Genomic DNA, 144,179 nt, shown 5'->3' on the forward strand with positions numbered 1-144,179 from the left:
CAGCTTTGTTTACAAAACAGCACTAATTTGAATTTTAAAAACTAATTTCTTCGGTACTTCCCCCTCCCCAGGGGAAATTTCATTCTTGTTTTCCTAAAAGAGAGGGCTTGTTTAGATACAATGCATTGCAGACTGTGGTTGTAGTGAAATGTGCTTTGGTTGTAGCCCAGTCTCCCTGTGGTCCTCCACACCTAAATTTTAAAATATAAAATAAACTTTTAGTAAGATTTTAGATCAGGGACTCTTGCCCTGTACAATTACGTAGCCTAACACAGAGAGAGAGAGAGACAGAGAGAGAGAAAGAGCTATATGAATGTCATTGCAAAACCCTATAGGAGGATTTTGCATGAAGTAAATATTAGGTTAGGGGAGCAAAAGGGAAGGCCAGTTGCACAACAGCAGTGGCCATGACATGGGAGCAAGAAGGGAAGGACACGGAAAGGGGGAAAGTAATGGTTTAAAATGGTCACAGAAGTTTACGTAAATCAGGGATGGAGGGAACTGAGAGGAAAATTGTGATTTTGCATAATGGCTGAGGTTTGTGCTGGGCTAGCCCAATACATTTTTTCTAGCACACAATGGCACTTCCCCAGCCAGAGAAGGAGGATTTAGTGAAGATCTACGTCAGGAACAAGGAGGGAATAAAGATCTACATCGAGAACTTGGGGTGAGTGAAGATCTACATCAGGAACAAGGGTGGGGAAATCTAATAATAATAATTTATATTTATACCCCACCCATCTGGCTGGGTTGCCCCAACCACTCTGGGTGGCTTCCAAAACACATAAAAAGAATAATAAAACTTCAAACATTGATAGTAGCAATCAGATCCTATATAAAAAGTCGCAATAATCCTAAAATAAACAGCCTACATCAAACAAAGCAATACTCAACAATCCATTAGGATCCAATACTCAACAGCAAAACTAAACATCAACAAATAATAATCCAACATTCAGGTAGGTAGCCGTGTTGGTCTGATGCAGTAAAAAAAATAATAAAAAAAAATTTGTCCAGTAGCACCTTAGAGACCAACTAAGTTTTTTCTGGGTATAAGCTTTTGTGTGCATGCACACTTCTTCAGATACACTGAAACAGAAGTCAGCAGACCCTTATATATAGTGGGAGGGTGGTGTTTCTCTCAGAAGGGTAGGCAATCACCCATCTGAGAAATGGGTTTCTGGCTCCCAAATAGCCTCACACAATATTATTCCAGTTGGAATGACATTTAGGGCCTGCTTGCAGGAACACAAATAATGTGGTGTGTCCCTGTGGTGGCTGGATTATTCCGGTGGCATTTTCCACCCTCTTCTTGAAGAAACAAGCATAATGGTAGTGGTAAGTGCTGTGCATACTTACTTGAGTGATCTCAACAACGGTTTATGAACTGCAGTGTGAAATAAAAAATTTAAGGTCACACACACACACACACACACACACAAAATGTTCATTAATGTACCAACCAAGCACGTACATAGATATGTGGACCACATGTCTGGAGCAGCACAGGAAGACTGTCCTGAACCCATTTTGACTCCCAAACTGACCAAATGTTTTCTCTGCAAGGAGGGAGGGGGTGAGGGAACCTTCCATTGTCTCAGGAATTGGGAAATCACCATCTCAAAGGAATGGCCAGACTACCAGGAAAGAGAATCAGATAAGGCATTATCAGATAACCTGACAGACAGGAAAAACGACAACATTCAAATTTCTGTTGTAGACCACCTTTTCTGTGATGTAGGTATGATGTTTGTGGGGGGTGGTTTTGGGTTACACCCCTTCTGTGATGTATGTATGATGTATGGAGGGGTGGTCTTGAGCTCCAGGCAAGGCAATTTAAAATGTCTATATAAGGGCAGGCACACCTTTGTTCTGGGTCCTCCTCCTTTCCTGTGTGTGAGGGGAGCACCCTGTTGCAACAGTTCAGTAAAGATCAGGCTTACTAGCTGCTTTGCAATATTCTCTGGTTGGCCTCTGTTATTTTCTCCTACCAATGGAGAACCTGCAAAGGACTCTATAAGGGCTCTTGTGTCCCCCATAAGGGAAGATTTTGTTTACAACAAGTGCATGATCGGCAACTTGGAAGAGAATCATATCCATTGCTCCCCAAATTCTGGCAAGTAGGGAAGCATATCAGTTAAGCTTAGATAGGCAGGAAGTTGGTTCCTGGTTATGCATGTTGTGACCTTCTTCTAGAACTGACAGAACTCCAATTCCTGTGATATCCAAAGTCAGAGGTATTGCAAAACAAATACCGCAAAAACTACCTTTTCATGTGCAAAACCAGGTCAATGTCGCAGCAGGTACAACAGGGCTGTTCTATATATTATGCTATCAGCCTTTGAGCTGGACAATGACAGAAGCTGAACTGAAACAGAATCTCTGTTGGAGCAGCACACTTTGCCCTGAATACAATTGCATTGAGACTCTGTGTTTAGGAAAACAAGAAAGCGAATATTTATTACTTGAAATGTTATGTATTGAAGTTCTCACACTGGCCACCAGGAGTATCGTGTATATAGTTTTCACTCAGGTCCATGTCAGTTACTTTAGGTGGGAAACCCTGGGTTGTTGTTGCTACAATGTTAACATCCGGTTGCCTATAAAAGCAGGCCGGCTGAGCTGTTTGCTGTTCAGTTCTGTTCCAGCTTACAAATAAAGAGCTGCTTTGGAGAAATCGCTGCGTCGTCTCCTGTGTCTACCCCTGGTGACCAGGATGGGATCAATGGACATCAGAGCACAGCCAGACATCAGAGCACATCAGAGCGGCCACGGAGCTGAGCTGAATCACGGAGCTGAAACACTGAGCGAAATCACAGAGCAGAACCAATTCAGAGCTGACTGTTCTGGCTAGAGCACTGTGTTCCATCCATCGCCACCATGTCGGCAGCGGAACCATGGCTTCACTCATGCCTCTACTGCCGTCTGCCCCAGCCTCTGAATCATGGGACTCCTACCTCGCTCGGTTTGACTTCTACCTCCAAGCAAATGAGCTGACAAAGGGTCTATAGAGCAGAAGCGGGGCCTCTTCCTCAGCCTTGTGGCTCTGAAGTGTTTGCAACGGCCTGAGCATTGGTGCGCCTCTAGCAGTCCAGGCAGAGCTGTGGGACACGATTCAAGAGAAGCTCTGCAACCACTACGTGCCAAAGCCGTCCAAGATTGCTGCCCGCCATGCGTTCTACCACCGGAACCAGGCAGAGGAGGAGTCAATCAACAACTACACCACCGCCCTCCGACAGGCTGCAATGCACTGCAAGTTTCGAGACTTAGACGATGCCCTGATGGATCAAATCATCTGCAGGGTCTGGGACATCCATCTGCAACGACGTCTCCTCACCAAGCCAGACCTCACGCTGCAGAAAGCCATTGAGGAGGCCGTGGCCTCAGAAGCAGTTAAACTCTCCGCCCAGGAAATCCGCAAGGCCACCCGGACTCTGGTACTGGCCCTCGGGGATCCAGCAGGGTTTCCAAGCGCCCAGCATATTTAAGAGACCCTTTCTACCCTTTCTCATGCAGATACATCAGCTGAGTCACACCTTGACACTTCCAACAAACGAAGCACAAGGTGGTAGAATTGTAGACTAAGCCACTTCAAAACTGCAGCATGCAAGTGCAGTATGTATATGTTTTAATGCGCCACCATATAAAAGGCTTTCTGCATAAGATGTGTTAAGGGTTGAGTTAAATCTTGCTTCCTGGTGAACTACATGCAGAGTTTCTTCCCTCCCTTTGTAAATGTGAAGAGTCATTCAAAATTATCACTCACCCTCACAGACACAATATATTATGTGTAATATATTGGATAATGACCCAGGGGTCATCCTTGGTGAGGCCAATACGTAGTTTGCTGGGCTGAGAAATGTATGGATACAGTGGTACCTCGGGTTACGTACACTTCAGGTTACAGATGCTTCAGGTTACAGACTCTGCTAACCCAGAAATAGTGCTTCAGGTTAAGAACTTTGCTTCAGGATGAGAACAGAAATTGTGCTCCGGCGGCGTGGCAGCAGCAGAAGGCCCCATTAGCTAAAGTGGTGCTTCATGTTAAGAACAGTTTCAGGTTAAGTACGGACCTCTGGAACGAATTAAGTACTTAACCCGAGGTACCACTGTAATGAATGCACCTACGATTATGGGACTCAGGACAGACATGAACTCTCATGATGCAAACCAGTGGCTGATCATTAATCGTAAAGAAGAAGAACATTCCCATCAAAGTACTGAGGCATTTTTCTTAAATATTTTCATTGCTATTATTATTATTATTATTATTATTATTATTATTATTTTACTTTCTCCATAGCATATGTTTGACACTTACGTTGGGTCACAGGGCTGCTAGTGCAGTTTCATTTAATTCAGGGTGCTGTTCCAGTTTCTGTATGCCTTTGCTTTCCTTACCACAGCATTCCTGACCCCTTTTAATCAGAGTGAACTTAAGTTCAGTTTACGTTTTCTTCTCTTCCTCTCTCCGCACTACCCTTACATCATAAACTTACTTGAACTTGGCACAATTTAGAGTTAAAATGTTCCCAAGAAATGCAAACAACATTCCTGTAAGCATATTTTCAGAACAAAACTGGTTTTCTTTACTAAAGAGACGGGGGAGAGTAAAGAATCAGGTTGCCAGTGAATGCTCATCACTAAATGTGGATTAAACTGGCTGCATTTGAGAAGAAAAGAACATAAAGTGGATCGGACAGAGGACTGAGCACTTCTGAATTTTAAAAGATCTATGGAAGTGACTTGACCATAGGAACACAACCTTCATACAATTCCATTACCATATTTTATACAATAGCCTGTACACAGACTCAGCCCTTAGCTGTTAAATCTGCTGTGTATTTCCTTCCAGGCATGGAGCTCCATTCTAGCATGGAGTACCGTTTGTACAGAGAAATCTGTTAAGGATATTCCGGCAAATTCTATAGACTGTGGAATGTAGGTCCAGAGGGTTTTGCTCGGAGGCTAGCTATAGTCGCACACTCATATATACTCAGTGCAACAAGAATTAGGATTCTAGTCAGCTCAGGACTGCAGACCAGGTCATATATTACCTACAGACACTAGGATATTAAAACACTCAAGCTATTTTTTCCTCACCAACCAGTGAAATGAAGTAATTCCTTAATACAATTACCTCTGTATAATTGAAAGTTAAATCAAGGATGACTGTATGATTTGAATATTAATTTTAAAAATTTCATCTTTATTGCGCTATTCCGTTTGTACATTGTACCGCCAGATGGGTTATTCATTTCCTAGTTGATTCTGATTTGCATGTGTATGGTTTAACAAAGGAATACATGAAGCCCTTTCAAATCGCCAAGGGGACTGGCTGAAATCCTGTTAATTATCTGGGCCACAGTTCACAAACCACTTATTTATACTCGTCCCTTGGCATTGCTAAGTACACAGCTTGTGCAGTTGGTGAACTGCAGCCTATATGGAAAGAACACATTTTTGCAGTGCATACCGCATAATTGGAAGTCATACAGGAGGGGGGAAATTAATGCATGAACTAAAGCCCCCATATACACAGCAAAGATGGAATAACCATGACTAGCGTTTAGCTTCCTTAAAAGGACCCAGTGAGTGGTCTGGAAACAGGCTGTTTGATTGCTGAAAAGATGCTGGGTGTGGGCAGTGATATTTTTCTAGAAAAAGAGGTGCCAGAACCAGTGTTAAGTTGTGGGTGAACATATCAGATGACACAGCGATTCTCCAAAAAGCTCTTGTTTATTCACAGGTCAGAACAGAACTGAACTGAAGGGTTCAGCCAGCCTGCTTATATAGAGCTCCAGTACAGCGTAACTGTAACAACTTTCTGTAACTATCCAATCACTGAATGTCACTTTTGATCCCTTATTTGCATATGTGGACCTGAACTATCTACAGTATCCCCCTGCTGGCCCAGGGTGAGAACTTCAGTACATAACACTCCCTGGTTCTCTTATAGTGGTAATGGCGCCCACCTGAGAGGTGTTGCAACTGAGCTCTGGCAAGTTCTGGCTGAAAAAAAAATGCCCTGTGGTGGGCCTGATCAATACATAAATGGAAAAGCTCAGAATATAATTTGAAAATGAACTCTAGATAGCAGGGCTTGATCTTTTAATCATTGTCACTGTAAGGAAGCCTTTGTAGCTTCCTTCCAACACCTGTCCTGAAATCAGCACATCTGGTTAAGGCTGGGTGTTGATGAAGTAGGAGGAGAGAGAGAGAGTGGGTGCTTGCGTGTCTCTTATTTTTGTGAAGAATTGTGAATATGCAGGCATACACAGCATCTGATACAGAGAACATTGAAGTTCCACCATTCAGAGATTGTCTGCTAACCAAACATAAGCCCCAAAATAAAGGGATAAAAATAAATAAATCTGAGGAACTTGAGAAAATTTCACACAACATCCAAATTCATTCCCAGTCAGATGGTATAGTACCATGTTATGTACTGAAGTTCTCACCCTGGGCCAGCAAGGGGATACTGTAGATAGTTTTCACTCAGGTCCACATATGCAAATAAGGGATTGAAAGTGACGTTCAGTGATTGGATAGTTACAGAAAATGGTTACTGTTGCGTTCTAGTGGAGCTCTATATTAGCAGGCTAGCTGAACCCTTCAGTTTAGTTCTGTTCTGGCCTGTGAATAAACAAGAGCTGTTTGAAGAATCGCTGTGTCGTCTGATATGTTCATCCACAACTTAACATACCCCATACCGGTCATTTTGGCACCTAAGGCACTAAATCACACAAGTGCATCTTCCCACATCCCAGCAAGAAAAATACAACAGAGCAGCAATGTATTATATAATAATAGTGAGGTTTCTGGAGTGGAAGCCTTTGGGCAGGCTTTTCCCATAATTTGAATTCCTGCCACTACTACTTGTTACATTTGTAGCTGAAATCTGTAATTTGTTTACCGGTGTTCTAATTTCACTGTTTAATTTTGATTTAGATTGTGCAGATTTTTGCCCCCGGGGCCTTTGGGTGAAGAGATTAGAAATACTGTTAATGTATACAGAAATAAAATTTTGCTGGTCTTTCATTATGCCCAGGAATCAGCTGATCGAGACCAGGCAGTGATGCTCATGAAACCTCAAGATTCCAGGAATCCTTAATAATAATAATAATAATAATAATAATAATAATAATAATAATAATAAACCTGCTTTAACACTTTCCCTGCTCACAATAACCCTCACCTTAATTCATATTCAGCCATCTAAGACCCCTCTGAAATGATCCGTTTTCTTGATGCAGTGAAGAGATCCACAAAGCCACCCCACCCTCTTGTTCTGATATCTTCGGGAGAAGAAATGGCTGAGTTGTAAACCCTAGGCAAATGCAGAGTGGAGTCCCTAAGGTGGTTGGATGGTGTCTTTTACACATCTTTCCAGCAACTCCTACAGCCAAGCTTGTGCCAAACATATTGCTCTGCTTTCCTTTGAACTACAGTCGTACCTTGGTTCTCAAATGCCTTGGTACGCGTACATTTTAGCTCCTGAACGCCGCAAACCCAGAAGTGTTTCGGTTTGCGAATGTTTTTTGGAAGCCGAACTTATGACACGGCTTCCAAGGCTTCCTACTGAGTGCAGGAAGCTCCTGCAGCCAATTGGAAGCTGTGCCTTGGTTTTCGAACATTTTTGGATTATGTTCAAGAACCAAGGTACAGCTGTACTCTATCCAGTGAGCCATATTGCACATCAACTGTTACCTTACCAGTTTTTGAAGGAGAAAAAAAGGAGTTGAACCTGACACCTTCTATTTATTTTTATTTACTTATTGCATTTATATACTGCCCTATACCTGGAGGTCTCGGGGCGGTTCACAGAAAAGATCACAATATATAAAATCAAAATAAAAACAATAACCCAATAACACCCCCCCAAAAAAGAGCCACATTTTAAAAGGGTATAAGGTGTCGATCAGGCCAACCAGAGGCCTGGTTAAAAAGGAACATTTTTGCCTGGCGCCTAGAGGTGTACAGTGGTACCTCAAGTTACAAACACCTCAGGTTACAAACGCTTCAGGTTACAAACTCCGCTAACCTGGAAGAGTTACCCTGAGTTGAGAACTGGAAATCGTGTGCTGGTGGTGCAGTGGCAGCAAGAGGCCCCATTAGCGAAAGCACGCCTCTACAGTGATACCTCGGGTTACGTACGCTTCAGGTTAAATACGCTTCAGGTTACAGACTCCGCTAACCCAGAAATAGTACCTCGGGTTAAGAACTTTGCTTCAGGATGAGAACAGAAATTGTGCGGTGGCGGCAGTGGGAGGCCCCATTAGCTAAAGTGGTACCTCAGGTTACGAACAGTTTCAGGTTAAGAACGGATCTCTGGAACGAATTAAGTTCTTAACCCGAGGTACCACTGTAGTTAAGAAGTTTCAGGTTAAGAATGGACCTCTGGAACGAATTAAGTTCGTAACTAGAGGTACCACTGTATAATGAAGTCGCCAGGCAAAGTGTGTGTTCTCAAAATGTGTGTTCTACCAACCTGGGGAGGTCACTTTGGTGCAGCGGTTTGACCCCCAGAAGAACACTCCATTGTCTCTAGAGACAGACGGATGCCAACAACAAAGCTGGGGTTGACAAGGGTCATGCTCTTTGTTTACCACAAGGTGGCAATATCCATCAGAAATCCAGTGGTAGGGCTCTGGAAAAGCAAAACTGTCCTGTCTTGTGTGATTACACAACAGTAGTCTCGAATTACATTTGCCATACATCTGGAATTTCCCGGACATATTCAGAATACAGCAGTCGGAAGCAGTGTGTGGGTGGAAACCGTCTAAATGTTCGGGAAATCTGGCAGCCAATGATTTCCCTTAAAAAACGTCCCTTAACAAAACAAAACAAAACTCAACAACTTTTTAACTGTTTGAAATATGGCAATCGTACTTAAGTCTGCTTGGCAGCACAAGGAAGCCTTTACAGCAAGATACATGAAGCATGTATTAGAAGGGCAATGCACTGAAAACAAACTTGTTATAATGGAAAAGGGCCTTGTGGCACCTTACAGATGGCGGCTGCATATACGCCATACATTTAAAGCACACAAACACCAAGTATAGTAAGAATCATAGTTTGTTACGAGTGCTGGTAAATGTAGTTCTGGGAGGAGTAAACTACAATTCCCATGATTCTTTGGGGTGGGGAAATATGCTTTAAATAGGTTGTGTGCATACATAAATTTACTGTGACATAACTTTCCTTGGAGTACAGTCCACTTCAGTTTGGTGACCTCCAGTTCACCAACTGATTGAAGACCTACCCTGATTTGTTTGCACAAAGCTTACGCTGAGGTTTGATTATATCTAGTGTTTAATAAGCACTTGTTCTAATTTATTGTGGTTATATAACAGGCATTCTGCATTCAATACAGTTTGTTTGCTGTTTACATATCTTTCCGTTATTCGTTCACACAATACTTTTTAATGCATTTTCCCATTATTTTCCAAAGCACACCCTATACCCCTTTGGTATTTTAAGACTAGAATTGTTGCACCAGGGCGACACAAGTGCTTTGATCCACTTTAAATGCTCAGACTAGTACCTAACTCCTGCAAAACCCTTGCAGTCTGGAGCTACTCTTTTCAGCTGCATGGACTGATCCTCAGTTTTCAGGTATGCAAACATACAGTGGGAGGGTATAAACAGTCAGGTCAAGTCAGGGGAAAACAAAGTGCACAAAAGTACAGTAATATTTACGTAATTAGCGGTGGTAGTTTCTGTGTTCAACTAAAAACACTACTTGGGTGGATTTTACCTCAACCTTCCTCATTTTCAGGCTTCCCTATTTCACAAGTTTTCACACTTCCTCTCAGTTTTGCAAGAGCCTGAACTTCCTTTATAGAAGTCCTTTGGTTTCCATGCTTAACGTTTTCTTAACCTAATGCCTTGGCGTTTGTTTTTGCCAACTAGTTTCTCTGTATTTCTTTTCATATCGGATGAACGTAACGATAAAGTATTTTCATCCGATGCTAAATTGTTCTGAAACTTATTCCCTATCATGCAGTGCCCCCTCACACATTGTCTCTCATTCCATCTTCCTTATACAATACCACCCCCGTTTTAAATAAATCTTTGACTCCTTTTAAAACACACCTCAAAATCAACGGAAACATGCTTTATGGCCTCAATACTTCATCTTCTATTTCTGTGAAATAACCTAGGCCAGGTTGTTTGCTTACATTGTACCTGAGTTTATTGTACTCAGTTGAACTCTGTTTGTGCAGAACAAACAACACATTCTGGGTAGTTCTGTAATTGTTTTAAGTTCTGTCGTTATTTTACCCATGCCTTTCTTTTAATATTGAAAAGCAGCTTCATGTGGCTTCATGTTGAGTATGGGAGACAGACAGACAGACAGACAGACAGACAGACACACACACACACACACACAATTTTAATCTATCCTTCGTCCCAGCCACATCTTTTCTCTTCAGGCAACACAAAATGTGGGGGTTGACAGAGTTTAGGATTACAGAAAATAAAATGGCTTTGGTATAGCTAGAGGTATGGATATGGAAAACATCATGAGGTTTCTTTCATCATAAAGGGGACTAAAATATCAAGGAACAGAGCACCAGGGAACCAATTTCGTTCCACTGTGCACCTAACATAGGGGATATTTTCCTATAGACCAACCTGCTGTTTTTTATTTCTTTACCCGCCAAGTGGGAGCTATTTCTTTGCTGATAACATGCAGTGCCCAAAATGAAATACTTCCTGACAGATTTAATTGCTCTGGTATTCCAAGCTCTTACTAAAAAATTTAAAGAAATCAAACGATGCACCACTTATATTACTGCTTATCAAAGTAAGAGGCCAAAGACTGTCTTGCAGTGATATGTTCTGATTTGGGATCAATGGGGTCTGTTTGTTCACATGTAAGCAAAATCTTAAGCCTGTCAGGGCCAAACTCAGGATTTTCAAGTTTCGGATTAAAAACCACAGGCCCTCCTGAAGGCAATGGGAATGTTGTTAAAATAGCGTTTCATCCCATGATTTGCTTATTGCTCTAATTAATTTTGCACTGTATATGTAACTACAAACAAATAAAGGGAGCTATGTTGCCTATCTTACCGTACAACCAATTCAGCTGATTTCAGTGTTCTATAAACTGCACAGCTGCGTCACGTAAGCACATGAAAAATCATTTTTAGGCAGATGTTTGTATGCTGTTGTTAAGCAGGCAGCCTGGAGGTTGCAGCGGAACCGCTTGAAACTATACTAAAAGAACTGCACAGATCCCACCCACTCCATTTCCCTCTAATGTTAGCAATCAATTTGTTACCTACAAAAGTGCTAGTATTAGCAAAAGAGAATTCTGAACTTGTTGCTGCTGTTTAGTTGTTTAGTCATGTCCGACTCTTTGTGACCCCATGGACGAGAACACGCCAGGCACTCCTGTCTTCCACTTCCACCAGTATACCTGAAGGAGCGTCTCCACCCCCATCGTTCTGCCCGGACACTGAGGTCCAGCGCCGAGGGCCTTCTGGCGGTTCCCTCATTGCGAGAAGCGAAGCTACAGGGAACCAGGCAGAGGGCCTTTTCGGTGGTGGCGCCCGCCCTGTGGAATGCCCTCCCATCGGATGTCAAGGTGATGGACAACTACCTGACATTCAGAAAACATCTTAAGGCGGCCCTATTCAGGGAAGCTTTTAATGTATGATATTTTAGTGTTTCTTGGTTTCTGTGGAAGCCGCCCAGAGTGGCTGGGGAAACCCAGCCAGATGGGCGGGGTACAAATAATAAATTATTATTATTATTATTATTATTCCTCCCGCAGTTTGGTCAAACTCATGCTGGTAGCTTCAAGAACACTGTCCAACCATCTCATCCTCTGTCATCCCCTTCTCCTTGTGCCCTCCATCATTCCCAACATCAGGGTCTTTTCCAGGGAGTCTTCTCTTCTCATGAGGTGGCCAAAGTATTGGAGCCTCAGCTTCAGGATCTGTCCTTCCAGTGAGCACTCAGGGCTGATTTCCTTCAGGATGGATCAGTTTGATCTTTTTGCAGTCCATGCAAAAAGTCCATAGACAAATAAAGCGTCTCAATTTTAGGCAGGTTTATCGGTGGCTATTAGTCACAATAGTTATGAGGTACCCCTGTAATAGCAGTTGCGGGGGGGGGGGGGAGTAGAAACAGGGGAGTGGCGTTATCTTCCAGCCCTGCATGTAGGCTTCTTGGAAGCACCCTGGCTGGCTACTTCTGGAAACAGAATGACTCCTGGATGTGTCCAGACAAGGCATTTACTCCAGAAAAGCTATATAATGTATTCACTTGCTTCTTAGGGGGCATCCACATGACACTTGAGCCTTTTAATACTGCAAAAATGAAGTGGCATTGGAATGATTTTACACAACACCAGAGAGAGTGCTGTTTTCCTTATGCACTGCAACATAGGTTTAAACCTGATTTTACAGGGAATTAGAGCAGGGGCACTTCCTGAGTTTTTTTAAATTAAATAATTAGTGCAATTTTGCTTTAATAACTGGGCAACAGACCAGGAAAGGTGATTTCCCAGAAAACAGGAAGTGCCATTATCTGTTGCCACACATCCAACTGCTCTAGCCCTCTGGGATCCTGTGAACTGCCTTGCCTCCCCAACCCCCTCTCCCTTCAGCATCTCTGAAAAACTGCAAGGTATCTGCGGAGGAGAGCGGGAACTCACAGGGACTTACCAAAGTCTCTCTACCTCTGGCTGGGCAATAAAACCTTTTCTCTCTCTCTTGCCCAGCCTGAGGTTCTGAAGAACCAGAAAATCCAGGCAACCTGTACCGAGAGGTGAAGCTAGGGCAAGACTGGGGTCAAAAGAGAGGAAGGCAACCACAGCTGCTTTTACAGCCCAAACTTGTACCTTTTCTCGGAAACAAGTCCCACCACATTATAATAAATAATAATAATAATAATAATAATAATAATAATAATAATAATAATAATAATAATAATAATTTATTATTTATACCCCACCCATCTGGCTGAGTTTCTCCAGCTACTCTAGGCGGCTCCCAATCAAGGGTTAAAAACAACAAAGAATTAAATATTAAAAACTTCCCTGAACAGGGCTGCCTTCAGATATCTTTTGAAGATAGGATAGCTGCTTATTTCCTTCACATCTGAAGGGAGGGTGTTCCACAGGGTGGGCGCCACTACCGAGAAGGCCCTCTGCTGTCTGGTTCCCTAAATGAGGTTTATTCTTATGCAACTTTGTGGGAGTAAAGAGACTCAGCTTGTTTATTAATACATGGTGGTGAGAGAAGCAACCCACTATTCCAATTATGCGTAAGCTACTGATAAGTTAGGGAGTTAAGTCAGGAGCTATTTTTACTGCATGATTAGCAACCATGCCTGTTTTTGTTTTCTTTAATGCACACTCAGTATGGCTCGTCCATGTCTTATCAGGATCACAGCACAAAGGGAGGGGAGGTTTAACCTTGGGCTCCTCAGCTGTGATCCCAATGAAAATCCCCTCTGTGGCAATTAGCATTAGGGGAGAAGCAACTCTGTCATATTGGCATGTGTAATAGGGGGCTAAGTGCTTGCCAGCATCGTAGTAGGACCACGTCATACAGATGTCCATGCTGGTCAAGTGATTGACGACATGCGGCAATATCAAAGAACAATTACCCAGTTCAAACACTCTGTGGGATATGCTTTACTTGCGTTGAGTCTGGTGGCATGCCTCACTGAGGATGTTCCGGGCAGGATGAGGAGACCAGGAACTGAAGGTGTTAAAAGTGATATACCGTATTTTTCGCTCTGTAACACGCACCCGACCATAACACGCACGTAGTTTTTAGAGGAGGAAAATCTGTAGGCATGCCACCCGTAGGCATTTCCTCCATAACACGCACAGACATTTCCCCTTACTTTCTAGGAGGAAAAAAGTGAGTGTTATGGTGCAAAAAATACGGTAATAGTGCTATAAGCCTGTGTTTTACACCACCATGTATACAAAAAGAGCAAATTGGTTCATGCATTTAATGGCAAATTAAAATCCCAGGGGAGCATCCAGAGGATAAAACAGGCTAGCTGAAAGAGTACTAATTCATACTAAGAGTAATTTCAGGGACCTTGTAAGCCTCCCAGAAGTAACTCAGATTAACCAAAGATTAACTCCTTTTAACCAACCAGTCATAGATGCCAATAATCAAATTGGTGTTGTTGTTGTTGTTAAACAAGCCCTTTCCCCAATCGTCCAGCACACATCACATATGGTTGTTTCCTAAGATTGTGTTGCAGCTGAGGTGGCACTAGGTTGCAGGTTCGATCCTGATACGGGACAGCTACATTTTCCTGCAATGCAGGGGGTTGGACTTCCAGTCTACAATTCCTATGATCATGAGTTATACCAAAACTATACTAGCTGCCATAGAAATATTTCATATATTAAGTGGTGTGCAAATTGTGTTACTAAATACCGAAATTAAGAGACTTTGCCCTTCACAGACATATAGAAAGTGCTCTTCACATTGACTTTTAAACTGCAAATCCTGTTCTTCTGAGTTAATGGGTCAAGCAGAATGAGGGTTGCTCAGCAGTCTACAGATAAGTTTACAATGGTGAGAACTCCCTCGTAAACTGGGTGGAGAGCCTTTATCCAGACCGAGGACTGAATTTCCATCTGGGGAATATTGGGTGGGATTGGGGGGCAAATGCCACAGGTGGGCAGGGCCAAAGTGGGCAGAACAATGAATGTCAATGTTACCTTCTTTGGGTAGGTTGGTTTCCTGCACACCCCTCTCTTTCTTCTATCCCGGCAACCAACTGGCATTATCAAGAGTACAAGGGCACATTCCAGCTGGGCAAAGGTACTCAAGGGGACGGACGGACAGGGCTGCTTAAGGGTGGGGCCTGGGGAAAGGGGTGTGGCTTGGAAGGTGGTGTATTGAGGGAAGTGGCTAGTCACAGCCACTGCCCCAACTCACTTGTTTCCGCTTGGGAAGCGCAGCAGGCTCAGTCCCAACAAGCCCCACACTGGCAAGTGAGAGAGAACAAGCCTGCAGAGGCAGGGCCAGTTGCTTCTTGCCACCTCTCCAGCTGTCCTGCAAGGAGTAGCTACTCATATTTAAGAAAATGGATATACCTTATGATTGAAAACAGGCTCTATAACATAGCTGTCAACCGTCCCTTATTTGGCGGGAAAGTCCCTTATCCCAGAGCTGTGTCCCACTGCTGTCCCTTACTAATGATGTCCCTTAAATTTCCCGGGTTTCAAAGGAAGTAGCTCCTCTCCCTCCCTCCCTGCCGGTCAGGGAGGAGGGAAGCTCCAACTATGTTGCTTGGCTGCGTTGCTCACCCAATAAGGAGTCTAAGAATGACTGGGGGGTGGAGCTTGCATGCCTTGTGCCAATCAAATCGGCCACATTGCCTGGGGACTCCAGCGGAGAGGGGGCGGTGGTTTTCCTTGTTGCATCCCCTTTGCCGGGTTGCTGTGCTGTGGGAACCACCGCTTGAGGCATTGTTTGGCTGCTGGCTGGGCTTTCTGCCTTTGGCTCGGAGAGGCTCAGAAGTTGAACAAAACCTATGCTCTGAAAATCCCTTATTTTGGCTGCTGATCCCTTATTTTCGAGGCTGCTGGTCCCTTATTTTAAAATCTGTAAATTGACAGCTATGCTCTATAAGCAGTTCACAAAAACAAAGCGCTCTCTCTCTCTCTCTCTATATATATACATACCAGCAGTCAAACTAAAAACTTATGTCGATGCCTACATTTCTGAATAGGCACGATGGAAGAAAAATGTTTGCAGCCGGTGCTGAGAAAAGCACAGCAAAGGCTGACATCAATAGGCAGTGAGTTCCAAAGTGGGGTGCTGCCACACTAAAAGCTTGATTTCTTACAACTGCAGAATGACTATTGTGCTGCACTTGTAACAGGGCCAGTTCAACCAATCAAAGCAGTTGAATAGGCACATACTGTACAGGGTAATCCAATTCTCCAAGTAAACTAGTTCCAAATAAGTTAAGGGCTTTATACTGCTAAAGACAGGTTTTAAAATGTTTTTTTAAACAACAGTAGAAGTTTGAATAAAGCAGTGATGGACACACAAAGAGGCTCTATGGGGATATGGAGGGGTGACGACAAGGGGAAAGGTGGGGCTGGCAAGCAGGGGTCGCAGACCCTAATATAAGTTACTGGATTTGTATCCCACCTTTTTCTGCAAGAAGCCCAAGGTGGCGTGCACACCCTCTTCCTGTGAAAACTGGGTTAGGCAGAGAGGCAGAGACTGGCCCAATGTCACCTGGGCTTTGAACCCTGGTCTCGCAAGTCGTAGTGCGATGTGAAAGTAGTAAACTTGTAGAAGAAGAAGAGTTTGGATTTGATATCCCGCTTTATCACTACCCGAAGGAGTCTCAAAGCGGCTAACATTCTCCTTTCCCTTCCTCCCCCACAACAAACACTCTGTGAGGTGAGTGGGGCTGAGAGACTTCAAAGAAGTGTGACTGGCCCAAGGTCACCCAGCAGCTGCATGTGGAGGAGCGGGGATGCAAACCCTTGTAGGATGTCAAAATCATGGGATTCATATTAAGAACGCTATTTGTGCCATGATGAAATAAAAAGACATCCTAGATATTTTGCACGTCATCCTCTGGTTTAGCATTCCACCAATATACCAATTCACCATTATTTATCCATCTAATTTGTAGCATTTCCTGCCCACCCCAGAACTTGCCAAGGCAAAAACACCCCCCTCCGCGACTCTGGACACAAAAGCGGGGAGGGACCGGGCAGCAGCCCAGCGGTCATGGACAGGGCCGGATTTAGGTTTGATGAGGCCATAAGCTACTGAAGGTAATGGGGCCATTTATATGTCCAGCTGTCCTTTGTCAACAACAAATTGCCGCTGTTTTTTTGTGCTGAATATATGCTATATGGTAATATATGGAACTAATAGGTATCTAAAGCCATTTGCACATGCAGAATGCAGGCACCCTATATAGAGAAATGAGCAAACCAGTGATATTTTAGGGAGCAGGCTTGCAGGTGGGGCCTATGACTTACATCATAGGAGCTTACACAACACAAAACACTGTTGCTGTATGTAGGTTTTATTATCTTATATTTTGGAAATTAAATTTTTTGGGGGCCCCCAAGAGTGAGGCCCTAAGCTACAGTTTGTTTAGCTTATACGTCAATCCGGCACTGGAGAGCAAGTAAGGACCTTTCCTCTCCTTGAAACCGGCCGGACTGGGGTTTATTTTCCTCCCGCCGCGCCTGCTGAGCTTATCTCGCCACCGGCGCGCCCGCCTGCCTTCCCCCAAGCCTGGCTGCGCTCCACGGAGCAGAAGGGGCCGTCCTCTCCGCCCTCCTTCCTCCTGCTCCTCCCGGGGCCCGTGAGTGGCTCGGGAGAAGGCGGGGCGGAGCAGGACAGGCGGCGGAGACTTTCCCGGCAGCGCGGGGCGGGCAGAAAAGGGGACAGCGGGGAAGCGCGACGGAGCGGACGGCCGAGCCAGCAGAAGCTTCCCAGCGCGCCCGTCCGTCCATCCGTCGGGGAAGAAGCCGAGCGCTGCCCAACCCAGCCGCCCCGGGAGCCTGGCCCGCTGCGCCAACCTCCTTCTCGGCACTATGGAGGTGGAGGCGCCGCAGGTGAGACCCGCAACGCCCCCGCTCCCCGCCTTCCTTGCGACGGCACCTGGCTGAGCAAGGAGAGGGTCCCTAAGGGGCAGCCCCTTCCCCACCGCAGGGCCTAAGGGGCGTGGGAGGGGCGAGCCAGGCCTCGTTGCGCCTTCTCCTCCCGTCGGCTCGGGGCGGGGCGAGGGCAGCCGGCGCCACCCACTTCCCCGCTTGCGAGGGCGGCTGTCAGCTGCCGGCTTCGCTTCGGCGCCGGCCCGCCCCGTCCTCCGTGACGCAGCGCACACGAGCGCGCTGACTCACTGGCGGGCGCAGCCAGCCTCGACGGCGAGGCCGGGGCAGCTGCTGGCGGGCAGTCTGGTGCTTTAAGTTGGAAAGACCCACGGGACTCACCCGGGGGCTTTGTTTCTTCTCCCCCTGAGCCTGGGACCCGTCCAAAAATAAAAAACGAAACCAGGACCACCACCTGGGGCAGAGTGCAAATTTGTAAAAAGAAAGGAGTGCTTCTGAGTATGTGCAGAGTGCTGCTGTCGTCGGCGGGGTGTGTGTGTGCACCACGGGCCCTGCGAATTTGGGATTAGGAGATAACGCACCCCGGATGGGTTCCATAGCTGCCAAGGTTTCTCGTTTTTTAAGAGAAATTCCCTTATTCCGAATAGGATTCCTAATAAGAAAAGGGAAAAGTTGACAGCTATGATGGGTTCTGAAACGGCTTGAGTCTTGAAATCTTGAAAACAAGAACACTTTTGGAGGCTTGGGCTGCAAGCTTTGATTCCTAAATTATTTGAAGGAGATCTATGGAGAAGAAGGGAGGAGGGGAGGAAACACTTGAGTTGACTGTAGCCCCCCCCCCACTCTAGTGCCTATGGTCATCTTGGTCCCCTTTAAAGCTAAAGGGACCCCTGACCATTAGGTCCAGTCGCGGATGACTCTGGGGTTGTGGTGCTCATCTTGCTTTACTGGTCTATTATTACTATTTTTTAATTATTATTAAAATTTCTATACCTGCCGTCATCTGAGGATCACAAGGCAGCTTACAGTATAAAACCCTCCAAAATATATACCATAGTAAAAAAGTTACTGCCCCCCCCTCCAATTTAAAGCACCACAGATTATTTAATGAGGCAAAGGTCTGTGAGAAGAGGAATGTTTTTGCCTGGCACCTAAAGATATATAATGAAGGGCCCAGGCGAGTTTCCCAGGGGCGGGCATTCCACAAGCGGGGAGCCAATGCAGAAAAGGCCCGTTCTTGTGTTGCTGTCTTTTGGATCTCTCATGGCGGGGGTACATGAAGAAGGACCTCAGATGCTGATCACAGGGGATTTGAGTTGGGGGAGGCGGTCCTTGAGATACTGCAGTTATGAGCCATTTAAAAGTGGACTGTTGCTGATGGTATAACTAATTATAAGGATTTTTTCAATGTGTAAATTGTCACCTATGAATACAAGTCACTTGTTTATTTTGCTGTGGTGACATGGGTCTGGAAGGAGGCGTGTGCTGTGGTGTTTTCAGATGTTTTCTATTAAAACATGGCTTCCCACCTTGGGATCTGGTTCTTTGTGTGGTGTTTGGCCATAGTGTATGTGTGCAAACATGAAGTGTGCGTTTTTGGTAGTTTCTAGGAACATGCTTAGACTTAACATCATGCCACTAAAAAAAGGAAGCTGTAAGCGCTTTTCAGTGGCAAATTAACTTAGCAGCACAATCCTATGCTTGTTTACTCAAAAGCAAGCCTCACTGTGTTCCATTGGACTTGCACACTGGTTACGGCATTGTAGCCCATACTAGAGTTACCAGTGCTAGTACTCAAAATAACCGTTAGCAAATGCTTTGGGCATTTATTTAACGTACTTCAGTGCTACTTAACTGTTAAAATACCAAAATCCACTTGCAACAAATAAATTTGCATGTGCACACAAAAATCACAGAAATATAAGTTAAGTTTGGAATTGTAAAGTTGGAAGGGACCACGAGGGTCATCTAGAAACGTTTTTCAAAAAATCGCAACCACCTTATTGTAGAAGAAATATTTAAACAGCAGAGTTCCATGCAAGCAGCAATACAGTCTAACGGCATAAAGCCTTGGGGAATGAAAATGTCTTAATCTGCCATCGGAATGAGGAAAGTGTTGGCGACTCTTTCCTCTGGGATGCACGAGTACCATCTCTGAAAAGCTCCTCTCCCTAGTTAAAACCCACCATTTCACTTCTGATAATAGATTCCTGGATGAGACCTCAAACTGGCTGCATATGCACCACAAATTCAAAGCACCCCCACTCCAATCATCACGGGAACTGTAGTTTACAGAACCACAATCCGCAGAGCCCCCAAGAAACTTCCATTCCTGAGAATCGTTGGGGGGAAGCAACATACTTTTAAGTGTGAGGGTGCGTATGCAACAAAACTTGCAGTTTTGCCAAGCACTGCACCACACCCAAAATAGTTGTTTCTTGGGGTCTTTTTACACACGTTCAAAGCTGTCCCGAGTCTTGGAAATTTATTTCTATTTTCGAGACTCTCCTGTTGACGGTAACAAAAGGAAAAGTGCACGCATACCTCTCCCTGGTTTCCATGCACACAGTGCATGATGTTACATAATTCTTCATGGAGTGAAAGTTGTGGCAGGTTTGGACTTGTATAATATCACTAGGCCTTGGGATTAAGCCTTACTGAACTCCGTAGGACTGGCTTCTGAGTAGATATGTATAGGTTTGCACTGTGTGTGTTTTTTACTAAGGCCACATGCACACCATACATTGAAAAGCACTCTTGCACCACTTTTTAACAGTTACGGATTCCTCCCAAAGAATCCTGGGAACCGTCAAGGGGGGTTGATGGAGCTACAATTCCCATCACCCTCCACAAAATACAGTTCCAACATTCTCCAGGACTGTGGAGCGGTGCAAGAAAGCTTGAAATGTATGGTTACTGATGCAACTTAACTGTTTCCAGGAGCAGACAACTTCAGATTAACACCTGACGTTTGGGTAGCACCTCTTCTGTGTTTGCTTTTTAAAAAACGGGAGCAGCGAAGAACTAACTGCCCTCTTGTTTCCCCAGGGTGGAAACAAATGGTGCTGTGGTATGAAAGTGTTTTGCTTTGTGTGGACTCCTGAAGCTCAGGGCATGGTATATTCGCGGCTCTGGGTGATGTACCTTCGATTGGCACTGCAAGCAGGAGAGGGCGAAAGACGAGAGCATTAAAAAAAAAATTCCCTTGGCATCTCTCGACATCTCTTTCATAATCGCCCTCTTCCCCCACCTTCTTCTGGTCTGTCAGGGCTCAGCCTTACATTTTACAGGACTGTTAATTATCTGCATATCTACAAGTGCAAAGGTTGCAACGCTTGTGTAGGGTTCTGTGGCTTTGGGGCACTGTACAGGCACAAATGGATCTATATCGCCATCTAAGTACTATTTTTAAGGCATTTTGAAAGCCAGCGCTCTAGGCAGAATGGAGGATCTGGCATGCAGATATCACAACTACAAGAAAACAAGCGTCCTTTTGAGGTTTTGGAAGGCTCCAGAAAGGGGTCTGTGGCAAAGGTGTGTGAGGCTTTCTGTGGGCACCTCCAGCCTTTAATCTCCATTAAGTTCAAACTTAAATGTCAGTACTGTACTGTACTTGCTCTCAAGTGCCTCTTGGAAAAAGAAAAAAAAAAGATTAAGGGCCAGTGTACATGATTCCCTGCTGAAGGGGGCCACTTCGGAAAAGGTGTTTCTGCAGTGGCTGCACCAAGCAAACAACTTGTCAGGCTACTTTGCTTTGAAGGCCCCCCTCCCCCTTTGCAATTTTGCATGCCGCTGCAACAAAAATATTGATGAAGGTTCAGGAGTCCTGTTCTCCTTTGCTTCTGGTCGTTCTAGCTTTATCAAAATTAAGTGAAATCTGTTTTTGGTGTGTGTGTTTTATGTTTATTTTTATGGCGTGTTTGCTACATCATCATCATCGCCAACACAACCTCTGTAAGCTGCTGGGGGCACAGTGCTGTTGCAAGTGGTTTCAAAGGGAGATACATAACAGAGGTTCGGGAAGCATGAAAGCATGCCAACTGCTGTGGAGGAGAGAAAAAGACAAGAACGTTCAGTAGCAGCAGCAGCAGCACTATCTCTGAGATTCAGCCTTACTTAAGCCTTACTATCGCAGGGTGATGTTGGGAAAGTTAGTTAGTACCTTGGCTCAGCACTCAAATCTGAAATGTTGTTGTAAGTCAGTGATGAGAGCTGCAACCTGATTAAAGTCGATTTAATTGATTAATCCTCTTGGTTTTTCCTCTCTCAATCAGTGGATGGTTAATGCATGAAGTATATTTTCTGTATTTTTTTCGGTAATGCACTCGCTCAATGTAGCAGGAAAGCATTTCCAGGATGAGAGCAGGGAGAATGGCTCTTTGCAGTCATCTTGAGATTTTGTAAAAGTTTATATTAAAAAATATATATTATTTGAGGCATCTCTGTATTTGAGAAAAAGTTCTGAAATTAACCAATTCACTGATTAAGGGAGCAATCGTATACCTATTTACCTGGGAGTAAGTCCCATTGAACTCACTGTGGCTCCTCCTGAGTAGAAGCATAGGATGGCTGTGTTAATGTTGCAACCCTGTTTTGTTGGCGCAATAAGGAAAATGATTTCATCCTGAGGAACAGGTCACATTTACTTTATCTTACCCCTTCGTTTCCCGTCCCCAACACTCATAAGGCAATCTGATATAATGCCCAAAGCAAACTTGGTAAGGCATGTCTAATTTCAAAAGCCAGTCTTAATTTTTATCACTAAGCAGAAGTGCAGGTATCAGTGTTGGCCTAGAAACTTATTCCTTTTTTTTGGGGGGGGGGGAGAGAGACAGAATCCAAAAGCAACTGTGGCATCATACCATTACTATTTTTGATCTATCTAAAAAATGCTGAAAGAAATGAACATTCTTTCAGCAAAGCTCTTAATCAGGCTAGTAAAATATGGGGTGTAGGAAATAAGAGACGTTGCAGGGTATGATTGAAAACTCAAACCTTTTGTTTGTAATAGTTTAAGGTGGTATATGGAGGAGGTGTAACACATTAAATTAGATTTAATTTGGTGCTCTGTGGGAAAAAGAGAGTATATTATTTCCCCCCGTTTCTAAGGCACATGTAGAAATGGCATGCCTACTGCAGCTTTGGAGATCTTGACCGAGGAAATGAAATACTTGAATAGATTTAGAAAAATTGTGTTGGTATTCATTACGGTTTTGACAACACCTGATCAAATTGCAAATGTGAGTAATTTGTCTGGTGTCTGTAACATGGAACTACTTATCTTTGAAGGATCCTGTCTGCATTCTCCTTTTGGACTTAATGAAAGGTGGCAGTTGCCTGTCATAGTTTCCCTAAAAGGGCCCTTTCTGTTCTTTATAGCGTGCAAACTTCAGTGCTCTGAAAGCCAGAAAGAAGTTGGGAGTTGTGCAATCATTTATTTCCCCTCAAGGCAGCTGCTTTGGTTTTGGAATGAGACTTTTCTTGAAGTCAGGATCCACTGGGTACCAAGGGTGAAGGGACTGAGGGGTGTAACTGTTTAAAATTGATCTATTTCAAAAAATTGATTTTGCTGTTAATTTTTGCCTCTTCTAACAGTGTAACTGTAAATATTGCCAGCAATTCTCCTTGCAGGAAGTTTCTCCCCCAAGACACTGAAATATACAGCTCTTTCAGCAGCTTGTGCAATGAGGAAATAAACTAATTTCTTTTTCTTTTCTTAAAAACAACAACAACCTATTTTAAAATAATAACATAAAGTACTGTTGTTCACTTGTTAGGCATTTCCTATTTTGGATATTTCCCATATTGACCTTGTGGGGAAACTCTTTTTGCTTTTTTATATAGCATAAGGATTTCAATGGGGCACCTCAGTTACCAGGAAGAGTAGTATGAGGGCAATATGGGGCAGAGAATGATATGGGATAAAGATTACCTGTTTTTCAGCCCATTTCCCATCCGTTCTCAATTGCCCCTCTTATCCCCTGGGTTCCAGACATGGGTTTGCAATGTTTGTAGTCCTGCAGGAGAAGCAGGGGAGAGATAAAGGTTAAAGCAGCCATTGCTGTTTCTCTTTTTGAAATCTCTTCCTCTCCATACTGCTTTGCCATAAAGAAAATGGCCATGCAGTGTATATGCAGGACCTTCGTGATATCCAAGCCTGAGCAACAATCTGTTGGCACTGATTAGACATTAATCTTTTGTAGGCGTGTTTTGCAATTCGGCCAAAATGAAAAAGTAGACCACAGATTAACGGCCTAGTTAAACTTTGTTTTGGCCCCAGTTATTGCATTCCACCCCAAAGCAGCCTATTTCTTCGAGTTTAGAAGGCCCTTTGAAAACTTGGAATGACTGCATAATAATTTTTCATTTTTTTCCACGAGAAAGTATACTGAAATGTTTGAATTGTAGTTAGGAGCACTAAAAGTACAGCAAGATTAACAGTCTCTTGGAAACATTTCTGTACTGTTTATGCAACTGACCGGTTTTATAGCAGAGAATAATCAGGCAAGAGTTGCCTGCACGTAGGAAAAAAATTGCTAACAGGACTTAGAAAGTCAGACTTTGGAGTCCATATAGCCGAGAAAACAGAACCGCACAGCTTAATAGTTTTATTACATGCTTGTTTTAATAAGATAAGCAATTGAATTGGCTTTTAAGAAAGAAAATAGAACCTTGTGTAGTATAATAATAGAGAAAAATCCATAATGTTTTGAAATTTCATTCTGACACAGTTCATAGTTTTAAGGCATTTGTAGTGTACTTTGAACAGAGCCGCCTTTACTATTGGGCTTACTGGCACGTCACGCCAGGGCGCTGGCCTCTTGGGGCACCCCGGCGAGTGGGGGAGCTGCACAGCTTTGCCGGCGGCCTCCCCTTTCCCTGCATGCCTACCAGCTGTGCCCCATCAACTACATGGCTGGCGGGCATGCAGCTTCCTTCCCAAGCCTCCGCGGGAGGAGTGCCATCCCCGCAGAAGCTTGGGAAAAGGTCAACAACTCTGGGAAACGGGGGTGGGGGGTGGCGCCGGAAGGATCTTTGCACCACAGCACCGGATGTGCTTAAGGCGGCCCTGACTTCGATCCTTGAGCATACAGAGCCTGATTACAGCATCTCAATTTTCTAAAATGGAAGAAAGTTTGAAAACGTGCTAAAAATGAAGCCGGAAACCCAAAGGATGCTCAGGCAACACCTGACGCAAATCACCACATTTGGACTATCATATCGCAGTCACCTCTGATATGGGTCTCTGTTTAGTTTAAACACAGACAGCTAATTCAAACACACTTTCCTTTGTTTCTGCAGATCTGCTTTGTTGACTGAAACCAGGGTTTCACAGTGTTGAACAGGCTTGTTCCGTATGCTTGACATTGACAAGCTACATGGGGTGTGTGTATGCAAATAATAATAAGGATAATAATTAATAATAATTAATAATATATAATAATATATTATATTATTATAATCTGGGCGCCATCTGGGCGGCTTCCAACAAAGATTAAAAAATACACTAAAATATCACACATTAAAAACTTCCCTGAACAGGGCTGCCTTCAGATGTCTTCTAAATGTTAGGTAGTTGTTTATCTCTTTGACATCTGATGAGAGGGCATTCCACAGGGTGGGCGCCACTACCGAGAAGGCCCTGTGCCTGGTTCCTTGTAGCTTTGCTTCTTGCAATGAGGGAACCGCCAGAAGTCCCTCGGCGCTGGACCTCAGCGCCTGGGCAGAACGATAGGTATTTGCTGCTGGTCCAAATGAACTTGGGGTCTTGCAGGATCGCTGTCCCTAAATGTGGCTGTTGTGGGAGAACCTTGTGCAGCTTGATACTGCTTCCTTCCTAACACTTCTTGCAGTAAATTGGTATATGGCAGAGCTTTCCAAACAGTGTGTTGTGACACATTAGTGTGTTGTGCTGCAGTGTGTAGGTGTGTTCCTCCTGGGGCTGGAAAGGGGTTAGTGTAACTTCTGGTTTGCTAGTAAAACTGAATTACTGTGTCGTGAAATGATGCATGTCTAAAAAATGTGTCACGGAAATGAAAAGTTTGGAACACTCTGGTATATGGGAAGCTGCTGTCTGGACCCAGTCAGTAAAGGCAGTTTTAAATACAGTTAAAGGTGAGATGATAGACCCCTTATTGCCTGTGAAGAAAGCACTTCCTTTGATTTATTGCCTCTGGCCAGGCTAGCTCTGCAGGTTTCAGAAGCTCATTTTAAGGCGTGCAGGAAGGAAATGGGTCATATATAAGGGTGTGTGGAAGACCATGGCTGAACAGCAAATACTGGGGTTGTCTGTGCCAAGGACAGACATTGCAAACATCTGAAATGAGAAAGAACATGGGGTTGTATCCAGTGGGAGCCTTGCATTTGCGTATGGTGGAGCACCCAACTTTCACCAAGTCCCCAATCTTTTGCAGTCCTTGGTACCAATGTTCTGCAAGCTTGGGTCCCTCCGATGGACTACAACTCCCATCATCCAAGTGTGCCCAAGCTTTGCCTTGGTCTCATTCATGTCACGCTAAACTACAGTGTAGTGATACCCAAATGTGATCACAAGCTTGTCAAGAGTTCAGCATTACACCCAAGTACAGTCAGTCTAAATATCACACATACCATATGGTACTTTTTGAAAGGTAAACTGTATCACCCTAAATAAATATTTCTAAATATTTTTTCCACATCCTGGTGATGCTACAGTAACCCAGAATGTATGTATCGCTGGTTGAAGAGATGTACGCATGTAGACATTTGTTGAATTGTCCCACCTTTCCATTGGCATGCTCAAGTGTTTAAAGAAGTTATCGTTATAGCAGCTCGAGACATTTGACCTCTCCCTTTTGCTCCTGTAAGTTAAAGGTCTTTCAGGGAAAGACCAACAGTGATGGAAAATGTAGGAGCAAGTTTTGGCTTTCCTGCTACAGCTGATGGTCGTCTTCAGCAGCAGCAGTGATGATGGAGAAAATAAGGGTGCTTCAAAAACTCTGTTTTTTATAAAACACACAGCAACTTGGAAAAATGCCAGGAGTTGGGTATTAAACAGATTCTCTTCCGATAAAATGTTTAGGTTTTCAAGCTTCCCATTCTGAATTGAGTGATAGCTTTTTAATGGAACACTTACACCAGGTACAGTTAAAAATTGGCATTTTTAAAAAGCTGGTGTTTCAGTGAGAAAGGCTCTTTCATGAATGTTTTATGGAAGCATTCCCACCAGATGAAAATTATCTTAGCCACCTAGTTATAATTTTGTTATGTGCCTCTTGAATTCTCAGAAAATACTTGAGTTAAAACCATTGGAGCATGTGTCTTATGCTCCCCCCCTTTTTTAAAAAAATTGAAGCACTCAAAATTGTTGGGTAATGCAGAGCTGGTCGTGATACATAACTTCCAATTGAGAACATTGCATATATAATTTGTGATGAGGCCTGCTGATCATTACGAGCTAAAAACCACTCAAGGAATATGATAGCGAGGGCCAAGCCCTTGTTTTGATGAATAAAACAACACAATCAAAATGACTTTTCTCGAGGAGCAAAGCTGCTGCAAGTAGCTCTAGACTGCCCCTTCCTCATCCTTGTACTTTTGAGCTTTTACTCACAACTGATGCAAGATTGGGTGGGAAGGTTTGCAGATCGGTCTCTTTAATCGTAAGGTGCGCTTAGAGAGAGGCAAGGACCGTGTACTATGTAAGGTAAACCGTAATACTTGCATTTATAGGTTCCTTGCATGCAGGTATGCTTCCTGCTCCCACAATGTTTAGATGTGAATGCTGGGATACTTCATTTCCATTTTTGCATATAAACAGAATGTTAGATATGCACGGACTCGCTGATTTTAAGCTCGAGGGCGTCGGTTTGCATCCAAAAATATGCCATTTGCTAGCAGATGTAGCAAAATAGTGTTCAAGTGCAGCAGAATGAAAACCGTAGGCAGTTTTTCAAAAATTTGTTTATTATAAGGAAAGTAGGTCACGTGGAATTTAAAATATTCAGGGGAGGGGGGTGGTATTCAATCTGGTGAAAAGCAAACCTCATCCCACGATGGTATAAAAGCATATATTCTTCAGTTACCCCTTTTCCCTGAAGCCTTTTGTCTGGATAGTTTCAAAATGGCTTCGTGGGCAGATGCCTCTGGGTTCTGCCTAGCAAAGTGAGAAAGAATTAGAAAGAGAACAAGGGGGAAATAAGCTATTGGCTTTACTCTTAAATAAAACTGAGGCATAATGACAGTCCAAATCATGGGCAGTGACAGCAACACTTATTGCCAGAACCATACAGCTCATCCGCTGCCACTAAAACAAGACCTGTTTATTTTTTTAAAAAGTGAGGAACCCTTCTGACTTGGCTCAGTTACCTTCTTTCTGAGGTAAACGGTGTGATCGGCTTTTGAGGCTGTTTTAAGACATACGATTCTGAGGGATTCTTCCACTCACCTCAAGATCTTACATGCCTTCCTTCATAGGCATGAGATAAATATGTTTGCTTCATGTTTGTTTTAAATTTGAAGGAGCTGCTTCTGCCCCACTTTGGACAGTTGGGTTTCATTAGGGTCACAATGCAGTAGAGCGCGTTTCATCATCATCATCATCACTGTTATTAAGATAAACTCGTTCGAGCCAGAGAGTTGGTGGCACTCAAGTTTGAAAAACCCTGTTTTCCTTTTGCCCCCCAAATTTCATTGCACGCTTTCCTGTAAAGATCTTTTATAATTAATTTATTTTTAAGGCCTCCGGGCAGGGATTTAAAACATATTTGGACCACAGAACGCTTTTGTTATATACACCTAATATAAAATTCGAAATATGGGGCCCTTGCCTTGCTCCTTTTGTTTATCCTGATGCAAATATGTTTGCTAAAGCGCAATAAGAGTTAATAGCCAAACTTTACAACGCACACGGAGAGTTTCACATAAAATCTATAACTGACTACCCAGATGGCAAATGCTGATATGTAAACCTAAAACATGAAATTTTCCGTTGGGGTCCAGATGGCTGCTTAATGTGAATTGTTTAACATTTATGTTTATCTTATTAAAACTGCCTTTTATAAGTCCAGACTAGGCTTAGCAATGTGGCTCGGAACAGGCTCTGGAAAAGCGTATCAGTAAATGAGTAAAAACACCAAATGCCAGTCAGCATTTGATTTCGAAAAAGAGAGGGCTTCATCCCTAAGCCTGCTGGGAAGCCATATCATTTGCCTGGGTAGCTCTGGTCTTGTAAGTGTGAGTGTGGGGGGAGAGGTAGCGATTACTCAGTGGTGAGGCAAAGGCACTCTGTGCATGCCATGGGGCAATTTTATTTCTTGCTGTTTCAAAGATTCCTGGGCTCAGGCTGGTGCCGAGGACAGCTTCCAAGCCTGAGCGCTCAAACTAACCCCTGACACTAGCATAAACGCCTGCGTTTCCTACCTGTACTTGAACGGACCTTGTACAGTGGTACCTCGGTTTTCAAGCATCTTGGAAGCCAAACGGTTCAGAACCCAAATGCCGAAAACCCGGAAGTAAATGCTTCTGTTTTTGACAGCGCCTTGGAAGTTGAGCGGCTTTCGCTGCGTGTTTTTCAGTTTTCTCAATTGAATTGAGGCTTCCAAAGTGAGTTTTTGGTTCTCAAACGTTTCAGAACTCGAATGGTCTTCCAGAACGGATTATGTTCAGGAACCGAGGTTCCACTGTAGTTGTTTTAAGCACATTAATATCTGTGCTCTGAGAAATAAAGACCTGAGCCCACCATTTCCCAGTCCTGCACAGGCCATTATGGAGACTCGGGGTGGTATAATAGTTAGACCAGGCTTCCCCAAACTCGGCCCTCCAGATGTTTTGGGACTACAACTCCCGTCACCCCTGACCACTGGTCCTGCTAGCTAGGGATGGTGGGAGTTGTAGTCCCAAAACATCTGGAGGACCGAGTTTGGGGATGCCTGAGTTAGACCAACGTTTCCTAGACTTTGGTCTCCAGTGTTGTTGTTTTTTTGGACTACAGTTCCCATCATCCCTGACCACTGGTCTTGCTAGCTAGGGATGATAGGAGTTGTAGTCCAAAAACTGCTGGGAACCCAAGTTTGGGAAACACTGAGTTAGACCGTTGGAGTGCAGTTGTGGAAACTCAAATCCCCAGTCAGTTATCAAGTTCACTGGGAAACCTTAGGCCAGTCTTTATCTCTAAACCTCCCTCAACATGGTTGTTGTAAGTGCAAAAGAAGAAAGGGACCACGAGGTGGTATTCAACTGAATAACTGAGTTAGCAAACTGATTTCTGCATGCACAATGGGACTCCCCCCTAATAATAATAATAATAATAATAATAATAATAATAATAAATTTACACCCCACCCATCTGGCTGGGGCTCACCAGCCACCTGGGCGGCTTCCAACAAAAGATTAAAAATACATTTAAACATCAGTCATGAAAAACTTCCCTAAACAGGGCTGCCTTCAGATGTTTCTAAACATCAAATAGTTGTGCTTCCCCTCAGCTTTTGGTGCAGATTTGGGGTGGCAGAGTAGGATGGGAGGAAAGACTCATTGTGCAAGCAGAAATTGTTTTGCTTGCACCATTGTTTAGATGAATACCACCCGCGGTCACCACCCTGAGCTCCTTGTAAGAAGGGCAGGATAAAAATGTAAAATAGTAATACTTATTAATCAAGCCCCGCTGAGACTAGCGTTAAACTACTTAATAACCAAATTATTGTTCACTGCAAGTGTTAGTTGGTTCCCATCACGATTAAAAACAACGTACATTTTGATTACCAGTGTTGGTTGGACAGTAGTGAACGTCTCGCATAAGGGGTGTTCCCGAGATACGGGGGGGGGGAAACAGGTTTTAGTTGAAAACCCTTCTTATCCAAAACAGTTGCTTTCACAGGTGTTGAAAGCCTAGTCCTTTTCCTTGGGCATTCCCCTTTCTTGGATCTGCCCAAACAGCTATTTCCTCTGACATAATGTGGGAACTTGCACAACGAAAAAAGAGAACAAAAGTCTTCTTATGGAGCAAGTCACATGATAGACCATTGCGTTGTTTTTTATCAGCAGTAAATTTTTCTGAAGGATGTGGTTAGCGAGACATGTGTTATGTGTTATGTACCGTTTATTAATCTTGTGTAGAATTATCAACACATTCAGCCACATTTTGACATTCATCTGAACTTGGCAGTCGATGCAAGCAGGAACCTTAAGAAATATTTATGAACATAAATTTGTAGAAATCAATCTAATTGGAACGTAGCCTTAAATACTTTTTTTGATGGGGTGTGTGTGGAAGCTTTATTTAAAATTAATGAAACAGAGCGCCTGCAAATTATCATATTAAGCATATTCCAGTTAATGAAAAAGTCATTGCATCGTAAAATCAGAATCGTAGGATCGTCCAGTTGGAAGGGACGCCGAGAGTCACCTAGTCCAACTCCCTGCCATGTAATGTAATGTAAGATATAAAGCATTTAAAAGGGAGTTGCTCTCATCTCATTTTGCATAGATTTGGCTTATTCCCCGCCCTCCCAACTACTCTAAACAGGCTGTGCAATAACTTTCACGCCAACAAGTCCCCTCTATTTCAAAAGCAGCTGTCGTCGTGGCTACGGCTTTAAAGCCACGCTGCTTCTCAAATGCTGTTTTCTGTACGATTGTTTTCTATTCATTTCTACTGTCGCAGCCAGGGCTGTCTTTAGCAGATGTGGTGCTGGGGTGCAAATATATACCCAGCGCCCCCAAATTACCACGGATAGTGTTGGGGTGGCCAGCCTTATGGTTGGCGGGGCGCAGCTGGTGGGTGTGCAGGGAAAGGGGAGGCCGCCGGCAAAGCCGCGCAGCTCCCCCACTCGCTGGGGCACCCCTGAGAGGCCGGCGCCCTGGCGCGACGCACCACTAAGCCCTATGGGAAAGACGGCTCTGGTCGCAGCTCAAAGCAAACTTGGGAAAGACATGTAGTTAATCTGACATGCTGAGGACCGCCGATAGGCACTTGATCTGCGCATCTCGCTTTGGCAGAGGCAGCAGCCCAGACAATGGCACTCTGAAAACGACGAGCAACTTAGAAACGGAATCTCAAATCCAGATCCTGCCGTTTTTATCCAGAACATATTGCAAATGCTCAGAGATGAAGGAGCCGTTTTCAAATCTGCCATGAGAGAAGAGGGTGAGCAGCTGGTAAACTACTGGCCTTTAATGAAGCCCTGCCATATTGCAGCATCCTCCATTATTGCCAGACTTAATTAGTTCGTTCTACCATGGCAGTCTGGAGGGACCAAACCCTTACTGTGGACAGCCGTAATAACTCTTTCCGCTTCTCTTTGTTTTTACCCCTTTCCTAGTGAAATTTGGCATCTCCGTGGAAGAGGTTTAAAATATACTTTAATTAGAAAGATAGACGTTAGAGGGAAAGCCTGGAATTTGGTGAATATAGCCATAGGCACGCAGGAACATTACAATCACTTGGTTGGAGCAGATCAATGGCCCATCTGGTCCAGAATTCTGTTTCCTGTAGTGTCCGTCCAAATGCAAGACAGGAAAGCAATAACCCTTCCCTGTTTGTCCCCAGCGCCAGGTATCCAAAGGAATGCTGCCTCTGAATGTGAACGTCCCATCTAGCTATTGTGGCTGTAGCCATTGTAAGCCAGCATCCATATTGTGTAATGGTGAATTGCTGTGTTGTCCACAAGTCTTTCCTTTTGTGTCTCGAACCTTGTGGGGCACCTGTTTTTCCTTGGGCAACCCTGAACTCTATTCTTACTCGTGAGAAACTTTTCTCCACCTAATTTCTTCTTCATGTGAATCCCAGTCCAGATGTTATTTAGCGAATACATTATCTGAAAACTTAAGATTCAGTGGGTCAGGTCCAGACTTGCCCACTTGCAGATGGAAAGGCTTTTGTTTGTGAAATGGACCAAGATGCAGTAGAGGTGATATTTGCCAATTCCCCCTGCAGCCGCCAGTGCTACCTCCTGTTTCAGCAAGAGGGTCCCCTGACTTTCTGGAACAGCTGTTTTTTTTAGGCAGGGGGTGCACAGAGCAAACTGCAGAGGGAATAAGTTAAAACTGCTTGTCTCTCTCTCCCCCCCCCACTCCATTGTTGCCTTGTGCCTACAACATGGACTTTGTGTTTGAAGCTTTAACTGCTAGTACAGGGAGCAATATATTGCTGCAGTTACTGCTTTGATCCTGCTGGTCTTAAGCATGTTAAGAGCATTTTATGGCTTACTTTTATGACAAGGTAATTTGCCCTAAGCTCACCCTTACACCCTGTTAAAATGTTCTCCAAGTCATACAAGAAAAGTAAGCTGTGTCGGACCATTCACAAATCGGGGAAAATTCACAGTTTTTTTGTTAGGGTCCACCAGTGTTGCAGAATAGGGAGCAAGCTTCACTGGACTGGGGGTTAAGCAATAAGAGTAGAACACTACACTCCAGGGCTGTCGTGCACTACTGTCTTTGCCCACCATGCAGTACGGAGGTAAAAGCAGTGAATAACAATGCACTTTCATTGTTAGTTAATCTCAACTTCAGCCCAGCTTTCAACCTGCAACAGGGGGTCTAATTCACCCAGACAACATTGCAGAGTTGTTGTATCCCACTCAGAACCTGATCTGCAGTATGAAAATGCAAGGCTGCTGCTTCCCGGCCATAGCCCCTTGCAACTTGCAGTATGGGGATAATGACTTGTCAGTGAAACTCTAGAGCAGGGGTAGGCAACCTAAGGCCCGGGGGCTGGATCCAGCCCAATCGTCTTCTAAATCCAGCCGACAGACGGTCCAGGAATCGGCGTGTTTTTACATGAGTAGAATGTGTCCTTTTATTTAAAATGCATCTCTGGGTTATTTGTGGGGCATAGGAATTCGTTCACCCCCCCAAATATAGTCTGGCCCCCCACAAGGTCTGAGGGACACTGGACCGGTCCCCTGCTGAAAAAGTTTGCTGATTCCTGCTCTAGAGAGCCACTTGTCAGCATGACCAATACTGAGCTAGATGGACCAAATGGTATGATATAAAGGATCTTCCTGTTTTCGTGCTTTTTAAAAAACCTGTTAAGGCCAAGGGTGCTTCCAGATTGTTGCTATTTCTGGGTGGGTTTCAGTCGCTTACTGACCAATTCAGCTTGTGCCACTATAGTTGATTAAGAGGTCGTGTGCAATGAACATGCGATCCCCAAAGACCAGACTTTTGCAGGACCACGCACTGGAATGTGCTTTGATGCAAGGACATGAGTGCCGCAACCCCATAGTCGCCTTTGACTGGACTTAACCGTCCAAGGGTCCTTTACCTTTTTACCTTTACCATCTAGGACTAGGTTCCCAACAAATCAGGATGAATGCTCATTTAAATAACCAATGCTGTCTGTTGTTTGGTCGTTTAGTCGTGTCCGACTCTTCGTGACCCCATGGACCAGAGCATGCCAGGCACTCCTGTCTTCCACTGCCTCCTGCAGTTTGGTCAAACTCATGTTGGTAGCTTTGAGATGTTTGTCTAACCCCCTGCAAACAAATCCCCTGATAAAAGCTCAATAAACGGGTCCCTCTGGAAGCGCTCAAAAAATATCAGGTTTCATGACAGCTTTCCCATTGCAATTTTGAATGAACAGCACCTCTAAAAGAATGAGTTTTTTCAGGGGGGAGGAGAAACGTGACACATTTTATTTAAAGCATTCTGTAATATTCTTCATCTGTAATGAAATCCTGTAATTGCGTTTTGGAAACTGTATGTCAGTGCTAATTAATGCATGTCCCTGGTCCATTACTTCGAATTTGTAATGCATATTTACAACGCAGGCAACCTGGGTTTCACTTACAAGGAAGTCCCATTGGGACAATCGCTAGTGCTTACAGCCCAGAAGTTGCTACTGTGCATGTTTACTCACAAATAAATCCTACCAATGTGGGGACTGCTACATTAATCTGAAGCTAGTGCTCAGGGCTGAAACTCTATTATGATGCCACTAAGTCACATCTTAACCATTTTTGGGGGGTGGGGGTGGGGGTGGGGAGGAAGTAAAATATATCATGAATTTTGTATCAGCATGCAATACCCAGAGTGCAGTTTGAGGTCTCAGACCACCAGTTTACAGTCCTTTGATTCAATTTAAAGCAGAGTTTCCCAAATTTGGGTTTCTCCAGCTGTTTTTGGACTACAGTTCCTACCATCCTGACCACTGGTCCTGCTAGCTAGGGATGATAGGGTTTGTACTCCAAAAACAGCTGGAGACCCAAGATTGGAAAACCCTGTTTTAAATCAACTTAAATGAGACGGCACCTGTTTTGAAAACTGTAAAAAAAAAAAAAGTTTGAAGATCCAATATTATTATCTATACTGTTGTTGTTTTTTTACACACACAGGATATGAACCTGATCGACATTCTCTGGAGGCAAGATATAGATCTTGGAGCAAGGCGTGAAGTTTTTGATTTTAGCCAAAGACGGAAGGAATATGAGTATGAAAAACAGAAGAAGCTTGAGAGGGAGAGACAAGAGCAGCTTCAGAAAGAGCAAGAAAAAGCCTTCCTAGACCAGCTGCAGCTGGATGAGGAAACAGGAGAATTTGTTCCTATTCAGCCTGCTCCAGCCATTGAATCAGGAAATACCATCACATCCAATAATTATTCACAGGTAAAAATACCTCCCCGACTTTTTGTCATGTGAACTACATCCCCCCCCCCCTTTCCTAAAGGTTACTGCAAGTCTCCTGAGCAACTGAACAGTAGGGGATTGATACAATTTGTGAGACTATGGTTATATACAAACTTATTCAGGAAGTAAGGAATCCCATTTTGTTTTTATCATAGTGCTATGGTTTCCATTTATTGCTCCATGTGTTCTCTTGAAACTTCTGATGAAATTCCAGAAAGTACAGATGCCTATATATTTTCTGATTACTATCTGTCCAGCATAGAACTTGTATAGCCAGTCTTTCAATACTTAATGAGAGTCTTCTTAGATTACATTGTCCTTTATTCTAATCCTCCCGCAAGCACACCCAGGAGATATTAATGATTGCAACCAGCAAGTTTGTTTCTTAAATGATCTTGTTGCATTGTGGTGTGCTTTTTTTGGTGCCTTTTTAATTTCAAAATAAAATTCCATGGAGATCTCTCTCTCTCTCTCTAAAGCTATAAAGAAACAGGTTGTCTGAACATAGTAGAAGTATTACATATTTGCTATTTTTTATCTTCAATCTACAGAGCGTTCACATCTCCAAACAAGATGCAGATGACCTGTTCTTTGATGACTGCATGCAGCTATTGGCAGAAACTTTCTTGTTTGCCGATGACCAGGTAAATCTCCCAAATCTGATGTTTTTAATCTGGCCTCTCCTTTATAACAATTAAAATCCCTTTTCTGTCTCTTTATCGGGTGCTGGGATAGCTCAGTTGGTGGAGCACGAGACTCTTTAATCTCAGGGTTGTGGGTTCCCCCACCCTGGGGGGAAAAGGTTCTTGCATCGCAGGGGGTTGGGACTAGGTGATCCTTGAGGGAGCTTCCACCTCTAAAATTCTGTGATGGCAGTGTCCTGATTAACGGCATGCATTATGCAACAAACACATTTGAATGTACAGATTGTCATACCAACATACGGCTTTGCAAGTAGGTCTCTGGTTCCATCCATTGCACATCCAGGTTGGCCTAGGCAAATTGTGGTCTGAAACCCTGGAAAGCTGCTGCAAGCCAGTGTAGACAATACTTTGCTAGATGGACAAGGACAGGACTTGCTATAAAGCAGCTGCCTATGTCCCTACTAAGGGACGCGAGTGGGTTAAACCACAGAGCCTAGGACTTGCTGATCAGAAGGTTGGCGGTTCGAATCCCCACGACGGGGTGAGCTCCCGTTGCTTGGTCCCAGCTTCTGCCAACTTAGCAGTTCGAAAGCACGTCAAAGTGCAAGTAGATAAATAGGTACTGCTCCAGCGGGAAGGTAAACGGTGTTTTCATGCACTGCTCTGGTTCGCCAGAAGCGGCTTAGTCAGGCTGGCCACATGACCTGGAAGCTGTACGCCGGCTCCCTCGGCCAATAAAGCGAGATGAGCGCCGTAACCCCAGATTTGGCCACGACTGGACCTAATGGTCAGGGGTCCCTTTACGTTTACCTATGTCTCTACTACAAAATACCTCTTTCATTGCCAACAGCCAACCTAAGAACCAGCGGGTTTCAAGCATAACTGACCAATAAATAAATAAATCTGTTGCCTGGTATTCCAGGTTCCCTCTACTGAATTTCTGCCAGCGGCACCTTCTGAGATGGATAGCAACCAGGTCTTTGTTGAATCTGATCGGATGATCCCACTTGATCCGGCTCTCCTTCAGTCTACCATTCCAGAGTCAACAGTGGTAGATGCTGAGACCACACAAGACATAGAACAAGTTTGGGAAGAACTGCTGTCTATTCCAGAGCTGCAGGTAACAGCAGCAGTCAGCGCTTGAACGAAATACTAAATAATCAAATTTATTATTACTATTAAATAACACTTCAATAAGTAGCCAGATACTGGGGGCAAATATTTACAGTGGTACCTCGGGTTAAATACTTAATTCGTTCCGGAGGTCCGTACTTAACCTGAAACTGTTCTTAACCTGAAGCACCACTTTAGCTAATGGGGCCTCCTGCTGCTGCTGCGCTGCCAGAGCACGATTTCTGTTCTCATCCGGAAGCAAAGTTCTTAACCTGAAGCACTATTTCTGGGTTAGCGGAGTCTGTAACCTGAAGCGTATGTAGCCCGAGGTACCACTGTATACTAAAAAAGGCCACACTTTTGACATTTTTGCCCTTGGACAGCGCGTCCTCCTGTCGTCTTGCAACTACTGTATATTTACAAAATTTTGGGTTTATGAGGTTGAAGGTAGCGGCTTGAAAGGTTCAGTTACGTTTACTCATCAGTCAGTATTTTTTAGAACATGAAAAGCAAAATGTTTGCCCGTGTTGGCAGTTTCCCTTTCAGTCCAAACCTTTGCATGCTTTTTATTCAAAAGCAATGCCTGCTCTGTTTGAGACGTTTGTGTTGAGTTTCTAGCCTTACAATACAAATCTAATATTGAGTCTCAGGGCTGGCACTGGACTCAGGGTGGGGTCTTTTCTCGGTATGCTGATGCCCCCAACCCAACTAACCAGGACCAAGAAGTACTTCTGGAAGGCCTCCGAAACATGCTTCCTTCGGGATGCGCTTTTTTTGAATTGTGCCTAGGCTTGACTCTGATCCATTCTAGCAGGCCACCATCTTGTGTTACCCAAAATGCAATGCCCTGGCCAATAGATCAAAATTTTATAGCTCAACAGGCTGGGGTCTTACATATTGTGTAACCAAGATAGTGGGCAGCCGCTGCCTGATGGAAAACTGGTGACTGATAAAAGCAGCACTGTTGCCCATTGCTGAAAAGCATCTGGGAGCCTGGCAGGGAGAATGGTGAATGGCTGGGTCTTCAAAGCACCTGACTTTGTTGACTGGAGGCCTAGTGAGTTCATGTAAATTTAGCTCCACCAAGCTTGGGGCTTATTCTCCCCTAGTAAGGTTTGCTTTACTGGTTTTCCTAGGGTCTGTACAGCAAGGAGGGGAATAGCGTTTGTTTTTCACTTCCAAGAAGCTGAACAGAAACCCCAGTTCAATATGTAGCACTTTTCTCTACGAACATGCAATTTGCACAATAGGGTGATTAGCATTTCTGCCAAGGTATAGCTATGCTTCCATTTCCATTTACCTCTTTGGATAAACAGCTGAAGACTTCTCTGAAGCCCTTTTTCAGCTTTATCCAGCCCATGGAATGTTAAGACAGTAGACATGGAAGAGAAAGCATGCAGCTTTTAAAAAACTGTGTGTGTAGTCCAAAGCAACAGTGACTTCCACAACTACCAAGGAAATTAAAGCAACTTTTTAAAACGCGGGGGCAGGAATGTCAATGGCACAGAGGCTGGGGGATTATTGCCGCTCAACAGGTCTTTTAACTGTCCAAGACACATGAACAGTTATATTTCATAGGTATCCCATGCACGGTAGCTGGGGGGGGGGGGGATTGCAGCATTTTACCAAAGCCCAAAAACTTAAGTGTGAGAAGATGCAAATTCCTAATACAGAAGTGTTTACTTGAGGGAAGATTGCCTGCAACAATTAATTTGTCGGACTCATCCGATATAAGTGCATCCAAACCAGCCAAGGGACTAGGCACATTCTCCCCCTTTTAAATATATAGCAGGCATCTTTGTAGAACGCAACTTCTGTATAGTGAAAGGCAGCAGGTGACTGAAAAAGCAAAATGCTGCAAGCTATAGTTTCTGAAGTCTCAGGTGCCTCTCCCTTTCCCCTTATCACATCGTAGAAGTTTACACAGGCTAAAAGGGAGTGTTTGCAGTTGCCTCCATTTCTCTCCTAATTCCTGTTTCGTATTGCCAGCTCTTCTGGCCCCGTTGGGTATACAGAAGCAATAGAAAAAAGGGACGACAGCCAAATGTATCACCTCCAAAGCACAAGAAATGCATCGACTGGCTAGAGTTTGCTAGGTGCACAATGCTAACTGTCACACGGTAAAACTTCATCACGTGTATATATCATTGCTGAATTTCTCTCTCCTATTTCCTTATAGTGCCTTAACATTCAGAATGATAACCTGGTTGAAGTAACCCCAAACGCATGCTTGGAAAACGCATCAGCAGAGGCCGATATGAACTTTAGCTTTTATGATTCATTACCTGCTATGGAGAAAGAAGTTGCTAACTGCAGTCCAGAGTACCTGAGCCCTCTGGAAGCTTCCTTTTCCAGCATGTTACTGCCGGAAGATCTTAGCCAAAACAACACATCATGCACAAGCACTGATTTTTCTGAGGATTTCTACTCTTCCTTTGTTGGTGTGAATATGACCACGTCTCCCCCACCGCCAAATTTTGTGGACCAGGCAATTGCTGGCTTTTTAAACGAACCTATCGATCTTTCAGAGTTTGCTCAGTGCAAAGCTTTTAACCGTGACCTTTCAGGAAATGCCCCAGAATGTAACGATTCCGATTCTGGCATTTCGCTGAATGCGAGTCCCAGCACAACATCTCCCACTCATTCTGTTGGGTCATCTTCCATCTCTAGAGATACAGGATTTGGATATAGTGATTCTGAAATGGAAGAGATGGATAGTGCTCCTGGAAGCGTGGCACAGAGCAATGCTAAAATGCATTCATTTCAGTTCTATGCTCCACTGTCTCCATCCCCAGGACAGAGTGTCTCAAATCCTGAATTGCAGCTCACAAGCGTACCCAAAAAAGAATTGCCTGAAAACCCTGGTCATGTTGAAGCTCCGTTTGTGAAGGACAAGTCCTCCAGCCAACTTGATGCTCATTTCAGCAGAGATGAGCTTAGGGCAAAGGCTCTGTGTATCCCTTTCCCCGTTGAAAAAATAATCAATCTCCCTGTGGATGACTTCAACGAAATGATGTCCAAGGAGCAGTTCAATGAGGCACAGCTGACTCTGATTCGTGACATACGAAGGCGAGGCAAGAACAAAGTGGCTGCTCAGAACTGCCGCAAAAGGAAGCTGGAAAACATAACTGAGCTGGAGCATGACTTAGGTTATCTCAAGGATGAGAAAGAGAAGCTCCTCAAAGAGAAAGCAGAAAATGACAAGAGCTTGCAACTGCTGAAAAAGCAGCTGAGCACCCTATACGTCGAGGTCTTCCGCATGCTTCGGGATGAAGATGGCAAGCCTTATTCACTTAATGATTACTCACTGCAGCAAACAAGAGATGGCACCATCTTTCTTATTCCTAAGAGCAAGAAGCCAGAGACTAAAATATGAAGATCAGGGAGACTAATGTTCTCTCAACAACTATTTTTTTCAATTTGTATTTTCTACTCCTAGGACTTCCTAGGATGCAAAATATTTCCTTTCCTCCCCAAGTGACTTTACACAAATGTCTCTTTAGAGTAAACTATATGAATACACTTAAAATCGGTGTAAGGCAAATATATGCACAATGGATAGTACTTTTATAAGACACTAGTTCCTTTTTTTATATAGTAGCAACTCAACTAGCTCCTGTTCTAGTGTAAATATTTCAGAATTTCTTATTTATATACTGTTCCTATAATTTGTTTTACCTAACTGTATATCAAGGGTGATTTAAGACTTTTAATCCTAATTACTTACAAGACCAATCTTGTTTTCATGAACATTGTTTGATAAAATATGAATGAAATGTTTGCAGTTCCTTGAAAATTTTTACTTGCTTTGCTTTAATATGAGATTGAATGTAGTATTAGTAAACACACATACTAAAGGAGTATTGTTAGGGCTCAGCCCAGCCAAAATAACTGAACACTCATTACAAGAATTAACACTGTTCTTTCATATTGGAGTATCAATATGCTTAATTTGGGGCTGGATTGTGTCCTTAAAGCTGAAATTTTGCTTTGCATACAAATGTATGCTCCAAGTAATGCTAATTTTTAGATTTTGTACATTAAAAAATAAACGGCATATACTCTTGGCCTAGATTGTTTCATTAGAATGTGGCCTTAACACAAGGGTTTCAACTTGGGCTAATATACCTGTAGAGCAGGGGTGGCCAACTCCTGATCTACTTTCAGAATTAAAATATGGCAATGATCTACCCCCTGGACTGGATGGAGGGGTTCAGTTGCTGAGCTTTTTTTAGGGAGATCTACCAAAACCTCGCGGTGAATCTACCAGCAGATCACGATCAACCTGGACATCGCTGCTCAAAATCTAGTGGGCGAGACATCCAACTTGTCTCACCGCGCAACAGCTTTTTACTTAGTGGAATGTTTCCTTCTTGCCCTTATTGAGTACTGCATGCCCCCAAAATCTGTTCCAGAGGGTCTGTCAACCCTTTGGAGCAGTATTTAGGAAAGGGAAGCCTACTTACACAATCACAGAGCTGGAAGAGACCACTGCTACAATGAGTCTAACTGGTAAGAAGAAAATGTCCAACAGTTCTGTTGGTATGGCACAAGACTCTTAAGTCATGGGTCTGGCCATGTTGGGCAATATCCCTACACTGAAAGTTGGTCACCCATTATGAAATGGAGTACAGGATACAGATTTTATTAAGAACAAACAGTGCAGCAGCTCAAACTATCATTGGAAATGGCAGTAGTTACTTAATCTCGCTGGAAATAACATTCCTTACCTAATATCCAGCTATTACCTCTGGTTTGATACTGTATTAGAATAAAAAACACTAACTGAAGACCAAAGTGGTTTTGATGAAGCCAAAGTAAGTACATGTAAGATGACTGTATAGGCATCCAAACTTCAAATTACAACCATTGCTACTCATGATTATTATTATTTAAATGCAAAGTGTATTTCAGTTTCATGGATTTCAAGCACCCTTTTAAACCTTTAAAAGTAGTGCTGTAATTTCTTTAGCTTTAGGGCCATTTTGTATTCAGGAACCTGTTACTAATTAGAAAACAGTATGTATGTAACATTAGTTATGATGGCTGTTCATAGTATTGCCTACTCACCCCACACAAAGTCTTTCTTGGTTGCTACACACATTTTTGCAGGGGAAAGCATGAGTGACAGACACAAATGCATGTCATTCATATTATTATAAACATGCAATATTGTATTCCAGAACATTTCCAACTACACAAAATACATGTAGATCTCTCTACAGCAACCCCCATCAGGACACTGCCTTGCTGAGCCCTGAATTAACTTTTTATTATGTGAAAAAAGATTTCATAAAATTTTGTCAGGTATTTCCCCCCCCTTTCAAAAGCTGAGATTTATTTAGAGTTAAATCAGGCTAGCCAAATCTGCTGTAATGTATCCAGGGATGTGTAGTCCATACAACTAAAGGAAGGTTACCAATATTCACTTGAGTAATTCAAAACTCTTCGATTTTAACTTTGTGGAAGCTGGAAGGAAATATTTAATAAATGGACGGGCAGTGATGTAGAAATGAAGGTCTAATAGCCACATACAATTGGAAAGATTGGCCAACTCTCATAATTTATGACACTTTATTGTAAGTGTTTGAACAAGGTGAGTGGGGGATGGCACACTTCAATCACTTTCACCTATCATAGGCTATCGGCGTATTTCACATCATCTTTCAACTTGTGGAGATGGTTGTCTTTGTTCTACCCTGCAGAGTAGAAGAGAAAATGAAAGTTTAGCACATTAAAAATGTTAAGGCTAAGGAGTATCCCATCTTCGCCAACTAGTTATTGAAGAACACTGCTCTGCTAGCACTTCCTCTCTCCCCAAATCTTCTAAACATGCAGCTGAGACTGCTCTGGGACAGTACATAAGCAAGTTCACCTAGGATTCAGGACTTCCTTTCCTAGGCACAGAGCTGGCACCCTCCTACTAGAGGAGGAAGAAAACAGAAGCATATACACTCACCCCAAATCTACGTTCTGTTGTGTGTTGGGCGGAAAGGTGCAAAATGAGCACACAAGCAGCTTGGCTGAGTCCCTATTTTAGAAAAAAGAAAATGAGCAGAGCTGCTGTTTGCCACTCTGGTGCTGGGCAACGGCAGCAGCAAACTGCAATGTCTAGTGCAGCAGGAGAGGCAAATTAAGAGACGTGGCCTTGTAGCACTGTGTGCTCTCCCATTAAACATTTGCACTACATTTGACACGTGTGTCTAAAGACGGGAGAAGTCAACAATTATAAATGTTCCCTGCCAAAGTTCATGGTTGAATAGGAGTGAGAATGTGATGCTGACAAAAGCCTGGGTGCCCAACAGGGCAAGAAGATATGGAACCATGATCCTACATCCATTAGCATACAGACCTAGCACAGAGGCAAAGCAGAATTCTATGTATTTATAGAGATACGTCAAATTCAAAACTAATGGGACATTACGCAGGAAAAACCCAACCAAGATACAGTACTAAGAAGCCATTCTTAAAGATTTAGGTTACCTGAAAACCAATTATTTGGTAGGGACATCAGGTACTCAACTTCCAGAAGAAATTATTTTCTTGTCTGAAATTCAGTAATTAATAATATTACCAACAGAAAACCTGCAGTTCCAAAAGGTGTGCAAAGGTGGTCAGAATTCAGGTTTGACTTTATGCATTGGATTTGCCCAAATCCAATTATAGGCAGTGATCATTTTAGGCACATCCAACTGGCGCACAAGTCCTTTTGGACCAGGAAAAAGGAGGGCTGGGGGCAGGCTTAGACACACTCCATTGACGTGTGCTTTGACCCAGAACGCAAGCCCTGCGGAAACAGGGAGTTACCTGTGTACTAATGAACATGAAATACAGTTTTTATTTTAAAAATCTACTTATCAATTAAGCTGTGGGAAATTACTACCAAAAGATGTAATCTAGTAGAAACCATTTCACTATGTGCAAGGCTAAATCCCAGATAAAATCTTGCTTCAGCAAGCAGTTCATCAGACAAGCTACTACACTTCAGCCACCTTTAAGCAATCTGGATAACACTGACCTACCTTTTAGGATTCTTTCGTTACTAAAATAACACGAAACGTTTTCTAAAGGTGTATCAAGTGCTAAAAGTCACCAGTTATAGCTTTCCTATACATCAGTCAGAAAAGAATTTAAATTTTAATGCTGCACTGCTCACATTTCATAGTATGGAAGTACAATGATTAAGTACTGGCACTCACCTTGTTTTTGCATAATTCCTTCTTATCACAGAAGCTGGATTTTCAAAGCCAAGAATACAGTCATGGGCACATCAATGTTTTATATTGTACTAGAGTCTTACCAAGCCACAGGTTTTCCAGCAGGCAAGAAATCCACATCTGGTCAAGCAGAAGTTTCTTCAACAATCTGCAAGTCAAAGAGATTTTTCTTACCTTGTTCAGGAAAGAGTAGCTCTTTTAATTCGTTAAAAGTGTTAGAGACAAACCTTACCTATTCTCATTCCCCTTCCTTTCAGGTCTAAATGCTAGACCTATGACTGGGTGAACTCAAGTAGCTATGACTCAAGGAGGTTCCAACTGGTGAAGAACTCTTGCTAGACTTTCTTCGATATTTCAGCAGTGATAGGCAGTTTTAACTAGCTTTTGGAAAGCTGCTCACTATCAGCATAGTATTTTATGCTTTCACTTTTCTGGAAGTTGAAGCTGGTGCTGTCGCTGCCTTGTCATTCTTTAAATATGCTGACTGGTCCACATACACAATAGGCTCCTGGAAGTCCTGTCTGAGTCTCCTTTGATCCACACTTTGGCTAAGAGGTACATCCTAAAATCTTTAGAGCTGGTTAATTGCTGTCCTCTGCTTATACTTCTCCACATCAGAGAACTAGGTCTAAGTCACTGGCACCAACAACTGGCAACTTACAGATTGCATGATTAAGAATAGCAGAACAGATTAACACACTATAAAATTGGTTCCCCCTCCCCCCACTGTGTGCCATCAAGGTCCCACCCTCTCCCACAAGAACAAAAAAACTCATCCTCTAGGTTCTGCCCCTACAATCAACAGTAGGCCTGAAAGGGGTGGTTTACATCTACTCTACTCTTCTAAGATGAAATCTGCATATGCAGCTTAGTAATGGGAGGATTCCATTTCACAATACCAACATGATGCCCTTCTACACGTTTTGCCTATTGGATTATAGAACACTTGTTTCCTGTTGGCCAACTACCCAATTCCCACCTTAATATATGCTATTATGATATTACAGTGGTACCTCTAGTTACGAACTTAATTCGTTCCGAGGTCCGTTCTTAACCTGAAAGTGTTCTTAACTAGAGGTGTACTTTCGCTAATGGGGCCTCTTGCTGCCACTGCGCCGCTGGCACACGATTTCCGTTCTCATCCTGGGGCAAAGTTCTCAACTCGAGGTAACTCTTCCAGGTTAGGAGAGTTTGTAACCTTAAGTGTTTGTAACTCGAGGTACCACTGTATAGCACTTCGCGGCTGTATCAGTGCTTGACCCTTGTTTATGCACACTTGTACTTTTTGAGATTTAACCATAGAATTCTATACAACCACCACCACTGTATGCCTTGTACAAGCCCAACATACACATTTGGTTGAACCTACAACAATTTTAGAGCAAAGTTTTATAGTGTCTGATAATCCATTCCTATACTGGAATTGTTTACCTGATACTGTTCATTGGCCTAGAGAAGTAGTAACAGAAGAAAATATCCAGCATCATACTGGCAAGTGTCTGAGTTTCTTCTACTCACTGTGCCCTACTCTTCTGGATGTGTACTGACAGAAAGCACTGCTCTGGCAATAGTTAAAAGAGAAGTCTGATCAGGTTGAGAAGGATAGCCTGGGAACATGGCTGTACACAAATTTGGATAAGTGAAGGAGTAGACCACACACCCCTGCTTATGAATTTTATCAAGTTTTGACCACACGATTCTGATGCATAAAAGTATGGATTTATAGCCCACAATACTCCTGTTAGTGACAAATATATATCATGTTCTGCCCAGATATTTCCTGCTGCTAGATTGTGAACCATTTGGTTTTCACACCACCTTCAAGGCCTACAATCAAGGCATTAGAAAGTGTGTGAAATGTGTTGGGTTTGTTCATAGGTCAGAATATTTATACCCAATTGCAAGGAACTTGAAGGGATTGTGCCTGTGCTGTAAGTTTGTTTCAGATAAGAGAGCATGCAGAAATACACAAAGTAGGAAGTATTGACCATTACAGAAGAATCCATGTTTTGAGGGAAGAAATATATACAAATGAAGTTATACAATTAAGCTAAGTAACAGACCCAGGTCATTGGTTTCAAAGTTTTAATTCAAAAGAGTGTGTGCACACACACTTAAATCTGTTTGAGGTTGGGGGTGGGGTGTTAAGCCTCAACAGTAATAAACCTGTTCTGCCAATGCTTAATGTAGTTCCTGTATATAGCAATGAAATGGGAGGCAAACTGAATAAAGCTTTAAAATATCTCTTTCAATGCTTATTTACTTATAAGTCTTAGGCTAAGAAACAAAGGCTACAAATTAAGATATGCACAAGCCAGAAGTATCTGGAATTTTCATTTGAAAGTAAAGCTTTTTATCATTCACAAGCACTAGTTTAAATGACTCACTCCTAGTTATACAGCTAAACAAGCTTTAATGCAAACATCTCTTCTCTCCCTTTGCATGTGCAACTCATTTCGTTCGGTTACATATGCAGAAAACTAAGGTTCTTAAACGATTCAGCATTTCTATAGTTTAAATTAATACAGATTATAATGCACTGATTTTTTTTCCTAGCAAGAATATACCCTAAAACTACATTTCTTTATTTAAAGAAGTTTCAGTAAGAAAAAACTGAACTACACAAATATTGGAAAAAATTAAAAGTTCCTTAATTATTTTTAATTCCTGGTACCACTACCACCACTACCACAAATTTACAGGGCAATATACCTGATTTATGAAGAAAAGACAAAGCTACAAACAACAAATTAAAAAAAAAAGTCAGGAATGTACATCTAAACACTACATTGCATTAAATCAATAGCTGCACTCTTTGCAAACTGTGGCTATGACAGTCCTTAAGAAGGGTTTCCTGTTTAAGCTGCAGTAACTTTTTCTGACTATGGTTCATCGCTCCTTCTGTGGCAGATTTTACAGTTCCTCTAATGCATTTGGGACGACTGTCTCAAAGTAACCTGCAGCTTTCCTGACAACTCCTCGCTCTCTCCTAAGAACTGTGTAGCCTGTTGAATACAGGATAAGAAAAGGATTACTCTCAGTGAAACGTTGTATAGTCTTCATATACAACAAGTATTTGTAGCATACCTACCATTATTCTGCTACAATTTTTAGAATCTTCTTCCACCATAGCCACCACCTCCTCCTCCTCCTGATCCATAGCCACCTAAAAATGGGAACATGGACTGTTGAAATAAATATTCTTTAGGAGTGTAACAGACACATATGTACTTTAGTAAGATGTACTTACCACCATAGGGACTGCCTGAGCTTCTGCCACTGAAACTGCTACCTCCTTTCATGGGTCCATAGCTTGAGGCCTGTTGTCCACTATAATTGCCAAAGTCATTATAGTTTCCACTTCCACCGTAGTTGCCTGAGAATAATAAAATGTAAGGTTTGTGCTTATCAGATCAAGAATTATTTGAGAAGTACATTTCAAGTGCACTACAATTCATTCACATTAACTCACCTACCCAGCACAAAATACACTTTAGTATACAACACGTGTTTCATAACTCCAGATTTACTGTATGCACATAATGGGATTTCAGCTAACTGGACATAATCATGGCTAGGCTGAGTAACTGCAATTGTTCCCAAGAACATTCAAAATACACATGCAAAAATTTATTTCTTGTTCAGTTCTTGCCAACCTTTGTTATACTGGAGAAATAAAAAATGCACACTCCTTTGCTAAATCATTAAGGGTTCCTGTTCTTTTAATTAACCACATTAATAACTCTGGATACTTAAAATTCTGCTGTGTTAACTTAACCAAGTTCAAAGTTTCTTGAGAGAAGTATGAACAAGATTATTATTCTTTTTCAAAAAATGATTATCGGACAGTAGTCCAGTCCCAGAAAATGAGACTGGTATTCCATCCACACTGAAAGGCATTCACTAGCACAGATCCAAAGTTCCCCAGATCTGAGCACTGAACAGATGGATTGGACTCTTTACACTCCAATGCCAGCATAAAATACAGAGGCAGAAAGAAAACAACAACAGTAAATGATTCACAAGGAGTTTCAGGTAAGAGAGGGAAAGTTTGTAGAATCCATTAACATAGATTCTTAAATAAATTCTGGGCAATGGAACTAGCTGGCTAGAAAGTTGAAGTTGTTCCCTTATTATGTTTTAAGGCTTAATGAATGTTTGTATGAAGCAATGGTGGGGAACCTCATACCTGGGCACAAAACGCAGTCCTTCAGGCCTCTCTATCCAGCCCTTGGGACTCAGCCCAGGTCACATTGCTCACTAGCCCTCCTTTCTACCTTTCTTGAGAGTTCTGCCTGGCTGGAATGTGTCAATGAGCTCTTTGCCCCTGGCTGGGGGATAGAGAAGGGCATGTGCAGAAAACTACAGGGGTACTTTCCTTTGCACACTTTTGCCCTGGGCTCTGTCCACTACTGACATGTAGCCACTGGAAGGTTGCTCAGGTGGGAAAGCAAGCCCTCTTTCTATAGATCCCCTGCTCTGGAGTCTTGTTACCAGTGCAACTCTATATTTTAAAGAAGACATCCTATAAACCTGGCCTGGGGGGCGGGGAACCATGAAGCTTTCCCATATATCTTTCATACCACTGTGATTTCAAGGGGTTAGAACTTGGAAGTGGTTTTCATTTTCAGCTGAAGTTTACACTGCACAACATTTTAAAAACAGTGACAGGCTAAAGGCCTCAAGCTTGTTATCCAACATGAGCAGAACAGATGGATCAACACAATATACTTCAGGATTCTTACCACCGAAGCTCCCCCCTTCATTGTAACCATCATAGCCTCCACCTCCTCCGCCATATCCACCACCTGGGGTTCCATAGGTTGGGCTGCCACCATAACCTCCTCTGCCGCCGTACCCAGGACTACCTCCATAGTTCCCACCTTGAGAAAGATCAATAGAAGTGACAGAAATGTGAATGTTTTGTTATGAAACGACATGATCTAAACACAAAAGTGACTGGGAACTGTAAAGAAGTATCCAAAAAATCACCAATACTGCATGGAGACCAACCACTATGAAAGGCTTATTACAACTTGGTAATAACTACCAATCAAGTCATCCCAATGGAGAAGTCCAAATAAAATCAATGACTTAGCCACGACTGTCTAAGGATTTGTAGTCACAATTTGCTGTTTACAATCAATGGAAACCATTTCATGTCCATAGATGAAGACTGGTTGCCACTGAGCATGATTTATCACTTGATTACTGGAAACTGCCGAGTATTCCAAGTGCGAGGACCAGAGGCTCTATCTGTCATGGGTCATTCAAGCAGCTTGAGGATCACCCATATTTTGGTTATTTATCCTGCTCTGAGAAGGCTTTGTGCATACCCAACTATATTTTGGCTGCAGTCAATAATGCAATTCCAAAGTCTCTTAATAGGTTACATACATTTCACAAATCTAAAAATAATGTTTAGATCCAGAGTTGCCTGTCCATTTACAGAAGAGAATCTGATCCAGTGGAAGCTCTTACTAATAGAGAGAGCGAAAGGGGGAAGTGTTTGCCAATTTCACCAGTAGCCCTCTGTGCCACACCTATGCAACTTTTATTGGAGATTCCCCAACTACCTGGAGCACTTTTTAAGGGGACCTCCTTCCCTGCCCCCAGGGGTGGTGGCACTCCCATGAGCAGAATTTTGTTCACAGGAACTTAGGATTCATGACACTGGATTAGATCCAGGCTGGGGCACAATCAACTGTCCTTCCAGGTGGCAGGGCTTTGTGGAATGACAGGGAAAATGCATCTGCAGCCCTGCCACTCTTTGTGGCCAAGGTGGAAGGTGGGGTGGGGAGACATTCCAGGCTGGAAAGGCAATTGGGCCTGACAGCATCACATGACAGCAGTAAGACCAGTTTGGGATCAGTGGATCCTAGCTTGTCTCAGTCCTATTGCCTTTATTGGAATGCCGCATTCCAAGACCTACCACTGGCTAATTAAATGATGTATCTGAAGAAGTGTGCATGCACATGAAAGCTTATATTCAGAACAAACTTAGTAGGTCTCTAAGGTGCTACTGGACATTTTTTTTATTTATTTTGACTGTGTCAGACCAACACGGCTACCTACCTGAATCTAAATGATGGACAGCCTGCCATCAGCTGCCCTGGACAAGTGTGGTGATCACCCAGTCTGATATAAGGGTGTTTTTTTTAGTCCCATGGGATAAGTTAATCATGACTTAAAGGTAAAGGGACCCCTGACCATTAGGTCCAGTTGTGGCAGACTCTGGGGTTGCAGCGCTCATCTCGCTTTATTGACCGAGGGAGCCGGCGTACAGCTTCCGGGTCATGTGGCCAGCATGACTAAGCCGCTTCTGGCGAACCAGAGCAGCACACGGAAATGCTGTTTACCTTCCCATCGGAGTGGTACCTATTTATCTACTTGCACTTTGACACGCTTTCGAACTGCTAGGTTGGCAGGAACTGGGACCGAGCAACGGGAGCTCACCCTGTCGCGGGGATTCGAACCGCCAGCCTTCTGATTGGCAAGTCCTAGGCTCTGTGGTTTAACCTGCATCCCAATCATGACTTAAGAGAACCCAATTTCTTGTAATACTTAGATTGTCCACAAGTTATCAGCTTCCCTTTCACATTTCTCACATTAAGATACACCAGGCAGATCTAAGGGACTGACAACCCTTCCTCACAAGTATAATTGAACTGGTATTAGATCCTTACCATCACCAAAGCCATTGTATCCATCACCACTCCCGTAACTTCCTCTGCTGCCACCACCACCACCACTTCCGCCACCGTAACCACCTAAAATCAGAACAAAAAGTGTAAGATACAGTGATGCACTGTAATTCAGGGTAGTATTTTTGGAGGGGGGTGGAGAAGCAAGAACAGATGTTTACCTCTGCCACCAAAACTTCCTCCTCTGCCATAACTTCCACCACTGCCTCCAAAGTTCCCACGGCCCATGAAGTTGCCTGAACTGCTTCCACGACCTAAAGAATAAAGAGAGTGAATTATTAAAATGCTTGTAGGCAGTTATCGCCACAGGCTGTGCTATTATGTAACAAACTCACTTCTCTGTGCAGTTGCCGTCTGCATTTCTTGCTTGGAGAGAGCTTTCTTCACTTCACAGTTATGTCCATTTATAGTGTGGTATTTCTGAACTAAAAGAAGTTTTGAAACGATCCTTATTATAAAAATGCACACAATTGAATAAGCACTTATGCCATATTATTCAGACGATATTTTCACAGGAGCAGCAGTATTATTTAGTTTTACTTCCTCCTTATAATCAGGAAAGGAAACTCTAAAAATACCATAAAACAAAAGACACATAGCACAAAGAGCCAAAGAAAGGAAGTCAGGAAAACAGTGGGCAATGAAGTTTGTTTCCTAGATCTTCGTGGGCAGAATATATTATAAAATGGATGCTCGGCATCCCTCTCATCTCACCTCTTCATAAGGAAGGAACATCTCTGGAGCCTAGAAATTATTTGGGGGGAGTGGGAGAAGGAAAAATTCATGGGGAAAAGAGGGGGAAAGAGCTCCTCAGAGAACAAATGACTCATGGAATCCAAGCAGTGCTTGAATGATAGGGAAACAGTAGGAAATAATGAAATAAAAAAGCTTCCCCTTTCGGATTTTAGCCGATCATGTCCTCCATAGACCTCCATTGTGTGGTACCTGATGGTCATTTGCGTTGGACTCTTCCCACTCAACCCAGGTGCGCTCATTTTCCTGCTGGATTTCCAAGAATGTGCTTGCTTTGGACCCAAGGTTCTTTAGGATCCTAGCATTGTCCAGGCTATATTTTAAAGCAGTTAGCAAGTCTGTTGTACCCGGCTCTTAAGTATACTCAATTAGTGTGAAGGATGCTTGAAACCTGGGGGTGTAGCATGAAATTCTTACTTGCAGGAGAGAGAGCATGTGACCAAACCAAGTGGGAGGGGGGAGGAATAGGGACAGGTAGACAGCCAGCTAGATCCTTACAAGGGTCCCAGCAAGGGAACTGGATTGATTGAGTAAAACAACAACAACAAACAGTACAGGCTGGAAACTGGACTGTCTTTCTCAGCTAGGCACGGAACTACAAAGACATGTTAGAAAGATTCAGGCAGGGGAGGGGGATTGAAGAGAGGTTGGGGGCAAATCATGCTCCTCATGGTCTAAAATTGTAGGAAAGCCACCGCACAAAAAAGTTCAGGAGAGAAAAGCACCCCCCCAGTGCTATATTGAGCTTTAAAAGGGTAATCTTTTAAAATATATTCAATTTAGTAAGAAAGCAAAAGGAAGTCTAGTTCTTACAGTAATTTTTTTGTTCACTCGGAGAAAGTTCCATGCAACAATAGCTTGAAAGAAATATAAAAAGGCTGCACAAAAGGAAAACATTACATACCAACAATTTTGTCGACTGTATCATGATCATCAAACGTTACAAAGGCAAACCCTCTTTTCTTTCCACTTTGTCTGTCTTCCATTACTTCTATGGTTTCGATTTTGCCGTATTTTTCAAAGTAATCTCTTAAATTATAGTCTTCTGTGTCTTCTTTAATTCCTCCCACAAATATTTTTTTCACTGTTAAATGAGCACCAGGTTTCACAGAATCCTACAAAGTAACAAGTTACATTTAGTATCTCAACCTTCCAAGATGGTGCCATGCCTAAATACTTACAATTGTCTTACAAAAAGATTTGCAAATGATTAAAAGTTCCTACAATTAAGGTTTGACAAATTCAGTATACAGTGGTGCCTCGCAAGACGAAATTAATTCGTTCCGCAAGTTTTTTCTTCTTGCGAGTTTTTCGTCTTGCGATGCACGGTTTCCCATAGGAATGCATTGAAAATCAATTAATGCGTTCCTATGGAAACCGACTTCAGACCAGGTCCGGGGACAATCTGTCCCCCGACCTCTTCTGAAGGCTGGGGGGGGGGGCGAAAGTCTTTGCTCCCCCCCCCCACGGCAGCATTTTAAAATCGCCCCGGACAGCGGAGGACTTCTCCGCTGTCCGGGGCGATTTAAAAGCCCTCCCGGGAAGGCAGCCAGGGGGAACAAAGATTTTCGCCCCCGGACAGCCTTCAGAAGAGGTCCAGGACCTCTTCTGAAGGCTGTCGGGGGGCGAAAATCTTTGTCCCCCCTGCCTGCCTGCCTTTAAAAGCCCTCCCGGGAGAGCGGAGAAACGCAGCGCGTTTCTCCGCTCCCCCGGGAGGGCTTTTAAAGGCAGGCAGGCAGGCAGGCAGGCAGGCAGGGGGGACAAATATTTTCGCCCCCCGACAGCCTTCAGAAGGCTGGGGGGCGAAAGTCTTTGCTCCCCCCCCCCCACGGCAGCATTTTAAAATCGCCCCGGACAGCGGAGGACTTCTCCGCTGTCCGGGGCGATTTAAAAGCCCTCCCGGGAAGGCAGCCAGGGGGGACAAAGATTTTCGCCCCCGGACAGCCTTCAGAAGAGGTCCAGGACCTCTTCTGAAGGCTGTTGGGGGGCGAAAATCTTTGTCCCCCCTGCCTGCCTGCCTTTAAAAGCCCTCCCGGGAGAGCGGAGAAACGCAGCGCGTTTCTCCGCTCCCCCGGGAGGGCTTTTAAAGGCAGGCAGGCAGGCAGGCAGGCAGGCAGGGGGGACAAAGATTTTCGCCCCCCGACAGCCTTCAGAAGGCTGGGGGGCAAAAGTCTTTGCTCCCCCCCCCCCACGGCAGCATTTTAAAATCGCCCCGGACAGCGGAGGACTTCTCCGCTGTCCGGGGCGATTTAAAAGCCCTCCCGGGAAGGCAGCCAGGGGGGACAAAGATTTTCACCCCCGGACAGCCTTCAGAAGAGGTCCAGGACCTCTTCTGAAGGCTGTCGGGGGGCGAAAATCTTTGTCCCCCCTGCCTGCCTGCCTTTAAAAGCCCTCCCGGGAGAGCGGAGAAACGCAGCGCGTTTCTCCGCTCCCCCGGGAGGGCTTTTAAAGGCAGGCAGGCAGGCAGGGGGGACAAAGATTTTCGCCCCCCGACAGCCTTCAGAAGGCTGGGGGGCGAAAGTCTTTGCTCCCCCCCCCCACGGCAGCATTTTAAAATCGCCCCGGACAGCGGGGGACTTCTCCGCTGTCCGGGGCGAATTTAAAATGCTGGCGGGCGGCAGCGAAGCCTTCGCTGCCGCCCGCCAGCATTTTAAAAAACCTCGGGACAAAGGAGAAGTCCCCCGCTGTCCCAGGGTTTTTTTAAATGTTGCTGGGCGGCAGCGCTGCCGCCCGCCAGCATTTTAAAATCGCCCCGGACAGCGGGGGACTTCTCCGCTGTCCGGGGCGAATTTAAAATGCTGGCGGGCGGCAGCGAAGCCTTCGCTGCCGCCCGCCAGCATTTTAAAAAACCTCGGGACAAAGGAGAAGTCCCCCGCTGTCCCAGGGTTTTTTTAAATGTTGCTGGGCGGCAGCGCTGCCGCCCGCCAGCATTTTAAAATCGCCCCGGACAGCGGGGGACTTCTCCGCTGTCCGGGGCGAATTTAAAATGCTGGCGGGCGGCAGCGAAGCCTTCGCTGCCGCCCGCCAGCATTTTAAAAAACCTCGGGACAAAGGAGAAGTCCCCCGCTGTCCCAGGGTTTTTTTAAATGTTGCTGGGCGGCAGCGCTGCCGCCCGCCAGCATTTTAAAATCGCCCCGGACAGCGGAGAAGTCCTCCGCTGTCCCGGGGTTTTTAAAAAACCTCTCCGCCCCCCGCCAGGCTTCAGAGCAGCCTTCCGAAGCCTGGAGGCGGGAGGAGGTCCGAGGACAGTGGGCAAGACGCCCTGTCCCGGAGATTTCCCTATGGGCTTTCGTCTTGCGAAGGAAGCCCATAGGGAAATTCGTTTTGCGAAGCGTCTCCAAAACGGAAAAACCTTTCGTCTAGCGGGTTTTCCGTCTTGCGAGGCGTTCGTCTTGCGGGGTACCACTGTATATACTTAAATATTCACTTACTTCTCTAGAAACGGCTCTCTTTGGTTCCACCACACGCCCATCAACCTTATGTGGTCGGGCTGCCATAGCAGCATCTACTTCTTCCACACAAGAATAGGTCACAAAGCCAAAGCCTCGGGAACGTTTTGTCTGTGGGTCTCTCATCACCTTCAAGAAAGTTAAAGCATATAACAATAATTTAGGCACTGACTTTTGTGAATGCTGCAAACCTGTGCATACTTACCTAGGAGTAAGCCCCACTGGAAACAGTGAGACTTTCTTCCAAGTAAGCACACATAACATTGTTAACAGTAAACTGAACGTTATGATCACTTACCACACAATCTGTGAGTGTGCCCCATTTTTCAAAATGTTCTCTTAAACTATCATCTGTAGTTTCAAAGCTCAGGCCACCAATAAACAGTTTTCTCAACTGTTCGGGTTCTTTAGGATCGTAGCCCTGAAAGAAGATAAGTTTCAATATGCTGTACGAGATTTGTGTTATTGCAGCTGAGTCCACCCACACAATTCACAGTAACTTACTGTCTTATCACACTTCACTATGATTAGGTACTATTATACTGCTTTGCTGTATTTTTTAATGAAAAGTGAGGTATGTAAATATTTAAATAAATAATAAACTCAACTGGCTCACGGTTCCTCTCTCTGTACACTTACTTCTACATAAACAAATTTAAAGGGTGCAAATCCAGGATTTTGTTACATAGTGTATAAACACTGATGGTGTTTCCTGCTTGGCAGGGGGTTGGACTCGATGGCCCTTGTGGTCTATTCCAACTCTATGATTCTATGATTCTAAACAGTTCTTACAGCCTCATTCAGTGCATGTTTACTCAGTAAAGTAGCCATCCAATGCGTCCTAGGCAAGTTTATGGAAAAGGAATCCCATTATGTTCAACAGTGCTTACCCTCAAGTCTGTCTTAAGTACAACTCTCTACACATTTACATGAATTAAGTCCCACTAGACTCAATGGGATTTTGGAGCAGGCATGCAAAGGTCTGTGCTGTTAGTGTGCTAGAGGCAGCTAGGATAAGGACATAAACTTCAACTAAGAATCTAACACTTTCATCAACTGATGTCTTTGGTCTGTGCATATAAAGAAATGTTGACTATTTCAAGTTAAAAGGAGCAACAAACAAAAAACCTTTAATGCCATGTCGTGAACTTCAGAGGATAGACAACACTAGGAAAAGTTGGCTAATCACTAAACACATCAACTAACGGTACTTATAATTTTCTACTTACCACGCCTAACATCTCAACCCCCAGATTTATTTGTTTTTTGCAGGAAGGACAAAACTTTAGGCTACACAACACGAGAGAGCAGCATCCAGTCCTACTTAACTTTGTAAAGTTCAGAATAATCTGCACACAACGGAATAAGAATGTTGCTGCATTTTTTAAATAGCCAACTGCATTGCTTATGGCTCAGAAACACACCATTGCATTACAAAACAAAGGTGTCCTCTGTGCATGGCATAACTGAAAAAGTTCCAGGAGACACAGGATTTGTCCCCATATAGATGAGTCCTAATGGAATACCCATCATTCCAAAGAGTAGATGAAGCATTTCAATTTTAAGAAACATAAGGAACAAGATGTTCTTACCCATTTTATATCACTTTCTTGTTTACACTTCATGTACCAAGGCAGGGACCACCAATGTGGTACTCATGGAGCCTAGGGTGCCTTCCAGTATTTCCAACGGCACCCGCAAAAGGTCTTAAGAAACATCCTCTAAAAAATCCACAGTGCCTGAGAGACTCTTTGTTCTTTCTGCTCAGTTCCTCTTTACACTGGCTCAGTCTCTCCTACATTGAACACCCCCCCCCTCCACTGCCATTACACATTTCATTAGATGCCAGGGCTGGACACTCACCCCTCCCTTCCCTTTCAAACAAGAGTTTCTCTCCGTGACTGAGCACAGCAGAGACTGATGAGGGGCATGCCTGCCTCATTTTGTGGTCATCTTTTTCCTGCTCTTTTAGATGTGGCAACCATTTTGTGTTATGCTGCAAACTCCATTGTATCAGTTTTGCTATGTCGCGCCCCCATGGGAACCGTTTAGTGACGAGCACCCAAGGAACTTCGCATTGAGGTTGCATAAATAATGTGTTGAGAGCTATTATTTATAAAATTATGTCCCTGCTGGGGGAAGGCTATAGATCCAACAGTTCCATACCCTTCCCAGTTCCTCTACACACACACCCAAACCAGGGAGGTGACTGACAGCTCTGGAACTGGTGTAATGAATTTTATGGGGCATGAAAATAAAACCTCAGGGAAGGATGAAGAAGCACAAGAATGCTGCTCTGCCCTCACGTCTCCCCTGCTCATACAATTCCAGCAGGGCACTGGTAATGGTGGTTCATTTGCCTATGGTTCCTCTTTTAAGCTGCAACCTCAGGTGCCTTAGTTTGCAGGTAGAAATTACATGTTTTATTACAGGTGATGTATATGAGAGACTAAATGAAAGCCTAATGTTAAAGTCTTCAAACGGAGGAGCTATAATTCAAAGGAACAGAAAAATATAAATGTTTCCTTTTCTTTTTTTATGTACTACACTCTCACTTCACAATGTGCTTACTTTCTCCCTCAGAAGAAGGTTAGATGCCGCAGGAACCCCCCAATATCAACAGTATTTTTAACCATCGCTCCTTGAAAGTAGTACATTTCTCTGAATTAAGCTATTCATTCTTCTGGGGAGACTCCAAACTAAGTAACAGATTTCCCTAAATTATATTTTATTTTATCCCTACACAAGAGGCCTAACAGCCACATGTTTTCAGAGAAACAAGTACAATGTTCTGCAACAGCCTTCTTAACTGACACCCACAGCATTCCTAATTATTAGTGGAGAAATGTATGCCTAGCTAACACAGTTGAGCAGAAAAGCATAGCTCACATCGCCAATTCTACAAGACTTTAATCTTTCCCATCATGGTTTTTATGGCAACTATTCTGGAATACTAGGGGGCTTCTAGGTAAAACCTGAATTATGGAATCTGGTTACCAAATAGACACGGTATAAATTGGTCCAAACCGGAAGACAGAAGGTCACAAATTTTGGTTATCTTTAGTAGCCAAGCTGAAGCTTTGTGGTCATTCAGTCTCTCCTTTGCCGTGAAATATGCATGTTTACCAGGAAGCAAGTCCCAATGTTTTCAGTGGGGCTTAAATTGTGCAGGACTACAGCCTTAGTCTCTGATCTCCTGCTGGACCTCCAGATGCAAGATTTGACAAAATGGCAATCCTCAACCTCCTTATTTGGGTGGGGTCTTGAGGCTCTTTGCAGCTCTTGATTTCTACTACTGAAGTGTCCCATCCCAACATTTCTCTTCAGAGCTGCTTTGACAGCAAGCATCCAAGGTGTTTCTTACATCTAAGTCACCCACAGCCAAACATTCATGCTTGGAGTTGGGAGAGCAAGGTTGGGGTCTTCCTTCTTCTTATGTTCAGAACTCTTATGGGGATGATACCCACCCCAGATCCAAGCTACAGAGCAAGGAATGGGCTCCACATCTTCCTTGCCAAAAGATGAGGGCAGCTAGAAAAAACTTAAAACTTCTGGTAAGTTCCCATAAAGCACGACCTTTGTCATGATGGACTCATTGCAAAATGGCAGCTAGCTTTCCCTTGTTCCTCCTGCCTTCCACAAACAGGATGTCTTTAGATCTTATGCATTCCATTCATCTGTGGGCAGTTGGTGGATGGTGCTGCCTTACAGTAAGATCTTGTGGTTTTTTGGAACTCTACAATTATACAACACAGAACTAAAACCATAACCCCATACATTACAAGCCACCATTCAGAGTTTGTAAGAAGTCATGGGGAGCATTGGAGAAGGGAAATATATGGATTCTCAAAAACAGCTTTATTGCTAAAGAGCTCTAAAATATTGCCCACTACAACTGGTTCAGAAATTGATCATCCCCACTGCTGGCAGCATCTGGCCTTGTTCTCAGTCATATGGTAAACCTATGTTTGGTCTGACACTCTTAAGATTGCAGACATGACCTTCTATGACGTAATGCTCCTCTGCTTTGAAGACTATTGAACACCTTACCCCCAACACACTAGTTTTCTATACTGAGTATCTTTTTATGAAGGCGTATCCAACAATGGATGCAGTCCGAAATTTCTAAATCCTAATCAACAGGCAATACTCAGTCCTTGCTCATTTCTGTATATTGTATTTCTGGAGAACCATTAAAAGCTTAGTAAAATGCCTGTTCATAGAATTTGATCACTTTTATACCATTATAGACACAGCACTGCTGGTTTTCCAGTTCAAGACTTCATAGTAACACTCTCAATATGCATAAGTATTAAGTTAGAAGCTATTATAGAAATCACCAACTAGTGTGGCGAATGAAAAGTATAATACATGCGTAAGAGCCAAGCAGAAGAGAAGAATGCAATGTAGCGTCTGAGCAAACAGTGTTACCAAAGCAGTAGAAAGCAAGAATTCTCTGTTTACCCATGTAACAGAACTAGGAAAAAATAAAGTATTCCACCTGTGAAGATCTTCTTCCCCTCCTCTTGTAATCTTCAGCCTCTCTCTCATCTTTACACGCCATTTTTGGAGAGCGTTCTGACTCAGTTGCTCCTTTTAACCTAGATAACAAGTAGCACGAGTAATTTACCCGTTCCTAAAAGTTTTTACTTTCTTACTCTCATACAAATAAATGGCTTATTTTAGTGAAGCAAGCATATGGGAGCCACTTTAAAGGGATGGTACTGTATGAGAGAATGAAACAATGTCTTTAATCTCAAGCCATTTATCCTGAAATATGGAACTCATCTGTTTGCACCCTGAATTGCAAAGCAGTAGCTAGCAAAAAAGGGGAACAAATGCCTGAATAGGTCAGCCAGGCATATAACCTGACAGTATCACTGGAAATATATTACTATTTAAAAACCCGACAGTATCTTTATTTATTGTGGAAGCCAATTCAATAGCAAGCCAATCAGACACTGTTCAGGTGTGTTTAAACATGCTTTAGAGTACCCGAGATTAGTTTAAAGGCAGGTCTCTGTGCTTCAACCCCTATAGTCCACTGACTGAAGGAAGGCCTGGTGGAGGAGCGGGAAGGAATCAAGAGCCCAGTCTCCCTTTAACAGTCAGCCAGCGCCCTTTCTCTCACCCCTATGCCAGCGCCTTGGCTCTTCTGCCTCTCCCCCTCATTGTGTTGTCTGAGTCCACCAAACCTGCCTCTCCATACAAGGCTTACGTCACAGCTACTTTGCCTTCAAACCTGGCGCCTCTCGTTACTGCGAGACATCCGGGTCCTTGAAGCAGAGGCGGCCTTTTTTACTAGGCCAGCGGCTTAAAGAAAGGGGTGGGAGGGATTGACGTCCTTGTTGCCCTGCTTACAGCTGGGGTATCACTGAACCCACAGTTCTGATCCTTGATAGAGATTCAGATATCTATCTCACAGCGATGGCCATGTTGTTGCCTAGATGCGCCATTTCCTGCTTCTCACAGAGAAGCAATAATTTAAAAATCACTCGGCAGGATAAAGGTGCCCATAACAACTCAACAGAGAAGCCCCCAGTTTCGGGCACTAGCATGTGCATTGCCTTACAAAGTGCCAGCAAACAGAGGCACTGCTTATCTTTCTAGCCTCATGACCTATTTCCTGTGAAACACTACATTTAAATAATTAGCCCTACCAATGCAATTCTCCCCATAATTCAGGTTGGAGAGGGGCTGGCTGGGAGAGTGATTTAGGACAACCCTCCAGTGTTTCACTCCTCATAATTGCAGGCTGCATTGTTTTCAACAACCCTGCAACTCTGGTGGTGTTGCAAAACAGGGTGGTGGATACAGCCCCAAGTTGGACAGATGAAGTGGCTTACAACAAGCCTGCAATGTAGTTCATTGCAATTATGCTACTATTGCAAGTTGCGGGGCTGTGTTAGGTCAAATCTAGCAATTATGTCCTCCATTTATTTGTATGCAGAGGGGGTGTAGTTTTGATAAAAAATATCAGCCCCAACCTGTTATGCTGAGCAGGGACATTTATCCTTCTAAATTTTGCTTTTTTGCAGGGAATAGCTGTTGCCAAACCAGTTACATATAAATAATGGAAGAAAGAAATGGCCAATTAAAGCAAGAAATTCAAGAGGCCTTATCTGAATCCTTTTATAACTCAAGACAGACAGTAGCTTCTGCTGAAGGGGTTCAACACCTCACACTTGGGGTCCCTTCCAACTCTACAATTCTATGACCCAGGTCCCTAACACTCAGCTTAGATAAGCAAAGCTATAGAGAGAATGCAAACCCTGAAACAGTGCAAAAAAGCAAGCCCCAATACACCCTGCATAGCTCGTTTCAGCAAGAAGGCCAAGGAGAACATTAGTATCATGAACAGCATATAGTTCTTGTTACAGGTACAATACAAAGCCCTTTTCCTGCTACAGGTAAACAGGATTAGGCAAGACTGCTAAGTCACATAAATAATACTTAGATGTTTCAGAAGGTTATTTCTAATTTTCATGTACAAAACAAGTGTTATACCATCAAGTGCAGGCATCCCCAACCTGCGGCCCTCCAGATGTTTTGGCCTACAACTCCCATGATCCCTAGCTAACAGGACCAGTGGTCAGGGATGATGGGAACTGTAGTCCAAAGCATCTGGAGGGCCGAAGGTTGGGGGTGCCTGATCAAGTGTTTCTGAAGCTTAATAGGATAACAGATAAAATCTGTATGCCAGCTAGAAATTTTAAAAAACAAAAACCAGAATGCAATGTAGAGCACAACATTGTTATAGTTTTTTTGAAGCAACATGTGTTTGACATTTCAAGTCTACATGTGCAAAGGTTTTAATCATGGATAGTTGTCTCCAGATTTGCAAAATATTATTTGGCATGTCATCATACAAAAATGCCTGTTATACTTTAGTTCAGCATTGGTTTGAGGAGGACTTTCATTGAAGCTACACAATCAGGTTCAGTTTTAATTAAATCTAATTTAAGATTTCAAAGTCTGGAAAGTCTTCTCACATCCAATCTTAAAAAGATATTTTATTCACATCCTTATGTTGATTTTTTGGTTACAGAATGGATATAATAAAAATTAAATTGGAACCTTATGGAGCTTTCTCGCAAGTAATTCTATCAAAAGCATAGGATAGAATGAATTTATAAAGGGGACTCATCTACAAAACTAATCACTCAATGGGGTGTTGAATCCATTACTTTCGTTCAGAATTCAGCTGCCAGGCTTTTGATCATACTGGTAGAGAAAGATAATTAGCTAGATAATGTTATTAAAGAGGCATTTGAAGGCCTGGCTGTTTGCATGAACCAGAAAACTCAAGTCACTGGCTTTAGTGACAGCCACCAAAATACTCAGCAAGACAGACAGAATTAGGAACAGCTACAATTCAAAATCAACGTCAAACCACCAGTTATTCAGAACTATTTGGGGGGGGGGGGGAGAGAACGTGTTTTCATCTCAAGCACCATTGGGCCACGTGGATAAGTGCAAGATATCCCATAATATTATTAGAACTGAAAGCACCCGAATAATTGATTTATGGGAGGCAGTTAGTCTTAGCTGTTCTGCTGCTGTGTAGGAGGAACTGGGTGCTTTTTTTTCTTAACTATTTTATTTTCATTTAAAAAAAGCACACCGTTTATGCAGCTAAAAGATAAAGCAAATTCTAATACTTTTTTTTGGGGGGGGTTGTCCTCAGCCAGGTTCTCAGGATGTGTTTCGTCGTCGCGCTCAAGTCAGTGGGATTTTACTCGAAAGGTTATACTTTTAAACTTTAAAAAGGCGAAAGCTGCACAAGTGGCTCGGGAAGTCGAATGAGAACCGGCGAGACCATCGAGTGATAGGCACTTGGATCAAGTCACGGGTTGTAATTTGCATATATATATATATATATATATATATATATATATATATATATTCAAGCCTACTATAGAGTTGAGGGAAGGATTTTGGTTTGGGTTCAACTTAGGAAAGGGCCTCCTGCGGCTGCTCTCGCTCAAACTCGAGCCTCTTTCTCCACAGGGTTACAATGGCGCCCAACAGAAGCCTCTCCCGCCCAACTGCCGCCGCCGCCGCCCTCTCGCGCCATTTCGGATAATTAGCTGTTTGCAGCTGGATAAAGCAAGAACCGAGGTGGTTGGAAGGGGGGGGAGGTGGATGGGGAGAAGGCCAGGAGCCGAGCCAGCCAATCGCTATCCCTCCCGCGAGCCCCTCATACGCCGCGCCACGCGCCCGCTCCCTCTGCAACCCCCACCCACCCACCCACTCTCACGCCCGCTCCGCAACCGCCGTTGCAGGACCCTCTCCCTGCCTGCCTGCCTGCCTGCCTGCCTTCCCGCGCGGCGGCGGCGCCGACAAACGTTACCTCCATTTTGTGACTGGATTTAGCCTCCTTCAGCCTCAATATGGAGCCGAGAGGAAGAGGGTGGGCGGGGCGGGTCAGAGGAAAAGCGGGGCACGTGAGAGGAAGGCGGGCTCGCGGGGGCGGGAGGGAGAACAGCAAATAAACGGGCGTTTAGCGGGATGGGGGAGGGGAGGCGGGCGCGCGTGCACGAGCGCGGAGCGTTTAATGAGGGCGCTCGAGACGCGGGGGGAGGGTGGGGTGAAAGCCGTGTTTCGTGCTCGTGCCTGACCACGAGTGAGGGCCGATTCCGGGTTGTGGGTGGGAGGGAAGGTCCCTCACCACCACCACCACCACCCACCTTCCCTTTGCCTCAGCCCAGTCCTCCCCAACGGCGCTGCCGCGGCCAAGACAAAGAGCGCGCTGGCACGCGGGACGGGATCGCGCGCGCGGCGACGGCGGCGAGTGGGAAAGGGAGGGCTGACGTGTGTGGCGGGTGGGGGGGAAGTGACAGCTGACGTGGCTGCGAGGGAAAGCGCGCGTAGGCGGGCCGGGGTGCGCGCGCGCACCCGCATAGCCTCTCTTGCCTCTTTACCTCAGGGACGCAGGAGCCTCGCGGTGGGGGCGCCAGTTGTTGTTGAACTCGCCCATTCCCGCCAGATTTGGCCCAGCGGCCAGGGACGATGGGAGTTGTAGTTCAACAACGTCTGAAGCGGGGACGGGGACGCTGCACTAAGGCCACTCACTTAGAATATATAATTGATCTGTAGAAAGGTCTGGAAATATAGGCGATGGATGCGCTTTTGTAACACACAAAAAACCCACACACCTTTATTAATACAATGTAAAGAGAGGAGGAAGGTTGCTCAACCTAGCTGCTGCTTCGTTCGGCCCTGATGGCTCCCCACAAATAATATAATGGCTGTAGTTGTTTAGTTGTGTCCGACTCGTCGTGACCCCATAGGCCAGAGCACGCCATGCACTCCTATCTTCCACTGCCTCCCGCAGTTTGGTCAAACTCATGTTAGTAGCTTCGAGAACACTAATAACGTAATAAGCGCAGCTGAGCAAGAGGCCGCCGCCGCCGCTTCCATTCCCCCCCCCCCGCGCTGCTCTGGGAGATCCAGCCATGGCGCCTCCCAGAGTAACGATTCGAAGCAGCGGCAGCTGTTTCCTTGCAAGTGTTTTGCAGCCGCTAGCTTGCCTGTTTTTCGTGGGCACGCGGGCAGCAGCAGCAGCAGCTTTGTTGTGCCGCTTTTGCCCCGGAGTTGTCTTGAGGAGAAGGCATGCGGTTGCAGCGCGGAGGAGGGTCTCCCACCACCCAAGAGATGCTACGATCTCCTTGGGGTGCTTCAGCTGGCCGGGGGCCCTCCAGAGTCGCTGGGCCTGGCCGGTTCCTCTGCAATGCTAACCCCTGTCTGTACTAGAAACCTGTAAACTTTATACCAAAAAACACAATTTCGAGGTGTACAAAATTATGGGCGTAGCTGTGGGGGTGCAGCTGCCTCCCTTAAATCAATACAAATCTGAGGTTCTGTCTCCCCTTAACAATACCCTGCCCCCCACAAACAGAATTCCTGGCTATGCCCATGTACAAAATTACATGGCGTTAAAGTGTATCATCCAATTAATACTCTGTCAAAATAGATCAATTCCCCCCCATCTCCATGCTTAATACTTTGTAGCTTTGATCTAATTCTCCTAAGGGTTGTTAGAGTGGAGAGGTAGGAACACAAACACTTCGAATCCTATAGCTAAATAAGCATGGTTGTCCCAAAAGTGTTGTGACACCCAGGGCTGTCTTAAGCATATGCAGTGCCGGGGTGCAAAGATCCGCCTGGTGCGTCCCCATCCTGGTTGCCCAGTCCCAGGCATGCAGGAGGGTGGAGCTGGCCGGCCGCCTCAGCATCTCACTGGCTTGGTTGTCCCCGAACTCGCGGCGCAGAGCCGCCCGCAGCAGGATAGCCCAACCAACAGGCGGGCTCTTCCCCAGACTCAACTCTCGGGCCCCGGACTCTCGGCCTAGCGCCCAGGTGCCCCGCACCCCTACTGCCTATGGGTAAGACGGCCCTGGTGACACCTTGCGAGTGGAATCTCCATCTAAAACTGCATTGGCTTTCATGCAAATTAACATTTCCATTTGAATTCTCATCTGTACTGACGTTGCAAAAATGGCAAAAGCAAAAAAATAAAAAAGGGCTCAAATGTGTTTCATCTAGCCCAATTCAGCGTATTTTTATGTGGTGAACCACCCTGTAATCTTCAGATAAAGGACAGTATGCAAATATGATAATTTAAAAAAATTATTTGGGTGGAGCTTCCTTCTTTGCAAAAACTACAGCCTTTCGGGCACAAACTTTCATTGGCAGCAGTCTCTGAAAGCAGGAGACTAAAGATGTAGTTGGCATATAAAACACATGTACTGTATAAATATGGTAGGGGCTGCTGCCCCTACTTGGGTTGCTCACCAACCCTGTCAAAGTGAAGGTCCTGCATTAGTGCCTGGAAGGGGTATTGAACTGGATGTGGATCAAGAAATGGAAGTTGAATCCAACCAAGATAGAAGCTCTGTGCTTTGGGGGTTACCATGTCTGGGATTTGGTCAGACAACATGTTCTGGATGGTATTGCACTTACTGAAGAGCAAGGGTGTGGTTTGGGAGTTCAGTCTAGAGCTATCATTGTCACTTGAAGCTAAGGCGACCTCAGCAGCTGCTTAGGTTGGTCCATCAGCTACAGCTTTTTCTGGGCAGGAATAGCCTGACTACAGTTATCCACACCCTGATAACCTCCAGGATGGACTTTTATAATACACTTTATATGGGTCTTCCAACTCTTCAAGGCTCTCCAGAATTTGCAACTAACGCAGAATACAATGGTGAGAATATTGATATGAGTAGCGGGGTTGTTGTGTATATAACACCCATTCTCAGACAGAAGCAACTGGTTGCCAGCTATCTTCTGGGCCTAACTGAAGGACTTAAGCTGATATCTAAAGCCCTGAACGGGCTGGATCCCAAATATCTGAGAAAACGCTTTCTCCTATATCCATCCACCTGCTCACATACTAAAATCAGTGGAAGAGACTTTCCTAGTGATTCTTGTATTAAAGGACCTGTTGAGTGCAGCGACCTGTGGAAGGTCTTTTTCAGTGGTGGTTTCGCATCTTTGGAATTACCTTCCCACAACTCTGTTCTTTCATATGCCTGTTGAAAACCCACCTTTTCCACCAGGTTTTTAGTGGCTAATAGATTAAGCCATTTTAATGGTGTTTTTCAGTTATGCTGTTTATGTAACTTGTGAGAATGATGTTAATGCTTTTGTTTATTTTGTAGTTGTTTTTTTCTTGTTTGTAAATATAGTGAAGGGCAGTATGTAAATATCTTAAAAAGAAAACTAATAAATGATGGTTGCACATGCAGGTACATTGCAGTAATTTCACACATGACGTGTGCCTGCAAAAAACCTGACGTGGTTGCTTGTAATTCTTCAATAATATGCAAGATTAGCAAATATAAATGAGATTGCTTCTCTTTTCTCATAACTGTTTTTTAATTTTCAGATATATGTGAGTGAAGGCAAGGAGACAAGACATAAAATTCCAAATATTTGAGCTGTCAAAACATAACCACAACATCAGTATGCAAGATGGTGTGTTTATTTTGTTTTCTGTTTTGTTTGTTTTGCTGTTGTGATTTGGTTCAACCCATCCTGTGGACTCAGTTACAGACGGAATAAATTTTAGGACTGGACCATAAAATATCCATCTCTGTTTGGCCAGAGGAAGCAGAGAATGGAAGTTGAGATGTTTCCATATTTTATTTAAGGATAACTAATTCAGTTTGTTGCTCTTTGTGATAATGACTTCTAATTCTACAGTCACTCTTTCTCTTTGAAGTCCCTTTGTTTGATGAATAAATCTGCAATGTGAATGTAAGGTTTCCTGTGATTATTAATTTGAGAATTTTAATGAGACATAGCTGCATTATTTGATGCATATTTAATTTTTAAATTATTTGCTCTGAAGATCAAAACTAGAGAGATGTGAATGTGTCCTTTCTGACTTGCTTCTTAGAACCCCAGATGAGCAAGGTAGGGGGGAAAAATAGATCGTTTTCCTTCCATGACTGCAATGCAGATCTGATTGTGGGAGTGGTTGCTAGCAAACACCATGGGGTCTGTGTTCAGCCAATAACAGCCAACTCTCTCAGGGTGAATTTAAATATATGTTGTTGGTCTGAGTTGCCATTTTCTGGCTTCTAAACAGAACAAATATCACTTTTTCTATTAGTCCCAGCAATTTCTTAAGCACACTGGCAAGCATTCATCGAACAACCAGCAATGATTACTTGTAAACACTGCTAATTCTTTGGTCTAATTATACAATTGCAAGCTATATAGCCCCTTTAAACCGGAGTACTATGATTTATGCCAGTCCAGTAGGACTAGACAGGCAGCTTTCGAGTTCTGCCATGGTGATTTATGCCAGTCCAGTAGGACTAGACAGGCAGCTTTCGAGTTCTGCCATGGTGATGGCTGGCTTTCACTGAGCAGGAAAATGGAGGAGAAGAAAACGACAGAAACACAAAACAAGAGAGCGTAGCAGCCCTAACAGCTGCTTCCCGAGTATCCATGGCAATACCACCGGCACATACAAATCACCGAGAAGACGATGCTTGCCCATGTTAACAATGTATAGATTGAGTTAATCTGCACATGGGGACAAGAAAACATCACCTCACACCAGCCCACTGCACATCCTACCAGATACTGACATCACAGCTCCCTGCACTATATAAGCTGCTGAAGTGTGCAAGCAGCGAGAGCCCTGTGAGAGCCTTCAGAAATTTTGGTCCATGACTACAATGATGATAATCCCTACAGGGCAGGTTTGAGGGAGTCTCCGGCAAGCTGCTCTCTCCAACACAGTATCCTTCTCATAGGCAGCTCCCCACGTCCATGAGCTTGCTCCGTGATGGGGTGGCTGGCAGCAGAGGAAATGTGTGCTATAGCCCTCCTAGCTTGGTGGGGGTCTCGGCTCTGCACCCTTTTTTTTTGGGGGGGGGGATAAAAGGCAGCTCAGCTACCATAACCAAGCCAGCACCGCACCCTGATATAGCAAGGCATTTCAGAGGAGGCAATGGTAGTTGCAGTGCTGGCCCTTAAAAACATGGACCCTTAAAATTAGAAGACCGCAATCCTGGCATCAACTTTGATTGATGCCTCCAAGGCATTTGCCCTACCATTCTGAGTGCTGGTGACACAAACTCTTCATCGCCCACGGAATGGGTTTATGTTTAGCACGCTATATCTCCCTTGAACACAAACTGGTATTCATGACAAAGTTGTGCATATTCAGTTCAAAAAGTAACCCAGTTAATCCACCTATTTTTTGAGGACACAATGAGACTCATTGCAACCACTTCAAAATATACTTGCAGAAAAAGATTGGAAGAAGTTAAGAGATGTTCAGCCTGCCCTGCTGGAAAAGCGAACTGAAAATATAGAACTACATTATCCAGTACCTGGTCAATATATTATACACCTAGATGTTGAGGAAAAACCTGTTCATATCTATGTCCAGCACGACTTGTGTGATAGATATACAGTTCTAAATCAAATAAGAGAGTCAGTAAGCCTGTTAGATGTAGGTAGCATAACTGAAAAGTCATGTTCAGATATATTTCATGCACCATATCTTCCTCCATGATCTCTCTCTCTCTCTCTCTCTCTCTCTCTCTCTCTCTCTCTCACACACACACACACACACACACTCCTCCAAAGAACTTCAGGTGATATCAGTGATTCTCTCTCCCATCCTCACAGCAACCTATGAAGTTAGCTAGGCTGAGATAGATGGTGACTGGTCTATGGACACCCAGTGGACTTCATGACTGGGTGGGGATTTGAACCCAGGTCTCTTCTGTCCAACACTCAGATCTAGCCTTCCTTTGTCTGGTGACCTCCAGGTGTTTTGGACTGAACTGTCATCCCTGACTATTGACCATGCTGGTTGGGGCAGATGGAAGATGTAGTCTTAAATATCTGGCGGGGACTAAGCTGGAGAAGACTGTTCTAACCACCACCCCATGCTGCCATAGGGTCTCAAGAATCACTGCTTGTTGCTGGTGGGGCTGGAAGAGAATTAAGAGGACTTCCCACTGTGCTGACAAACGATTTGTTCTCACCACTGTTTAACTGAAAGCATTGTGATTATTATTTACATGGATTAGTTTCCTGTTAACCTAGTCCTCTAAGGGATGCCCAACACAAATCAAATAATCAAATATTAAATCAGGTAAAATGAGGCACGATGGAAGAAAATTATAAATACATAAAAAAGGCCTCAGTAATCCTCCAGGGGTAAAAATATAATACTCAAATTAATAGCCCATTTGCCACTAACGTGTGACATGCCTCACACAGTTGAGCTCTACTTGAGATTGCGTCAAATGAGAAGTGAGAATTTAAGCATAAAACATAATACCTTTGTAGGAGTAAATGAGAAGCACTTCTGTCAAGAGCTGAATTCATTAAATACAGACACTGACGGGAGTCTGATCAGTGATGTGCATGTTAAAAGGGATATTCACTGGTGTGTCATTGATACATTCATGTTTCTGCTCAGTAACGCACACCCGAGTGCTTAATATCGTAGGTCACATTGCAACAGGCACAGTTGGAAACTGCTGAGTACTACAAATATTTATGGCAATATATAACCTGATGACATTTCCTGCCTTCAGGACACACATGATTTGAGTTCTCCTGCTTTCATAGACCGTATGATTAATCATATTCTTACACTAATAAGGAGGATAGTAATATAAGCAGTTTACACAGACAAACATCTAAGTTAAGGTCAACTGTATAACACACAAAATGGAATAATACCTGAATGATTAATTTTGAGATGTGCTTTCACGGAGCTGAAATAGCCTTCAGATTGGTGCTGCCTTATAGAGGTAACATTCACCTTTCGTGGTAAACAAGTGCAGATCAACTTTAGCTAGAAGAAATAGATAAAACAGATTCTTTTGTTTGGGAAGGAAAAGGTTGAGCAACTGAAGCTGTGGAATAGTTTTCTACGTGTTCTTAAACATATGAAGTTAAGCAAAACCATCAAAATACGCTTGTAATTCAGGTGCCATGCAGTGATGAGAGTTTTTAAGTGTAGAAAACACACTGAATATCAAATATGTATTTCAATATGGGTTATGATGACCCAGCCAACCTTGGACTCTCCCATTGAAATCAATGGGACCAAAAGCATTGGCTGTTTTAGATGGAATTGAATCCATGGCTGAATTGTGTCCTTTGTCTGGCATGGCAATCCTTGTTGAAGTGCTGTCAAACATAGTGGTCCCATACCAAATGAAACCTCTCAAAAGTGTCTGCCGAACATGGGGAAACCCAGGATAAAGAGTTCCATTGCAATCACATAGTGTTTGAGTTGGAAGGGATCTTGGAGAATGTGAAAATACCCCTGAAAAGTTCAGGTTCAAGGTAAGCTTTGCTTGATTCAAACTACAGATCTGTAATGAAGGTTAGTCCTTTGTTGAAGGCTAGCCTTTGGGGGTCCGAGAGTCACTTTGGTGGTCAGCCAGGGGCTGAAGCATACCAGCAAAAAGTCCACTTAGGTACACATGGGGACGTGGGTGGCACTGTGGTCTAAACCACTGAGTCTCTTGGGCTTGCTGATCAGAAGGTCAGCAGTTTGAATCTGCTCGATGGTGGTGAGCTTCCGTTGTTCTGTCTCAGCTCTTAGCAGTTCGAAAGCACACCAGTGCAAGTAGATAAATAGGTATCGCTGCAGTGGGAAGGTAAATGGCGTTTCCATGCGCTCTGGTTTCCGTCACGGCGTCCTGTTGCGACAGAATCAGTTTAGTCATGCTGGCCACATGACCCGGAAAGCTGTCTGTGGACAAACGCCTGCACCCTCGGCCTGAAAGTGAGATGAGTGCCGCAACTCCATGGTCTCTCCTCCTTTCTCACCTTCATAGGTGCTTCTGCTGAATAAAAACCACTTCCACCTGTGGATCCAACCCATTTCCCCCTCACCCTGTGTCTTGAAAGTGGTTTGAATGAAGAAGAAGAAGAGTTTGGATTTGATATCCCGCTTTATCACTACCTGAAGGAGTCTCAAAGTGGCCAACACTCTCCTTTCCCTTCCTCCCCCACAACAAACACTCTGTGAGGTGAGTGGGGCTGAGAGACTTCAGAGAAGTGTGACTGGCCCAAGGTCACCCAGCAGCTGCATGTGGAGGAGCGGGGAAGTGAACCCGGTTCCCCAGATTACGAGTCTACCGCTCTTAACCACTACACCACACTGGAATGTCATGCGCAGTGTGTACATTCACCCTACGTTCCCTTACGCTAAAATTTCTTGGATGTTTTTCTTGGTATTTCAGGAAAAGGCTAGAAGTAACAGTGGGGCAAAAGAAACCTGTGGGCTCCCCATGCAATATGAAGTCCCTCTCATACTTCCTCCAGCTCTCTTTAAAAGTATCGTCTTTCTCCAGCTACATCAGTTGGAGTAAAAGGGGCCTGGTGCATTGGGACAAATGGGGCACTGCCCCCCAAGCCCAGTCTGCCCTCTCTCAGCCCCACACCACCTGCCTGCTCCATTTCTTACAAACAGTTAATGGGACAGCAAAGCCTGTCAGCTTCCTCCTCCTTAGTCTCAGTGTTGTCACACTGTTGGGAGTAGGTTGGAGACAAAGCTAGAGTTAGCTGGCGCTGCCTATCATTGGCTCTGGCGCCACCTACTGTTGGGCTCCCTGCCTCCCACCCTATCAGTTCCAATGAGCACCAGCCTGCTTGAGGACTCATCCACACTGCTGCTTTTCTCTGGGAACCCCCCCCCCCCCGCTATTGACTGCTGAATCGGAGCAAATGTCTGCTGGGTTTTCTCTGGATTGACGTTTTCCAGGAGAAAGCAGTGGAGGAGAGGCAAAACCACTTGGGCACTTGCCAAGAAAGCATAGTTTAAGCAGAAAACCACTCAGCCCTGTGCTTTCTAGGCACAGAACAAGTGGAAGTGTGGACGAACCCTGAGTTGAGAGCAGAAGTCCAGGTCACTGATGCAATAATTCTGGTTTGGCAGAGTGGGAAAGCAGAAGCTCATTGTATCCTGCCCAGCAGGTCAATGCCTCTGATGGTTGCTGCCAGGCACAGGAAAATGGACTTGCCTTGCTTGTTTTAGAAGCAAACAGAGCTGTAACCCTTCATTAACAATGAGTTCAACCAATTGATCCTCAACTGTGTTTGCCAATTGCACCAGTGAATAAAGTTGAACTCTGACTGCTGGCATTGCTCCATCAACAACAGAGATGGATTTAGGGGAGCGTGATTGGTTTGCCTGCACTAGGCGTCAAGCCAAGAGGGTGCTGCAGAGGGTGCTGTAACAATGAAGGTGAGAGGCTGGGTGGGGGTCTGAGTTTGGGTGTCACACAGGGTGCCACTGAAATTTTAAAGCCCAAAGTCCGATACTGCCAATGGGAGCCACAAAGCAGGAAGCAAAACAAAGGTGTTTTTCCCCATTTTAAAAATTGTTTTCCATTTTGGGAAGTTCATTTTAATTTGCCTTTCTGTAGGAGAGCTGAACTGCAAGGTTAATGCAATTGATACACCGTGGTTTTAACTCTGAATATTGTGTGAACCTTATTGCTTAAGAGGAGACATTGGCGCGGATGACACTGTGGTCTAAACCACTGAGCCTCTTGGGCTTGCCGATCCAAAGGTTGGCGGTTTGAATATCCGCACGCGAGGGGTGAGCAACCGTTGCACTGTCCCAGCTTTTACCAACCTAGCAGTTTGAAAGCACACCATGCAAGTAGATAAATGGGCACTGCAGTGGTGGGAAGGTAAACGGCATTTCCGTGCGCTCTGGTTTCCGTCACGCCAGAAGCAGTTTAGTCCTGCTGGCCACATGACCCGGAATGCTGTCTGTGGACAAACGCTGGCTCCCTCGGCCTGAAAGCAAGATGAGCACCACAACCCCACAGTCGCCTTTGACAGGACTTAACCGCCCAGGCGTCCTTTACCTTTTACCTGACATGTAAAGGCTACTCGATGAAGAAAGGCAGGATCAAACAAGTAGCTAGTTAATGAATGAATGAGTTCTTATCTGTTGCCCTGAAAAGTTCAGCCCAGGTTCCTTGGCAGAAGAAACAACCCACAACTGTTCCATGCACAGCCTTGCACAGCCTTTGTTTGGAGCAAGCTAAGAACGCTAGAACAGGAGGAGAAGAAGAAGAAGAAGAAGAGGAGGAGTAGTAGTTTGGATTTGATATCCTGCTTTATCACTATCCGAAGGAGTCTCAAAGCAGCTAACATTCTCCTTTCCCTTCCTACCCCACAACAAACACTCAGTGAGGTGAGTGGGGCTGAGAGACTTCAGAGAAGTGTGACTAGCCCAAGGTCACCCAGCAGCTGCATGCGGAGGAGAAGAGACGTGAACCTGGTTCACCAGATTACAAGTCCACCGCTCTTAACCACTACATCACACTACATCTCTCCAGTGGCCCAGCTAGTCCAGTATCCTGTTCTCACACAGTGGCCAATCAGATGCTCCCTTGGAGCTATTTGTGATGCTGTTGTGAGATGTGGCATCAGACCAGAACTTGTCACCATCCTCTCCTGTGTGCTCAGGAGTCTCCTGTCTTCTCACCCCTTTGTTGTGGTTTATCAGCATCACTGGAACTTTAGCACTGAATGAAGTCCAGTTGGAACACGCTCCTCCTACCGGGATCTCCCTCAGTCCTTTAATTCAGATTAGGGAGACCTCTAGCACCACCAGTATTTCCTGATATTGAATCTACTCAAAGCCTCCTAGGCCTAAGAACACAGGCAGCTGCTTTAAATGGAGTCAGAGCCATGGCGGTTCATTTAACTAGGGCTGGCATGCATCTGGAATTCCCTGGACATAGCCGGGATTCGTCCACCGGAAACAGAATCCAGGCGGAATCTCCGGAAATTAGCAAAAATGTCTGGGAAAACCTGGGTGTATGGCATGTCAGAAGTGTAGATTTTTCTGGCAAATTGTAAAATGAAAAAGCTCAACAACCCCCTCCCCCTGAGAAGCTCAACAATTTTTGTGGCCAGATTTTCACTTTTTGAAATATGGCAACCCTAATTTAGTCCAGTCCTGTTGATAACGACTAGTGGCAGTTCTCCAGAGGTGTTTTTTTAAAAAAATATTTATTTAGTTTTACAAATTAAAATTTGCATTCAAAATCATCAATAATAAAAATATAAACAAGCAAAGAATCAACCAAATCTCTGGACGTCCCCCCACCCCCCCACGGGTTCCGTCACTAATCCTTTTCTGCTGCATACTTTAAGTCACTCCAATCAGGGCCACTGGTCCCATCACCTCCTGGCAAATAGAAGGGGAAGAAATGGAGGCAGTGAGAGATTTTACTTTCAGCCCTGGAAGGACAGATCCTGAAGCTGAGGCTCCAATACTTTGGCCACTTCATGAGAAGAGAAGACTCCCTGGAAAAGACCCTGATGTTGGGAAAGATGGAGGGCACAAGGAGAAGGGGACGGCAGAGGACGAGATGGTTGGACAGTGTTCTTGACGCTACCAGCATGAGTTTGACCAAACTGCGGGAGGCAGTGGAAGACAGGAGTGCCTGGCGTGCTCTGGTCCATGGGGTCACGAAGAGTCGGACACGACTAAACGACTAAACAACAACAATTTTTTTAAAATATCCCATTTACTCCTAGTTCTTGTTACATTACAAGTGTTATTTAAATCCTGCTAAGGAGCTCAACTGTTTACCGTGGTCTCCAAGGTAATTTATAGATTTCCATCATTCTTTATTAGGAAATAGTGTGTTTCAATGCACGTCTTGCCCCACCTTCCCCAGCTTCAATCCAAATTGAGAAGAAGAACGACCCACCAGCCTTTTAAGTTGGCACTGTGTACACATTTGTAGTACGAAAGGAGAGAAGGGGAACTCAAGGAGCCTAAAGGGGGAAAAACCCTGTGTTGACATTAGAATCGTAGGACTGTCGAGTTGGAAGGGACCCTGAGGATCATCTAGTCCAACCCCCTGCAGTGCGGGAATATGCCGTTGTCCCATACGGGGATCAAACCTTCAACCTTGGTGTTATCAGCGCCACGCTCTAACCAACCGAGCTACAGTGGTACCTCGGGTTACAGATGCTTCAGGTTACAGAAGCTTCAGGTTACAGACTCTGCTAACCCAGAAATAGTACCTCAGGTTAAGAACTTTACCTCAGGATGAGAACAGAAATTGTGTGGCGGCAGCGGGAGGCCCCATTAGCTAAAGTGGTACCTCAGGTTAAGAACAGTTTCAGGTTAAGAACGGACCTCCGGAACGAATTAAGTTCTTAACCTGAGGTACCACTGTATATTGATTTGATTGAAACAAAAAGACAACCACACCTCTGCTCCTCTGGCCTATCAGCATTTCTGAAATGATATAGCTGTGAAAAAACTTATCGCTCTTCAAGGAAGATTTTTCTGGCTTTGCTTTGTGTGAGCACACCCTGCATGTCTATATAAACACGGAGGCACTTCCTATAAAGAATGCTGCCTGGGGCACAGATCGTAAAACTCACAGTGCAATTAAATGGGCAGTTTGTATTGGAAACGAAATGGGTACGGTGCCTGGAATCTGAACTGAAGCAAAAGAAAAACAGAGAGCCCCACACTTGTATCTCAAGCAACCTTTTTAGGGCTAGCTGTTCTCTATGCAGCTGACAGGTCAAAGCCAAACTGTGAAGAAAGCTAACTTGAAAAAGAAGAAAGAAAGCAGCTTTTTCCAAATTTGAGAGGAGGCCTGGATCCAACTCAATATCTTTATGCACTAATTAGTGGCTGTAGACATAGGCAATATGAGAAAAAGCAAGTATTATTTAAATGAATGTTGTTTATATTGCATGATGACCAAAATAAGTTTTAAATTCTGCTTTGGAACATTCTACCAAAAGTTTTTAGATTAATAAATAACTCCTAGGTACCAAAAGAGCATCTCAAGGTGTATTGCTGACCTTACAACACAATGCGGAAATCTTGACGTTGCCACACGGGACAGAGTGATTTTGCCCTTAAATGCACAACAATTTCGTTTCAGTGGAATTTCGGGCCAGTCGGTGTCATTTCTTGTGCTTTCATTTTCCCAACATGATCAACGTGCAATTTGTCACGATTTGGATCTATTTTGTCGATGACTCTTAAGGGAATGGCTGAATGATGTCCTCGCTCTGGCTGATTTCTCTGAACCCTACATGGCTTGTGCTTTAGAGAAGGTTCTGGAACAGGCATTGGAAAGCACAGCTGTGCGATCCTACCAGAGCCAGTTGATGGCAACAAAATGTAGCCTGGGGAAAAGAAGAGCAACAGAATAGCCTCTTGGGGCAGCTGTCACCTGGGCTCCAGGGAACAAAGGTAGCCAGGTAGCAATTAGTAGAGTAAAATCTCTCTCAATCTCTCTCTCTCTCTCTCTCTCTCTCTCTCTTTCTCTCTCTCTCTCTCTCTCTCTCTCCCACACCCCCACACACCCACACACCCACACGTTTGTTAAATCAGCTGGCACACTGGAGCATCCCCCCCCCCCCCACTTTCAGTAAATATAAAACATTCACTGTGTATAATTTGTGATAGTAATAATTTGATTCCATATCAGTATTGTATACGTTCCCTGGTTGCTATATGCACAGCTTCCTGATCCACCAAGGATTAAGTCCTAATATTTTCCAGCACACTTGGATTCTGATTAATGAACACGGCCCATTAGACACTAGGCCCCTTTGCTTAGCAGTCAACCCCACAAATATAAACTTTCAGCTTGTTTCACCCCAGATGTTTTCTTGACTGTCTGTTGCCTCCACAAAACACTGTCTCTTGCTTCCTAATTAGTAAAATCCAAAAGCAGATTCAAGGAAGTGTATGGCATTTTTAAAGCGAGGGTGCCAGCTAGTGGCGGAGAAATGATATACAGAGCTACAATCACAACCTTGACATTTATATAAGAATACAGTACGTTTTTATTTGCATCATGATAATGTGGCATTAAGTTTTATTTGTCAGTTATCACTACATTGTACCAGAGGGTGGGGGGGGGGGAGAGAGTGGAGTGAAATCTGGTGCCTGCCATCCTTTTTCTTCTTCTCTTGTGATAGGATTTAATTGGGGATTATTTATTTGAAATCTTCATGCCGTTATTTGATGGAGAGATTGCCTCATACATCAGAGCATTTACTGGTGAGGTCTTTTCATTTCTGGTTTTATGTCTGTGGACATTGCTTGCTGTATATTCCAAACATGTAACTACTGTAGCACTTCACGAGATATATTGCATTTCCGGTGAAATGCAGTAAGTTTTAACATGGTGCTTTTTAAAAAGTCATTGAGAATATTTCCTCTTTGAGAGTGTATCTATCCCATCTCTCGAACTGATTCACTTGTGAACATAAGGAGAGCTATAAAGTAGCTAATAAAATGGAAATGTCTGCAGTGGCTATTTTTTTTTTAAACAGATAGTACATTGAGTGGAAATAAAAATCTAAAGCTTCAAAGGGGGAAAATACACACTTTTCTCATCTACCTGACGTTTGTTTACACTTCAGTACTGTATTTGGGTCGTGCTTGAAAAATAAACATGCAGGAAAAACTGAAATTACACTGCTGGTATTTTACGGAAAGAACAAAGAGTCATCGGCAGGTCATCTTTTCTAGTTTAATTAAGCAATAACTGATTTTAGAGGAGCTGTGGTGAGCTCTCGAATACTAATAAATAAGGCCAGGGACTGAGGCATTACTTTCGTTAAATAGTGGGAGCTGTTTATAACTCTATTACTTACTGGCTGGAATCAATTATTATTACTGATACTCTACAAATAATTTATAACCAAAAGCACAGGGAAGGCTGTAAAGCAGAACTTTTCTTTAAATGTCACATGTACCTATGAAGGTCAGCTGTCGCGAATAAGGACACCCCAGATGAACGCACTTGCAATAACATTTTGTGAAGACAGATTGAGTGTTAGTGACAGCTACCAGCAGCAAGCAGAGCTGGCGCAGTCCTTTCGCTGGTTCAATGAGACGAAGAGAAAACACACGAGGATGCGTGGCATTATTCCGGGGTATTAAAAAAATAAAAATAAAACAATGGTTGCTGTTGAGGGTCCCCCCCCCCATGGTGGGGTAGATGAGGAGCAAAGCTTGGAAGCCCTAGGGCCCTTGATGAGATTTCAGATACCAGGAGATAGATATTTGTAAGGGATAAAATTCTTTGCGTTGAAGGAAGTCCGGTCGTTTACACTTCACGAAGCACATCACATTGTTTGGAGTTTTCACACAATGTTTTAAATGTTTTAAACATCTTGCTATGGTTGGTAAAGCAAGATAAGACTATGTACAATCTATTTGTTTGTTTGTTTGTTTGTTTTATATACTGCCCTTGCTGCCCTTCCTCATAAGATCTCAGAGCGGTTCACTGAATAAAATACAGGATAAAGGCAAGTAAATAAGTAAAACGAAACAGCAAAGCAATACCCCCTCCCCTTCCCACAGACACATTTAAAAGGTAGAATATTAATCAGCCCAAGGCCTGGTTGAAGAGGAACTTTTTTGCCTGGTGTCTAAAAACAGAGAGTGAAGGCATCAGGCTGAACCTTCTTGGGGAGAGCCAGTGTGGTGTAGTGGTTAAGAGTGGTGGACTCGTAATCTGGTGAACGGGGTTCGCGTCTCCGCTCCTCCACATGCAGCTGCTGGGTGACCTTAGGCTAGTCACACTTCTCTGAAGTCTCTCAGCCCCACTCACCTCACAGAGTGTTTGTTGTGGTGGAGGAAGGGAAAAGAGACTGTTAGCCGCTTTGAGACTCCTTCGGGTAGTGATAAAGCGGGATATCAAATCCAAACTACTACTACTACTACTACTCTTCTTCTTCTTCTTCTTCTTCTTCTTCTTCTTCTTCTTCTTCTTCTTCTTCTTTCCACAAACAGACAGCCACTACAGAGAAGGCCCTTGTGTTGCCACCCTCCAGACCGCACATGGAGGAGGCACACGACTTAAAATGAAGAAGTATCATTCCCTCCACTGTGTTTCCAATCATATTGTACACACCGGAGAAGGGGTGTGGATGTCTTCACCTAATGCACCTTGCCTGTTTGGTTTCCCTGCATCTGCAGCCCTCTCAACTCCTATTCAAAAAACCGGCATCCGCACATGTGTTGTCGTCCACGCATGCGCAATGGCTGCCTCAAAAGTGCACTCCTCAGTTTAACAGCAAAGTGAATGCATCTGATGTTTCTCAAACAGATGGAAGCTGGTTGGAGAAACAGTGAACAGTGAACAGTGGTGTCTCTCAAGAAACCACAGGATAAATATGGATTGTAGCTCCTGCCATGTATTCAAACAATAGTCACACGAACACTGCCTAAGCAACGTTCCAGAGAGCATCACCTACTATAATTATAGGGTGCCCATTGATTTCAGTGGGTCTGCTATGAGAATGACTGGTGCTGGTTATCATTCATGATAGCCCCAACTCATTGGGTGTGCAAAGCACTCATTTTGCAGCCATGAAAATCAGCATTTGTACACTGGCTTCCATGAAGATGTGAACGGCAGCTTAAGTGCTTTTTCAGAAAGTGTTGTTTTTATTTCCGTAAACAACAAAACCTGTGTTAGCCTGCATTATTCCCATTTCACAGACTGGCAGGTAGCAATTTGCTCATCCAGATCCCAGCTGAGGAGGACTTCTGTTATGTACTAAGCTTGGATCCTAGAACAATAGGCAGGTAGGATCCTAGAATGCAACAGCCTGATTGGCCTGCAGGAGCAGCCCAATCAGACCCCAGGAGAAAGTTAATCAGCCTATTAGGCTGGTAGGATACTAGGATTCAACAACTGGCAGCCCAATCAGGATCCAGGAGGGAAACATAATCAACCAATCAGATGGTACTCATTGTGTAAATAATGTATATAAAGCCTGAGGTTTGGGGGAAATGTAATCACTGTTCCTATGAGCTGAAATAAAAAACATGGAATTACTACTCGACTCTGAGTATATTTCAGCTTCCTAGACCAGTTTGTTGTCTGTTGGTGGATGGTAGGTTTACACACAGGTAAAGCACACATTCTGATCCTTTGATCCTTCCACCATTCGGTGGATGGCACTCACAGTGATGGTACCTGGAATTCTGGGTGGGGAAGACTTTGTGACAAACACAAAAAGCCTAATAAACTGTGCACTAGGGAAAACTGCTTCATCTGATGGTTAAACAGTCTGCCCTATAATCTGGAGGGAAGAGCTGGAGGTTTTTTGCGGCGTTCCCCATTAAGAGATGCAACTCAGTATGGTTTGCCACATCTGTCAGGAAATAGCTGCAGATGGCTTGACTCATTAGCTGACAGAACTCCCAGTGAACAGCATCAAAGAGTACTGGGACCTCACTTGACTAAATGTGAAGGCTGCCTCCTGTTTAGTATCATTACATTTTCTCTGGAGTCAGATCCTGAACGGCTTCGACGGAACCCAAGACGTACTTTGAAAAGGCAGTCATGAGGCAACACTGCTCCATCAAAAGTAGCAGACATGGCAAACTTAAACAGCAAGAGTACGTTACCTTTATAAAAGCCCGAAATACAACTTGCCGCGCTATCTTTTAATTCCCTTTTTAAAAGCGTCTATACTTTTTTCCTCACAATAGTGCCATTAATAATTGTACGGTTGTTTCAGAGTAGCATTTTAGCTTCTTTTTTTAGAGGAAGACTTCAAGCTTTTTAATACAGCCAGAATTCAGCTGGTACTGGTTGCTCATCATCTTTACACTACACTTTTTGTTTGCGATGAGCAGGCAAGTGAAAATTGTTTTGTTGGGGTTTTTGTCACTCAACTTCTCCTGGGAGTCCAGAAGAGGGAGCTCATATGTTGTTTTATAACGGAAGGTTTGGGTCAAATGTTCATGCACTGGGCTTTTGTTTGCGTTCAGGCTTGGAATATATGACGGCTGCATTTTAAAAACAAGCCTTAAGATACCTGTCAGCAGCAACTTTACAACCCGTACCTAAAGGCAAGCCTTGAAATTTAGGCCCTGATTGCCTTATTAAGAATTACAAAGGTGATACTTTAATTAGTTTCAACGGGGCCATAGAAATAAACAGGCATTTATCTAAAAGAGCTGATCCAAACAAACAAAATGTGCTTTAAAAAAGTGGTATCTCAATTATAGGTACAAATAGCTTTGAAGAGATCGTAGTTATTGCTACACACACACACACACACACACACACACACACACACACACCCCTTTATATTCTGTGTGCTTGGCATACATGTTTTTGCACCTGATAAATTTAAGAAACATATTGAAGCCATTAAAAATGTAGAGCGTGATTCTTCTCTTCACAAGCACCATATGACAGTTGGAGAGATCTCTGCAGGGTATAAAGGAACCCCACTCCACCCCAATTTGCACACACATGGACAGTCACTCAGCAGCCCCCAGGCCACCGCAACTTATTTTAAAATTGTCCAGAATATTCCGACTGTGTGCATATTGTGAAAACGCTGAAGAAACCAATATACGTCATACGTCCATAGAATTTCAGGCTTTCCCCAAAATTGCGCGGGGGGGGGGGTGTCCCTGGATTTTTACTTCTTGAAATATGGCAACCGTAATCATGGCCTATATCTCACGCCTAGGCAAACTGTTGCCAACAACTTGCTCGCACTATCTAGAACGCCCTGTTTGAAATATTAAGTCCCAATCTCTGGAAGTGCCCAAATTAACTATGGCATAAGAGTTTGTGGATCACAGCCAGGCTTCCTCAACCTCGGCCCACCAGATGTTTTGAGACTACAAGTCCCATCATCCCTGACCACTGGTCATGCTAGCTAGGGATCATGGGAGTTGTAGGCCAAAAACATCTGGAGAGCATAGTGCATTTCTTAGTAGTTAAGGTGCCACAAGACTTTTTGTTTTTCCTAGAAGAGACTAAGGTGGCTACGCATCTGGAAAACAGTTAAGGCACTCTAAAATCAGATTCAAGTAAATATTTACAATATATTTTGTGTTTTTTATGATGGGCTTTTTTTTTTTAGGCAGAACTCACCGGAACTTGGTTCCAGCACCTTTTAGGTGGGCATCTTTGACATTCTAAGAGAACAAGGGAGGGCAGTCGTGGTGAGTTCTGGCACCGCGTTTCCTAGAAAAATATCACGGGTTATACTGTCGGTGAAATATCCTTTTCAGTGAATTAATTAATTTTAATGTGTATGCATTCTCCGCCCTGGGACCTTCAAATGAAGGGTGGATTATAAAAGTTCTAAATAAATAAATAAACAAACAAACCTCTGCAGATTAATAAAATCCCATAAAAGCAGCAGGAGCATTAAAACTGGGGAAAGAAGTGCTTCCACTTAGTGCGTAAACCTGGTGCCAGGTAAACATTCCTGAGGATGGCATTCCATAGCTAAGATGCCACTACAGGGAAAGATATTTCCCTAGTCTCTCACCTGGTCTCGTTTTACTTCCAAAGGTGGAAGAATACGTAAAAGGGCCTTCGAAAAAGATCCATAAAGCACCATCCCAGGCAGGTTTATATAGGATGATGTTTTAAAAAAACGTATTTTGTGAGCTGCAGATGAAAAGCGGGATAGAGGTGCCTTAAAGAAAGCCATGAGGAAATATTCCATGATTGTTCTTTTATTTGTGGGAATAGCTCAGAATACTACCGGTCAATTCTGTTATTGACCGGTAGTCATAGAAGGAAGACCCGCAATCTGAAGTACTATTGTACATGTTGCTCCTGAACATGGAGGGAATATTTTCTTTTATATGCCTCAGTGGTTGAATGTGAAATGATTCAAACCTTTTTCTGAACTTTGGATTTCATTCTTATTATTTTTTTGTTTGTGTCATGGCTTTAAACTTCATTTTAAATGTGTATCAGTGGGTTGTTTTCAGCATTATTACACTCTACGCTTGGTTAGGCCAGGCTGCTTGATTATCATTAAAGTGTTATTTATTTCTCTTTTATTAAACCCCATTTTTACATTCATGTTACAGGTTAATTTATACTTTTATTTCATGCACTGCTTGGCTTTACTGATTAATATGCCCCATGGCATTCAATAAAGCCAGGCTGTGGTGGAAATAAGAGTGGTATTAATTTCTAACATTGCTATAAATTTGCCTTAATAAAACTAGCTCAATAACACTGCTGTAGGAATACAATGGATGCTTCCAAATTGGTAACAAAGTCTCAACTGAGAGAACACCACGTTCCCTCCCAGAATTCCACATTGCCCTGGTTCCTTTTTTTTATTTTAAGGAAATCCCAAATTTCTTGGACAATAGTGTTTCCTCCTCTCTGCCACCTTGTTGAGCTGAAAAAGAGCACTGAATGTTACGTTAAATAGGATTTGAAAAAGCACCTGTTCTCTGTAAAGATGGCACAGTATGTTTCAGCAAAACCTGCATTAAGAAGCAAGAAATGTTATGTAGAGCTAGAAAGCAAAGAAGGGAGAATGGAGTCTTCCTTCCTTTTCGAAAGCTGTAATAGAACTAGAATTAATTTACGGTACATGTGCCGTATAACTGATGTACATGGCTCCGTGCAGGAAGAGGGGAAGGCTTGACAGATTTCTTCTGATGCCTAATAAGTTTTCATTGTATATGTGTGTGTATTCTTATGGAGTCCCATCAAATACAAAGCCTTATGGTTTTAGCTGGTTTAGTTAATGCATTTTTAATATGACAACCCTTCCTCTAACGGCCGTCAAAAGAAAAGTGTTGAGGGGGAAAATAGGCAGCTATTCCTTAAAAACCCTGCTTTTAATTCCTTATGTGAGCAAAAGTGCTTCTTGACTTAAATTCAGTTTTGAGCATGTGGTGGTGCTGGCTTGAATGACTGGGAAATTTATCCTGCATCGTTTCTCTGTGACCCATTCTGGTACCCACCTGCCCTATTTTCGCTATATCCTGCTTTCAGGCCACAAGACGGGGGTCCAAAGACAGAAGCAGCTGCTTTTTCGACATTTCACAGGCCAGTGATGATATCACGTCACTAGGAATGCGCACGCCAAACAACTATCAGTCCAGTTCGCAACCCAATTAAGCTGAAGTACTTGGGTTTAAACCAGTCTAAGTCTCATTGACTTTAATAGAGCTCAATCAGCTATTATTCTGCTTTAGTGGGTTGGCTGACCCGCTGCCCTATTTATTTCCAGCTTGCAACAAGCGGAAACGAAAATATTTCCATTTTGTATATCCTGAGTTCTGTCAGGGAGAACATATGGCATATGCATGGGCAGGTCACTTGAGGAGACTGGGGTTCAAAAGCTTTCCCAGCTTTGGTAGGGTTCGGGAATATTTCCCTTTGCCTTTTGGTTTCTAATTTCTGGAGTGATCCGAACAGTGTTTGCATTACTGAAAGGTGGCTGCATATAGGAAGCTATAGACCAGGGGTCAGCAATCTAAGGCCCATGGGCCACAAGCGGTCCACGGGGGTCGTTTAATTGGCCCATGAGCCACCCCAGAACTGAGTTGCCCGCTCAGGGAGTCCCTGGGTGCTGTGCTAAACTGGCGCAGCGTGGCCCAGGGACTCACTTCCGTTGCGCCGGAAGTTGCACCTGCGCAGATGCCAGAAATCACATCTGCACAGACGCAGATGCTGGAAATCGTGAGTGCACATGTGATCTGGCCCACGGAGGAATCTCCACCGGAGTGAACTGGCCCAAGCGAGGCAAACCTTGCTGACCCCTGCTATAGGCCATGTCTGAAAATAAGAGAAGGGAAGCTTTATTTTGTTTTCCACTCCAACAAGTCAGCTATGACATGTGACTAAACCAGCAGTGGATGGTGTGGGGGTTGCATTCCCCTGACCTCCCGTCAGTCAAGTCACTGCCGCTGCGTGCCGGGAGGTAGAAATGAGGTGGTGTCAGGGCTGGTTCAACTGCAGCTCAGGATGGAGACTCAGAGAGGAGCAGTAAAGTTGATTTTTTTTATTCAAGGAAACAGAATACAAACAGAGAAACCTATGGGCAAGACTGGCCCTGGTGAAGCACTGATGATCTGGGCCTCCCCGGCCTGCTGTTTTCCCAGCAGTCTTAAACTCCATCTGGGAGGGGCTCTCTGTACTCTTTGCTCTGCTACATACTTTTTGCTCTGTGCCCTTGAAGACAAGAGAGGGCGGCAGCTGAATACAGTAGGACCAGCTGGCTCCTATGAACCTGTCGCAGCCTCAGCCCCCACCTCCTTCTCAGCGGCCTGTCCTGCATCTGCAGTGCTTTCTGCCTCTTCTTCCTCTCTTTCACTCAAGCCTGTTGCTTGTTCAGCATCCAACCAGTCTGCCCACCCTCGTCATCCTCTGACGTGTCTTCTGTGTCCCACCACCACTCCCCTGGCCCCGAGCCTTCCTCTTCTGAAGCTTCCCTAGGGGGTTCTCCAGCTGGAACCTCCCACCACTCCTCATTGTCCAGCCAGTCCCTGACAGGTGGCAACAAAGGTTGGCATGGTGCAAATGTGACAGCAGAGCCAACCTGGCGCTCCCATTGGTGCATTTGCACCAGGCTGAACATAGCATCCTCTAATGGCTGGGTGGGAGAATTTATATATTGCAGGATCTCAGCACATGACATGAACACACATTTAAAAGGCAGCTCTTAATCTACTGGTCATGCTGGATTTCTGATAACAAACATGCCCTCCGATGCAAGTGACTAGGAATTTGGGAATAATAATAATAATAATAATTACTATGATTACTACTACTATTTCTTAATTTCTAAACTGCTAAATGCTAAAAGAGATTTCTAAGTGGTTTACAAATGATTAGACAGACATTAAGATATGAACATCCGTAATGAAAATACACAATAAAATATCACAGCAATTAAAACTGGGAACTTAGGTTGAGAGTTCAAAAGTGTGCCTGTGAGAGAGAAGGTTGGGGTAGTATCCTTTCATTTTTTACACAGTGTGTGTGTGCAAGGTTTCTGTGTCAGCGTCACGTGGGTAAGTTCTCTTTCTTTTCATTTATATGCTTTCATTGGTGGTGAGAGAGGTTGGCGAGTCCAGGGCATGTTTGGTTGATTTCCTTTGACTGCAGTGAGTTTTGTAAGCATGTGTGTGGGAGCAGGGAGGGGCTCGTTGGGTCAAGTTAGCTATATTGATTCGTATGCTGATGGTGGGTTCTTGTTATCTTGTTGGGCTATAACATTAGTGTCCCACACCAAATAGAAACTGAGACTGTTAAGTTGTGGGTGAACATTCTGTATGTACTTTTGTAATTCAAGAAAATCTTTAATAAAAAAAATATTTTTTAAAAAAGAGAGCAGGTTAAAAGGTAAAGGACCCCTGGACAATTAAGTCCAGTCAAAGGCGACTCTGGGGTTGTGGCGCTCATCTCGCTTCAGGCTGAGGGAGCCGGTGTTTGTCTACAGAAAGCTTTCCAGGTCATGTGGCCAGCATGACTAAACCGCTTCTGGTACAACAGGACACTGTGACGGAAACCAGAGTGCACGGAAATGCCTTTTACCTTCCCGCCGCAGCGGTACCTATTTATCTACCTGCACTGGCGTGCTTTTGAACTGCTAGGTTGGCAGTAGCTGGGACAGAGCAATGGGAGCTCATTCCATTGCGTGGATTTGAACTGCTGACCTCCCCACTGGCAAGCCCAAGAGGCTCAGTGGTTTAGACAACAGCGCCACCACCTGTGCAAACGGGTGCATCTTCAAAAGTTGATGGAAGGCCAATACAGATGGGGCATTGAAATTCAACAACATGTGACGCTTTGCAGCCTTTATATTGCTTTGAGTGTGAAGGTCAGAAATAAGTCAGACTCTTTGTTAGAAGACTATACAACAGTTCATAGGTGTGAAACTTATGGCCTTCTAGAAGTTGTGGGTCTTCAGATCCCACCACACTTGACGAGTGGCCATGTTGGTTGGGGTGGATGGGAAAACTGGAATCCAACAATATCCTGTGGGCTGCAAAAAGGGGGTGAATGTTACAACGCAGGGCATTTCCATTTTAATTTCCCTTTTACGGGTTTGTGACTAAGGTGTTGTATTATGGGAGTGATTATAAAAATTAAATCATTAAAATGTAATGGCTGAATTAGCTGTCAATGCCATTCGTTTTTTTGCCAGAGGGGAAGTAATATGTAACTGGGCTCTTACATAGACTTGTACCAACGTAGAAGTTTTTATTATAAAAGAAGTCACCAGCATTGCTGTCAAAGGATGGGGGAAGAAATACTTTGCATTTAAAGGCAAACCTACCTCAGTGGATTAGTTCTGTAGGTTCACAGAGCACTTTAACCAACATTAATTTCATTAATTTCTGGTTTTTGCTTGAATCTCTCCCATGAAACGCTGACTGCCAGGAGGTGACTGTTGACTTCCAGAGATGCACTGTGGCTTGGCAACCCCTTGGTTTTGCAGTCCCAAGCAAGCAAAAGAAGCATGTTTACTGATCCCCTGCTGGGTCACCATATATGACCAGTCAACCAGAGGACCACAGGTTCGTCCCATCCCTGCTATAGATTATGGGGGTTATTCTGTATGTTAGACCTGCCCTTGGAATATAAGAAATCTGGGTTCAAATCTCTGATTAGCTATGATACCCGTTGGTGGCTGGTGGCCTTGTCACCCCCTCCCACCTTAAAGGATTGTGATGAGGATAAAATGGGATGATTCTCATCCATACTGCTGGAAGTCTTCAAAGGAGGGGCAGGATGTCAGGGATTCAACCTGGGACTTTGGGGATGCTCTGCCACTGACCTACAGCACTTTCCCTAAGCAGGGGTGGATTCTGGTAATCTTTTGTAATATGGCGTCCCGTGTGAGGCCAAAAATTGGCACTCCAAAATGGATCTTTTCAATTATGGATATTCTCAATTTTGTCCTATCTCAGCTCTGCACCCTATGAAGGGGAACAGCCCACACTGCCCTAAATCTGGCACTGTCCGAAGTCATATCTCTCAGATGAACTTTATTTCCTTGGATGAAAGAAGGAATGAATATTTACCATCCCTCCACACATTACAACCTAGTTCTCAATGAGGAGGCAAACCTGCTTCTGAGCAGAAATTGCCTTTGTTCAGTTGTTTGTCCCATCTCAGGACATGGTCCCATGTCCAGAACAGAAATCCAACAAATATGAGCTGTTGTTGTTTATTCTAAACATGATACACAAATGATGAGTCCTCCCCATTTTCATTGTGCTTCCTTTGCATTGCGATGAAGGGTGTGGAATAATTATGTAATCATAAAATTATGTAAAATTCATCCACAGCCGACAGCGAGATATAGAGTGCAGTTCTGTTGCAAGCTGAACTGCAGTGGAATGGAAACACTGCTGCATGCAGTGAACATAGGTCAGAATGGAAATTGATGCCTTCTTACAGCCCAAGGTCTCCCAGAGGTTGTTGAACTTGAACCAGCATCAGCCGCTGCTAGTGTGGCCAATGGGCTGCTGGGAAATAAGAGGAGCTGTATCCCAACAAATCTCTATGTGGGACAAGAAGCTACAGTTAGAACTGGATATGAAACAACAGATTGGTTCAAAATTGGGAAAGGAGTACGACAAGGCTGTATATTGTCTCCCTGCTTATTTAACTTATATGCAGAATTCATCATGTGAAAGGCTGGGCTGGATGAATCCCAAACCGGAATTAAGATTGCCGGAAGAAATGTCAACAACCTCAGATATGATGGCAGAAAGTGAGGAGGAATTAAAGAACCTTTTAATGAGGGTGAAAGAGGAGAGCGCAAAATATGGTCTGAAGCTCAACATCAAAAAAAACGAAGATCATGGCCACTGGGCCCATCACCTCCTGGCAAATAGAAGGGGAAGAAATGGAGGCAGTGAGAGATTTTACTTTCTTGGGCTCCATGATCACTGCAGATGGTGACAGCAGTCATGAAATTAAAAGACGCCTGCTTCTTGGGAGAAAAGCAATGACAAACCTAGACAGCATCTTAAAAAGCAGAGACATCACCTTGCCAACAAAGGTCCGTATAGTTAAAGCTATGGTTTTCCCAGTAGTGATGTATGGAAGTGAGAACTGGACCATAAAGAAGGCTGATCGCGAAGAATTGATGCTTTTGAATTATGGTGCTGGAGGAGACTCTTGAGAGTCCCATGGACTACAAGAAGATCAAACCTATCCATTCTTAAGGAAATCAGCCCTGAGTGCTCACTGGAAGGACAGATCATGAAGCTGAGGCTCCAATACTTTGGCCACCTCATGAGAAGAGAAGACTCCCTGAAAAAGACCCTGATGTTGGGAAAGATGGAGGGCAGAAGGAGAAGGGGACGACAGAGGACGAGATGGCTGGACAGTGTTCTCGAAGCTACCAGCATGAGTTTGACCAAACTGCGGGAGGCAGTGGAAGACAGGAGTGCCTGGTGTGCTCTGGTCCATGGGGTCACAAAGAGTCAGACACGACTAAACAACAACAACAACAAATCCCAACAACATCTTTAAAGACAGCTGGTTTCCTCTCCTGGATCTAATGCATATGAATAATACAGTGGTACCCCGCAAGACGAACGCCTCGCAAGACGGAAAACCCGCTAGACGAAAGGGTTTTCCGTTTTGGAGGCGCTTCGCAAAACGAATTTCCCTATGGGCTTGCTTCGCAAGACGAAAGCCCATAGGGAAATCTCCGGGGACCTCTTTTAAATGCTAGCGGTGGGGAGCAAAGCCTTCCCCCCCCTTCAGAAGAGGTCCAGGAAGGCTGGCGGGGGCCGAAAGGCTTTGCTCCCCAGCGCCAGCATTTTAAAAGCAGTCCGGGATAGCAGGGAAGCGCTTCCCGCTATCCCGGACGGCTTTTGAAGGCAGGAGAGGCATGCCGGCAAGTCTCCGCCAGCAGCGGCACCGCTGCCGCTGTTGGCGGAGCACTCCGCGAAGCCTGCGCGCGCTGACATTAGCGCGTGCAGGCTTCGGCATGCGGGCAAGTCTCCGCCAGCAGCGGCAGCGGTGCCGCTGCTGGCGGAGCACTCCGCGAAGCCTGCGCGCGCTGACATTAGCGCGCGCAGGCTTCGGCCTGCGGGCAAGTCTCCGCCAGCAGCGGCAGCGGTGCCGCTGCTGGCGGAGCGCTCCGCGAAGCCTGCGCGCGCTAATGTCAGCGTGCGCAGGCTTCGGCATGCCGGCAGAGGTCCGCGAAGCCTTGGCCGGACAGCTTTTGAAGGCAGGCGGGGGGAGCAAAGACTTTCGCCCCCGCCAGCCTTCAGAAGAGGTCCAGGACCTCTTCTGAAGGCTTGCGGGGGGCAAAAGTCTTTGTCCCCCCTGCCTGCCTTCCCAGGGGCTTTTAAATCGCCCCGGACAGCGGAGAAGTCCTCCGCTGTCCCGGGGCGATTTTAAAATGCCGCCCGCCAGCATTTTAAGATCGCCCCGACAGCGGAGAAGTCATCCGCTGTCCCGGGGTTTTTTAAAATGCTGGGGGTGGGAAGAAAAGCCCTTGTTCCCCCCCCCCAGCCTTCAGAAGAGGTCTGGGGACAGACTGTCCCCGGACCTGGTCTGAAGTCGGTTTCCCTAGGAACGCATTAATTGATTTTCAATGCATTCCTATGGGAAACCGTGCATCGCAAGACGAAAAACTCGCAAGAAGAAGAAACTTGCGGAACGAATTAATTTCGTCTTGCGAGGCACCACTGTATCTCACTTAATTCCACAGTTCATCTCAACGTTCACACAGAGCCTTGTCCTTGTCCCATAGTAAGCTGGCCTGTCATCAGGTTTCGTGACGGCAGCTTTGCACAGATCTGCCTAGCCCAACCTTACCGGTTGATGCAGCAGTTCTTGGAATCAGGTCACAAACTCTGTTCTCTCCTCCTACTGTGCACCTGAGGAACTTTTCCTTTCCAGAGGAGTAGATCACTGGAGCGATGACATTTTCTGGGAACCAAAGCCTCCCCCCTCTCCGCCACTCCCACTGTTAAAAACACACAGACAACTTGCCTTGCAACAACTTAAGCCCTTTGCCCAGCAATAAACAGCCATACACATTCATCAGTTGCAATAATAAAATACAATATTTTATGGATGTGATAACATTAAAAAGCGAGATTGAAAACTGTTTAAGAGGCTTCATGGTTCATAACCAGGGATGCTCTGCTGATATTATTTCCATGTCTCCATCCTTTATGCGGCTTCCTTTGCTGGGCCCAGCAAAAGATGTTCTGCCGCGCCAATTAATTTATGAGCCACGTGGAAGCCTAATAGCTTCCGTCCTCTTATTTCTGCTGATTTTGGGGCTTATACCTCTGAGTATGATTAAATATTTTATTTTTCGGTTTACGCGCTCTGCAGTTTACAGTGCAATAATGACACGAGGCAGAGAACAATTGGCCAGCAGGCAAGGCCATGTGCGTTTTCTAGCCACAGGGTGGCACCATTAGCTGTTGCTGCAGGTTGCCGTATTGACCTTTCTCCTCCTCTTGCCTGTGAAAAAGTGGACAACGGAGAAGACTCTCCCCCCTCGGAAGCTGCGGAAACAGCTCAATAGATCAATGCTGCTGATGGGTAATATTCGCCCTTAAGACCTGTTAAAAACCTGCAATAAATTCGGTGTTGCCTGATACCCTATTCATAAGCAATACAATTGCAGGGAAAGGAAGATCATTAGAGCAATATTGCACCCGTAGCTGATCTCCTTGCCTTTCGGTGTAAGGCTGATAATGAGGCTGGCCGTTTATTTGCTGGCTTTGCGCATTGCTGCAGTGGAGCTTTGAATACCCCCATCATTGGGTAGGGAAGGGGCGGGGGAAGCCAGGCACATCCTGATCTCTTGCATAGAATCCCAGTGCCTTTATTGGCTTGTTTTTAGCCTGTTTTATGCCAGATCTTAGTGTGGGGTGGGGTGGGGGGAACACCGGGAACTGGAGAAAGCGATATCCAAGGGGCAGAGACAGTGGAACTTCTGCTACTATAGTTTCTCTCCCTGGTTGTCTGGAGCTGATGGGAAAGGTTTGCCTTCCACTTGAGCACAGATCAATATGGCTACTAGACACAATGTCTTAATAATAATAATAATAATAATAATAATAATAATAATAATAATAATAATTTAATATTTATACTCCACCCATCTGGCTGGGTTCCCCCATCTACTCTGGGCGGCTCCCAACAGAATAAAAAAGCAATAAAATATCAAACATTGAAAACTTCCCTAAACAGGGCTGCCTTCAGATGTCTTCTAGATGTCAGATAGTTGACTATTTCCTTGACATCTGATGGGAGGGCTTTCCACAGGGCGGGCGCCACCACCAAGAAGGCCCTCTGCCTGGTTCCCCATAGCTTCACTTCTCGCAGTGAGGGAACTGTCTGAAGGCCCTCGGAGCTGGACCTCAGTGTCCAGGCTGAACAGTGGGGGTGGAGACGCTCCTTCAGGGCCATGGCCGTTTAGGGTTTGAAAGGTCAGCACCAACACTTTGAATCATAATAATAATACCCTCCAACATTTCTCTGAAGAAAACAGGGACACCCTATTCAACAACAACAACAACAACAACAACAACAACAACAGTACCCTGCCCATCTGACTGGGTAGCCCCAGCCACTCTGGGCAGCTCCCAACATATATAAAAGCATAATAAAACATAAAACATAAAAAATCTCTCTACAGGGCTACCTTCATATGTCTTCTAAAGGTTGTATAGTGATCTCCTTGGCTTGGGGGTTGCATAACTCCACACCCTCCAACATTTCTCTGATGAAAATAGGAACATCCTAAGGGAAAGCGGGACATTCTGGGATCAAATCAGAAACTGGGATGACTTCTGTGAATCTGGGACTGGCCCTAGAAAACAGGGACACTTGGAGGGTCTGATCTTCTGCCTCCACTGTTTGAGGAAATATGCCTCTAAATGCTGGTTGCTGGTGGGTAGGGTGCTGGTTGGCCACTGTGAGAGCAGGATGCTGGCCTAGATGGGCCTTTGGCCTGATCCTGCAGCCACACTGGCATTCTTTCCCTTCTTTCTTGTTTCTTGGGTGAGAGTAATTCCAGAGAACAAGAAGTCTTGGTACTGTTGATCAGGACAATGAACTCAGATTCAGTCTCGTATTTAAATTGTGACACTTTGGCAAGATTCCAATCCTTTCTGTTTTCTTTGATTTTCTGTTTAAAATGCACAAACAGTAAACAAAGCAAAACAACCCCCCCCCCCCGCAATGCCGGACTCTAAGCATGCAAGATGATCGTTCAGCTATCCTAACCATAGCTGTCAACCGTCCCTTATTTGGCGGGAAAGTCCCTTATCCCAGCGCTGTGTCCCGCTGCTGTCCCTTACTGATGATGTCCATTAAATTTCCCGGGTTTGAAAGGAAGCAGCTCCTCTCCCTCCCTCCCTGCTGGCCAGGGAGGAGGGAGGCTCTAACTGTGTTGCTTGGCTGCGTTGCTCACCCAATAAGGAGTCTAAGAACGACTGCTTGCATGCCTTGTGCTGATCAAATCGGCCACATTGCCTGGGGACTCATCTTTGCTCAGCGCTTCCCAGCAGAGAGGTGACAGTGGTTTTCCTTGCTGCATCCCCTTTGCTGGGTTGCTGCACTGTGGGAACCACCGCTTGAGGCTTCGTTTGGCTGCTGGCTGGGCTTTCTGCCTTTGGCTTGGAGGGGCTCAGAAGTTGAACATGCCTGTGCTTGGAAAATCCCTTATTTTGGCTGCTGATCCCTTATTTTCGAGGCTGCTGGTCCCTTATTTTCAAATCTGTAAGTTGACAGCTATGATCCTAACACTGAGGCTGAGAAAGAAGTGATGTGGTGACCAGGGAGATCTGAGTTCAGATCCCTGCTCAGCCCTTGGGCCTGTCGTTCTCTCTCAGCCTAACCTGCTTCACAGGGTCGTTGTGATGATTAAGCAGGGCGACCATGCATGCTGGCTACTCCGAACAACTTGGGGGAAGGAGAGGATAAAGATCCAAAGGATGCAAATCCAAAGCAATACAACTGTGGAACAGTCTGCCAAGGAAACTGACCAAACCAGTTCCTTACCCTACAGTCTTCTTCCTGCCTGGAACTCCATTTAAAGCTTCCGCAGTGCTTTAAAGCCATCGTCTGGGTCTCCTGGGGCCTGCATACTGTTGCCCCGGCCATTTTCTGCAGTTCAGCGCAGCCACGAAGCCCTACTTTGATTGCAGTGCAGGCACGCGCCTTGCTAATTGCAAAGGTATAGCCTTTTAATTAAAAATCAATGAGCCTGATTTTATTGTGCCTTTCCGAGATTGATGCAGGAGAGCCACACACTTTCTTTGGATTTAATTAAAGTTTTTGGTGAGATAAATAACTGGCGCTTATATCACCTCGCTGTTGCAGCTCTTTCTCTTCTTTCCATCTTTCTTTCTTTCTTTCTGGTCAGAAAAAATAGTGGGATGATGAGCAAATCCCGGGCTGTCTTACAAGGAAGCCTCTGCAGTCTTTGGGCAATTTGCGGTCATCACAAATCTGCTCATTTCCTTTCCAGCTTCCTCTTAAAGCCACAAGAATGTATCCAGGATGGGATCATCAGGGTTGTTCTAATTATCCTGCCCTTTTAACATGATGGTTTGGGAGGAAATGGCAGCACACACTGCGGCATCTGCCACGCACGTGGAAACAGCCTGCAGGAGATTGCCTCTGCTTTATCTGGTGCTCAGTTTTCAGTGCTCAGTAGTGAGAAACATGACATAGTAACAGAGCTGCTCTCCTTCTCAGCAGGGCTCAGTCCCAGGGTATATCTTGAAGTGGTGACTGCTAAGAGATCTCAGGCAAGGATTTAGCTGTTGCACCACTACTGGCCAAAAGCGAGAAGTGCTCATAGATGGTATTTAACTCCAAGTAGGTTGGCTAAGATTTAAAAACAGACTCAGATACGTGTTGGAAGTGTAAAGAAATGGAAGGAACCTTTTTCACATGTGGTGGATATGTAAAAAGGTAAAAGTATATTGGGAAATGATTTATAATGAATTGAAAAAAATGTTTAAAACTACTTTCCAAAACAACAACAACAACCAGAGTCCTTTTTGTTGGGAATAAACCAGACAGAAACTCCTACGTGTCCAAAAAGGTTATTTATGTATGCCAACCTAGCAGTTCGAAAGCACACCAATGCAAGTAGATAAATAGGTACCACTGCGGCGGGAAGGTAAACAGTGTTTCCGTGTGCTCTGGCTTCCGTCACGGTGTCTCGTTCTGCCAGAAGTGGTTTAGTCATGCTGGCCACATGACCCGGAAAGCTGTCTGTGGACAAGCACCAGCCCCCTCGGCCTGAGAAGCGAGATGAGTGCTGCGCCCCATGGTTGCCTTTGACTGGACTTAACTGTCCAGGGGTCCTTTACTTTTACGTTACCTATTTATGTATGCAACAACTGAAGCCCATGTTTTGTTAGTCCAAAAATGGAAAGTGAGCAATGTCCCAAGTAAAGAGGATTGGCAACTTAAGTCAACAGAATATGCAGAACTTGCAGATTTAACACATAGAATAAGAGAGCAAGAAGAACATACATTTAAAGAGTGGAAAACATTTATTGAATATATGGCAAATAACTGTATACAGCTGAAAACACTGGCAGCACTAAGATAAAATCAACAGAGTAAATAATTTTTGATGGCTGTAGAAGTAGAAAAGTGATTTGAATGGTTATAGTAAAATATGTATAATGAACCATGGAAGGAGAAGAAGGGAAGTCACTGGGTATTTTAAAGTTTGTAAAATGTTTATTTTGAAATGTAAAATTAAAAGTTAATAAAAATTATTAACCCCCCCCGCAAAAAACCCAAGAGTGAGAAATGCAAGCTGATCAGCCAAAGTAGCCTTCCTTAAGATCAATAAACCACAACATGTCAAATGACCTGTATTGCTTTGGATTATACCATTTATATCACATCGTTCCATTGTAAAAACAAAACAAAACAAAACAAAACAAAAACAGCACCCAGGGAGATTTATATCACTGAAAACAAATGTAACACACTGTCACAACAGCTTCAATAACAGTAAAAGAGAGGCGCAATCACATATCCTCCAAGCACCCCTATTTTCCAGGGATATTCCCGGAACTACGAAAGCCATCCTGGCTTCTGATTTGATCCTGGAATGTCCCTATTTCCCTCTCCATGTCCGCCGCTGCCAGCTGCCTCCCTTTGGCAACTCGTAGTGGCTGCTGGAGAGCAGGCGAGGAGGAGAGGTTGCCACCGGAAAGGCCTAGCTCTGAGGTGCAGGCAGAGGGCAGGGCTCCCATGGCCGGGAGAAAAGGAGGAGCAGAGCACAAAGAGTCTGGATTTAAAAAGAAAATGCTTTGTGCATCTGTGTCTATTCTTGCCCCTGTCTTAAATTTATTTATGAAAACCCCCTATTTTCATCTGAGGAACGTTGGAGGCTATCAATCGATAAAATAATAGGACCAGTGGTTAAAGCTTTCATAACCAGGCAGGTTAATTTTTTTGTTTAAGTCTTCACTAGGCAGTGGAAGACAGGGAGGGAGGAAGAAACCAAGCACACTTCCAGAGGCATAGCTGTCAACTTTTCCCTTTTTTTGTGAGGAATCCTATTCGGAATAAGGGAATTTCCCTTAAAAAAGGGGAACGCTGACAGCTATGTCCAGAGGAAGAGAGTTTCATAATCCAGGGGAAACTATAAAAAGGATCTTTATGTGGGATGTGATCCATGAGAGGCAGTCAAGTACAGCATTCCTTGTAATGCTAGAGAAGACATGCGAGGGAATGTTTGGTCCAGCCAGTCAAAACTTCCTGTTCCTCCTGGCTGGAGCATCCTTACTTGTGCATGTGATAGAAGATAGGTGGGCGTGACCTAACCTGCCCAGGTAACAAAAGGACGAGTCACGCAGCAGACCTCCCTCTTTTTGACTTCCTTCTTCGTTTGACCAGCTTCTAGCTAGGACTGCTCTGCTAGCTTTCAGCTAGCAGAAGCACTGGGATTATTCCCCCATATGGGGTAGATCCACATGTACATATTTGTAACTAATTCTGCCTTCAGGAATCTAAAATTGATGTAAGTAAACTTCTTTTATTGACTTTGAATGAGATTGTGGTGTCTTTATTTTTTTAAGAGGGAATCAAGGGAATTTACCAGGAACGTACAATTCAGTCTGAAGAGATTGAAATGTATAATAGTCAGAGGCTTACACAAGCCTGCAACCAGCTATCTGCTATGCATATAAAAGGGGAATGTACACTCTGCTAAGTAATTGAACTTGCTGGTGCAAGTTAGGAAATATTAATAAACAATATATCCTCTCCTGCCACCCTGAACATTCCCACAAACTCATGTCTCAGCTAGTCTTTTGCCTTGGCCATAATCAGAACACAGAGGAGAGCTGCCCCTTCAGATCTTAGGGAACAGACATGTTGGTATCGGATGAGGTTGTTAGTATGAGGTGCTGCAAACTCAAGTCACTTGCGACTTTCAAAGCAATCACCAGTACCTTGAATTGCACGCTCAGAAATTGCACACTCAGAAACGGGAACCGGCTGTTGAACAATGGGTGTAATATGCTCCTGCAAATGAACACCCCACTAGCATCCTAAATGCCTCATTCTGAACCGGTGGAAATTTCTGGAAACATCAACAGGCACTCCTGTGTAGCGTGTGCTATAAGACTCCAACTCAAAGGTGGTTGAAGTATTTGTCACCCTGACCGGGTTAGATCTTTCAAGGAAAGGGTGTCGTTTCTTTTTAAAGGAGGTTACAACAGGGATAAAACCAGCCCATGTGTTTCAAATGTCTCCTCAGTCAAAATTAACCATAGAATCAGAATAGCCAACTTAAAATAAACAAGTCCTTCAACAGGGATTAGGAGGGCCGTTCTGAACCCTGTTGTCTCTACTATTTGTGTTTATTATGGGGGCAGCACAGGAGAGAGAATGTGACATAATCATTAATGCTGTTGATTTCAACTGTGATTAAAAATTCACCTCTGGGTGCCACTGTTTTACTGTCTCTTGCTCATTGACCATCTGGAAGTTTAGTTTGGGTTGAAGATTCCAACACACACAATTTTTGCAGTATGTCCGTGTGAAATATGATGGACTTTGATCTAGAGCTAATCTATTACATAATGAACTGGCAAATGGAAGAAGATTCTCATCTGCCCTTTAATGGACAAAGGTCATATAGTCAAGCATCCTTAACCCTGTTGATTTCAATAGTTTCAAATATTCTTTGCTCTGTGTGGGATCGTGGCCAAAAGTATTTTTGTCTCTGTTGTGGCTCAAAATTGAAAGATGTAAGTCATATCCACCTGCGAATTAATGCGGGCACCTATTGAGTCGATCCTTCCATTGATTCTCATAACACAGTTGATTTAAGCAATGTTAAAATGCCAATCTTGATTTGCCTTATTGCTCATAAAGTAGTTAATCCAAGCATCTATTGACTGATATCTTCCTTCTTCGGCTGCTGTGGAACAGCTAATATCCTGAGAAAAATTGATTGGCTTGAGTGTGTTTTCCTCATCACTTATTCTGATAACTCTTTCTTTCAGAGGAACAATTTTAGCACTACTGTACTTATTTTTATTGGTAACCTTATATGTTAATCCCCAGATATACTCAAAACCCTTTACTCAGGCTGCAGTTCTAAGCACTCTAAAATGGGAGTAAGACTGCAATCCTATATCCAATTACTTGGGCGTAAGCCCCATTGAAATAAGTGGAATTTAATTCTGAGTAGACATTAGAAGATTGTGCTGGAAGTCCCACTGATCTCAGTAGGACTTGTTTCCAAGTATGTATGTAGAGGATTAAACTACAGAGGTGTTTTTCTATAGGACACTTGCAGTGCAATCTTATAGATGTGTATTTGGAAGGAAGTTCCCCTGAGCTCAATTGTCTACTACCAAGTTATTATGCATAGGATTCTAGCCTAAGCCCCATTAGACAGGGCAGGGCTTACTTCCAAGTAAATATGCCTACAATTGTGCTATAAGGCTTTGATCCTGTGTACACTTACCTGAGAGTAAGTCCCACAGAACTATGTGTGAGTAAACATGCATAAGGGCACTTGTGGCATGATGGATGCTGTTAATATAGGAGAGATTTCAGCAGAAAATTGTATGCACATACAACCCAGGCTTCCATTCATATTAGATGAAAACAATTTGAAACAAAAGCTAATTTAAGTCTCATGTGTGACAACAGCCAGTCTTTTCACGAGGGTGGTTGAATCCTAGTTTCAACTTGATTGCCTTTAAAAAACATCTGAACATCTAATATAAAAAGCAATATAAAAAGCAGTGGAGTCTGTATTGTCCTTTTATGGGATGAAACTATGAATCCAACATGCCTCTTATCTCAAGCTCCTATAGCCCCCATTCTACCTGCTACACATACATTCTCTTCTGATCAGAGGTGAATTCCTCTCCTCACAAATGAGACATCTGGTACAAATGTGCTTTAACTTAGTCCCAGATTTCCCCCACTTTTTTTCTTTAATCTGGCTTGCATTGGGGAAATTGCAGTGAAATAAAATCATTTCAAGGAACAAGAAATTTAACTTTGCCTTGTTGGAGAATGTGCACTGCAGCTCCTGGAAGGAGAAGCCTGCAACAAAAAATTCCCTTCGGATGAAGCTGGTGAGGCAGTAAAAGACGTCAGTGGAAAGTCTGAGGAAATTGGCAAGGAGTTGGTGGAATTCAAAAGTAATATTAGCCTCATTCAACCCTTCTCTGCATGTGTCAACTACAAAGCAGAGCCTGGGCACGGGGAATGACTCACAAGCCCCTCTCTCAGGAACCAAAAGGGGTACAGAGATTCCTACCATCTGTTTCCTCAACTGTCCCCTAGAGGACACCCCTGGTAAATATGACGGTAGAATTGGGACGCTAGAGTCAACCAAAATGTGTTGCTGCTGTGGAACAACTAAAATGGAAAAGGCTGCATAATTGGCTCTCTGTATGTTGGTGGCTACCTCAAAGTTGGTGTGTACAGCCTGCTTTTGCACTTGCAGACAAGATAATATGTGCCCATATGTGCTATGAGATCAGTGGTGGAGAGGAAAGAGGACACACACTCTTTTTTTTAAAAAAAATGATATTTATTAAAGGTTTAAAAATTACAGAAAAAAGAGAAAAAAAAACAACAAAAAATTTAACAGGACATACATTACAATACATAAAAAGAATGACATAGAAAAACAATACAACAATACAGCAAAAAGAAACAATAACACTAAAACACACATCCAATATTCCATATCTTTACCTTTCATTTACTTGTTTCATCGACCTCCTCGCACCTCCCTTTTTTGTATTCTAGTTCAATTAATTGTTTCAGCAAATTCTTTCCATCTTTCTCAATTTTTGTTCTATAATTTATCTTAACGGTCTAACCTTAAATTTTTCATTTTGGCCCATTATCAATCAGCTTTTACTTAATTCTTTATTACATTTCTGCTAAAACCATATAAGAGGACACACACTCTCTCATATATATTTATATATTATTGAATGCCGCCCCAATTTCTGAGTGGTATAAAATTCCAGGGGTTCCAGGCGCTTACCTAGGATCTGGATCTGGTTTTCGTGGAATGAGGAACAGCAGAGACACATATATACGGTGGAGAGGCTGACAGCATTAACACTCCAAGAGGTCTTGCTTCTCCCATAGCCATGGCCTTAGATTCCAACCGAAACCAAGCATGGCTCTGTCTCATTGGTATCTGCCTGCTTCTAGCCCAGCTCCCTCACACCACTCTGGCTATTGTGTTTCTCAGTACTAGTCAGATGAGGGAGGGGTCCTGCCCCACCCCTTTGCCCTCTGGCACAAAGCAGCCTCCTTTCTTATATTACTGACCCATAATTAGGAGATCAGTGATGAATAACATCATTTTGGAGGGATGTGGGTGGCGCTTGCCAACTGTAAGGTCAGCAGTTCAAGTCTGTGTGACAGGGTGAGCTTCTGTCGCTTTGTCCTAGCCCCTGCCAATCTAGCAGTTTTAAAGCACACCAGCACGAGTAGTTAAATAGATACCGCTGCGGCAGGAAGCTAAATGGTGTTTCCATGTGCTCTGGCACTCACCATGGTGTCCCGTTGTGCCAGAAGCGGTTTAGTCATGCTGGCCACATGAACTGACAAGCTGTCTGCAGACAAATGCCGGCTCCCTTGGCCTGAAAGCAGAGATGAGTGCCACACCCCATAGTTGAATTCAATCGGACTTAACCATCCAGGGGTCCTTTACCTTTTACCTTTACCTTTGACGTCATTTTGGGAAGAAGAAGAAGAGTTTGGATTTGATATCCCGCTTTATCACTACCCGAAGGAGTCTCAAAGCGGCTAACAATCTCCTTTCCCTTCCTCCCCCACAACAAACACTCTGTGAGTTGAGTGAGGCTGAGAGACTTCAAAGAAGTGTGACTAGCCCAAGGTCACCAGAGTTAAGTCGTGGGTTGACATAGCAGCCGGCACAGCGATTTCTTCAAGTAGCTCTTTATTATGGTAAGCTGGAATAGAACTGACTGCGAACAGCTCAGCCGGCCTGTATTTATAGGCAGCCGGCTGTCAACATTGTAACCACAACAGCCCAGAGTTCCCGCCTAAAATAACTGGCGCGGACCTGAGTGAAAACTATCTACAGACCTGAGTGAAAACTATATACAGTATCCCCCTGTTGGCCCAGGGTGAAACTACACTACATAACACCCCTCCCCACCGAGATAAGGCGTTAGTTACAATCGTAATGGTTTCCTTATATACAGCACTACGCGTAATGGTTCAATTAGGCACAAAAGCATATCGGTTACATTTCCCATACTTAGACCAACAGTGATACCTGTCCAACAACATAGTCCTTTAAATGAGTTGGGCGCTTGGAAACTCTGCCAGACCGCCGGGGGCTGGTAGCCAAGTCCGGAGGGCCACACAGTTCTCGCTGAGGCTGTGGTGCGACCCTAGGTGGCGTTGGAACCAACTCCCCTGGATCCGCTGCTGTGAGTGGAGCCTCCGCAAGTGGAGTGGTCTGAGTCTGTTCTGAAACGGCTTGGTTCGGCTCCACGCTGGCAGTTTGCGAGGGAGGTGTAGGTGGGGCCTCGCCATCTGTACGTGTCTCTTCTGGAGCCGCAAGCGCAGTTGGGGGCACCTCGGTAGTGTCCAAGTCCCCAACCCTGCGCCTAAGCTGGTCTATGTGCCGTCGCCACAAGCGTCCGTCTTCGAGTGCCACCTGGTACGAGCGAGGTCCAGTGACTCCCACTACTGTGGCTGGCACCCAAGGGATGTCCCCCACATAGTTCCGGGCAAAGACCTGGTTTCCTGGGACAAATGACCGTGGTGCGTTGGCACAGCCTGGGGGTTCAGCCACGGCAAAGTCTGGGTGTAGCCGGTCGAGCGGTGACCTGAGGCGGCGGCCCATAAGCAGTTCAGCAGGACTCCTCCCTGTGGCCGCATGAGGGGTGATGTGTTGCACGGACAAGTATTCGGCGACCCGCTCACGCCAGTCTCCCCGGTCCAGGCGCGCCAGTGCCTCTTTTGTCGAGCGCACCATTCTTTCCGCTTGCCCGTTGCTGGATGGATGAAAGGGTGCCGTTAGGGCATGGCGGATGCCCAGTCCCAAAAGATACCGCTCAAACGTGCCTGACGTGAACTGCGGTCCGTTGTCAGAGACAAGGACATCAGGACACCCATGCGTTGCAAACAGGCCTCGCAGCCCCCGGATGACAGCTTCGGTAGTGGTGGAGGGCATCAGGGCGACCTCCAGCCATTTGGAATAGGCGTCCACCACTACCATAAAGGTCCGGCCGTGAAAGGGGCCAGCCAGATCGATGTGCACCCTCGACCAGGGTGTCTTTGGCGTTTCCCAGGTGTGTCCCTTAGCTGCCGGTGGTGCAGGCCTCGACTCCTGGCACGCTTGACAGGCGGACACCCAGGCAGTGATGGCATCGTCCATATTAGGCCACCAGACGTAACACCGAGCCAACGCCTTCATTTTGACAATTCCCGGGTGGCCAACGTGCAGAGCCTCCAGGACGTGCTGACGGAGTCCCTGGGGAATCACGACGCGGTCTCCCCACAGCAGACAGCCGCGATGAGCTGAGAGTTCATGTTGTCTGGTTGCGAAGGGCTGGAACTCCGATGCAAAGGGCCCTTGTGGCCACCCCCTCCACACCCAGTTGAGCACCCGGCTGATGGTGCGATCCTGGGCAGATGCGGAGGCCACAGTGGCAGCCGATACAGGCGCTGCCGGAAGATCCTCAATCAGAAGGAGCGATGAAGCTGGAGCCGGGTCTTCCACAAATGCTGGAAGAGGGCAACGGCTGAGGGCGTCGGCATGGCCCATCGATTTCCCCGGGCGATGGATGAGCCGGTAGTGGTAGGCAGCCAGGAAAACAGTCCATCGCAGCATGCGTGGTGAGAGGACCGGTGGAGTTGGACGATCACCGGCGAGGAGGCCCAGGAGTGGCTTGTGGTCAGTGATGAGGTCAAAAGTCCTGCCATAGAGGTATTCATGGAACCTCTTCACTCCAGCCACAAGTGCCAATGCCTCCTTGTCGAGCTGGCTGTAATTCCGTTCCGTCGGAGATAGTGTCCTGGAAAAGTAGGCGAGCGGTGCTTCTCTTCCATCTGGAAAACGGTGACTAAGGACTGCACCGATGCCAAAAGGTGAGGCGTCGCAGGCAAGGACCAGCGGCCTGGATTCACTGTACTGTACCAGCACACTGTCTGAAGAAAGGAGAGCCTTGACCGCGTTGAAGGCCGCCGTCTCCCGATGACCCCAGGCCCAAGGCGTCTTAGTGCTAAGGAGTCGGTGAAGAGGCTCAGCCACTGTGGCTTTGTGGGGCAGGAACATGTTATAAAAGTTCAGCAGCCCCAGGAATGCCTGCAACTCCGTTTTGTTCTTTGGAGTGGGGGCCTGCTGGATAGCGCGGATCTTGGATGTGGTTGGATGAAGACCGGAGGCATCGATAAGATAGCCCAGGAACTCTACCTGTGGAACGGCGATCTGGCACTTCTCCCTCTTTACCTTGAGCCCGGCCTCCTGGAACCTGGTCAGCACGGCACGGAGGCGCTCGAACAGCTGCTGGTGTGAGTCTGCAGACACCAAGACGTCATCAAAATATGGTACCACGCCTGGAAGCCCTTGCAGGAGACGCTCCATAAGGCTTTGGAAGATGCCAGGAGCCACACTCACCCTGAACTGCAACCGGCGGCAACGGAATGCCCCCCGGTGGGTGACGATCGTCTGGGCTTCAGCAGTGGCATCATCGACTGGCAGTTGTTGATAGGCTTGGGCAAGGTCCAGCTTAGCGAAGACCTTACCCTCACCCAGGGAATGCAGCAGGTGTTGGACAACAGGAACCGGATAAGCGTGCTGCTGAAGTGCCTTGTTGATCGTGCACTTGTAGTCAGCGCAGATTCTCACCGACCCATCTGGCTTGACAGGCGTGACGATGGGGGTTTCCCACTTTGCGTGGTCAACCGGCTCCAAAACTCCTTGGGCGATCAGTTTGTCCAGTTGTTTGTCCACCTTAGCCTTGAGAGCAAAGGGAACCCGGCGTGGCTTTAGCTTGATGGGGGCGACTTGTGGATCAAGGCTAAAGGAGATGGGCGTACCTGTATATTGGCCCAAGGTGCCGTCAAAAACCTCGGCAAAGTCTTTGACCAGACCCTCAGTCTCTGCGTTAGAGATGCAGTTGATGCCGGTGACTTCCAGGCCGAGGGCATCAAACCAGTCTAGCCCTAGGAGGCTTGGCCGCTGACCTTCGACCACCACCAACCGGAGCAGGCCCGAAAAATCCTTGAAGGCGATCCAGAACCGGCCAACGCCTACCACGGGAATGTCGTTTCCCTGGTAGTCTATCAGGTGTACGCGGTGAGAGTCGAGTTGCCTTTTGGACACTCTGGGTACCAGTCTTTTGATGGTGCTCCATGACACGATGGACAGGGCAGACCCGGTGTCGATCTCCATGTCACATGGAGCTCCTTCAATGAGCACCGTGACGTTCAGCTTGCGTCGCGTAGGCGAGTCGGTTTGGCCAATCGTGGTTCCAGACGGGCAGCGGCAGTTGGTGAGAGCGAAACAGCTTTCCTTGGCAGACTGGAGTGAAGACTTGGACTTGCGAATCGATGAAGGGGGGGGTGTCAGACGGAGCCGATCGGCAGACCTTAGCGATGTGGCCCCTTCTGGAGCACTTCCTACAGATGGCGTCTCTGAATCGACACTTGGCACGGGAATGGTTGCCTCCGCAGCCAGCACATTCCGGTTGGCCCTTGGACTTCTGTTGGAACTTCCTGCGCTCCCGCTTTGTCTGGTGCACATCATCGTCTTCACTGGAGGATGCCTCCTCACTGCTGGCCTCTTCATGATGCACCGGAACTGGCTCCCTAGCAAGACGCGGGCTGCTGGACTTGCGGATCTCCTGGGCGGAGCGTTCAGCAGCTTCTGAGGCCACAGCCTCCTCAATGGCTTTCTGTAGCGTGAGGTCTGGCTTGGCTAGGAGACGCCGTTGCAGATGGATGTCCCGGACCCCGCAGACGATTCGATCCATCAGGGCATCGTCTAAGTCTCGGAACTCACAGTGCATTGCAGCCTGTCGCAGGGCGGTGGTGTAGTTGTTGATTGACTCCCCCTCTGCCTGGTTCCGGTGGTAGAACGCATGGCGGGCAGCAATCTTGGACGGCTTTGGTGCGTAGTGGTTGCGGAGCTTCTCTTGGATCGTGTCCCATGGTGTTGCCTGGACTGCTTCAGGCGCAACCAACGCTCGGGCCGTCTCAAACACCTCAGGCCCACAGAGGCTGAGGAATAGGCCCCGCTTCCGATCCTTTGATACTGCTGTCAGCTCGTTGGCTTGGAGGTAGCAGTCGAACCGAGCGAGGTAGGAGTCCCATGATTCAGAGGCTGGCGCAAACGGCGGTAGAGGCACAAGTGAAGCCATGATTCCGATGCCGGCGTGAAGGGCGATGGATGGAACACAGTGCTCTAGCCAGAACAGTCAGCTCTGAATTGGTTCTGCCCAGTGATTTCGCTCAGTGATTTCGCTCTGTGATTCAGCTCAGTGATTCAGCTCAGTTCAGAGGCTGGCCGCATCTGGCTGTGCTCTGATGTCCATCTATCCCACCCTCGTCGCCAGAGTTAAGTCGTGGGTTGACATAGCAGCCGGCACAGCGATTTCTTCAAGTAGCTCTTTATTATGGTAAGCTGGAATAGAACTGACTGCGAACAGCTCAGCCGGCCTGTATTTATAGGCAGCCGGCTGTCAACATTGTAACCACAACAGCCCAGAGTTCCCGCCTAAAATAACTGGCGCGGACCTGAGTGAAAACTATCTACAGACCTGAGTGAAAACTATATACAGTATCCCCCTGTTGGCCCAGGGTGAAACTACACTACATAACAGTCACCCAGCAGCTGCATGTGGAGGAGCAGGGAAGCGAACCCGGTTCACCAGATTACGAGTCCACCGCTCTTAACCTCTACACCACACTGGCTCTTTCTCAGTACTAAGGAGGAACATGAACTGTAGCAGAATGGAACTGATGCTGCATACAATAAATGGTAATATAGAAAACAATGCCTTATTACAGCCTTAATCATCACCCTCACAAAGGTTTTTATTAACCCTGTGGTGAGGGGAAAAAATACAGCATGATATACCTACAGTATTTCCCCACCCCAGCATGAGTAATAGAAGCAAAGAAGGGATGGTTTAGATTAATGAAATGGCATGGCGGTAGCGAGGGATTCAATAAATACACCTCCCCCAGCACCACTGGTGCAATCAAAACCAGAGCCCATACAGCTGCTTTACAGTTAAGAAAGAAACTGGTTAGGCGATCTAATCATCAATCTCCTGCCTCACATGTGGTTTGGCCCTGACTTACAGTAGAAACCTCTCCAGTGCGAAAAAGACAGATCTATTGCCAGAGAGAAGAAAAAGAGCTGGTCTGACAAAAAAGGAGAATATCTGGAGAGGCTTGCTCAATGGGCTGAGAAGTTTTGTTTCTCCCCTTCCCAAAATAGGCTTTGCCTTCCTCCTTCCCAAAGAGACCTCATTCTGGGAAGCTTTTGTGGACACTGAAGTGTGGCCATTTCTGGAAACCATGGGAACTAGAGGAAGGAAGGCACCAAGGGGGAAAGAAAAAGGAGGGAGATAAAATCTCAAGGGTGCACAAAAATAACAACGCCGTTGGCCCACACTCTTTAAAATATATTTCTACTTCAGGGTCACTTAAAGAGCACACCACTGTGTTTTCCAGGGTGCACCCTTGAGTTTTCCTTTCCTTCCCCGCCCCTCCATTGTTGAATATGTGGGTAGCCAATGTGGTGCCGTCCAGATTTTGTTGGGACTATAACAGCTACCACCATCCCTGATCATTGTCCATTCTGGCTGGGACCAGTGGAGTTCAATGATATCTGGAGAGGATATCATTGACTGCCTCCTTCTGGCCATTGAATTTCCTCATGGTGGACACCTGTCTGTTGAGGATTGTGAATCTACAGGGAGAGCCTCACAGCCAGCATTGTGGAGTCACAAAGCACAATCTGGGACATGTCCCTTCATAGGGCCTCTTTAGAACCTAAAGCCTTTGATTTTCCAACATCCCAATCCGCTGGTCATGACCTTGTTGACACCATGTAGAGAAAGCGAAGAGGGAGAAGCTTTCCGCCCATTATACCAGAACTAGAGCTATCCTATAGAGCTGAATGTTGGGAGATTTAAGACAGATAAAAGAAAGTACTTCTTCACACTGCACAAAGTTAAACTATGGAACTCATTCCCACAATATGTAATGTGTTATGTATTGAAGTTCTCACCCTGGGCCAGCAGGGGGATACTGTAGATAGTTATGCAAATGAAGGATCGAAAGTGACATTCAGTGACTGGATAACTTTTATGCAAATGAAGGATCGAAAGTGACGTTCAGTGATTGGATAGTTTTAGAAAGTTGCTACAGTAACTGTTTCCTGGAGCTCTATATAAGCAGGCTGACTGAGCCCTTCAGTTCAGTTCTGTTCTGCCTCTGAATAAACAAGAGCTGTTTGAAGAATCGCTGTGTCATCTGATATGTTCGCCCACAACTTAACATAATGAGTGCCACCAACATTAAAAAAAGGATTAGGTCAATTCCCGGAGGATAAGGCTTTCAAGACGGTTTAGTTTGTCTCACCCTTGGCTTGCTCAGAGCAATTCTCGTCCTGCAGTAAGTATCCCTTGTTCCTTTACAGGGCAAACCCTACAACTCTCTGAGCCTTTTTTTGAAAAAGGGTCACGTATTTGTTATTGAACTCTAAAGATTATATTTATAAAAGGAGGATATGTGCCTAAAGTAAATAATAAGGCATTCACTTAGATGCAGTTGGATTTATAATATTATATTAAATTGGAGTTAGGGTATTTTCACAAATCAGATTTTGAACCAAAGCAGCAAACGTAATGGACGAGGTTGTCAAAGAAGCAAAAGTTAACAGCATGTAATGGAATAGATGTACTAAATTAGCATTGACATCTCTTAGTGGCTCTCTTAAATATACATTATTATCTGGAGAAAATGAATCCTATATACTTGTCGTGAGCTTGTTGCACATCCATATTTCAAGTGCACACTTTTTAGATTATTATTTTTTTACTCATTGGAAAAAAGGCACTGTTAGGCTGTATTCATTTAGCTTGAATTTTCTGTTTGGGATTATTATTTTATTTTGTTTTTGTTTAAAGACACCCCCCCCCCCGCTCCTTTCCCCCCTCTCTCTAACAGAAAGCCTGATACAATACTGGGAAACAGTTTTAAGCCTCACTTGGTTTCAGTATCAGTTGATGAATGGGATTTGTCAGAACAGTCAAAATTCGCTGACAAAAACAAAATATTCAGTGATGAGAACAATGAAATGTTCAATAAATACATTGGGAAAATGAAGGATGGGCAAGAGCAGCAGGGCAAAGAACAGATTTTTGCACACAGAGGCAAATCAACAATCCTCTTAATTGGCACGGAGCCAGTAAATTAAATGGGTGCATTTCCTTCCTAGCCCCTTGCTTGGATGGTCGTAGCTAGGCTGCTGTTTTTCTGGGCCAAGTAGGCAAGCAGGCTGTGTGTGTCTACATGCACACACACATATTGGGGTGTGTCTCTTTTCTGCCCATTGTGGAGGTGGGGAGCTATTGGCTCCACCCTCCAAGGCTCTTGGCTGAATGTAGGGATGGCTTGTGGGTAGGTGGGGCAAAGCAAGTGTCTTTTTAGGTCATTGCATTAAGGTTTAGCATGGTGGAGGCTTCAAAGGTTCATCTGGCCAATTTCAGTATTTGGGGGCAGGGAATCAACTTTGTTTTTCAGGAAAGGAGCCTAGGGAATTCAACTCCATACTCCTAAACACCCTTGCCCCATCACTGGTGGTCAGATCAGCGGAGTCACTGCAATAAAATAAATATTATCTACATCTCACAAGCTTCAAAGACCGTTTTCTCGCCATATAAAACACACACACAGAGTGTTGTAGAGCAGAGGCTATGTCTGCAAAGTGCAAGTCAACAACACAGCAACATTCATGGTCATATGAGTCTGGCGCCAGGGTTAGAATGATACCCTTCAGTAAATGGACTGATGATATGACATCACTGGCAATTTGTGAACGGACTGCTTACAGATGCAGGCTCTGTATGGATAAATACAATAATATTTGGCATGTGTTTATACAAAATGTAGTAGGCTATTAACATTTACATAAGCAATAGGATGATAACACTATACCAATTGATACAAGAATGTATGGGAATATTGTATATTGTTTTTTGGGGCCACAATGGTGCAAAAACGTGGTTACAAAGCACAGATCCACATGGATTCTTAGGATTTTTGCATTGGGCTACCCCAAACTCACCGTCAAATCACATGTCTGTGGCCACAGCATGAAGCACAAAAATGATACTTCCACTGTTTCATTCAGAATATTTTTTTCCTTGTTTTCCTCCTCTAAAAACTATGTGCGTGTTATGGTCAGCTGTGTGTTATAGAGCGAAAAATACGGTATATTTTTGCTTTTATATGTATCTCTGTTGTTGTTTTTCTCCCTCTCACTTTTCCTTCTTTTTCCCCTGTATCACTTTATTTCTTTTAACTGAAATCACCTTGATAAAATATAAATTATTGTTTTTTTTAATGATTCTGGTACCAGGTGTTTCCAGACTGTCCCTATATTCCAGGGTGGGTGGGGAAATTCAATCACATACCAGCAAGCTCAGATTGTGAAATTATAATTGTGTGAAAGCTCTTGTGCAAGAAAACCACTTCCTCAAAAGATCAGACTTTTCTCTTAGCAAGAAGGAAAGCCGCACTAGAACCTGCTCTGTTTGGCAGTGGGCTTGCATTTGGTGCTGCATTTAAACCGAGAACAGGACGCAAGCTTTCCAGCAGGCATGGAACATGATGTCAGGTGATGGGCAGGTAGGTAGTCCTGCCCATCTGTCAAAAGTGACCTATGGAAGGGTGGCTACTTTGGGATCCAGCCTACTGTATCAAAGTGGTCCCCCACTTTTCCTGCCCTGTTTTGACTGGCATTGGCTTGCCAGAGTTTCAGTCCAAAGTATTTCCAAGTCCAACTAGGGATCAAACCTGGGATCTTCTGTTTCCAGAGCATGTGCTCTCATCTCTATCTATCTATCTATCTATCTATCTATCTATCTCTATCTATCTATCTATCTATCTATCTATCTATCTATCTCTATCTATCTATCTATCTATCTATCTATCTATCTATCTATCTCTATCTATCATCTATCTATCATCTATCATCTATCATCTATCTATCTATCTATCTATCTATCTATCTATCTATCTATCTATCATGATAGATAGATCTATCTATCTATCTATCTATCTATCTATCATCTATCTATCTATCTATCTATCTATATCTATCATCTATCTATCTATCATCTATCTATCTATCTATCTATCTATCTATCTATCTATCTATCTATCATCTATCTCTATCTATCTATATCTATCTATCATCTGTCTATCATCTATCTATATCTATCTATCTATCTATCTATCTATCTATCTATCTATCTATCTATCTATCATCTATCTATCTATCAACTATCTATCTCTATCTATCTATCTATCTATCTATCTATCTATCTATCTATCTATCTATCTATCTATCTATCATCTATCTAATCTATCTATCATCTATCTATCTCTGTCTATATCTATCTATCATCTATCTCAGCAGTAACATGAGGTCATGTATATGGGTGTGTCTATGGGATTGGACCAGAACTTCTCAATAACCAAAGCAAAACTTTGAAATATTTTTGAAAAGGAAACAGAAAATAAGTTGTTTTTTTTTAAAAATGGAACACTTCACGAATTTGCGTGTCATCCTTGTGCAGGGGCCATGCTAATCTTCTCTGTATTGCTCCAGTTTTAGTATATGTGCTACCGAAGCAAGCACGAAACAAACAATAAGTTCAGGCATAGAGAAGATGATAGGCAAACCAAAGTCATATGAAAAAATAAAAAAATTGTCCAGTAGCACCTTAGAGACCAACCAAGTTTGTTCTGGGTGTAAGCTTTCGTGTGCATGCACACTTCTTCAGATGCACACGAAAGCTTATACCCAGAACAAACTTAGTTGGTCTCTAAGGTGCTACTGGATAATTTTATTTATTTATTTCGACTGCGTCAGACCAACACAGCTACCTACCTGAATCCAACGTCATATGAGTTTAGCTATGCATTGATTTAGTTTTAGAGATGGAAAATGTAAAATTCAGGCCAGGTACTCCCAAGCTTGAAAGGCTTGGTAGTTAGGAGACGATCCTTGCAACTTGGAGGGCCTAGACCAAAATGAGTCTTAATGCACATATAGTAATGGAGAGTTTGAGGAAGTTAGAGGAATGGCAGGGACTTTGGGGCACGAAAGATGATGAAAGAACCAGTCAGCTGGGACAAGCTAGCAACATTTTCCTATGCACAGCCCCATGTGTGCCAGAACCTCCACAGAGAGACATCTGGCAAATCTGTTTTTGTTTTCATGTTGCGTCTCAGCATATCTGCAAGCCGACTCTGATCAATGAAATTGTGGAATCTTTACTTCTAATGATTGCTAACGGAAAGCTACAGAAGAACATCAGGATCAGTTTTGCTTTCGTTGCTTTATTTTGAAAATGCAAACCATCAACAGTTGAGAAGAAAATTGGCTGTTTCCTTGCAATTAACGCTCAATTATCCAGCAATAAGATTTTTTGATAGTAATTAAATAGGATTAAATCTCTAAATTATCCCGATGAAATGTCTAGCTTTTAATTTTTAATTGTAGATGGTACGAAAAGGGGGGAAAGCCACACAAATGCAGACAATTTCAAGAGGAGACCTGTCATTTTAAATAACTCCATTGACTCTTGGGAGCTGAGGCTGTTGTCAAAACATAATAACTTGGGGGTTGGGGAGAGAAAAGTCAGGCAATGCATATTTATAAACAGGGAAATCATTTTCAGCTGAAAGCTGGTCTCTAGAGATCACCACACTTTCACTGCAAAACAACTCTTCCTCAAATCCAATATGACCTCAGAGCTCTCTGCTGTCCTAGCATTGTACCCTTATCTGTTAAGATGCTAATTTCTTCCCCTTTGACTGCAGGAACTGATTCTGAAGACACTAAAGCAAGGCAAAGTGATTAAGCATATAATTATTGGACAACTGACATCATCCAGTGGCAGAGTTCATATTTACCTGAGGTTTTCCCAGTTGCCTTTGCTATTATTAACGGATTCAAAAAGCTCTTTTGTATCATGAATGACCTGACGTGGGTGATCACACAGGCAGTGCTTCACATGCTCACTCCTCCAAGAAGCAAAGAGAAGAAGAAAATGCCAAATTTTGGTGCTAATAAATCCTTTCCCTTTTTTCTTTTTGAGGGAGGGGGCATGCCTGATTATCACTTGATGTTACATGCTAGCACAGAAGTTGGTGATTAGATTAACAAAATAGTACAAAAAGTAGAAATTAAAAAATCACTAAGTTGCTGTCTTATTTCGGGGAAGATAAACCGGTACCATATATTTAGGGGGATGCACTCATTAGCTTTAAATACAGACTTTTTAACAGAAGTGCTTTCTTGGTTTCTCCCTTTGTATTCTCCGTCTGCATTTATTTATTTTACTCATTCCTTACAATTCTCTCTTGCCTTTCTGCCTATGAATACGAGCCCCCATGGCAGCTCACCACGGCTATAATACCAATAAAAGCAGCAGGTCTTAAACGATAAATATTTTAAAATGCAGCAACGAGAACAAAAGCTGACGGTAGGTAGCAGCATTAAGCACAGCAACCAGAAGCGGAACGTTTAGCAGAAGCATTTCTCAGCAAAATTTGCGTTCGCATTTCTGGTCCGTGGAACTCTTTTTAAAAGCAGAGGTGGGAGCGAATGTCCCAAAGGCCTACAAAGCATCCGTAGGACAGATTTCTACACGTGCAGCATTATTAACAGGATCAGGAACGATGTTGTACTCTCCCATCACTGCTTTGAACTAAAAGCTGTTTTTGATGTCACCATACACTAATATTAATGACATCTTACATCTCTATCTTACTCCTCGCCCTAAATCTAAGTGTCCCTTTTTTCCAGGGACAGTCCCAGAATCACAAAATCCATCCCGGCTTCTGATTTGATCCCTGAATGTCCCCATTTCTTCCTCCAGCCAGTGGCGTAGCAAGGTCAGGTGGTACCCGGTGCAGAAACTTTCTTGTCCCCCCCACATTGAAATCTAGTTGGACTCCCAAGAGACTGCAATCTACTCACAGTATAAAAATACTGGGTGCGATCTACCCATTGTCATTGCCAGGAGCTGTTGAGCTTTTTTTCAGGGAAGGATTGACCAAAGTTGTTGAGCTTCTTTCAGGGGAGGGTTCGCCAAAGTTTTTGAACTTTTTGGGGGGTTACAGGGTTTGGGTCCTGACTTGAGGGAGCTTCTGCTTCTCTCCTTCCCTCCACCCTACGCTTGTTTGCTCACCAGCCTCCTTCCTGTCATCTCCCTCCCTGCCTGCATGCCTGCCTCCTACAGCAGCCCAGGAGCGTGGGACTGTCAAAGCAAAGGAGGAAAGGGGAAAGGCCACTGGCAAAGCAGCGCAACTCGCCCTCTTCCCCCGATCGCTCGGGGTAGGCAGGAGTCGTGGGCGGTTGGTGCGCCGAACGTCACCCCCCCTTGGTGATGACACCCAGGGCAGACCGCCCCCACTGCATCCACCTTGCTCTGCCCCTGCCTCCAGCACCACTGCTGCCAAGCTTAGGGAGGAGGATGAGCAGGCAGCGGCAGTGGCAGCTGTGAGGGAGCATCCCGTTGCCTCTCCATGGCCGCTGCTGCCAGCCTCCTCCCTTGCGCAGCTCATACTGGCTGCTGGAGAGTGGGCAAGGAGGAGGAAGAGGAGGAGGAGGAGGAAGAAGAAGAGTTTGGATTTGATATTCCGCTTTATCACTACCCTAAGGAGTCTCAAAGCGGCCAACATTCTCCTTTCCCTTCATTCCCCACAACAAACACTCTGTGAGGTGAGTGGGGCTGAGAGACTTCAGAGAAGTGTGACTGGCCCAAGGTCACCCAGCAGCTGCATGTGGAGGAGCGGGGACGCAAACCCGGTTCACCAGATTACGAGTCCACTGCTCTTAACCACTACACCACGCTGGCTGCCACTGCTAAGGTCCAGTCTCACATGACACACCGGCTCTGAGGTGCAGGGAGAGGACAGGGCTGCCTGGGCAGAAAGAAAGGAGAAGCGGAGCAGAGAGCAAGGAGTCTTGAATTATTTATTTTAATAATAATAATAATAATAATAATAATAATAATAATAATAATAATAATTTATTTATACCCTGCCCATCTGGCTGGTTTTCCCCAGCCACTTTTAAAAAATGCTTTGTGCATCCGCGTCTAATCTTGCCCCTTTCTCAACTTTATTTATTGGTGTGTGTTTCTCTTTTTGTGAATCTACCAAAGAATAAAATAAAACCGGGATTAAGGGGTTTTCTCAGGACAGTGGAGGGTGTGTGTGGAAGTGGAAATGCTCTGCAACGGTAGAGGAAGGGGAACCAAAAATGGGAGGGTCAGTTGCGGGAAAGTGAGAAAAGTCCCTATTTTCATCTGACAAATATTGGAAGGTATGCGCTAGTCCAGGCATCCCCAACCTCCGGCCCTCCAGCTGTTTTGGGCTACAATTCCCATTGTCCCTGACCACTGGTCCTGTTAGCTAGGAATCATGGGAGTTGTAGGCCAAAACATCTGGAGGGCCGCAGGTTGGGGATGCCTGCTCTACTCAGTAGGCTGCATGGAGGCCCCATTAGTACATTACAAATAGCAGCCTAAGTCCTCAGGAGCTTGGTTCTCTTAAGAAAACTCACCCTGACTGACAACAAATTCTACCCCTTCACTGACTGGGGAGTAGAACACAACGCACTCAACTAGAAGACAGTTCTAGAAAATCAAGGACTCAATAGTAAGCAGCTCATTCCTGTTTACATCTAGGGATGAACCAATCTGTCAAATGTTGGTTTCTCATCTTTTTCTCGTCTTTAAATTCAGCTCTCTACTTTTCTGCAGCTGTTTTCATATTCTCAAAAGTCCTCGTGAAAGCTTGTCAGGATTTTAATGAGCATTTCTTCTCTGTATACCTATAGCTGCAAGGAATTTCCCCTATTGTCATGATCGTTTAGTGCAAGTTTAGTGCTCATTTCCATACTATTTGCTTCCAGAAAAAAATCGCTAGCAAATAATAATAGAAATGTGTGACAAAGCTGTGCTCTAATCCACTATACTTCCACTATAGTTCCAGAAATTGCTTTTACTTCCTGTGAAAGTTCAAATATAATGCGGAAATTAACAGTTAGGGAAATGACATGAAATGGAATAAATTGCCATGTGAATGCGGCCTTGGAAAGTTTTCCAAGGCTGGATCTACACTGACCTGTTTAACGTTATTTCCTCCTATTAGAATGATATTAGATATGTCATTCTAAAATGTCATAGGGCATATTTGTTAATGAAAACATCTTTTACCTTGGTTTTTTTCTTCAACTGTAAGTACAGTAATACCCGGCCACGCCATTTTCCGAAACGCTGTTTCTTTTCTGCTACTGGTCGCTGGTTGCTCTGCTCCGCCCTCTGGTGTAACATTTTAATTCTTCCTCCCTGAACACCATCCTTTGGATACCATTTGAGGGGGCGGGTTGCAGTTTGAACGCAGTAAAAAAAGGTAAAACACTACATAGGGATATACGAGCAGTGCTTCGCTGGTATAGTCTCATATGAAGCGATAAAAAAGACAAGGTAATAGCGCATTAGTAAAAGCAGGACGTCATGTGTCCGTCTGTGTTATCAAAACCATCCATTAACCCTTCCTTAACGTTAAAAACCACGCGTGTAGATCCATCTCAAGTGTCAGACAACAGGCAGGATGCTGTTGGACCAGGGTTCCCGTTGTTCCTGACCGTTGTCTATGCTGGCTGATGCTGATGGGGAGTTGTAGTCCAATAGATATCTAGAAGGCACCTCACTGGCTATTCCTGATCTAAAGGACACTAGGAGTGGATATTGTTAGGTACAGAATTTACCGTGTGTGCTTGATTAGGCTGCCAGACATTATGTACACACCAAAGAAAAAGTGGCAAAAAAGAGAACACACACATACAGAAGAAGGGTCGGGCGGGGAGGGGGAGAGAATCCTTTTCAGGATTGTGAAGCAGATGTTTCCTTGACCCAGCATGAAAATCCTCTGGGGGAAAGCAAGACTCCTCTGGAGTCAGGGCCGCACCTGCCTGCTGCCGTGTTTGTCATGATAGATAGATAAAGGAAAAACTGACTCAGCAATGATACTTACACTCAGTCTCCCTCCTCCCTGCCCACCATTTCCTTTCCTTTAGTTAGAATTAGTAGATAGATACTCAGATTAAAAGCCCCTGTCTAGATATAAACAATAACACTGATTAAATGGGATCATTTGGCCAAGGGAGATTTGGCTGGGTGGGTTGCCCATTTTTCATTCAAATGCTCCAGCTTAGAGAAGTAGCTTCCAGCTCCGAATAGATTGAATCACCATTAACTCACTGAAGTAGTATATGGAAAGAAAGATGAACACAGAAATGCAGGCTTCCTCTTAAGGCAAGCTCGCTATTTGTCTCAGCACGTAGACAATTAAATGGCATGGTTTATCTTGGACTGTCCATTGATGGCTCTATAATCTCACACGACAAGTTGCTCCTGACGAACCGCAGGCAGCAAAAGGCCAATGCTCTTTTCACTGAATTATTGGGATTATTGGTCCCAATGGCATGCCAATCTCAAATGTGTTACTCATACCCATTGGCACTAATGAGAGGTTTTCGTCCGCATGGGCATATATTTTTGCCAGGATCACAGCAGGGGGAACGGTCAAACTCCTCTACCCACCATGTCTGAGTTTCCACAGCTTCTGATATTTGGGTCTCCCGCTTCTAACACCCCCTCCCCCAAAATTATACTATATCCCATAATGCATCCAGTACAGTGGTACCTCTGGTTACGAACTTAATTTGTTCCGGAGGTCCGTTCTTAACCTGAAACCGTTCTTAACCTGAGGCACCACTTTAGCTAATGGGGCCTCCCGCTGCCCCCACCACACGATTTCTGTTCTCATCCTGAGGTAAAGTTCTCAACCCGAGGTACTACTTCCGGGTTAGCGGGGTCTGTAACCTGAAGTGTTTGTAACCCGAGGTGTTTGTAACCCGAGGTACCATTGTATAATGTGTAGTTTGGGACTTTGGTTTCAGTTTTATGCTAGCCATTTTTGTGGTGCCCCCACGTGACAAGTACACTGGACAACTGGATGAGAAATGTGTTGCTTAACAGACCTGTCTTTTAGCTGTGAAAAATAAGGGGGGAAAGCACAAACCCATTCTTGCAAATGAGTGAACAGAACAAAAGCTGAGTTAGATGTGCTCGTTCACTTCAGTGGAAGGGACTTTTATCAGGTTCATATCTAACTGACATGGCTGTATATTATTATTGTTACTTACACCTGTCAACATATCCTCAGAAGAGTGACACTCAAAACTGAGCATTAAAAACAACCACAAGCAATCTAGAATTCACCATGCGCTGCAGTGTTTTGTTTGGTTTTTGCACGTACTCGATTCAGTTCAGATAGATTTAAATTCACTTGCATCCCTTGGGAACAATAATGCAAAATTAAATTCACAATTCCCATTGATTTTGGTGGGCTTTGAAGCCCGCTGAACTTTCTTTGTTGCACTTCACATTTTAAGAGTGCATAATGTCAGTCTCTGTCTCTACAACTGCAAACCCAATAAGCTTTTTAAAATATAAATTTGAAAGTTGAAATTGTTGTTATCTTCTATGGCAGGAAGACAAGAAACCAAGTCAAGAAAAAAGAGAGGACATAGTTTTGTTTTGTTCCAAAATAGTAATTTTGTAGGATTTGGCAATGCATATAAAAGCAATAAATATGCAACCAGACCATAATTAAGTGGACTCCTGTGCTTATTTCTGATATTTTACACTTTAGTTTTACGGATTGTAACACAAGCTCAGTTACAGAACTCATGAGATTACAGAATGCACCCTGATAGAAAGCTCTGTGGGTGCTCTGATGCAGGTGAGAATATACTCTATTTGCACACTGCTACTTTTGTATCTGGGGACATGGGTGGCGGTGTGGGTTAAACCACAGAGCCTAGGACTTGCCGATCAGAACGTCAGCGGTTCGAATCCCCATAACGGGTGAGCTCCCGTTGCTCAGTCACTGCTCCTGCCAACTTAGCAGTTTGAAAGCATGTCAAAGTGCAAGTAGATAAATAGGTACCGCTCCGGCGAGAAGGTAAACGGTGTTTCCGTGTGCTGCTCTGGTTCGCCAGAAGCGGCTTAGTCATGCTGGCCACATGACCCGGAAGCTGTCTGTGAACAAACGCCGGCTCCCTCAGCCAGTAAAGCAAGATGAGCGCCGCAACCCCAGAGTCGGTCATGACTGGACCTAATGGTCAGGGGTCCCTATACCTTTACCTTACTTTTGTATCTAAATACATGATTTCGTATTTTACATTTTACAGTAGATTCTGATGATGATGATTTTACAGTATTAACCCTAGAGAATCTCACAATGGAACTATTAAGGGCCGGCTTTGTGATCTGTGGAAATGATCCAAATGTTATTTACAAGAAGAGCGCTAATATTAATTTTCAGTTATGGCACAGGAGTCACTAATTGAACCCTGTTCTTTTCCACTTCAGAAAAATGACCCTAGCAGCAGAGTGAAGTTAAAACCTGTAACAAGGCGGGGTGGGGGGATGCAAATATAATTTAAGAGTGCCAATTTGCTGTGTAATAAAGACGGGAGCATGAAGCACTTTCGAAACCAGATAAGGAATCTAACATTTGATGATCCCCCATATAATTTAACTCCCTATTAGTCTGAATTGGTCTTCATTTCAGTCCTTTATAACTATTACAGTTTTAAAAGAAACAGAAATAAAATTTGCACATTGTTTTTCTCCCTACAACATCGTTAGACTATAATAGTTAAACTTTCCAAGTTTGTAATGGCTAGAAAAAAGGGCTCATAGATTTTTAAGACAGAAAGGACCCCAATAGTTATGTTCTGTGACCTCCTATATAGCACGGACCATCTGCGCCACAAATTTGTGGGTTATATGAACGTCTTTCGAAGAGATGGGGCTTGAAATCTGCATTGTTTTATGGATGACAATTCTCAATTTCTCCAGACCATTCAGTGGAGGCACTGAGCTAGATCAGGACTGGGGAACCAATGGCCCCCCAGATGTTACTGGACTCATCCCTGATCAATGGCCAAGCTGGCTGGGACTGACGGGAACTGGAATCCAGGTCCCCCAGCTCTGCATTAGATCACTGTTCTATGAAAAGTGCAAGGGGCTCGTTCAACAGGAGACAGGAACCACTTAGATATTCTAGGACTGCAGAAAGGTCATGTCTCTTCTCCCCACATGCCTTGCACCAGGAGTAAGCAAAAAATGGATTAAATTCCTTCTTCTTCTATAGAGGAGCCACACTATGAGGGAAAGGGAAATGGCAGATTTTCGGAGTGTAGAAAGTGGTCACCAAATTTGGAGCACAGTAAATTCTGTTATCATCATTTTCTGGATTAGGCACCACCAAGTTGCTTAGTTTTTCTCTCTGTTCTGTTGGCACCTGTGTGGAGCACAAATCTTTATCGCTGTAGAGGCCAGGATGCTGGCTTTATGAATATTTGTTTCTTCCAACCTGCACAAGTCCCTGAGTTTTACTGGGGCTGAACGTCTGCCTGTGAGCAGCTTGAAATCACCCTCGTTACCCATTGGCTTTTTATAATACAGGGTTTCTATTACCTCCACTCTTTTCCTTAGGCAAGCAGGTGGAAAGGGAGCAGTGCCATTTTCCAGCCCTGGAAAGAAGAAATAGGAGCTGCCACCACTGCTGTATTTGTCTATCATCTGTCTATACAGCCCGTCTGGGCATGTCAGGTGGGTGGAATTTGGGAATCAGTTGCCATATTAGTTATCTACTTACTTAACATAATGGTTCCTGCTTTTAGGCTGCATGCACACTATGCAGTAAAGAACCTCTCCCAAGGAATCCTGGGAAATGTAGTTTGTTATGGGTAATCAGAATTGTGGGCTGCGGGTGGCGCTGTGGTCTAAACCACAGAGCCTAGGGCTTGTCGATCAGAAGGTTGGCGGTTCGAATCCCAGCGACGGGGTGAGCTCCCGTTGCTTGTTCCCTGCTCCTGCCAACCTAGCAGTTTGAAAGCATGTCAAAGTGCGAGTAGATAAATAGGAACCGCTCCGGCGGGAAGGTAAACGGCGTTTCTGTGCGCTGCTCTGATTTGCCAGAAGCGGCTTAGTCATGCTGGCCACATGACCTGGAAGCTGTACGCCGGCTCCCTTGGCCAATAAAGCGAGATGAGCACCGCAACCCCAGAGTCGTCCACGACCAGACCTAACGCTCAGGGATCCCTTTACCTTTACCTAATCGGAATTGTAGCTCTATGATTGTATGTGTGTGTGCTTAAAAACATATTGTGTGTGCGCGCATCTCTAAAGTAAAGCCTTGTTTTAAAGGGCCTTCTCGGTAGTGGCGCCCTCCCTGTGGAACACCCTCCCTTCAGATGTTAAGGAATAAAACAACTATATGACTTTTAGAAGACATCTGAAGGCAGCCCTGTTTATGGAAGTCTTTAAGGACTGATGTTTTTATTATGTTTTGAGATATGTTGTAAGCCGCCCAGAGTGGCTGGGTATAGATAATAAAATAATAGCAATAACAATCATAATAATTAAATGGAGGCTGTTATGTCCCAAATGAAAAAAGCCAATTTCATCTCTAAAACCTAAGTGGGGGGAAATCAATACTTCCTTTGGGGCAGCACTCTAACTGGCCTTACCCTCACATGGGTTACAATCCTAGTCTGAAGGACTAGTTAGCATGTAGGGCTCTTAAGCAGCCACCTTGACAGCCACGTGAGGGTTGGTAGGCAAGTACCTTAATGCTTAGTAATGTGGCCTGCCTCTCAGACACCACCAGTTGACCTCTCTCAGGTGGTCAGATTTGGCCCTGAGGACTCCAGTTGCAGGGCCCCATTTTTATTGGAGTTCTGGTTGGCACACCTCATTAGTATATTTCCCCCACAACATATCCTTGGCATTTCCATCTGTGTAAAGAGAGATTTGTTCCTCACCACCATGGTGTATACAGTGTTACCTCAGGTTACATACACTTCAGGTTACATACGCTTCAGGTTACGGACTCCGCTAACCCAGAAATAGTGCTTCAGGTTAAGAACTTTGCTTCAGGATGAGAACAGAAATAGTGGTCTGGCGGTATGGCTGCAGCAGGATGCCCCATTAGCTAAAGTGGTGCTTCAGATTAAGAACAGTTTCAGGTTAAGAACGGACCTCTGGAATGAATTAAGTACTTAACCTGAGGTACCACTCTACGTTCACCAAAAGAAACAAAAAAGTTGATTCAGTCTGGCAAACATTTAACTATTGTTGTGATGTATTTGCAGCCTATTTGAAGGTCCACATTGTTAGTACATAAAGCTGACTGGTAATGGATAGCTCACGGAGTCGAGTGGCTGGTTAAAGTCGCTAAATCCAGATCACACTTAAAGGCACCCATGCACCACCTAATCACCATTTTTCCAATGGGGTTTAAAGATTTTGAAATGCACGAGAGATCAGGGCGGCTCTGTTCTTTAAGACTCAAAACAGCCGCAGCAGCAAGAGTTAAGACTGAGTTTTAGAAATGGCCGATGCTGATGGATAGTGCATTCTAATTTATTAGCCTCCCTCCATCTTCAGACATAACCACATTAGGATAGATTTTGCATCCAATTTTAAGCTATGTAAGAGCCACAAACGGTATTTTTAAGGAGGCTAATTTCTCTTGCACAAACAAAATTTATTATTCTTGTTTTCTTTTTAAAATTTGAACTGTTGGAATACTTTGTTAAGGCTGACTTCCACTTCCCCCTGGGAGAACCTGAGCAAGTGTCAGTCGAGTTTTCCGGAGGTTGGCATTTGCTCTGATTTAGTGCTAAAGAGAGAGTTTTCTGGGGGAAAGCGGTATGCCAAAGGAAAAACTGTTCAGACCCATGCATTCTAGGCACAGGGCTGATGGAAGAGCCCCATGCCTTGTTTGTTATACATTTAAAAAAGAGAAATAATAATAATAATAATAATAATAATAATAATAATAATAATTACTACTACCACCACCATTATATTACTACTATTTTTCCACTCTTCTAAAAATACCCAGAGCAGTGCATCACATAATTTTATCACCCTTTGATCGCTCTTCTTTTGGCCCACTTTGTGCTGGTGCCCAACTACTGTTCCCACTTCCTCGAGATGTTGTTGGATTCCCACCAGCCCCGCCAGCATGGGCCATGGGCCATGAATAGAGCAGTTTTCCAACCACAATGAGAGGAGACCAGGTTCTCCATCCCTCTTATAGTATATAACAACAACAGCAGCAGCAACAGCAGCAACAGCAACAATTTCTACCCTGCCCATCTGGCTGGGTTTCCCCAGCCACTTTGGGTGGCTCCCAACAGAATATTAACAACAACATGCGATCACGGCTGCGTGGATGTTATTGGCCCAGAAAAAAGACAAAGTTCCGACCCGAGAAGAACGGCAGATAAAGTTGATGGATTATGCTGAAATGGCAAAAATGACCGGAAGAATCAGAAATCAGGAAGACCAAAATTTTAATAAGGAACAGAGGAAATTAATAAAACCGTTGTAAAAAATTGTTAGTAAAAAATCGTTGTAAAATCATTAGTAGGATTGGAATAACACTTGTAGTTTAATTTTGAATTTTGGATATAATGGAGATGTAAAAGACTTGGATTCTTATAAAAGATGCAGGAGGAAATGACTAATAATAGGACCCACATAGGGGAGGACGGAAGTCCAGGCGATTCTTTGGAGCCTTGTTTTTCTGTTGTATATGTGATTGTAGAACTATATATATATATATATATGACTCCATCTTCCTCCCTTTGGAGTTCTACAAAGGCAACTAAGCCAGAGGGAGCTGGCAGCCAGGGCTACCCCCTAGACTGGTTGAAGGTAAGGAAGCAGGCAGGCAGGGCTGGCTGAGGGCAAACTGTGGTTGATGGGGCAGTACCCCTTTCACCCAAAGAAGTGAGCCTATACTGACTAGAATGGGGCCCTGGCCTGATGTTTCCTTCTTGCTAGGAAACATTCGGAAGTATGGATACTCCAAAGTGGCTGTATTCCCTTGAAGGTGAGAAGGTCAGTCACTCTGAGAATGGCAGGCAATTAGTCACTAGTGTAGTTTCAGCTGACAAACGTGCGCCATAATATGAGACTGAATCGAGAGCCTTCTTTGCTCCCGCATCCCTGGTCAAATTTGTTTTTGATGATATGTTTGTTGGCCCGTCTGGTAAAAAAAAAAAAAAAGGAAACAAATTACTTACGTTGTAGAAGTTTGCTGGGCTTGTGTTTTTTTTGGGATAGCAGCCTCATGGCCAGCCTTCCGTGGTCTGTTTGTAGAAAGTGAGATAAGAGTTGGGGAGCTGCAATGTGATGAAACAAGACTATAAATCATTGGTTCGGAAGACAAGTTAAGCTTATCGGTGCGAATGGTGATGTAAAGGAAGGACCCAGATGCCAAACAGGAACATTTTCAAATCAGAGGTAACTTTGTTCAGAAAAGTTGGGAATGTTCAGAAAAGAACACAGATGACGAACCAGTTTTGGGTATACAGAACATGTTTTGGCAGAAGGGGGGGGGGACTTTATGACATCATGGCTAATTATTCCTGCTTAAAATAAAAAAAATCCTTCCAGTAGCACCTTAAAGACCAACTAAGTTAGTTCTTGGTATGAGCTTTCGTGTGCATGCACACTTCTTCAGATACACTGAAACAGAAGTTGCCAGATCCTTCTATATAGTGAGAAGGTGGGGAGGGGTATTACTCAGAAGGGTGGTGGGAATGGGAGATTGGCAGGTAGCTGAGATGAGCCTGTTGACGACTCTTAACGACTGCAATAGGTCTTCCAGGAAAAGGCAAGGGGTGAGAAGGTGAAAAATGGCTTAGTCATGTATAATGAGATAAGAATCCAATGTCTTTGTTCAGACCAGTTATTTAGATTTAGAGTGAGGAGAATTCACAAATGACAAAGTGTATTGTGACCAGACTAAGCCTCTTGGTGTATATTTTGCTCTAGGACACTTAGATCAGTCAGAACCACAATACCTCAGGGACTGCCTCTCCCCATATGAACCAGCCCAAACCCTGTGATCATCATCTGAGGGCCTTTTTCATGTTCCCTCTCCACAAGGGGTCTAGAGGAGGACAACATGAGAATGGACCTTTCTGCAGTGACTCTCCAGGGAGGCGAAAATGTTTATATATAATCAGGCCTTTTAAAGGTTATCGTTTATTTGCTTGTTATGTATTTTGTGTTCTCATTTTGTATTTTTATGTGAGCATCAGATGAAGTGTGGTATACAGCGGTACCTCGGGTTAAGAACTTAATTTGCTTTGGAGGTCTGTTCTTAACCTGAAACTGTTCTTAACCTGAAGCACCACTTTAGCTAATGGGGCCTCCTGCTGCCACTGTGCCGCCGCTGCACAATTTCTGTTCTCATCCTAAAGCAAAGTTCTTAACCCAAGGTACTATTTCTGGGTTAGCAGAGTCTGTAACCTGAAGCGTATGTAACCCGAGGTACCACTGTACAAATGGTAATGGTGATTATAATAATAATTATTTAACTGGACTGCCACCCTCATCCCAAAATGCTGAGTTTGGTGACAATATCTTGAGAGGCAGCAGAGCTTCTGGCCAAAACCTGGCAAGTCACACCAAAGTGATATTTTGGTCCACCATCCTGATTCAAAATGGCAGTTGGTGGCTCAACATCAATGAAAACAACTGCCCCCACAGTTAGGCAATGATATTTCAAGAGGCATCCAAATGCATAGAGCAAACAACTGGACAACCCCCCCCCAAATATATATATAAGTAGAAGAGGGTGACCTCTTTTGGCGGGGCATGCCGAAAATTCATTGGAGGGCCACTCACAGTCAAATAAGGCAGTATTGAACCCCGTCTATGTCACAAAGCCAAGCTGTAGCCACATTCCATCCATGCTGGAAAATTTTATTTGAGGGTTGGGATATACCGTATTTTTCGCTCTATAACACGCACCAGACCATAACACGCACGTAGTTTTTAGAGGAGGAAAACAAGGAAAAAAATAAAAATATTCTAAACGAAATAGTGGATATATGATTTTTGTGGTTCATGCTGTGGCCGCAGACATGTGATCTGACAGTGAGTTTGGAGTAGCCCAATGCAAAAATCCTGAGGATCCATGTGGATCCTTGCTTTGTAACCACGGAGGAGGGAAGGAAGGGGAACCATGGATCCTCTGCTCACAAAGGCATCAGATCCCCACCGCCACCCGCAGGCATTCCCTCCATAACACGCACAGACATTTCCCCTTACTTTCTAGGAGGAAAAAAGTGAGTGTTATGGTGCAAAAAATACGGTAAATTTATAAATAAATAGATAAAAATAGATGGTCCAAGTTTCTGTCTGCCTTGTATGTAGCAGCTTCCCATATTCCAGATATGAAATGCCACTGTTTGTTTAATCCCAGAGGATTAAACAAATTTCCATAAATTAGCACTTGAAATTATATTGTGGATGTAAAGCAGGGACTCTGTTTAAATTACTCAATGGGAGCAGCTGAGTCTCTGATCCATTCAGGGGGTTATACTGATCTAAGTAGTCACACACAACATTCTCGTGCTCTGTTTGATTTCCTTTCACGGTTTTTGATAAACCGACAACCAGATACTTCTGAAGATTGCGGCCGGCGGACAGAGGAAGTTATGCTTTCACACAAAGAACTTCATAAATATTGCAGGCTCCTCGTCTCAATTTTGCCTGTCTGCTTTTTGGTTTAGGGAACCTGGGGACCAGATGCTGGGAGAGGGGAAGAAATACTTCCTGGCAGAACCCCAGCTCTGCAAAAGAGAAAAACGCTTTGCAGAGAATGATGAAGCGTTAGCCTCCCAAAGTTTGGAATCATTACAAATTTACAACCAACGCATACCCAGCGATAATTATAACATACATCTATTATGTTCTAAATGAAATAGGTTACCGGGGAGGTGACTGAAGGATTTTGTATCCCAAACAATGACTACTCAAAGGAATTGTGTACAACAAAGAGAATATGAAAAAACAAATAATGTCCAGTTTAAGGAATGACTGAAACAGACCATAAATGGACATCTTCTGCTTTGGGCATTCATGAACTCAAGGTTCACCAGCTTACTGAAAAGCCAGAAAAAAATGTTTCGTTGGACGATAATGCACAGATGGAAGTCAGGAGGTGTCTGTGTTTTTCTTTTTTTATCGCTTCTGTCCCCATTCATTGACAACACTACTTTATTCCTTCAAAAACTGGGACCTGCCACACAGTTTTGTTTGGATTCAGCATTGGGGAAGCAGTACTTACCTGACTCCTGACGGCTGAGTTGGGATTGCTTGCTGGGGGTGAGAGGGGCAAGGTGGCAGAGAGATCAGCATGGTGCAAGCAAACCAGCAGGAGTGCCGGATTGGACCAGCGGGTGCTGACCTCCCCACTGCCTCGCTCTTTGCCTTCTCTCTCCCAGTAAGCAGCAGTTTTCTTCCTCTCTGCATAATAGTAGTTCTTTTATTCGTTTCCTGCTTTCTATTTTTTATTTTTTGCCAAGTGCAGAAAGCTGCATGTGCATAAATTATGCTCATAAAACTTGCAAGTCTATTGTTATTTTAAAAAAACCTATTTCTGGGAGAGGGGTGTCTCCTAAGTAGCTTCTCCTATGGAACTGATGAGGTATTGGTCTCAGAAAGTGTTGAATGAAACAAAACAAAATCTAAGAAAGAGCCAGGCATTGGAGATAGTCAGGTTGTTTTCTCCCAGTTGAACCTTCCCAGTTTTCATTCCAGTCTTTGGACAATGGGCAGAAATAACAGAGTACAGTGGTACCTCGGGTTACATACACTTCAGGTTACAGACTCCGCTAACCCAGAAATAGTACTTCAGGTTAAGAACTTTGCTTCAGGATAAGAGCAGAAATCAGGCTCCAGAGGCGTGGCGGCAGCAGGAGGCCCCATTAGCTAAGTGGTGCTTCAGGTTAAGAACAGTTTCAGGTTAAGAACGGACCTCTGGAACAAATTAAGTACGTAACCCGAGGTACCACTGTATGGCAAACAGCGGCGTAGCGTGAGTTCTCAGCACCCGGGGCAACGCAAGTAATTTGCGCCCCCTAACCCGGGGCAAGGCAAGTAATTTGCGCCCCCCCTAACCCGCGAGTTGCCGCTGGCGCTGCCGCCCAAACGACGCCGCTTGCCCGGAGGAGGAGGGGGGCAGAGAGGCGAGGAAAATGCAACTGCCCAGCAGCTGCAGCAGCACCGGCGGAGGCGGGGCTGTGAAGAGGGGCTGCCTGGCGCGTCCTCCGCGGCGAGCGCTGAGAGCCGCTGCCTGCCGGGCGCCTTCAGCCCGGACGCGCGCACAGCTCGGCGGTTCCGCGAGACATGCGGCTCCGCTACAGCCTGCGCCCAAGGCTCTTCTGCGACTCCGGAGGCAGCGAGCGCGCCCCCCCAGATGTTGCGCCCGGTGCGGCCGGCACCCCTGGCACCCCCCACGCTACGCCACTGATGGCAAAATCTCCATATCCATATTTTAGAAGGGATAAAGAGAGGAAAGGCAACAGTCCAAAGAAGAAACCACAGTTAATTGTGCAAACCATTTCAAGATGGTGGCAAACTTGCTAGCTGCCCATCTGGTGGAGGGCTGGTCCCAAGTCCTCCCCTCTAGGAGCTTACAGGCATGTGGCGCTTCCATTATTTTATTTATTTATTTAAGAACATTTCTCAACTACTTAGTATTTAGAAGCAGGACTTTTTTTCCAGCTGGAACTCTCTGGAACCTCTCAAGTGGCCTCCATTGCCATTATATAAGAGAACAAGGGAGGTGTTTATGGTTTTCTAGAAAAAATGGCATTGTTTAGAAATCTCCAAGTGGTATATAAAATGCCGCTGCAGCAGCAACAACAAAAGCAGTCGGCCTTCTGCAGTGCCATTGGCAGGAGGCAGGATCCTTAGATGTTCAACGGTGTGGGTGAACTTGCCAAGCATGGCCGGGGAACAAGCTCAGCATGAACAAATCCTTATTAAGGCATTCATAAATGTTAAGAAGCAGTTCTTTTATCACAATCTGCGTAATGGAACTGTCAATAGAAATACGCTGTGCAAATATAATGGAGAAATCTATAACGGTTGCCGTGTAGTAAGGAAATGTTAGAGTTAATCCATTGCCATCTGTCTCCATTTTCTACCCCGCTTGGTTGAACACCACAAATATGAGCCAGACAGATGCTTAGTCAAAATTGGAGGGAATTCAAGCTGCAGCGGTTGATGAGGAGAGAAGCTTGGAAGTTTTGGCTGAAGCCTGCAAGACACTGGATATGGAGGCAGGGGCAGGCATAAGAATTTGAGGTAGCCCTTGCTGGACGCACAGCTGAAATGAAACCGATGAGCTGGAAAACCAACTTGGCTCGAGACATATATGACAGGTTGAGGAAGTACCATGAACATGTCGGGACTTCAGTCCCCAATTGTTTATTTATTTAGCAATTATGAAGATATTGAAGGGTGGGCCATTCGTGGCAGGCTTTCCATGTCACCATTTTAAAAATTTGAATTGGCCTTCCCTTAGCACTTCAAATTGCCATATTTTAAAATATCCTCCATTTTAGAAATAGTATCTTGGCTGTAGTTGTTGCAATTATCAGTGAGGTTTCTTTTTAGCAAATAAAGCTGACTGACTTTTTGTTCACTATCTTCATATGAGGCACTTGTGAAGTCAGCAACAATTAGAATAAATATAACCGCTTTGTAATGATGCTGTACACACACACACAAATTAGGGTTTTTGCTGGTTGTTTTTAGAAGTCTGCTTCCTCTATTGTACCACTGAAATTATTTTGGCCAGAAAATCATGAGCCTTAGGGATGGGTGACTCTATTAATTTCACTTTCTCATTTGTCCAATCTTAAATTCACTTCTCTACATTTCCACATCAGCTTGAGATTTTCTTTTCTTTAAAATGTCCTCCTGAAAATTCACCAGCATTTGTGTGTGAATGCCTCCTGATACAGATATTTTTGTGTGCAATTTATACTAAAAATAATGCATCCTTGAATGCCATTTTCACCAATGGGTGCATGTTTATGTATTTTTATTTTTGTACACATTCCTTTGCTGGTGAAGTGCACTGTAAAACTTAGAGAAGTGCACATTTCAAAAAAAAATGGCTGTGTTTGGCCTCATGTATTTTTTCAAGAAGTGCAAATCAGTAATCTGTGATGTTATTATATTATTTCCCCTCCAATATTCAATCCATCCATGACAGTAATGGGTATGATTTTATTTCATGCTTGCAACCATACTCAACCTTCCTGTTTTATTACACCAGTCTGATATTTTATTATTTTAATGGTATGTTACTTTAAGTTACCCTTTTTGGTTATATTCCTTCATGCTTTTCTTCTCTTCTCTCCTTGTTGTTAAATATATGTTCTTCTAAGTTGTATGTTCAGAAGTGAGAACTGTCCCTGTACTACTGTGTCTAAAACCCAATAAAAATCTATTCAAGAAAAGAAGGAAGTGCAAATCAGGTAGGTTTGCCTTTAAATGCTAACTGAATTGAATTTCTACCCAACTGGATCCGTAGTGTGGCGAATGCCCCCTTGCATAGAGCAACAATGCCTGCCATTTTGAAAGAGGCAACACATATCCGCCAATATATTGAGTCCCAAAACTGGGATGCGGGTCTAATTGGCCATGATCCCTCATGAGTCATGACCCACGTGAGCTCACAAAAATACATTTTTTGGGGAGGCATGCTCTAGTATGAGAGCAAAATGCGTGTTTTGGGGCACTGTGTGAGGTTGTGGCCCCCCCAAATGCTTTTTGGGGGCAAAATCATAGCATCTAAAATGGTTGCCATACTCTCTCACAAAAAAGGAATGTTCCAGTTTTACTGAGACACTTCTGGGTATAGGCAATGGCACGGCTGCTCTTGAAAAAGCCTTGGACCCAGAGGTTCATGAGAATACTGCCTGGTTGCAAATACAGTGGTACCTTGGTTCTCAAACTTAATCCGTTCCGGAAGTCCGTTCCAAAACCAAGGCACGCTTTCCCATAGAAAGTAATGGAAAATGGATTAATCTGTTCCAGACTTTTGAAAATAACCCCTAAAAAGCAATTTAACATGAATTTTACTGTCTAACGAGACCATTGATCCATAAAATGAAAGCAGTAATCAATGTACTGTACTATAAAATAAATAAGACAGTATTGTAGATGACAAAAATTAACACTATTTTTTTTTCTTACCTGCACTGTTTGCAGGTAAGAAATTATTTGCATGGGGGGCTTTTATCCATTTCCTTCAACCAACCAACCAACCAGCCAACCAACCAGTAGCTGAGCTGGGTTCCACACAGTCACGGAAACAAATTAGCAGAAAAAACTTGAAAAACAAAAATGCAAAATAAATAGCAAAAACAAAAGCACCAAACTTAATCTCTTCTGGAAGTCTGTTTGACTATTGAAATGTTCGAAAACCAAGGCGCAGCTTCTGATTGCTGCAGGCACCCTGGAAACAATAGCTGACAACCGCATTGGATGTTCAGCTTCGAAAAAACGTTTGAAAACTGAAACACTTACTTCCAGGTTTTCAGCGTTTGGGAACCAAGGTGTTTGAGTACCAAGGTGTTTGAGAACCAAGGTACCACTGTAACCCCTTTCCAGTACTTGAGAGGGAGGGTGACACCGTTGATAGAAAGTGATAATCTGAAGCCATACCATAGCAATCTGGCCTCAGGACTTATTTGTCTGTGCTCACTCCAGAGGAGAGAATGAGCAATTCACCCACACTAGGTGCTGAGCCGAGAGGGCACCGCAGAGAGTGCCACAACAATTATGTAGAACAAAAGGTGAGAGGGGGAATGTGCCTAATTTTGGCATTGCACAAGACACCACTGAAATTTGAAAGTCTGCCATTGCTCATCCTGATGGATGACCTCTGTTGGGAGAGAAATGCTGTCTCTGTGTCTTTTCAGGAAGTTTTAGAATGTTATATTTCTTTTATGCTTTTATTCCATGATTAGGTTTTACATAGTCTTATTCAGATTTGCCTATATTTAATTTCATTTTAATACAGTGGTACCTCGGGTTACAGATGCTTCAGGTTACAGACGCTTCAGGTTACAGACTCCGCTAACCTGAAAGTAGTACCTCGGGTTGAGAACTTTACCTCAGGATGAGGACAGAAATCGTGCAGCAGCAGCGGGAGGCCCCATTAGCTAAAGTGGTACCTCAGGTTAAGAACAGTTTCAGGTTAAGAATGGATCTCCAGAACAAATTAAGTTCTTAACCCGAGGTACCACTGTATTTGTTAAGAGCGGGACATTTAAAAAGGGGATGACGGACATGTTGCGAACTGCCAGAAAACTCATTGGGGTTTGCTTGTGAGTAAATCCGTGTAGGATTGTGTCCTAAATTAGGGAAGCCACATACTCCCAAATAATTCTTGCAGAATGTACCTAATTTGTATTGTATTTTCTCATGTGAATTCAGCCTAAGTGAGCTACATGCTCAGACTCTACAAAGCCTGCCAAACGATGAAGCCAGCCAAAATAGCCAGCTGTCAGGCATTCATCAAATCTTGGACCATACCACATCTAAATCAGTAATGTCAGAAGAGTATTATTGCTGATCGATGAGTGGACAAAAGCAAAAGTAACTTTAAAAAAACCTTTGGGGTGAGAAAATATGTGATGCCAATTTTATACATTAGTAATTGAGCAATTTATTATTATTTGTGCCTCACTGTTCTATTTATAGGATGGCTTCACAACAGGAGAGTTATAAAAACAAAAAACACCGTATCCAAAAGTTTAAAACATATTAAAATGCTGCTACAAATAAACTAAAATCTAGAGTGTAATGCAAAAAGCAGCAGCAGCAGCAAAGCTTTAAACATGAAGTCTGTGTTTGCCATCCATTTGGAACACACGGCAACAATCACATGGGGAAGACCTATATACAGTGGTACCTCAGGTTACATACGTTTCAGGTTACAGACTCTGCTAACCCAGAAATATTACCTCGGGTTAAGAACTTTGCTTCAGGATGAGAACAGAAATCGTGCTCCGGCGGTGCGGCAGCAGCAGGAGGCCCCATTAGCTAAAGTGGTGCTTCAGGTGAAGAACAGTTTCAGGTTAAGAACGGACCTCCGGAATGCATTAAGTACGTAACCCGAGGTACCAGTGTATGTCCAACCCAAATGTTCACGGCATTCACACATATACCTCAGCTATGTAGGTTGAAAGGCAAAATGAAAAGGCCAGCATCAAATAATTTAGAAAATAATTTATTTTATTAACTGTACAGGCAAGTCCCCATTTATGCAGGGGCTACATTTTGAGGCTTGAAATGGATGCTCCTACAACGTTTCTTGCCGCCACTTCCTCTCCTGCTGTGTGATTGTATTGCAATGACCAGATCATTGCAACCCACCACCGATCTTTTGGGTAGATCGGGTCCTCCCTTAAAGAGGGCACGTATTGCAGTGAGACCTGGAAACTGCACCCTGTATTGTGGGTGGGTACGATTGGTCAGCCACAAAACCCGATTGGTAGGTCCCTCAAAGCTGGGTGCAATCTGGCCAATGGGGCGCAATCCAAACGGTTCGAGGGACCTATTTATACCCATGCACGTGACCCAGAGCTTCCTCTTTCAGTGTGTGCATATGGAACACCTGCCCACCTCTCCCTACATTTAGGGCTTTGCGCTTGACCTTGCTATGCCATCGTGTGTCATCTGTCGTTGGGACAGGGGCATGGCAGGGATTTCCCCCACTTGGCTGATTGGCTGTTGCCATTTGGGTTTCGCCTGCTGCACAGCAAATCGTCACAATTTGTAAGGTTGTGGATAGGCTCTGGTTCAGGTGATAGCGATGGGAGAACACTCTTGCCATCCCTATGTGAAGGGTATTCCGTTAAAGGAATCCAGGGACTTGATGGTTTGGTCAACCCCTGAGAGGGGGTTGTGCCCATGCCTGAGTCCAGGGGGGGCATTTGGGTGGCGGAGATAGCCCGTTCCCGGCTTTCCGCTTATCCAGGTGTTCACCCTTGGCTGACCTATGCTGGTGGCCTGGGTCAGTGCTACTTGCATGGCAGGGAGCTAGTCAAACCAGAGCCTATGCAACCAGTCACTTTCTGTAATCAATAAAGTTGTGGCCGAAATTCTGCCAAAAACCAAAACCAAAATTTGAGTCAAGTGTGAATTTATTTAGGAGGGTGGTTTCTGGGTCTGAACACGCAAATGGTGCATATGTGTTGATGTGAAAGAAAGGTCAGTCAGGCAGATCCTCGGCTCAGGACCCCAGCTTTGGCTTCTTCTGCCTGTCTCCCATCAACGCTGGTCCGGTTATCAATAGCTTCACAAGATATATGGCCAGTATGAAATGTGACTGGGGATACTTTACTGTGATCAAATGAACAGGGCTGGTGCAGGGTTGCGTGTGGGGTGGGGAGAGCTGGGAGTTGCACCGCTCTATATCAGATGAGTTTTTGAAATAGAAGTGCAGTAAATCAAACGCTTGCTTTATGTGTGTCATTTTGGCTGCCATCTGTAATATAGGCGATGATTATTAATTCAACAGGAGATAGACTGCCAAGGTCACATTGTGGAGGCTTTTAAATACGCCCCTGATGGACAGCCTGCCCCCGTCGAAATGAATAGGCTGGCACCGCAGGAATGTTTTGAATATTTTATATCCAAACAGAGCTAAGTCGCACGAGGCCAAAGCCTACTTACAAGATGTGGAAACCAAGCCTTGTGAGGAATGGTTGAGGGAGCTGGGTATGTTTAGCCTGGGAAAAAGGAGACTGAGAGGAGATACGATAGCCTGCCATCTTGGAATATCTAAACGGCTGTCACATGGAGGATGGCACAAACCTGTTTTCTTCTGCTCCATCTTGAATAAAATGTTGGGGGAGGGGGGTTCCAGGTAAGCTCCACCCTGCATAATCGATCACAAGATGCGGCACATGCACACCATTGAAATGGCACTGCCCATCAACTTTGGGGGGCCCTGGCCCCTTCAGATATTTTATTGAGGAGGTGTAAGGACCTCTTACCCCAGGAGTTGGGTCCCATGGGAGGGTAGGACTTAAAACAATGACTTCAGGTTATAAGGAAATTCTGACTAAACTTCAAGAAGAACTTTTGGACAGTAAGAGCAGTTCAAAGTGGAAAAGACCCCCATGAGAGGGGGTGGACTCTCCTTCCTTCGAAGTTTTTAAGCAGAGGCTGGATGGCCATCTGTCATGGATGCTTTAGTTGATATTCTTGCATCACAGGGGGTTGAACTAGGTGGCCTGTAGGGTACCTTCCAACTCAACAATTCTATGATCCTATCTTGTTAAAACCTTTTAGCAGGGAATATTGGGCAGAAAAGCAATGAGCATTCAGGAATTCCTAGATGGTTTCTCTCTGGTAGAAAACATCAGGTAGCTTAAGTCACTAAACTAGAGGTGGGGTTCACACCTTCTTTGATGCTGGCAACCCATCACTAAGGTCTGCTCAACCACAACCCACTTTTTGAGTATAAACTTTTCACTTTGGAAACCACAGAGCAGTGCCTTCCAGTGAAGGAGAACCAAGGCAAATAGACATCAAGCAGTATTTTACGGCAAGGTTGGGAAACCTTAGGCCTGGGCTGAATGCAGACTTCCAGGCCTATCTGGTCCTCAGAACTATCCCAAGTCCATTCTCTCTCCCCAGACCACTCACCAGCCATGCTCCATGACCTCCTCAAATGTTTTTGCCTGTCCAGAATGTGTCCTTGAACTCTTGCTGGCCTGGTGGGAGAAATATCTCTGTGTGTAGAGTTTTGCATGATGGGCTTGTAGCCTATTGTACAAAGGTAGGAGTTATATTCATTTTTCCTGCCCACTGTTACTTCCAGTCTCCACCCACTACACCTGGAATGTGGCCTCCAGGAGGGCAATATCTATTTCCTTTTGGGTTTTTGTATCTTGTATTGTTATCATTATTTAAAAAGCCTAATATGTGCATTGTGGACGAGTCTCCACACGTTTATCATGTGAAGGTCTTGAATGACTATTTCCTCTGAAGTGGGCAAGTAGCAATGTTATCATATGATCATGATCATCATAAGTTTCTTTCCTTTCCACTGGAAACAAAATAGCTAGGTTCTGCTCTGGTGGGGAGTACAGAAGCAGGGCTGCAGCAATTGAGACCACCCACTGAAATTTGTACTCGTCTCCCCCACAAAAAGATGCTATTTATGATCAGATTTTCCAGAGTCAGGAAAAAGCTGGATCAAATATTTTAAAAACTAAAAAGAATGGGATGATATTTTGAGGATGACAATGCAGGATACAACAAAACAAAACTTGTTGACAATAACTGACACCAATTCCAGAATAAACTCCCATCTGGAAAAAATACATTATTTTATTGTTTTTATGGTATTTTACATTTTATTATTCTATGGTATCTGATTACACGCTGCCTTGATATCTTCTATGCGGGGACGGTCCAGAAATATTTTTTATAAATAAAAATAAAATGAATGCATATAGGAAGGTGTGTGTGTGTGTGTGTGTGAAGAGAAATTAATGATACAGTTCTCTTTCAAAATACACCTATTAAATACTACGTGGATGGTGCTAACTTGGTGGATAACTTGAATTCCCATCCTGCTGCAGAGGGTTACAGTAATTTTAATTGTATATATTGGAAGCTTGCCAGTGTTAAACATTTTTAACTGCTGCCACAAATGCAGAAGTGTTTCTTCCTCCTCCCTCCCCTCCCTCTAAGCATTCTTAGAGGGCTTCCACAAAAAACAGACCAATGGAAAGGTAATAAAGTAAGCTTGGCCTTTTGGAAAAAGGAAGGCCTGATTTATGTATGTTTGGTACATGGCTGATGCAAGGTTTAGTAATTCATGAACTCCACTCCCCCCTCCACCAGCCCTTTCCTTGTCCATGTGGCCTCCTCGTGCCTCCAAAGAAAACAAAGGGTTCCCAGCTAGCAGATTCTGGCTGCACATAAACTGTACATTTAAGGCACATTTAAAGCACAGGGTTCAACTCCCCCAGAGCTAGAATTCCCAGAACTTTTAACAAACTCCAGTTCCCAGGATTCTTTGTGGGTGGGTGGGGGGAGATGTGCTTTAAATGGATGGGGCTGGATACAACTGAATAGTTACACTAGTGGGAGCAAGCACAAAGAGCCAGATTAGGGTAACAAGGCTTCCCCCCCACTTTTATTCCCCTGAGAGGCACCACATACCCTGGGGTAGCTCTGGGTGGTGGTCCGGAGAATGTGATCTTCAACACCCTGCTAAGACAACTGAAAAGTGAACATGTTTCAGATGGACATAGGAAGCTGCCTTAAATCCAAATGGTAGAATATCTGCAGCTAGCAAAAGCGACAGGAAGAGTGAGAGTCCAACCAAAACAAAAAGTCTACAAGGATTGGAGAATCTTTAAAGAATCTTTAGAAAACTATGGAATAAAAGGAAACATCTTGGCAGAATTAGACTGATCCCTGTATTGTATAAATATAAGTTTGTAGGGAGGTAAAAAGAAATTATCTAAGAAATATGTAACTGTGCGGTATAAAGTAATGGATAGACAAAGTACAGTGAGATTAATTGGAAGTCAGTTTAAAATTTCTTTTCCATAAATGTTATAATGGTGTTCAATACCAGGAGTATATATGATGATAATTATATTAATCTTCTTATATCTTATAGTGTGGTGGTTTGTTTGATTTTTCTCTTATTTGTTTGTTTGATTGTATGCTTGTTTACTTGTATGTACGTCTGTTTTTCGTAAATGTATTTATTTTAAATTAATAAAGATCTAAAATAGGAAGCTGCCTTATACCAAATCAGACCTATTGGGACAGTGGTGGACCTTGGAGTCTCAAATTTCAGCAGTGCCCCGTACAACACCAAAATTGGGTGCTCCCCCACCTTTCACCTACCATTCTGCATCATAGTTGTGACATCCCCTGTGGCATCGCTGAGGTTCTGTGCCCAGTGTGCCTGAACAGGTTTTGCCCCTCCCCCCTATATTTGCCTCTGATTGGGTCCATCTAGGTCACTCTTGTCTCTGCAGACAGGAGTGATGTCTTGCTCTACCTGAAGCTGCCAGGGATTCAACCTGTGGACTTCTGTCTATAATTCATGTATTCCATCTCTGACTAATGGCTTTTTCCTTGTGTCTGTCATTAAGCGCATGGCAACCTACTGTACATGTCCAGCTCCATCAACTCCAATTGCCCAAAGGCCTCCTGTTCCCTGAAACAATTTCACTCTTTCTTCCTTGCAGTCCCTTATGCCTGGAACTCCTGCCAACATAGTTCTCTGAAGCTACTTATTTCCTTTAAACACCTCCTTAAAACCCACCTTAGGGGCTATGGGAACTATAGTAGAGGAAAATCAACTGTAGGTGATCTCCAGCAAAAGATCCACTGAGACCAATGGACCTACTCTGAGCCCGAGAAACATTGGCTATCGCCCATATTCTTCCTCATCTATTCCTGCTTCTATTTCCTCTGTCTATTTTGGACTTGTTCACAACTTGGGGCAGGGAATCCAAGTCTTATGAGGAACAGTTGAAGGAGCTGGGTATGTTTAGCCTGTAAAAGAAGAGACTGAGAGGAGATATGATAGTCACCATCAAATATCTTAAGGGCTGTCACATGGAAGAGGGAGCAAGCTTGTTTTCTCCTATTAAACGTAGAATAAAGTTCCAGTCTTTAAAGCGGGTGGCGCTGTGGGTTAAACCACAGAGCCTAGGACTTGCCAATCAGAAGGTTGGCGTTTCGAATCCCCGTGATGGGGTGAGCTCCCGTTGTTCGTCCCTGCTCCTGCCAACCTAGCAGTTTAAAAGCATGTCAAAGTGCAAGTAGATAAATAGGTACCGCTCTGGCAGGAAGGTAAACGGCGTTTCTGTGTGCTGCTCTGGTTCACCAGAAGCGGCTTAGTCATGCTGGCCACATGACCCGGAAGCTGTACGCTGGCTCCCTCGGCCAGTAAAGCCGCAACCCCAGAGTCGGTCACGACTGGACCTAATGGTCAGGGGTCCCTTTACCTTTACCTTGAAGTTCCAGAATGCCTTCCGCTGTGGACTCATGGTGTGGTTGTAAAAAGGTGTACTCATGCAGTGCTCTTGATCCAGGTTCTTTGCGCAGACACTATCATGTTCATTGCTCCTCAACCTCCAAATTATGGCTGAAACTTATCTGGAGGAGTCTTGACTGGATTCAGTGGAATCTTTTGCCAAACTGCATCATAAAGGAGAGGTTGCATAATGGCTCCTGAGGCATCCCCTGGGGTCACAACATGCTTTGATATAGGAAACTTCCAGCTGTTTGCTCTTTAAGCTTAATTAGGACTGGATTTTTGTGGTGGAAAAGGACATATAATGATAAAGTGTTTGTTGTAACTTACTTTTGGGTCGCTATATAAAAACCAATAAAAACTCCCTTTCTTTCAATGAAAACAGAAATGTTGTTGAAAGCTACATCCCAACACTTTTTATAAAATTGGTTTGGAACCCCACATACTTGATTCTTTCTTGTAAATATTTGTGGTTCTGAATTTTTGGCAGACGTAGCTTGACTTATGTGTCCCATTCCAAGAAACACAAAGTTTTTGGTGCAAGGAATCTTAGAGAGTGAATTAAATGTAATTGCACAGCAGCCAGCAAAATGATCATCGAAGAACATATTGAATTTGTTTTAAGCTCTACTGGAATGTTAAAGGTTTGCCTGGTGAAGATTCCCAGAAATTAACATGATTTACCATCGGGGCTTCCTTTGGTTTTGATCCTGCTGTAGGATGATGTGTTTTCCCTAATAGCCAGAATCTCTCGTTAAGTTCAGGAAACAGGATATAAGGGTAAGTCAGTTGAGCCAATTTATGGGCATAATAAAACAACCCCTATTACCTTTGGCAGTCAAGGCAAGACAAGGTGAAACACAGTGTTGTAAAGTTATTATGACAAAAGAATTTAGTATTTACCTGACAAAATCGAGTAAAAATACTGCATGTATTTCTGGAGCAGCATTTCAGGCATTATGAGGTAAAATTAATAGCAGTAGTCTATCATTTGTCCTGTTGTACAGGGATATTTCAGAGTTCACTCAAAGCCAGAAATGTCTGCTATTAAATCATTACAAACTACAAGGCTTTTTTTTTAAAAAAGTGTTTCCTAATGTCTGCTCAATGTCTGCTTTTGGCTGAACCAAGCCAGGGGTGTTAACAGCTGGGGCACCCTCTCTATCCTCCCCCCCCCATCTATTCTGCTTCTAAATTAAAAACAAATTTAGAAGCAGAATAGATGTTTTGTCTATTGAAAACTTGTTCATTGTAGGGAAGGCAATTGGCAGCGTACACAGCTGCTCTCGACAGTAATTAGGCTTCAGAAGTTAAGGGCAGAGGGAACAAGGAAACAGAATCCGAACTGACCAAATATGGTTCATTTTGTGCACTAGGGGGACGGCTTGAATTCTGCACACGCCAGTCAAAGCCTTTTGTGCACATAGGAGTGGAAGAATCACAAAAGAAGCAGTGCGGTATAGCAGTTAGGGTGCTGGACTAGGACACAGAAGACCGGGCTTCAAATCTCCATGGAGGCCTGAAGCTCACTGGACGTACTTGGGCGAGTCATCTTCTCTCTGCAAAGGCTACCTCATAGGGCTGTTGTAGGCTAAAACAGGGGTGGGGGGCAAGCATGTGTGCTATCTTGCGCTTCTCATACGGAAAGGCAGGAAGTCAATGTAATACAGTGGTATCTCGCAAGACGAATGCCTTGCAAGACGAAAAACGCACAAGACGAAAGTGTTTTCCGTTTTTTGAGTCATTCCGCAAGACGAATTTCCCTATGGGCTTGCTTCGCAAGACGAAACATCTTGCGAGTTCTTGCGAGTTTGTTTCCTTTTTCTTAAAGCCGCTAATAGCCGTGCTTCGCAAGACGAAAAAACCGCAAGACGAAGAGACTCGCGGAACGGATTAATTTCGTCTTGCGAGGCACCACTGTAAATGCATGCCGCTATGCTAAGTCTTGCAATAGACTCAGTGGAAAGGCCATAGCTGACTACGTAGAATCACCAACAAAGCATTTTCATACAGAAAACTGCTGGCACTTGTTACAGAGTTTCCCCATGAAAAAGCTTGGTTGCCAGTTCTCACCTCTCCATCATTTTGATCTCTTTAATTTCGCTGTCAGTTGTGCCATTTCTGCAATAGCCCATTATTTTCAAAAGCTTCTCCTCCGTCTCTTCTTTCCATTTCTGTGCATATAATATTCCAACTGCTGTTGTCACATACATAGTTTAATCATCTTCTTTGGAAGCCAATTGTTTAGCTTTCTTAGAAGGCCTGTGATCCTGCCGTTATGCGGAATGTGATGGCCAACTCAGGAAGCTGATTTTAGGTGCCACAAAAGGCAGATAATTGTTACTCGTTTAACTGATTGTTGTATTTGTACTGCCAGGGAGGTGGCCAGAATTAGGGGTGGGGGAGAAATCTGATTCATTCCGAATTTAGAGGCGCACCTTACTCAATTCCCATTTTCCAAAGCAATTCATGAATCAGAACACCTCCGTCCTTAGAAATTTTGCTGTGCCATTTTCCAATCAAGAAATGCATACACTAGGCTATAGTATGCACTGAAATGCACGTGTCTGTGAAAATGTCATGCAAAAATGCATAGTATTAGGACAAACTGCTATGCAAAAATGTGTACATTACGCAAAATTGTTAGACTAGATGTTAGACTAGATCATCCAGCAGGCTGTTTTGATGTTCTTAGGTTGGTCCTGGGTGAATATCCCTGGAGAGCGTGTTCCCCCAAGATAGTCTTTCTCTGGTCTCCACCTGCCTTGCCTGACAGCATGGACACCTAGAGTAGGCTCTTCACTTTTGCCACTTTGAAGCCTTCTAGAAAGCAGCAGGGAGAAAGGGGATACAACAGAGTGAAGAAAGAGGAGTCAAAAACTCTTATGAGTTGTGAAAATAAGAAAACAATCTCCTTAGGGAACAACCTCCTCAGTTTCCCCTGACCTCCTTACAAGGAGCAAAATACAAAATGTGCTAAGGTCCAAAGCCTTAGCTTTTGTTCAAATGCAGGTTTGTTTCAAAAGGTAAATCAATCCACACGCCTTACCTATCAAATTTCACAATTCCTTTGCCTATTGCTTACCAGCTGTCGACCCTTGTGCCAGAGCAGGATAATTGCATCATGGACCAGTTTAGCGAAGGGTTGAGAAACCAAGGAAGAACTGCAGGGACCGTACATCTGTTGCAGAAGCTAAATGGAATGATAATATGGATGGCCTTAGTAATTTATTTAGCAGACCAGAATTTAGCATGGGAATGGAGATTTAGTTTGTTATTTGGATGTCCTCAATGCTGCCTTCATTAGCAACACATTGTAGCTGAGGGCGGTTGGCATGTTCCTTGCCATTTCAAAACACATTCTCTACCCTGTTGCCTTTTGCGGACTTCATGCGCTGTGTTCACATGGATCACACAGGGCTTGAGATGGTTTCGAAGCTTACGTAGGTGTCCCCTTTTCAGATGTCAACACAACGTGTGCGCATCGTGGGGCGAATCCGACAAAGTCATTGTACATGTAGGATGACTTCTGCTCATGCAGTGATGGGACTTTCCTTCCTGCATATCTGCCATGACGGATTCAGTGAAGTAGATTTTAAAAGGTGAATTGAATCCCTGCGGCATTAGGGCAAGTTACAGCTCTGCACCTGCTGCCCTTCAGTGAAGATGAGGAGTCTTAGTTTCTTGTCAATTTTAGCTTTGGCTCCAGTTCCTTCTTCTAGCACGGGGTCTGTTTCGGATGGATCCCATCTTTTGCTTCTCTAAAATGGGCAGGGAACCTGAGGCCCTCCAGATGTTGTTAGACTGCAGCTCCCACCAGCCCTAAATAGCCTGGCCAGTTGTCAGGCAAGAAGAAGAAGAAGAAGAAGAAGAAGAAGAAGAGGAGGAGGAGGAGGAGTTTGGATTTGATATCCCACTTTATCACTACCTGAAGGAGTCTCAAAGCGGCTAACATTCTCCTTTCCCTTCCTCCCCCACAACAAACACTCTGTGAGGTGAGTGGGGCTGAGAGACTTCAGAGAAGTGTGACTGGCCCAAGGTCACCCAGCAGCTGCATGTGGAGGAGCGGAGATGCGAACCCGGTTCCCCAGATTACAAGTCTACCGCTCCTAACCACTGTACCACTCTGATGGGAGTTGTAGTCCAGTGACAACTAGAGGCCTACAGGCAAGCCACCCAGATAAATAAAGCAAGATGACTGGGGTTTGTTGTTGTTGTTATTGTTGTTGTTGTTTATCGCCATTCTCAACTGCTTGGTGACCCTAGCCATGAAAAGGGTAGAAAACCCACAAAAAAATATACATTTGTTTTACTTTAAAGAGCTGGCAAACCAAATTCTGCAAAGCCACAGAAACCTTTTAACAGATGCATTTGTGGCTGTTTTGCAGAGCTGGAAGGTCTGGCAGAGGATTTCGTTTCTCTTGCCAGGCTTCTGTTGTAAAACTAGGCAGAGGGAACATGCTGAAAGGATTAATCTGGACGCTACTTATTGGCAGACCAGTTCCGTGGATTTCATCGGGGTACTCTCGGTGGTTTGAAATTTGCATTTTAAATTAATGCGACTTGTCTGGTTTAATTCTATAATTGCCATTAAGGAAAAAAACAAAAAACCCTTCATTTTTCTAGGCGCTAAATACAGTTCTAGGGGAACTGGTTTTGCCCAGTGGTCACTTTGCCAAATTTTATTTGCCTTGGCACAAAAATCCCCACAGACTTTTGCACTGCATAATTGCTCATCATGCATTCAAGGCGGGTGGGCAGAGAGAGAGCACTTTGCACTTCATATGTTACTGTAATACCTTCTCTGACAATGTAAGGGCCAAACTTTAATTGCATAGCAAACAGCTACATCTGTGTTTTGTCTTTCTTTCCCTCTCTGGGGGAGTAGTGACTATTATCTGGGGGGCTGCGGCATCCAGGGAAGAGTGGCTATGCCATACCCTCCGACATCTCTTCGATGAAAATAGGGACATCCTATGCCATAATAAAAATAAAAGTAATACTTTCATTGTTTATACTCCATCCATCTGAC

At 44.3% G+C, this 144,179-nt stretch overlaps 2 protein-coding genes and 1 long non-coding RNA gene across 24 annotated transcripts; 2 read left to right on the forward strand and 1 right to left on the reverse strand.

The window, feature by feature from the left end:
• The first annotated feature begins 17,132 nt into the window (after window positions 1-17,132).
• Window positions 17,133-41,014, forward strand: NFE2L2 (NFE2 like bZIP transcription factor 2). Its single transcript, XM_083496588.1, has 5 exons — window positions 17,133-17,587; window positions 34,900-35,169; window positions 35,742-35,834; window positions 36,757-36,954; window positions 39,127-41,014. The coding sequence occupies exons 1-5, from the start codon at window positions 17,567-17,569 to the stop codon at window positions 40,321-40,323; spliced, it is 1,779 nt and encodes a 592-aa protein (XP_083352714.1). The 5' UTR covers window positions 17,133-17,566; the 3' UTR covers window positions 40,324-41,014.
• Window positions 41,015-42,504: 1,490 nt separating this feature from the next.
• On the reverse strand, window positions 42,505-63,946 carry HNRNPA3 (heterogeneous nuclear ribonucleoprotein A3). 22 transcript variants are annotated; one of them, XM_083496998.1, is made up of 16 exons: window positions 63,424-63,890; window positions 59,572-59,671; window positions 55,369-55,491; window positions 55,053-55,199; window positions 52,526-52,736; window positions 51,204-51,293; window positions 51,030-51,122; window positions 50,851-50,934; window positions 48,910-49,059; window positions 47,415-47,540; window positions 47,256-47,330; window positions 44,397-47,169; window positions 44,248-44,312; window positions 43,431-43,494; window positions 42,907-42,978; window positions 42,505-42,646 (listed from the first exon to the last, which is right to left on the reverse strand). In XM_083496998.1, the coding sequence occupies exons 2-11, from the start codon at window positions 59,632-59,634 to the stop codon at window positions 47,275-47,277; spliced, it is 1,143 nt and encodes a 380-aa protein (XP_083353124.1). In that variant the 5' UTR covers window positions 59,635-59,671; window positions 63,424-63,890; the 3' UTR covers window positions 42,505-42,646; window positions 42,907-42,978; window positions 43,431-43,494; window positions 44,248-44,312; window positions 44,397-47,169; window positions 47,256-47,274. The 22 variants fall into 22 exon arrangements, with proteins under 22 accessions (XP_083353124.1, XP_083353111.1, XP_083353112.1 ...); XM_083496985.1 differs by having other exon boundaries at window positions 44,248-47,169; window positions 48,910-49,047; window positions 63,424-63,946; XM_083496986.1 differs by having other exon boundaries at window positions 44,147-47,169; window positions 48,910-49,047; window positions 63,424-63,946.
• A 105-nt stretch (window positions 63,947-64,051) lies between these two features.
• On the forward strand, window positions 64,052-67,330 carry LOC310704333. Its single transcript, XR_014524721.1, has 2 exons — window positions 64,052-64,173; window positions 66,961-67,330. It is a non-coding gene; the product is annotated as an uncharacterized lncRNA (long non-coding RNA).
• The last annotated feature ends 76,849 nt before the right edge of the window (window positions 67,331-144,179 follow it).

The sequence above is a fragment of the Podarcis liolepis genome (assembly GCF_965112155.1).
Source record: "Podarcis liolepis genome assembly, chromosome: 1".
NCBI lineage: Eukaryota > Metazoa > Chordata > Lepidosauria > Squamata > Lacertidae > Podarcis > Podarcis liolepis.

Excerpts from the sequence above, each read along its gene's own strand:
- NFE2L2 (XM_083496588.1), top strand. The coding sequence starts at position 17,567 with ATGGAGGTGGAGGCGCCGCAG. Across the intron at positions 35,835-36,756 it reads TCTTGTTTGCCGATGACCAG|GTTCCCTCTACTGAATTTCT; the intron begins GTAAATCTCCCA and ends CTGGTATTCCAG. Across the intron at positions 36,955-39,126 it reads TGTCTATTCCAGAGCTGCAG|TGCCTTAACATTCAGAATGA; the intron begins GTAACAGCAGCA and ends ATTTCCTTATAG.
- HNRNPA3 (XM_083496983.1), bottom strand. The coding sequence starts at position 59,634 with ATGGCGTGTAAAGATGAGAGAGAGGCTGAAGATTACAAGAGGAGGGGA. Across the intron at positions 55,492-59,571 it reads GGGGAAGAAGATCTTCACAG|GGCTACGATCCTAAAGAACC; the intron begins GTGGAATACTTT and ends ATCTTCTTTCAG. Across the intron at positions 50,935-51,029 it reads AGGAAGTTTTGGTGGCAGAG|GTGGTTACGGTGGCGGAAGT; the intron begins GTAAACATCTGT and ends TTCTGATTTTAG.